Source organism: Delphinus delphis, chromosome 14 (genome assembly GCF_949987515.2).
Source record: "Delphinus delphis chromosome 14, mDelDel1.2, whole genome shotgun sequence".
Taxonomy (NCBI): Eukaryota; Metazoa; Chordata; class Mammalia; order Artiodactyla; family Delphinidae; genus Delphinus; species Delphinus delphis.
In genome coordinates this window covers 74,309,934-74,454,112 of record NC_082696.1, presented here as the reverse complement: position 1 = coordinate 74,454,112, position 144,179 = coordinate 74,309,934, and the positions used below count along the sequence as shown (strand labels likewise).

Genomic DNA, 144,179 nt, shown 5'->3' with positions numbered 1-144,179 from the left:
ATGCTCAGCAAATTGGATATAGGAACACCATACCTCAACATAATAAAGGCCATATATGACAAGCCCACAGCTAACGTCATACTCAATGGTGAAAGTTTGAAAACTTTCCCTCTATGGTTAGGAACAAGACAGAGGTTCCCACTCTCACTACAATTCAACATAGTACTGGAAGTCCTAGCCAGGGTAATAAGGCAAGAAAAGGAAATAAAAGAAAGAAAAAGAAATAAAGAATTTCCATCTAAATCAAAAAGGAAAAAGTAAAATTATCTTTTGCTAATGACATGATCTTGTACATAGAAAATCCTAAAGACTCCATGGAAAAACCGTTAGACCTAATGAATGAATTTGATAAAGTTTCAGGATACAAAATCAACATACAAAAATTAGTTGCGTTTCTATACACTAACAATGAACTATTTGAAAAAGAAATAAAACGATCCCATTTACAATAGCATGAAAAAGAATAAAATACTTAGGAATAAATTTAACCAAGGAAATGAAATATATATACACTATTACACATTGATGAAAGAAATTGAACACACAAATAAATGGAAAGATATTCCATGTTCATGGATCATGAGTTAATAGTGTTAAAATATTCATACTACCCAAAACCATCTATAGATTCAATGCAATCCCTATCCAAATTCCAATGGCATTTTTCACAGAAATATAAAAAAATCGTAAAATTTGTATGGAACAACAGAAGGTCTCAAATAGACAAAGCAATCTTAAGAAAGAACAAAGCCAGAGGCTTCACACTTCCTGATTGCAAACTATTTTACAAAGGTGTAGTAATCAAAACAGTATGATACTGACATAAAACCAGATACATAGACTAATGGAACAGAAGAGAGAACCCAGAAGTAAATCCACACATACTTGGTCACCCAATGTTTGACAAGAGAGCCAAGAATACTCAATGGGGAAAGGATAGTCTCTACAAAAATGGTATTTGGGGAAACGCCCTGGTGGTTCAGTGGTTAGGACTCTGAGCTTCCACTGCAGGGGGTGCAGGTTCAATCCCTGGTTGGGGAACTAAGATCCCACATGCCATGTGGCACAGCCAAAAGAATTTTTAAATGGTGTTTTGAAAACAGGATATACACATGTAAGGATTGAAATTGGTTCCCAATCTTAACATTACTCACAAAAATTAATTCAAAATGGATTAAGTACTTAATTGTAAGACCTAAAAACCACAAAACTCCTGGAAGAAAACATAGGGGAAAAGCTCCTTGACATCAGTCACGGCAATGATTTTTTTAATATGGCACCAAAAGCAGAAGCAACAAAAGAAAAAATCAACAAGTGAGACTATCAAACTACAGATTTCTGCACAGCAAAAGAAATAATAATATGAAAAGGCAATATGCAGAATAGAAGAAAATATTTGCAAACCACATATCTGATAAGGGGTTAATATCAAAAATATATAAGGAACTCATAACAATAGCAAAAAATAAAAACAATTTAAAAACGGACATTTTTAAAAATAGACATTTTTCCAAAGAAGGCATAAAAAGTGTTCAACAAGCTTATGAAAAAGTTCTCAACATCACTCATAATTAGGGAAATGCAACTCAAAACCATGATATATCACCTCACGCCTGTTAGAATGGCTGTTATCAAAAAGACAAGAAATAATAAATCTTGGGGAGGATGTGGAGAAAAGGGAACATTGGTGCATTGTTATTGGGAATGCAAATTGGTACAACCACTATGGAAAACAGTATGGAGTTTCCTCAAAAAAAATTAAAAATAGAACTACCATATGATTCAGCAATTCCAGTTATAGTTGTATACTGGAAGAAAATGAAATCACTATCTCAGAGAGATACCTGCACCCTCATGTTCATAGCAGCATTATTCCCAATAGCTGAGACATGGAAACAACATAAGTGTCCCTCAACAGATGAATGGATAAAGAAAATATAAGATACATATATAAAATGTGAGATATGTACAAAATGTATTCACATATATAAATAAATGAAATATTCATAAAAAAGAAAAAAATTCTGCCATTCCGCAACAACATGGATGGAACTTGAGAGCACTATGCTATGTGAAAGAAGTCAGACAAAGACAAATACTGTATGATCTCACTTATATGTGGAATCTAAAAACATCAGCCTCATAGAAACAGAGAGTAGATTGGTAGTTGCCAGGGGCCGAGGGGCAGTGGGAGGAATAGAGACATGTTGGTCAAAGGGTACGAACTTTCAGTTTTAAGATGAATAAGTTTGGGAAATATAATATACAGCATGGTGACTATAGGTAACAAACTGTCTTGTGTGTTTGAAAGTTACTGTAAGAGTAGAGCTTTAATGTTCTCACCATAACAACAACAACAATAAAATGGTAATTGTGTAGATAAATTATGTGTTAACTAACCTTATTGTAAACATTTTGCAATATACATGTGGATCAAATCATTACATTATATACTGTTTAAAAAAGTTTTATTGAAGTATAGTTGATCTACAGTGTTGTGTTAGTTTCAGGTGTGCAGCAAAGTGGCTCAGTTAAATATATATATATTCTTTTTCAGATTCTTTTTCATTATAGGTGATTACAAGACATTGAGAATAGTTCCCTGTGCTATACAGTAACCCCTTGTTGATTGTCTATTTTATATATAGTAATGTGTATTTGTTAATTCCAAACCCCTAATTTATCCCTCCCCCCCCCTTTGGTAACCATAATTTTGTCTTCTGTATCTGTGAGTTTATTTCTGTTTGATGATAAGTTCTTTTGTACCATTTTTTTAGATTCCACATATAAGCAATATCATATAATATTTGTCTTTCTCTGTCTGGCTTACTTCACTTAGTATGATAATCTCTAGGTCCATCCATGTTGCTGCAAATAGTATTATTTCATTCCTTTTTATGGATGGGTAATATAACATTGTACATATATACCACGTGTTCTTTATCCATTCATCTGTCGATGGACATTTAGGTTGCTTCCATATCTCAGCTATTGTAAATATTGCTGCTGTGAACATTGAGGTGCATGTATCTTTTCAAATTAGAGTTTTCTCTGGATATATGCCCAGGAGTGACATTATACACTTTAAATTGACACAATGTTATATGTCAATTATATCTCAATAAGCTGGGGGAAAAAGAATATGAAGGATGTGGGGCTTAATTTTTAAGTACTCTGATCTTGGAGGCGATTGTAAAGCTTGGCATCCCGTACCCATGGTGATCTACAGGTGGATTGGGTCATTAAGAACCTCCCCTCCTGTAATGTGCTACTACTTTATGTAATGAATGACCCCAAGCATAGATTCTTATAGGTATTTAGAAGAGAATTTCAAACTAAAAAGAAAACATAGTAATTTTGTCCCACCACAAATCAGCCCATCTGTGATTTGTGTATCGAGACTTCCCCAGAGAGATTTAGGCAATTAAAAATTGCAAGCCCTTAATTAGGATGAAAGAGTCAGAGATGGTAGATGAAGATGCTGATGAGTTCCAGAAGGGCTCTGTGCGTTGGAAGAGTTGGGTAGTCAATGCAATATTACATGTAAAGCAGAGTGGAACATTTCATTAGCAAACAATGTAATGATGCCCAGAGATTCCCCAGAGGGGCTCCTCGTGTGTCCTGATCTTGGGGGCCTGTTTCTTCTGGTGTGCTTTCGGGACCATTCAGTGGGTGGACGGCCCTGCTTTCCCCCAGTGGAACTAAAGAGGGCGTGTCGAATCCAACACCTTCCAGAGCTTGCACTGGACTTTGTCAGCCGTGACTTTGTCAGCCGTATGCTTTCTATAATCATCCATCATAAGCAAAGAAGAATTGTTTCTACCCCTCTCTCTGCCAGGCCTGCCTCTAGTCCCCAAGTTTCCCCTCTGCCACTGGGTGGTTTACATATCATTCTTTCTGTTTGGAACAACCTTCTCTGTTTTCCACACCTAAGTCTCTCCTGTTCTTTGATAGACAGCTTGAACTTCACCTCTTCCAGCAAGAAGAGGGTTAGCCTCACATTCTTAAAAAATTCTATTGTGAATTCCTTGATTATATGGTGGTGTAACTGCCTGGGTTCATGAAAACAGTACTAACCAGGGGTCTTTAATTAAAATGCAGTAATGGTGAGGCACAAGTGAGATGCCTGCTGGTCTGGAATTTAGGAGAACAAATGTCTGAAGGGAAAAGGAAAGTAGGATTCAAGTAGACTTTCTAACGATAAAGACTCCAAAGAAAAGACTGCATTTAGGAAACTTAAAATACTGTTAATCATAAATAGAAATCTAAAAATAAGTTTGGACGGGTATATGTGGGAGAGAGTGTAAAAGAATAACAATTAAGACTTCTGCAAAGTGACACAGGAAATGGAAATAATAATCTGAATATTTTAGGCCAACACCAACAAAACACCTAACAATTGTTTTTGATGTACTGGAAAAATAAACAGATTTCATCTTTTAGTTCCTGGGCAATATTAAAAAATTTTATTCTACCATTAGATATTCCCTCTGCCAACTTCCTAAAATGATTCTAGAAGTATTACTGACTTTTCTAACTTTATTTCCCCTGCTACTATTATTTTGTATGTTATTCTGTAAGCACCTTGCTTATTTTCTTGCCTATAGGGAATAATTTTACCTAAATATTAACATTAGTCATTTGAGCATAGTATTTCACAAACATTTTTACCCCTCTGCTTTTCTAAGACCATCCATTACTTTTATTCTGTTTCCTGCGTCGACATTTTTCATGCTGTTTGCAATGATTTTCAGTAGGAGAAAAAAGCTTAAATGCATACGATGATGCTTCCGTGAGACGGAATTTTCAAAGATATTTGTTGCCTGGATCTGTTGCTACAGTTTTAAAATAGAAATGTTATACCCAGGAAAATAAGGGTGTATTTTGCCACTGTAGGTAGGTTCAAATTTCCCCAAATATTTTTATTGCTTGCTTTCCTTTTTTTTTTTTAGTTTCACAAGAAACTATTTGTGCATTCAGAATTTCTTTCTATTTATTGAGATCGTTTTTTACTCATTGTTCCTTGATGTCAGCTCACCAAAATATCTGATTTCAGTATGTTTTCTGGTTGGATTCCTGAGAGCTGGCAACCTCAAACAGGTTTGTTTAGCTGTGTGATGCACAGAACTGCAGGAAGGAAGCAAAGGCTGTTAGCACAAGCCAGGAGGAAATCTTTAAAAGTGTGATGAGCCATGTCACACACACTAAGGACACAAAGAAATTGCATTCTGCACCCTCCTTAGAGATATTGATGGTAAGTAACAGAATGTTGGGAGCCAGAGTGCTTACGGAGGATCAATGCAGCCTCGGCTGCAGGTGAGAGGGAGCTGAGGATGCCAGAGCCACCGGACACCAGGGTCAGAACTGCTGGTCCTGCAGCCTGGAAACTCTGTGAAGCTAGCCTTGAGTGAGAGCATTTTTTTTTTCTTTTAAGCTGGACCGAGACAGCTCCTTGAGTGCAATGTCATTCTGGTCATCAGATCCAAATACGAGCTCAGCAGCTCTTTAAAAAAAAATAAAAATAAAAAAAAATAGCAGATCGCTGCAGGGCCAGCCCTTCCCCCTGATGACTGTACACATTGATTTGCTTTGCAGATTGATTGCTTTTGGCATTTGCAGCCCTCCTGAACAACGGGGGGGAGAAATCCAGGGACTGGGCCAAATTCACGATGATGAATGTGTGTGAAGACACATGTGGCGTCACATAGCTTGCTCTGGATAACAGCACTTAAGAGTAATAACAGCTGGATTCAAGTTTTTTAAATGAAGGCCATATTATTATTGGGGGGTATTGGATCGATGGGAGTCAGAGGGAGATAAAAAATTATTTGACATGAATGGGTTGTACCTTGGGATAGCGGCCACCAGGCGGGCATGACACACTGCTCTGGGTCTTTGTGGGATGACTTTTCTCACCTGGACTTGGGTGTTATGCCTTAGTTTGCAACGAGGGCACAGAAGGAGCACAGAACCTCTTGCGTATTTATTGTGGGGATTTTGTAAAGTATATTGTCCAATAAATCTCACGCTGCTTTCTTCACAAAGATATGCAAGAGAAATTCCTCACAGACCTTAGAGAGAGGAAAAGCTATGTTCTCCAGAGGAATGGTGCTGTTTCCCCGTTACGGGCACTGCCTCTGGTGACTGCCAGGGTTTTCCTTCTGCTTTGACCCCTAAGACATAGGAACTGGGTTGAGGGTTAGGATCGGACGTTCCACACACCTTGTTCACTACTTTTATTCCTGACTTCATTTTGCTATCTTAACCTCATTTTCCTTTTAGTTTCATCTCTCTTTCTCATAGGCGTTTTTGCAATATAGCAGAGTATAAATGAAGAGTAAATACGAGTTCTATTTTTAAGTGATAAATTGTCATTTAAAACTTTGCCCAAGTGACGTTGTCATCATGAAGGAAATATCCTTAATTTTTAAGAGATGCACACTAAAGTATACATGGGAGTAAAATGATATGGGGCTGTGATTTGCTTTAAAATACTTCAACAACAGTAAAAGGGGTAGATAAAGCAAGGATGGAAAATTTTTTTAAAGTGTTGAATCTAAGTAGTTTCTTTACCGTTCCCTCAATTTCTGTGTATGTTTAAAATTTTTAATTAGAAAATGTTTTCCATTTGGATCAAGTTTCTGACATAGTGGGAGGCCAGGCTCGTTGTGAACTTAACAGTTACATTTCCATCAGGAAACGCTTTGTTTATTCGTTGTTCATATAGTCTTCTGAACTGGCTTTGGTTGTTGGTTTGGTTGTGGTTTGGTTTGGTTTGGGTTTCCTCTCTGCCTACTCAGTTGACGCTTCAAGTCAAAATCTAAGACAGAATGAAGGCAGCAGGTCCGTAATCCAAGGCTACTTAAGTTGTGCTAAACTGAACATAGAAACCCTCCCATGTGCTTAGAAACACATCCTGCTTTCCTCCTTGATTGCCCAAATATGCCCTTCTGAGCTGCCTTTTTTTTTTTCCTCTCCACCCAATCCAGATCCAGATCTGGGAATTTAAATCTAAAGAAGCAGGAAGTGCTGATTCATGACAAAAGTGCTACACTAACTTGCAAAGCTGAAAGCACATAACATACCTTGTGCTCTTCCTGTGTCATGCATGTTACTGAATTTGGTTACTTTCTCTGTCTCTGTGTGTTTCCACTCCTGTATGAGAGTGAAGATTTGAGATAAAGACTGGAATTTAAGTGTGTATTAGGAAGGAATGCATCTTGGTTTAAATATGAGTCTGAAAAAATCTGTCATGGGCACTCAGCTAGCTGCTTACTTAGGGAAATGGTCATCTTAAGAGAAATTTATCATACGGCTTCATTGTAGTCACCCCTCCATATCCATGAGTTCTGCATTGCAGATTCAACCAACTGACCAAGGATCAAAAATATTCGGGAAAAAGAATTCCAAAAGTTCCGACAGGCAAAACTTGAATTTGCCATGTACAGGAAACAATTTACATAGATTTACATTGTATTAGGTATTATAAGTAATCTATAGATTATTTAAAGTATACTGGAGGATGTATATAGGTTCTATGCAAACACTATGCCGTTTTATATACGGGACTTGACCGTCAGTGGATTTTGGTATCCACAAGGGTCCTGGAACCAATCCCTCCTCGATACCAAGGGACGACTGTATTGTCTGGGAACTGATGAAAGCAGGAGTAAAATAACCTCTGCTTTCTCTCCATCTGGCGATGGTATAATGGTTGAATAAATGCACTTTGCTTATGGCCTTGAAAAGCACAGGGGACTTCATCTTTCCAAGTGCTTTCATGCAATGCCCAAGGCTTATTCTTGGCATTTCATGCATAACTGGTCCTAATGTTTTATTTTCTTAACACCTGCTGGATCAACAAGAACCCACAGGATCATTGCTCCAAATTGTCTGAAAGAATTCTGACTATGAACCGTTGATCACAGTGCAACCCCTTAGGCCACTAAAAGTAAAATGTCCTATCATTTTCAGCATCATCCACAAAATTTTACTTTCTTCTTGCACAGTCGTCATTCCAGATGTACTTTTTTTTTCTTCTTCTTTTTTTTTTTTTTTTTTTTTTGCTGTATGCGGGCCTCTCACTGCTGTGGCCTCTCCCATTGTGGAGCACAGGCTCCGGACGCGCAGGCTCAGTGCCCATGGCTCACGGGCCCAGCTGCTCCGCGGCATGGGGATCTTCCCCAACCGGGGCACGAACCCGTGTCCCCTGCATCGGCAGGCAGACTCTCAACCACTGCGCCACCAGGGAAGCCCCAAATGTACTTTTTAATGAGCCTGATAGTGCTATTCTTATTATGATTTACAGTGGTAGCATTTCACCTAAAAACCAGTGCTATGCACACTATTAGTTAATAAACTTTGGGGAAATATTAGGTTGAACCATAGAAATTGACATTTTTACACTTCAAGATGAACGAATCTTGAAAATTTGACATGGCTCAACTTAACAGTGGTCTCTCTTTCACGCAGATTATTCTGTTTGTTATTTTACTTTTCAGGACTTTCTTAGGTCAACCCCAGGCCGTTTCTATCAGTCATGGCCTGATGGGCACATGTCGATTTCCTGGGTGTCATCAGTATTCTTGAGCCGTGAGGCCAGAGCTTCAGGGGCCAAGAAATGTGCTTTGTCACCTGCCATGTGGGAGGCAAGGACTGGAGTTCCCTGCAGTTGTCAGTGGGCCCTTCAATGTCCATGTGCCCTAACTTTATTCCCTCTCTTTGTGTTTGAGAGAGATCTAACAGCCACACAGAATGCTAAGGCTCTTAATCCTTGAGGAGATTACCTACCTCAAATTTTAAATTCCTGTCATCATAGGCCATGTTTCTCAAACTGGTATAAATTGTATGTCATGCAAAACCAGAAGACGCTTGGAAACTGTAGTCAGTCCTACCCAGTGATGAATGACTTAAATCACCAGTTTTCTTTGTGTTGAAAGAAACATAAATATACTATGAAATAAAATACAAAAGTCATGTGAATTTTTAAGACCAAATATGACACTTGTTAGACATGTTTTTCTTTTAGAGCTATTGCCACTCCCAGAACCATGCGATGGGAGTTCACTGTTCTCGGCCAGTAGAGGTACTTTAGTGGAAGATTTGAGACCCTGAGTTTAGGAAATGCTTAAATCTGACAGCAAAGCCCATGCAACACTCTGTAAAATTACACTGTAAAATTAGCATAGAATATTAGTCTATAATCATTTGTGGAATGAGTGAGGGTATATATGACGATTATCATGATAAAAAAAGCCAGTATTTATTGAGTTCTTACAATGGGCCAAAGTATGCGTGCACCAGTATCCCAGAGGCTGGCAAACTATGTCCTGAAAGCCAAATTCAGCCCACTGCCTGTTGTTATAAATAAAGTTTTATTGGAACACAGTCACGCCAAATCATGTACCTGTTGTCTCTGGCTGCATTCACTCTTCAACAGCCTATTTGATTTGTTGCAACAGAGACTGTATGTCCTGCGAAACCTAACCTATTTATCATCTGGCTCTTCATAGAAAAAGTTTGCCAACACCTGTATTAATGCATTTATTCCTCAAAGCAAGCTTCGGAAGGACATTCTATTATTGACTTCATTTTCTCATGAGAAAACTAAGGCATGAGAGGTTATATAACTTACCCAAGGTCATAGAGCAGGTAAGTGGCAGGACAGGGTTTGGAATCCATCAGTCTGGTTCCAAAACCCATATGTCTTAACTCATTATTAGAGATCCTTCTATATAAGAAGAAACATCTTCAAGGTCATCTTACAAAAGCAGACCTTAAGTTGATAGCTCCCTAGTAGGTGACGCTGGTATATGTATCTATAACTAAAAAAGGTGCCAAGTCAGAAGATGATCAGCAAGAAGCCTAGCACATAGCAACAGTGGTGCCTGAGAAGATCACAGCTCATCCGTGTGCTGCGCATTCCCCTTCTGCCTGTGGGCAGACCAGAGAGTCTGAGACACCTGAACAAAGCCCCGTGGAAACCTTGGCTCCAGCCAACATCACTCTTCCTGAACTTGGCTCATAAATCCCAATTCCACGCTTGTACGTTCCCCAAGTTGTTCTTTTCTACTTTAATGCCCTCCCAATGCCCACAGTGAAAGAGGTGGGGAGTTCAGACGTTATGTGAGACGACGTTGATAATGGTGGGGAATGTCAGGTTTACCCTCTGGTGGTCATGACAGTGGCGTTCTTTTTTTTTTTTTTAAGAAGATGTCGGGGATAGGAGTTTATTAATTAATTAATTTATTTTTGCTGTGTTGGGTCTTCGTTTCTGTAGGGGGGCTTTCTGTAGTTGTGGCAGCGGGGGCCACTCTTCACCGCGGCGCGCGGGCCTCTCACTATCGCGGCTTCTCTTGTTGCGGAGCACAGCCTCCGGACGCGCAGGCTCAGTAGTCATGGCTCACGGGGCCAGTCGCTCCGCGGCATGTGGGATCCTCCCAGACCAGGGCTCGAACCCGTGTCCCCTGCATTAGCAGGCAGACTCTCAACCACCGCGCCACCAGGGAAGCCCAGTGGCGTTCTTTTAACTTAATATTATTAATCTTTCCAGAGGACAAAGGTTATGACGACTTTATAAAATTCTTAAGATCCTGCAGTGTGCATGTGACCACATCATAAATAGAACAAATGATCTCGTCGTCAGGCTTCCGTTAACTGAGATTGCTCAGTTCATTGGTATTCCTGTGCTTATAGAGTGGTGATCTCAGGAATTGTTGAGGGTGCTTCTTCATTCAAAACCTGCATTCATCATAGTTTCAATATTAAAGGTATTTGACTCTTCCTGATTCTGTTTAAAATGTACAATACATATGGTGTGCTATTTTCTTTTTAACTGGAAACAGGTCACTTAAAAAGCATTGGCAGTTTTCTCTAATGATGAAAATGGCGGCTTACCTTTGGAACTGGCTTCCTTTGGGGGGCGGACAGGGAAATTCCCAAATAGTCCCTTGTGTGATATAAATATAAAGGAAATAGCCACCCAGGTGTTGAGGGAGGAGATAGCCAGGTGTTCATGGGGTTGAGCCCCAGGCTCTGGCTCTGTAGGTAGATGGGGTCTCATAGCCTGTCAGTGTCCAACTGGTTCCTCTGCTTTCAGGGTCAGAGCTGTCAGAGTGGCCTGATGGGACTCAAAAGCCCCAGTGGAGGCCAGATGGCCAGGAGGGGTCATTAAGTCCTGAGGTACAGTTTGCCATAAGCCGGGAGAGTTTGCACTGGTGACCGTGTTTCAAGGTCAGGGCTTTAATCAGCTGAGTGGAACACTAACTCTGAATTCAGTGCATATCCTATACTAGAACCTCTTTGGACCAGTAGCCCAGTACTGTGTGTGCGTCCTGTGTAGAAATGGCTGACGGTGGGATTCAGCAGAGCTGATTTCATAAAGTCCTTGAAGTCCAGGCCATATCTGTTGTGGGCCACGCATGGCTGAGTCTACGGAGGAAGATGCATCCCTCACTGCTCCCCAAGGAGCTCTGTGCAGAGCAGGGACAGTGGGAGTGCAAACAGTGGACTGCCCTGTCCACCCGACCTCCTACCAGGGAGTGAAGGGGTGGGGGATGTCCAGAGTTGGGGTGTCTTCTTATAGATGGACAAGGGTCTTAACTTCTGACTTGGAGTAATGAGAAGATCCACTCACTATTATTCTCTAAATGATGTTATTTTCTCACCTCACTGTACTATGAATACTTCTGTGTACATGAATTTATTGGGCCCGTTGAGGACTCTTCATGAATGGAAATCTCTGCTGCTCCCTTCCTTCCAAAGAAAGAATGGATAATCTGCTCTTTGAAAATGTTTGAGTCATGAGTCTACAGTCATTTGGAGGAACTTTAAAATATAAAATTTATACTAAGTAGAGTATGAGGCATAATTCTTTTCCACTGCTATGGGATGTATAGATGTTTGGTAGACACAGGGATCTTACTGAAATAGTAAAGAGAAATCTTAAGCAGATAAAACTTTTCGTGTATAAGCCAGGAACAATCTAAAATATTTGCCCCTTCCACAATAAATTATATATGTAAAATCTATGTTTAGTTGAGTGCCTAGCAGTGTAATCTAATATTTTACTGATCATCTGATATTTCATCAGAATGAATATGTAACGACAACTTCAGCTGGGTAGTTCTATTAACAGTTTTTGGTCCTCTTCAAGGATTGCTACCTAAGGTTAGCATTTAGATAATAATGCCCCTTCTTCTTCATGTCCAAAACAAATTTTTTTCAGTGCTAGCTATTTCTCTAGGAGTTAAGAAATATGTTTACCTTATGGTAACAATACACAGTCAGGAGTCTCTCCCCCTGCCTTTGCCCCTTACTTGCATAAATCTTTATAAAAGGACATCTTACTTAGAATAAAACAGAGATTCCATAACTGTCACTGGGAAGTTGGAAAAAATTTCCAGTGCTTCAGAGCAGCTTCCTTGTACAGAGAGGCCCTACCTTATTATTATTATTTTTAACATCTTTATTTGAGTATAATTGCTTTGGCCCTACATTATTGATCCCTGCATGTCCTGGGGACATGGCACATAGAAGATCCTCACATCTGGTAAACTGCCCCTTTTTGATTTTTTTAAATTGAAGTATAGTTAATTTATAATGTTGTGTTAATTTTGGGTGGCCAGCAAAGTGATTCAGTTACACATACATATATATCTATTTTTTTTCAGATTCTTTTGCTTATGCACTGTTGCAAAATATTGAGTATAGTTCCCTGTGTTATACAGTAGGTCCTTGCTGGTTATCTATTTTATATACAGTAGGGTGTATATATCAGTCCCAAACTCCTAATTTATCCCTCCCCTGCTTTCCCCTTTGGTAATCATAAGTTGTTTTCAATGTCTGTGGGTATATTTCTGTTTTGTATATAACTTCATTTGTATCATTTTTAAAAGATTCCACATATAAACAATATCATATGATATTTGTCTTTCTCTGGCTTACTCCACTTAGTATGATAATCTCTAGATCCATCCATGTTGCTGCAAATGGCATTATTTCATTCTTTTCTGTAGCTGAGTCATATCCCATTGTATATATGTACCACATCTTCTTTATCCACTCCTCTGTCAATGGACATTTAGGTTGCTTCCGTGTCCTGGCTATTGTAAATAGTGCTGCAGTGAACATTGGGGTGCATGTATCCTTTCGAATTATGGTTATCTTCAGATATATGCCCAGGAGTGGGATTGCAGGATCATATGGTAGCTCTATTTTTAGTTTTTTAAGGAACCTCCATACTGTTCTCCATAGTAGCTGCACCAATTTATATTCCCACCAACAGCGCAAGAGGGTTCCCTTTTCTCCACACCCTCTCTAGCATTGATTATCTGTAGACTTTTTGATGATGGCCATTCTGACCGGTGTGAGGTGATACCTCATAGTAAACTGCCCCATTCTGAACACGATCATAGCTGGATAGATTTTGTGTTAGAACTCATTCAGGTGCAAGTGACAGAAAAACCCAACTCATACTGCCTTAAGCGAAGAATGAATTTTTGGTTCACGTAATTAAAATACCCCAAACCAGGTCTTTCGCCCCCTACCCCTCCCCTTCCCCTCCCCATCTCCCTCTGCCATATCTCAGCTCAGCTTTCCTTTTGCATGTTATCACCATGTAGTAATTCCAGCAGTTCCTGGTAAAGATAATTTTTTTCTCAGCTGTTCTATAAAAGTCCCAGATTTATTTCATTGGACCAATTTGGAGCATGTGCCTTTCCTGAACCAATCACAGTGGCTGAAGAATTTGAATCTCTTATTGGCCAACCTAGACCATAGGCCCAGCCCTGGAGCTATTACTGTCACTTGGATAATATTGGAAAAGTTGTGGTTCTTCCCCCCAGTATGGGTTTTTTTACTAGAAAAACATATATGGATACCAGGCAAACAAAAACAACTGATTCCAGGTTGCGTTTTGTTTTTTTTTTTCCTTTACAACAGGTAAATATGTCTATGTCTTTCCCAAGTTAAGTAATCATTCCTCCATTTCCACAAGAAGGAAACTGTTCACACAAAGACTATAGAGAAAAGGGAAACACGAAAGAGGTGAGAGCTGTAGCCAGGCTGACTTCACGTGCATATGCAGCTCTCCTCTTAACATTGGAAAGCCCTTAAACATTCAAGGCTTTGATATTTTGGCTCAAATTATACATTTCAACACCTTACTGTTTGTGTTTGATGTCTGGGTTAGTAATATTAATGCAAAAAGAACCATCTGGGAAAACATTTTTTTCCTTTCTCACGTGGCTTCTTAATGGATAAGCAAAATGTTAATTATTTAAGCAAAAATGTTTATAAAATGAAGCTGCAATGTTGTTTTGAATAAGGAGTTTTATCACTGTACTATCCACTTCTAGTTACAGAAAAACAGAAGCAGATTGCTTTGTACTCATGAGGAAAGTGTGGAGATCATTGCTAGAAACGCATTTTAGAATTTGCCCCAAATATTAATCTGTAAACACAATTCTTTGTAATTAAGCTCTGTTATAGCATAAGAAAAAAACTCAGTAAACCCTTTTAAGTGATATCTCATAAGATTATAAAATCTCTGAAACCATTTTTGGATTAAGAAAGCCACAGACACACAATATTCACAGGGAAAAGAAGATTTTTAAAATAAAATTCTTGAAACTAACAGATTGGCATCATTAAATCAGGTGAGTTCTGGTAATTACTGAGAAATAAGACACCTGGATTCAATAAATATGGAAGCATTTAAGCATGTAGGAAAGCACAGAGAGACAGAGTAAAATGTGTAAATTTGAGTTCTTATCCTATTGAAAGTCACAACAATAAGAATCACGTGAAATACTCTTGGCTTCCTGGGCAGAAATGAGCACATCAACACTTCAGGCTATGGCAATACGTATTAATGCATTACAGATAAACCAATTAAAGGGCTTGATTACCAAATATAAGACAATGAAAAGCAGTGCTTCTCATATAAATGTATGTGGATATTAGCGTACAGGACACTGGCCCTAAAAGCCCTAAGGATCTAGATCCTCACTCTTCACACAAATTCTGTCCTAAACCCATCTGCCTACGGACACCTATCTCCTCCGCCGCCACTATCCTCTTTTTCCCACTTCACCAAAGAAGAACAAACCTCTTATCTTCTTTTTTCTTGAATCTAACCATACTGCATTCTCCCAGGGTAGAAAAACCTCTCATCTAACCAAAGGGACTACTTAACATATAAAATATAACGGGGACTTATAACGGTGGTGCAGTGGACAAGACTCCGTGCTCCCAATGCAAGGGACCTGGTTCGATCCCTCGTCAAGTAACTAAATCCCACATGCATGCCACAACTAAGGAGCCCACGAGCCACAATTAAGACCCGGTACAAGCAAATAAATAAATAAATGTGTTTTTTTTTTTTAAGTAGGAAGCTTGTTTATAGAGAAAAGAAATTAATTTAAAAAAACATAAAATATTGCCACAGGAAAAAAAAATCATCAGTAAGAAATGAGGATCCCGATGCCTTATTTCATGCAGGTGACAAATGTATGAAATGATTTTTTTCATCAAAGGTTTTTATCTATCACAGAATTAGAATATTTAACTGTGAAAAACATGCTGGGAATTTACAGTCAGCTAAGAAGTGCGTTCTGTCTGCATTTTTACAATTCTCCACAGTGAGAATGAGCTTTGGTGATTCATGTTATTAACCTGTGTCTTGGTCTGTGTCTCAGTTGCTCATTTTGCATGATTTCAAGGAAGGATAAAAATGTCCATGTTTACTTGCATCAGATTTCTAAAGGTTATAATAGAAATCTTTGTGTTTTTTTTTAATATAGGCACACATCTCCTCCTGTCACTCTTCATTCATTCCATTTATTTATGTACTTAACATTGCTGTGCTGTAGATGGTATACTTAACAGCAATCATTTTATTCACTTTTTGTAAACTCTACAATTATTAGGGACTAAATACCTTCTCTTTGCTGTTAATTCCCAGAAGAGTTAACTGCACTCTTTAAAGTAAAACATCTATTTAGGTATGGGCGTATGACAAAATATTCTCAAAATGCAATCTAGTATGTAATACCCTGAACTTTAGAAAATCATCTTTATTTAATAAGGATTAGTTCCTTCCACTCAGATGTTGATATTTTAATACTGTCAAGTGTGTAATCATAAACTTAATAATTTTCATCCAGGAAATGAAATTCTTAAGCAGTCCATATGTAATAATTCTCAACTGTCTGTCTTTAAAGCCATCTGTCATGCCTTTGTAAGGTCCTTCAAATCAACCTAGAATATTGAAATTGGCATAAAATAGGTCTTTGTTCATGAGCGACAGAAAAATTCTTATAGTCTCCAGTTTCATGAGGTTGTTTTTTACCAGGTTTGGTCCAAACCCAGCTCCACAAACAAGATGCCTCTAAAGAGAGTATAGCAGGTGTAACTAACCATCAATTGGTTAAGTCTTGATATAGCATGAAGGTATATTTACCAAAAACTGAGAAACTGAAAGGCTTTTAGTTTGTCTGGCAAAATACTGGATGATGTCTTGGATATTTTAATATTTTGTATCCCAGTATTATTACCAGTAGTTGAATGAAACTCACCTGGAATGGGTTTGGTAGGCCTCCACTCAGTACTTCCAACTTCTGACAGGCGTGTGCAGGGAAGAGAGCTCTCACTTGAGATCTGAAACATGGGTTAGATCTGAAAGACAGTCCATTCTCTCTTTTACTGACCCTCTTCAGACTGACATAACTAATACTCATCACCCATCAAAGACAGCATGCAGAGCTTTCCTGATAAAACAAACATGGTATCTTAGTCTTCTTGGGCTGCCGTAACAAAATACCATAAACTGGGTGGCTTGAACAAGAGAAATTTATGTCTCGCCATACTGAAGGCTGGGACGTCCAAGATCAAGGTGCTGGCTGATTTGCTTCCTGGTGAGAGCTCTCTTCCAGGATTGCAGATTGCACCTCCTCACTGCATCCTCACATGGCCTTTCTTCTGTGCTCATGTGGTGTCTCTTCTTATAAGGACACTAATGCTATTGGATAAAGGCCCACCCATATGACCTCATTTAACCTTAATTACTTCCTTACAGGCCCCATCTCCAAATACAGTCACACTTGGGGGTTAGGACTTCAACATATGAATTTGGGGGCGATGCAAATATTCAGTCCATAACACACGGGAAATGATAATTAAGTGCATGCCAAATAAATGCAAAAAATAGAAACTGAGCAGTCCTGCATAACAAACCACTCCAATACTTATTGACTTAAAATAACTGTTTAATACTCACAATTCTGTCGTTCAAGGATTCAAAGAGTACTCAGAAGGGAACGTTTATTTCTGCAGTTTGTGGTGTTGGTTGGAGAATCCCTGATAGCCTTCCTCACGTGTTTGGTTTCTTAGCTATTGCCTGAAATGGCTGGGGGTTGGCTGGGTCTCTCTCTCTCTTTCTTTCTCTCTCTCTCTTTCTCTCTCTCTCTCTCACCTCCCCCCTCCCTCCCTCCTTCCTAATAGGCTTTTCTACTCCAGAGCCTCTTTCTTTCCACATGCCTCTCTTTACAAGGATTCTTTAGATGTCCTCTGATTTCCCCCATGATTGAAAACAGAAACTATACAACCTCTGAAGTCCTGGGCTCAGAAATCCCAAACTATCATTTCTGCTGCATTCAGTTTGTCAAAATGAATCACAAGTCCAGTTCAGATCCAAGATACGGGGAGATAGACCTACCTTCTTGGTCAGAGAAGTTGCACAGGCGTACAGGGATGAGATTAATTGTTATTGGCTCTAGTTGCAGACAAATCTACCACAGTCTGCCCTCGGGGCACAAAAGTTTACATCACTTCCACATGTAAACCATAATCAACTCCTCCAAAGACTCCCAAAGTCTCATCCAATTTGACATCAGGTTCTATGCCCAGAATTTCTTGATCTGTGTTGATATATATTTTTATTTATTATTCTTTAGACAAATTTTCTTTTTGAAAATGGTTTTTGAATTGAATGATTTTATAGGTCAACAAATATAACAAAAATAATTATTCGTTTCATAAGTGAATTTTTCTAAAAACTGCAAATGTCCCGGTATAGATTTTTAATGTCATAGTCACCATTCCACAGTTGTCTAGTACACTGCTTTCTGCAGTGATAGAGATGTTTTGTAGCTGCACTGTCCAGTGCTGTAGCAATTAGCCACATTCGAATATTGAGCACTTGAAATATGGTTTATGTGACCGAGGAATTAAATTTTAAATTGTATTTAATTGAATCAAGCCAAATGTGACTAGTGGCTACTATACTGGATGGTTCAGGTCTAACAAGTCCTTTTGCTAGTTAAGAGGTATATAATTCTTTTCTTTCAAGAGACTTAAAGAAGAACATAATTGTGTTGTCCAGTGATAGACTGAATGAGTCATGGCAACCACCCATGGTCACATGGCAAGAAAAGTATGGCATATGCACATTAGAATAATTCCAGGAAGATTTAATACATGGACTATTGATAAATGTAAGCAGGATGTAGGGAAACTCCCAAAATAGTGCAATACCTTAGGGATAGTAACAGGAAAGTTGTTACCATCTTTGGGCCAGAAGGGGTAGGAGGAGGGAGAGTTGACCAGAACCCAGAAGGAAACAGGCAATGTAGAGAGGGTCACCTTGAAAGGAGAGAGACCCTTGCAGGGAAGGAGCTAGGAGAACAAATATTCGTCTCTTCTCTTCCTATCACCTCCTGCCAAAAGATCTTCATTGGCCAAATCCGACTGGAAGCAAGAAGGAAAGAAAGTACATTGGTGTAGTCTGTACAGGTCAGCCTCTGGACAGAAAGTGGGGTTAAAGAGGATGACATAGATGTAGAAGGATAAGTAGAAGATGCCCCATACATAAAAACATTAAAATAATTTTGTACTATAAATTATTATGTGTTTTTGGCATCCAACTCAAATGGAATTCAAGGAATTGAGTGACATTGCTATAATTAGACTCTTTCTATTTCATTTACTTATTTATGTAAGTAAGATTTTCTCAGTCTGAGCTCTGTATAATTTGAGGAATAAGTGATTCATCCAAAGGTATACAAACTGAGTGGAAGGGAAAGCTCCATTCATCTCACATTTTACAAAAATATAATTAGACTTGGCAAATGTTTTGTGTATTTAGATTCTTAAATCAATGATGAGTTTTATTATCATAATTATTAGCTTCAGGTGAGTGAGACTTTTCAAAGGAGGTGAATGGAAGCATCAGCAGTCCGTGATGAGAGGCAGCCAGTGGGGGCTCAGACTCTGGGCTGGGTGGCCTCGATTCTAGTGTGCCACCACTTGTTTGCTATGGAGCTTCAGGCAAGTTCATTAACTTCTGTGCCTCAGCTTCCTAACCATAAAATGGTGATGATACTAGTACTCACCTCATAGGGTTCTTGTGAGGAATAAATGACCTGATGAACATAAAGAGCTTTAGACAGTACTGTATAAATATGTGTTGTATCAGTCAGCCATTGCCACAATAACACTGAGTAACAAAAAACCATAAAATTTCAATGGCATAAAACAATAAGCATTCATTTCTCACTGTGCACTTGTGGATTGCTTAGAGTTGCCTCAGGCTTCAGGTTGAGCCCAGGTCTGCTCCAAGAGTCTCTGATCCTCCTTGGACCAACAGCTAAACAGAGCATGTTCTTCTCATGGCAAAAAGCAGGAACATGAGGAGATCTTAATCTCCTTCTCTGAAGTTAAGAACTTTTCTGAAGTAACTTTTTGCTTAAGTTTTAAATTTTCTTTTGTTGCATATGTCTTTCTGATATCTTGTATTTTTATTGGAATCTCAATAGAGAGTACATTGTTAACTGAAAAAAATTCCTTGATTTTGAACCAAATTCATGCTTCATTCAAAAGACCAGTATATTCCATTCTTTGCAAGAGTCTCCATCGTGTCTCCAGCAAACAAATGACATGAATCCTGGACAACATAAAAGAAAATGGAGAGAGATCATTTTCCTTGGATTCTAGATTCGTTTTGAAAATAATTTTTTCTCTCCTTCTTTTGATAAACCTGTCTGTGGACTATCTGAGTAATTTCATAGCATCTACTGAAGATAAATAATTTGGCAAACACATCACATGTGCTAGCTAAGAGAGTAATCTTGCCCCTGAGCAGATGAAGTAGGATTCCAGGGGAAATTATGGATCTGTCCATCGTTTGGCCTGCATGTTTTATTATCAGAAGCCAACGAAGTTTTAATTTCACCTTCTTCTGTTTTCTGGTGAGTAAACAACAACTGTAAACAGAGCGGCAATGAACACTGGGGGGCATGTATCCTTTCGAACCATAGTTTTCTCCACATATATGCCCAGGAGTGGGATTGCAGGATCATATGGTAGCTTTATTTTTAGTTTTTTAAAGAACCTCCATACAGTTTTCCATAGTGGCTGTACCAATTTACATTCATACCAACAGTGTAGGAGGGTTCCCTTTTCTCCACACCCTCTCCAGCATGTATTGTGTGTAGACTTCTTTGATGATGGCCATTCTGACTGCTGTGAGGTGATTGATATCTCATTGTAGTTCTGATTTGCATTTCTCTAATAATAAGTGATGTTGAGGATCTTTTGATGTGCCTGTTGGCCATCTGTATGTCTTCTTTGAAGAAGTGTCTGTTTAGGTCTTCTGCTCATTTATTTTTTTTTAACATCTTTATTGGAGTATAATTGCTTTACAGTGTTGTGTTAGTTTCTGCTGTATAACAAAGTGAACCAGCTATATGTATGTGTATATCTCCATATCCCCTCCCTCAGGCATCGCCCTCCTATCCTCCTTATCCCACCCCTCTAGGTGGTCACAAAGCATTGATCTGATCTCCCTGCACTATGCAGCTGCTTCCCACTAGCTATCTATTTTATATCTGGTAGTGTATATATGTCAGTGCTACTCTCTTACTTCGTCCCAGTTTACCCTTCCCCCTCCCTATGTCCTAGAGTCTATTCTCTACGTCTATGTCTTTATTACTGTCCTGCCCTTAGGTTCATCAGAACAATTTTTTTATTTTTTTAGATTCCATATATATGTGTTAGCATATGGTATTTGTTTTATTCTTTCTGACTTACTTCACTCTGTATGACAGACTCTAAGTCGATCCACCTCACTGCAAATAATGCAGTTTCATTTATTTTTATGGCTGAGTAATATTCCATTGTATATATGTGCCACATCTTCTTTATCCATTCATCTGTCCATGGACACTTAGGTTGCTTCCATGTCCTGGCTATAGTAAATAGTGCTGCAATGAACATTATGGTACATGACTCTTTTTGAATTATGGTTTTCTCAGGGTATATGACCAGCAGTGGGATTGCTGGGTCATATGGTAGTATATTTTTAGTTTTTAAGGAACCTCCATAGTGTTCTCCATAGTGGCTGTATCAATTTACATTCCCACCAGCAGTGCAAGAGGATTCCCTTTTCTCCACACCCTCTCCAGCATTTATTGTTTCTAGATTTTTTTGATGATGGCCATTCTGACTGGCATGAGATGATACCTCATTGTAGTTTTGATTTGCATTTCTCTAATGATTAGTGATGTTGAGCATCCTTTCATGTGTTTGTTGGCAATCTGTATATCTTCTTTGGAGAAATGACTATTTAGGTCTTCTGCCCATTTTTGGATTGGGTTGTTTGTTTTTTTGATATTGAGCTGCTTGTATATTTTGGAGATTAATCCTTTGTCAGTTGCTTCATTTGCAAATATTTTCTCCCATTCTGAGGGTTGCCTTTACATCTTTTTTATGGTTTCCTTTGCTGTGCAAAAGCTTTTAAGTTTCATTAGTTTATTAAGTTTCATTAGGCCCCATTTGTTTATTTTTGTTTTTATTTCCATTTCTCTAGGAGGTGGATCAAAAAGGATCTTGCTGTGATTTATGTCATAGAGTGTTCTGCTTATGTTTTCTTCTAACAGTTTGATAGTGTCAGGGCTTACATTTAGGTCTTTAATCAATTTTGAGTTTATTTTTGTGTATGGTGTTAGGAAGTGTTCTAATTTCATCCTTTTACATGGAGCTGTCCAGTTTTCCCAGCACCACTTATTGTGGAAGCTGTCTTTTCTCCATTGTATTCTCTTGCCTCCTTTATCAAAGATGAGCTGACCATATGTGCATGGGTTTATCTCTGGGCTTTCTATCCTGTTCCATTGATCTATATTTCTGTTTTTGTGCCAGTACCATACTGTCTTGATTACTGTAGCTTTGAAGTATAGTCTGAAGTCCAGGAGACTGATTCCTCCAGCTCCCTTTTTCTTTCTCAAGCTTACTTTGGCTATTCGGTATTTTTGTGTTTCTATACAAAGAGTGAAATTTTTTGTTCTAGTTCTGTAAAAAAATGCCGTTGGTAGTTTGACAGGGATTACATTGAATCTGTAGATTGCTTTGGGTAGTATAGTCATTTTCACAGTGTGTATTCTTCCAATCCAAGAACATGCTATATCTCTCCATCTGTTTGTGTCATCTTTAACTTCTTTCATCAGTGTCTTACAGTTTTCTGCATACAGGTCTTTTGTCTCCTTATGTAGGTTTATTCCTAGGTATTTTATTCTTTTTGTTGCAGTGGTAAATGGGGGTGTTTCCTTAATTTCTTTTTCAGATTTTTCATCATTAGTGTATAAGAATGCAAGAGATTTCTGTGCATTAATTTTGTATCCTGCCACTCTACCAAATTCATTGATTAGCTCTAGTAGTTTTCTTTAGGATTCTCTATGTATAGTATCATGTCATCTGCAAGCAGTGACAGCTTCACTTCTTTTCCAGTTTGGATTCCTTTTATTTCTTTTTCTTCTCTGATTGCTGTGGCTAAAACTTCCAAAACTATGTTGAATAATAGTGTTGAGAGAGGGCAACCTTGTCTTGTTCCTGATTAGAGGAAGTGGGTTCAGTTTTTCACCATTGACAATGATGTTGGCTGTGGGATTGTCATATATGGCCTTTATTATGTTGAGGTAGGTTCCCTCTATGCCTACTTTCTGCAGAGTTTTTATCATAAATGGGTATTGAATTTTGTCAGAAGCTTTTTCTGCATCTGTTGAGATTATCATATTGTGTTTAATCCTTCAGTTTGTTAATATGGTGAATCATGTTGATTGATTTTTGTATATTGAAGAATCCTTGCATTCCTGGGATAAACTCCACTTGATCATGGTGTATGATCCTTTTAATGCTGTTGCATTCTGTTTGCTAGTATTTTGTTGACGATTTTTGCATCTATGTTAATCAGAGATATTGGTCTGCAGTTTTCTTTTTTGTGACATCTTTGTCTGATTTTGGTATCAGGATGATGGTGGCCTTGTAGAATGAGTTTGGGAGTGTTCCTCCCTCTGCCATATTTTGGAAGAGTTTGAGAAGGACAAGTGTTTGCTCTTCTCTAAACGTTTGATAGAATTCGCCTGTGAAGCCATCTGGTCCTGGGCTTTTGTTTGTTGGAAGATTTTTAATCACAGTTTCAATTTCAGTGCCTGTGATTGATCAGTTTATATTTTCTATCTCTTCCTGGTTCAGTCTCGGAAGGTAGTGCTTTTCTAAGAATGTGTCCATTTCTTCCAGGTTGTCCATTTTATTGGCATATAGTTGCTTGTAGTAATCTCTCATGATCCTTTGTATTTCTGCAGTGTCAGTTGTTACGTCTCCTTTTTCATTTCTAATTCTGTTGATTTGAGTCTTCTCCCTTTTTTTCTTGATGAGTCTGGCTAATGGTTTAGCAATTTTGTTTATCTTGTCAAAGAACCAGCTTTTAGTTTTATTGATCTTTGCTATTGTTTCCTTCATTTCTTTTTCATTTATTTCTGATCTGATCTTAATAATTTCTTTCCTTCTGCTAACCTTGGGTTTTTTTGTTCTTCTTTCTCTAATTGCTTTAGGTGTAAGGTTAGGTTGTTTATTTGAGATTTTTCTTGTTTCTTGAGGTAGGATTGTATTGCTATAAACTTCCCTCTTAGAACTGCTTTTGCTGCATCCCATAGGTTTTGGGTTGTCGTGTTTTCATTGTCATTTGTTTCTAGGTATTTTTTGATTTCTTCACTGATCTCTTGCCTACTTGGTGGCATTTTGTTTAACCTCCATGTGTTTGTATTTTTTACAAGTCCAGCCTGTAACTGATATCTAGTCTCATTGCTTTGGGTCAGAAACAATACTTGATACAATTTGAATTTTCTTAAATTTACCAAGGCTTGATTTGTGACCCAAGATATGGCCTATCCTGAAGAATGTTCCATGAGCACTTGAGAAGAAAGTGCATTCTCTTGTTTTTGTATGGAACAGCCTATAAATATCAATTAAGTCCATCTTGTTAATGTGTCATTTAAAGCTTGTGTTTCCTTATTTATTTTCATTTTGGATGATATGTCCATTGGTGAAAGTGGGGTGTTCAAGTCCCCTACTATTATTGTGTTACTGTTAATTTCCCCTTTTATGGCTGTTAGCATTTGCCTTATGTATTGAGTTGCTCCTATGTTGGGTGCATAAATATTTACAATTGTTATATCTTCTTCTTGGATCGATCCCTTGATCATTATGTAGTGTCCTTCTTTGTCTCTTCTAATAGTCTTTAGTTTAAAGTCTATTTTGTCTGATATGGGAATTGCTACTCCAGCTTTCTTTTGATTTCCTTTTTCATGGAATATCTTTCTCCATCCCCTCACTTTCAGTCTGTATGTGTCCCTAGGTCTGAAGTAGGTCTCTTGTAGACAGCATATATATGGGTCTTGTTTCTGTATTATTCAGCCAGTCTTTGTCTTTTGGTTGGAGTATTTAATCCATTTACACTTAAGATAATTATCGATATGTTTGTTCCTATTACCATTTTCTAAATTGTTTTGGGTTTGTTTTTGTAGGTCTTTTCCTTCTCTTGTGTTTCCTGCCTAGAGAAGTTCCTTTAGCATTTGTTTTAGAGCTGGTTTGGTGGTGCTGAATTCTCTTAACTTTTGCTTATCTGTAAAGGTTTTAATTTCTCCATCAAATCTGAATGAGATCCTTGCTGGGTAGAGTAATCTTGGTTGTAGGTTTTTCCCTTCATCACTTTAAATATGTCCTGCCACTCCCTTCTGGCTTGAAGAGTTTCTGCTGAAACATCAGCTGTTAACCTTATGGGGATTCCCTTGTATGTTATTTGTTGCTTTCCCTTGCTGCTTTTAATATTTTTTCTTTGTATTTATTTTTTGATAATTTGATATTTTTTGATAATATGTTTCTCGGCATGTTTCTCTTTGGGTTTATCCTGTATGGTACTGTCTGTGCTTCCTGGACTTGGTTGACTATTTCCTTTCCCATGTTAGGGAAGTTTTTGACTATAATCTCTGCAAATATTTTCTCAGACCCTTTCTTTTTATCTTCTGCTGGGACCACTCTAATTTGAACATTGGTCCATTTAATGTTGTCCCAGAGGTCTCTGAGACTGTCCTGAATTCTTTTTTCTTTATTCTGTTCCCTGGCAGTTAGATCCACTATTTTATATTCCAGCTCACTTATCCGTTCTTCTGCCTCAGTTATTCTCTTATTGATTCCTTCTAGAATATTTTTAATTTCAGTAATCGTGTTGTTCATCACTGTTTGTTTGCTCTTTAGTTCTTCTAGATCCTTGTTAAATGTTTCTTGTATTTTCTCCATTCTTTTTCCGAGATTTTGGGTCATCTTTACTATCATTACTCTGAATTCTTTTTCAGGTAGGTTGCCTATTTCATCTTCATTTATTTGCTCTTGTTGGTTTTTACCTTGCTCCTTCATCTGTAACATATTTTTTTGTTGTTTCATTTTTTTTTTTGATGTGTGGTGCTTTATTCCTGTCTCACTGGTTGTTTGGCCTGAGACATCCAGTACTGGAGTTTGCAGAAGGTTGGATAGAGGTGGGCCTTGGTGCTGAAATGAAGACCTCTGGGAGGCCTCACTCCAGTTGATATTCCCTTGGGTCTGAGGTTCTCTGTTAGTCCAGCGGTTTGGACTTGGAGCTCCCACCACAGGAGCTCGGCCTGACCTCTGGCCGGGGAACCAAGATCCCGCAAGCTTTGTGGCATGGTTAAAAAAAAAAAAAAAAAAAAAGGAAGAAAGAAAGAAGAAAAGGAGCAGTACAATATCAAAGAATAAAAAACTAAATAGAATTAGAAAGATAAAAATTATATTAGGAAAAATAAAACTCTAATTGAGACAACTGCAACAAGGTAAAATAAAACCACAACAGAAAAATAAAAATACAAAAGAATCAACAACAGTGAATCAACAAGGTAAAACAGAACCCCAATCTAAAAGTGGAGAAAAGAAAAAAAAGCCTTGGCTATGGGGACGGAGTTTAGGCGGGGGTGGAACTTAGAGGCAGAGTTTAGGTTGGGACGGGACCTAGGTGGGTGGGGGGCTGATGTTTGAGCGTGGGGCGAGGCATTGGCAGGGCGACATTCAAGTGTGGGGCGGGGCCTCTGCTTAGGACCTGAGTGGAAGGGGAGAGGCAGCATGTCAAAAGGAGGGCCTCTGGAGTGTGGAGTTCAGGACTTTGGAGCTAAGGCCCTGAGTGAGGGTGTGTGGGTGGGGTTTAGGCCCAGCTCGTTGGAAGGGGTCTCCCAGTGTAGAGGTGGGGCCCTGGGTGGGGCTGTAGGGGCAGGGCTTGGGTTCTGTGCTGCAGGAGGGAGGCTCTGAGGGCAGAGGATTAGGCCCGGGAACCCAACAGGCTCCTTGGTGCCTAAGTGGACAGGGAAAGCACTGGCCGCATTCCCTTTCATTCCTCTGTGCCCCTCCCCCATCTCCCCCACGGTCTCCCCCATCACTACTGGACCCCTAACCATGGGTGCGTCCTATTGGGTGTAGGAACTCGTCCCCTCCCCCAGCCACCCCTCAGGGGTGCCGGTCCCAGAGGTCCAGCCTTTACTTTTGCTCCCCCTTCCCTCCCTCCCACTCCCTCAGGACCCGCGTGGCTGGAGGGGGCCTAGGTGGGCAGAGGATCAGGCCCAGGATCTCAGCAGGTTCCTGCAGGCCTATGTGGGCAGGGGAAACCTGGCCATTCTCCCTTGTGATCATGTGCCCTCTCAATGGTTCCCCAGTTTCCCCCTTTTTCCCTCCCCCAGCTGCCCCTCAGGGGTGCCATTCCTGTCCCACCTCCACTTCTCCTCCCCCTTCACTCCCCCCATGCCCTACATCCTACCCGTTTGCTGGGGGTTCCTCCCATACCCTTAGTTGTATGTGGTCCCCCTCCAGGGCCTGGTAGGTAGTTGTCAGGAGACATGAATTCCACATCCTCCTAGTATGCCATCTTGACTCTGCCCTGCTAGGTCTTCTGCTTTTTTTTTTTTGGTGTGTGAGTGTGTGTGTGTGGTACACAGGCCGCTCACTGTTGTGGCCTCTCCTGTTGCGGAGCACAGGCTCCGGACAGGCTCAGTGGCTATGGCTCACGGGCCCAGCCGCTCCACGGCATGTGAGATCTTCCCAGACCAGGGCACGAACCTGTGTTCCCTGCATCGGCAGGCAGACTCTCAACAACTGTGCCACCAGGGAAGCCCCTGCTCATTTTTGATTGGGTTGGTTTTTTTTTTTTAATATATTGAGCTGCATGAGCTGTTTGTAAATTTTGGAGATTAATCCCTTGTTGGTCGTTTTGTTTGCAAATATTTTCTTCCATTCTGTGGGTTGTCTTTTTTTTTCACTTAAGGTTTCCTTTGCTGTGAAAAAGCTTTTGAGTTTAATTAGGTCCCATTTGTTTACTTTTGTTTTTTTCTAGGAGATGGATTGAAAACAGTATTATGCAATTTATGTCGAAGTGTGTTCTGCCTGTATTTTCCTCTAAGGATTTTATAGTATCTGGTTTTACATTTAGGTCTTTAATCCATTTTGAGTTTATTTTTTTATGTGGTGTTAGAGAATGTTTTAATTTCATTCTTTTACATGTAGCTGTCCAGTTTTCCCAGCCCTATTTATTGAAGAGACCGTCGTTTCTCCATTGTATATTCTTGCCTCCTTTGTCATAGATTAATTGACTGTAGGTGCATGGGTTTATATCTGGGCTTTCTATTATTTTCCATTTATCTGTATATCTGTTTTTGTGTCAGTACCATAATGTTTTGATTACTGTAGCTTTGTAGTATAGTCTGAAGTCAGTTAGGCTGATTCCTCCAGCTCCATTTTTCTTTCTCAAGATCGCTTTTGCTATTCAGGGTCTTTTGTGTCTCCATACAAATTTTAAAAGTTTTTGTTCTAGTTCTGTGAAAAATGTCATTGGTAATTTGAATCTGTAGCCTGCCTTGGGTAGTGTAGTCATTTTGACAATATTGATTCTTCCAATCTAAGAACATGGTATATCTTTCCATCTGTTTGTATTATCTTCTATTTCTTTCATCAGCACCTTATAGTTTTTCAGAGTAGAGGTTTTTTGCCTCTTAGGTAGGTTTATACCTAGGTATTTTATTCTTTTTAGTGTGATGGTAAATGGGATCATTTTTTTAAATTTCTCCTTCTGATCTTTCATTGTTAGTGTACAGAAATGAAAGGGATTTCTGTGTATTAATTTTGTTTCCTGCAACTTTACCAGATTCATTAATGAGCTCTAGTACTTTTCTGGTCTCTTGTGATTTGATGACTAACTTTACTGTTGTGTTTGGATTCCTTATTCTTGAGTGTGTGTGTATCTATTGTAGATTTTAACTTTGCAGTTACCATGAGGTTTTGATATAGCAGTCTGTATATAAACAAGATTGTTTTAAGTTGCTGGTCTTTTAATTTCAAATATATTTCCAATATCCTGCACTTGTACTCTCCTCTTCTCATGATTGCTGGTTTTGATATCATATTTTCGTGTGGATGATTTTCTACCTTTACCGTATGTTTCCCTTTACTGGTGAACTTTTCCATTCATAATTTTCTTGTTTCTAGTTGTGGCCTTTTTTTGCTGCCTAGAGAAGTTCCATTAGCATTTGTTGCAAAGCTGGTCTGGTGGTGCTGAATTCTCATTGTTTTTGCTTGTCTTCTCCTTCTCCTTCTCCTTCTCCTTCCAGACACTACCTCTTGCAAATGCTTTTGTTAAAGGAATTCTTGCCAGGAGGCTCGGTGTGAACAGTAGGTTAAACACAGGGCTGCTTTGGTAGAGGTGAAGCGGAGATCCCCGCTTACCCTTCCCCCTTCCCACACCCGAGGGATTCTGCACAGACCAGCTTTCAAGGGCCATGTGGGCAGTGTGTGTGTGTGGGCCTGCAGACCTGTCTAGAGGTGGGTTGGAGAGGAAAGAGATTCTATTGTTCGTAAAAATGTAACATGCTCAACAATACCCCCCTCCTTTTTTTCTTTTCTAGATTACTTGCTTTTGTATTCTGGGCTCCCTAGAACTTAGATTGACTTGTAACTGAGCAAATACTTGTTTAGTTCTTGCTGAGCTGCTATCATGATGTGAGGTTTTAGAGAAATATATGGAGCAGTCCTGCCCCCAGAAAGTATATAATCTAATTGGGAAGCCAAGACGGTCACCGTCCTGAGAGTGGTTCCAAATTTACAGGTTTTCATTTCTGATCTCTTGCCTGAATTTTAGCTCTAATACTTTACCTGTCTGTCTGCCTCCTGGACAGTCTCTGCTTGGCTGTCCCACTCTCACCCGAACTCAAAATTTCTAAACCTGGAGCTATGCTCTTTCTCAGAAAACCCAGAAAGTTCACAACATCAACATCAGAGTTGTCTGCTAAGATAACAAAAGCACTGAGGAGCATCAGGAGACAGCAGGATCATCAAAGTGACAAAAGCAACACAGATAATTGGGGAGAGTTGCCATTAAATATGTGAAGCCCATCATGCATGACAGGGAAGAGGTGTGTCCTGCAGGGAATGTATACGAACATCATCTCGACTAGTCTCAGACGTCTTGTGAGACTCTCTCTCTATTATTGTGATGGTAGTATTAAAAAACAGGTGTTTTATATATAAATGGCCTTTAATTGCTTGTCAACAACTACCACCACTGTTCAGCCACAGAAGTAGAAATCTGTTCCAAAAATGGAGGGAAAACTGGCCACGACAGATTTTCTCCAAGATGGTATTATGTACACAAAACCGTATTTACTATAACTTCTGGGTGGTGACTGGGATTTTCAAGGGTAATATTGACCTCGTCTGCTTACTTTATTTTTTAAATTTTTTATAGGAGTAGAGTTGATTTACAATGTTGTGTTAGTTTCAGGTGTACAGCAAAGCGAATCAGTTATACATATGCCTACATCCACTCTTCTTTAGATTCTTTTCTGCATAAGCCATTACAGAGTATTGGGTAGAGTTCCCTGTGCTATACAGTAGGTCCTTATTAGTTATCTATTTCATATATAGTATCGTCTGCTTACTTTGAAATGAAAATACTCCATGAATTGTGACTTCATTGTATTTGATTTTGCTATAGAGGACAAACCGAGGCTGCAGGTAGCAGACAATTGCTCGGGGTAAGGGAGAACTGCTAACAAGACAGCTGCCCAAAGGCACACTGGGTGGCGGCGAGAGCAGTGTGCTTTCCTCCCAATTCAGACACAGGCCAGGATGAATTCCTGCATTTGGAGGGAGGCTGAATTGAAAAGCCTCCCAAGTTCCTTACAACTAAACATTTTATGAGTGTATGAATATGAGCTCCTTTGGAGGTCAGAGAGGTGAGAAACTAAAATTAGGAGGCGTTTTCGCAGAGGGGCCTTCCTGATGGAGGAGGTTATTGGGGCTTGCTTTGAAGGACTGCAAGGTTGGGGAGGTGAGGCAAGGAAAAGCGTTATTCTGGGTGTCAGAGGTGTGGAAGAGGCTAGGCAGGGGCAGGGGAATGAAGAGGCCAGCTGATGAGGATGGAGGAAGAAAGAAAGATGCTAGAAAGAGCCCCCTTGAGAGAGAGGATGAGTTGAACTGTGTTTGAGGCAGTGGTGAGCTTAGCCAAAACCTGACAGCTGTTCATACATTATCTGAGAGACCTGACAGTTGCCTAAGGACACGTGAAGTTTGGAGCAGCTCTGAAATGAAAAGAGGTGGGAAAACTGCACGCTGTGTTAAAGCTTCCTCCGTAGAGCTGAAGAACTGGGGTTTTCCTAAACACAGGGCAGGGCTACCCATCAGAACTCCCAGTAGGTCCAAGGCCAAGTAATTTGCTCTTTTTAGGTGTCTCACCCCTCTGTCTATATTGAGATGAAAGGGCAGTGAGAAAAATCTGTGAACATCCCACTAAAGTCAGGACATGACATTTTAAGAACTTTATTTCCCCACAGAGGTGAAAAGGATTTTTTAAGAATATGATAAAGATGTTTTGTTCGTGAACAAACAAGTACAGAAATGGTACAAGATCATTTATTACATAACTGAAAGCAATCCTGACATGGAACTGTTTCGAAAGGACCTTTGAATGATTATCCATTTAGTAACTCTACTCTTGTATTTATAATGAAAATCATACAATAAAACCATTATTGGGTAGTTTCCAGTAGTGTGCAGCTTTGAGCGAGGGTGTATCCTCTGGACTATAAATGGCCAATCTCTGTTGTCACCCAGTCCCACCTGAGCCTCTAGAGATATGGCTGTGCATGTTATGTAGGTGATCAAAGAAATATCATGATGGTCTTGTCAGAAACTCAAAAGCTGTGATGGTTCTAAGTAGTTTGCCTGTCCATGTTTTCATGTTATTGGGTTACCACTGTGTAACTCTGTATTTTTATTTTATTCCTTTTATCTATACAAAGGAAAGAAAGGAATACATTCAGAAAATTGGGAGCGACACAAATAACGTTTCAATCAAAGAGACCTCAAATCTAGAAATATCATTAACCTGGAGCAGGTGAAGTCCCAAACGATCTACTACGACCATCCTGTTGTCCAGGTGTGAGGAAAACGCTGGTGTGAGCACAGAGGACTAATCACAGCACTCATCATTGGGATAATGAGGCTCCTTGGTAGAATAAAACATCAGGAAATTATGCTCACTCTGAGAAACAGACATAAGACTTTTGTAGCTTGGATTCTGGCAATACCCAGTATTGTTTATATCCCATTACCTTCTGCTATAGAATATTATCTCTCCTTGGGTCCTACCAGTTTATGATGAACCTTGATTTCAAATGAGTTTTCCAAGACATTGTAGTTTTTCCTCCTCTCTTTTCAAATGTTCATACAAGTAGGATTTGGATGAGATGAGGGGAAAGGGACACTCAGGGCAAGGGAAGCAGCCTGAGTAAAGACAGTATATTCAGGTAGGAGGGAAACCAGAGGGGGAGCAACCAGGCTGGGACAGATGATTCCTCCTGGAGGGGGAATAGTGGAAGGTTAAGGAGAAATATTTTGGTGGGCGATCTTATATAGCAGTGGACATGCTGGGTTATAGAGAGGTGAGATGGGGGCCAAAGAGGGGATGTGGCAGAGGAGAATATGACAACTCCTAGGCGGGTCATTATGAGGAACAATGTGGGCAACTGGGTGGCTTCTGAGTGTGGAGCTAGGGAACAGTCCACGAGACCACCCTCATGCAGACGACGAGTTCAAGTTTGGGGGGCCCCAAGGCCAACTTCAGTTTCAATATTTTGCTAGTAAGACTCACAAAACTTACTGAAAGTTGTTATACATGTTAAACCGTGGTTATGACGTATTACAGTAAAACAATACAGATGAAAGTGAACCCATGGAAGAGATGCATGGGGAAGAGTCCAGGAGAGTTCCAAACTCAAGAACTTCCAAATGGAGTGTGGAAAGCATTAACATTTCCAGTAACAATGTGAGACAATGAGCACAAATTATTGCCAATCAGCAAAGCTCACCTAAGCCTTGGTGTCCGGAGTTTTTATGGGAGCTCAGTTACATAGACCTGAATGGCCACCCGCATTGCTGACCTCAGTATCCAGCCCCTCTGGAGGTCTAGCTGGTGCCATGGGACCCAAAGCCTCCACCCTTAATCACATTGTTGGAGTACTGGTGTGGCCCATGGCCCTCAGACACTCTGATCAGACATGACATTCCAAGGGTTCAGAGGTCACCTCCCAGGGACCAAGGGAAAAAGCCAGACCTCCCTTTCGGGTGCAGTTAATTCTTTACTACACACTGAGGTAACACACTTTTGCTCCTTTTTTCTTCTCCCTCACATTTCTGTCCCTTCCTTCTTCCTTTCCCTAAATCTTTTAACGTTCAAAATGATCCATGTTCCTAAGGACCTCTTCTCAGCTGCTGTCAAGTCAGGCTACAGTCATAGTGACTGAGCTCCAAGAAATGAGAGCAGAGTCAGTGGCGTGTCTTCCTCCTCAGCCTGACAAACTCCATGGAGGGCACTGGGTAGACCTCGTGGTGCCAGGTCCCTGGAGAATGTTATCTGCAAGGATGACTTCTACTAACTTGGGAAATCACAACAAATAGAAATTACCTCCGAGGCCAAGGACTAAAAGTCTGATTTCCATGGTAACATAGAGATCGCACCTCTCTGCTAGGGATGGAGAATATATGGCCCCAGAAGACTTATTCTGGGGCCATATATCCTCAAACAATGAGATTTCTTTGAAAAAAAAATTACCCCAAAGAAAGCGACGATGTGATTTAGATCAGGCTGCCTCAAAGCCTTAGGACAGTTCCCTCTAGAGCTCTCCCAGGTGGCTTTTTGTTTTACTTACGATTTCTTTCTTGGTCAACTTGTTCCCTTCATTGAATGCTTAGCCCAGAGAAAGCCTTCTCAGATAATGGGGATCTTTTTCTTCCTGCAGATGTTGCCATCGTGAATCATAGTTCATCTTCAGGCTTGCTTAATCATCTGTAGAGATTTCTATGAGGGTTGCCTGCCTTAAACATTTTTTTAAAATTATTTGGAAAAAGCAGGTTTGTCTCAGCTTTGGGCTTAGGGCTGCATGATAAATGCTAAAGGGCTTTATTTGCAAATAAAATGTTTTCCACAAGCACTTGTCTAACCAAAGCACAGAGCACAAAAATAAGAGGACTTGAATTGACAAAAACGATCATTATTTGCCAAGGGAAACTCTTTCAAATGTCCTTATACCTATCCACATCTGGTTTTTGATCTTGGGGCCAAAAACCCTCTTGATTTAAGTGTTTTGCCTAGGGTGCACTTATCTCAGAATTGTGACATGAAATAAATAGGGAAAGTAAACAGCATTATTTTAAAATAATGCAATTTGTATCTAATGTGGTCATGTGTGGTACTCTAACTTATTATGTGGAGCTGTAATTTGAAATACTTCCTATCCTACATTTTAAAACTAACCGAGGGTTTTCTCCGACGTTTTCAAAAGTCACTATTATATTTTCATATTGTCATTAACATTGATTATGCTACCATTCTAGTGTTCTGCTTTATATATTTTAATTAAATGTTTTATATTGTGTACTTGAACCCTGAGGCAATTTTAACATGAAGGGGACAATTTTATAAATGGAAAAAAATAAAACCTTACAAAATGATTGGTGTGTTCCCTGCTGCACAGAACATTTAAGAGCCAGAATTCCTGCCTCAAAATGTTTCCAGGCTAAGTAAAATTATAAGGAGAATTAGGTGCTTTCAAAATGTCAGGAGTTAGCTCTTTTATTTGGTTTGATTTTTGGTTTGTTTGATATAGGCATGAAACCTTTTCTCCTTAAAGAGGAGTCCCTTTTTGCTGAAGAGAAGGTAGTATAAAGGTTTATTATATGATTATTTGTAATCATTTAAAAATTGGATACAATATAGGTGTCCCAAAATAGGGGGCTAGTTGCATGGTTAGGTAGCATCCACACCACGTAATCACACGTGTTTACTGTATGTTAAGAGAAAAAATCAGATCATAATCAGTATGCACAGAAGAGTCCTTATTTTATTAAAAAATATGCAGAATATGAATAATATGTGTAAATATGCATGGAAAACCCTGAAAGTCTATTTGCACCAGGTTAGTAGTGGTCTCTCTGCATGAACGTGACATGATTTGAACGATCATAAATCCCTAAATCTTAGAGTTGAAGGGACTTGGAGATCATTTAATTCAGTTTCTCATTAATTCACCAGATAGCTCATTCCATTTACAGACTGATCCAAGTATTCGGGAGTTCTCTCTTAAATGGAATTCCTACCTGCCTCCCTGTAGGTTCCACTAGCTGCTGCCCTCTCTGCCCTCGGGAGACGTGTGGAATGAATCCAGTTCCTTCTACATCACTGCTCTTGAGCTATTTAAAGACTGCTACTCCTTCTTCCTAAATCTTCTTTTCTTCAGGGTAACATCCCTAATTTATTCAGTCATTCTTTGTGATTTCCCAACTCCTCCTGTGGCCCCGATTCATTTTTCTGGAGGTCAGGGAATTGTTGGCATATCCCTCTTCAGATGGGTCATCCAGAACAGACCCCCATGTTCAAGTGCACTCAAGCCAGCCCAAATCCAGTGGACCTTGTTTGCTCCTTTGATCTCTAACCAGTAAAGGCCACGGTTTGTATCAATTTGAAGTCAACGAAAACTTTTCCAGAGATCTTCTATATGAGCGACTGTTAAGGGCCATGTTCCCCAATTTGAATTTATTCTATTAATTCTTTGACTCCAAAGCAGGATCTATACAGCTATAACAAGCTGCAATTCAGCTTCCAGCCTTTCTAGTAATCCTTACTAAGCCATATCTTATTTGTTTTATTCTATATCCAAGTCTGTCAAACTCATTTCAAATCTTGATTCTGTCCAGCAATGTGTTACCTCTTTTTCAGGCTTTTGTACTTCCTATATTGATAAGTAAACCATCTCTATCTTTAGTCATCTCTGAAAATCATTTTTAAGGGCAAAGACTAGAAGTCTCTGAAATCCCAAATCTGCTTTTCACACAGCACTCGACGGTACAGTATTTCATTGGACGTCCCCCTCTATTCACGACCTGCAACTCTGGGGTGAGCCAGCAAGCATCCCCGATGAGATAGCACGGGCAGCAGCTGGGGAGGAACGCAGCCCTGAATTTCCTACCACTGGGCACAGTAAAAATGTCTTGTGCTTTTCCCACCACCAGGCACAGGAAAAAGAATATGAAAGCCAAAAGTGGAGACAAAACTAAAAAGAGGATATTTTCCTGAAAGAAAGGAAATGTAGTAAAAGAACAGAGTCCCTGGTATCAATCAGTGCTTCCATGCCACTGACAAGCTAAGACCCTATAAACAGAGTAATGGGTTGGACCCCTGCCTAGTTTCCCCTGTAAATGCCACCCATATCTGGCCCATTTATTTGAAATGTGGTCTCCAGAAAAATCTTGGATGGGGGAACCAAGTTCCTGGGAGAATTAAGTCAGCTGTGAGTTTCACAGACTTTTGTCTTTACTGATTCTGCAGCGTCCCCATGGAGCTCTGGTTCCACACGTCCAAGGTGAGGGAGTTGAACGTGACCCGGTGACCTTCACGTCTTCTCCGTTCAATACTTTTGATATGAAGATAAGTTTGATGCATGGTCAAGGGGCAATTTCCAGTTTTTCCTCATTATGCTGTTCAAGGTTATCTGTGGAACACAGATTTGATATTTCCAGAGCTTCTCTCCTTTTAAAAAAATTTTATTTTATTGAAGTATAGTCGATTTACAATGTTGTGTTAATTCTGCTGTACAGCAAAGTGATTCAGTTATACACACATATCCAGAACCTGTCCCTTGCTCAGCAGTTCTCTCACATATCTCAAATAGGCTCCCTTCTTTTTCCACGCCCCTCAGGCACTGCTTTCCGCCCCTGCATCCTCCCTGTTTCCTGAGAAAATCGCAGAGCTCTAGCCTGATGGCTAAGGGCAGCTACGGCAGCCTCTCAGGCCTGGACCTCTCAGGCCTGGACTGCACGCCCCTCAGCTGTGAATTCTGCTCCTTCCTGCGAGGGACCCAGCCCACCACTAAATTTCTTACAGCCTCAGTTTACTTATATAAAATGGGGATGATAATTCTCACAGGACCATGGTGAGGCTATGTCAAAGAAAGAGTGTAAACTGTTAAATATATTGTCTGGCACATAGAACACACACACATGGATGTTAGCAAAAAAACCAAAACAACTTCACATTTCTCTGCATCTTCACCCTATCTGGTCTGAGAGTAGGATACATATTCTTTTTCTGAGGTGATCACAGTTCCATTTGTACTGATTACTGGCTTAAAACAATAAAGAGGAATTACAGGTTTATGTAAGCGGAGGTCCAGAGAGAGGACAGAATACTGACAGCAACTTGAGGTTAAGGTGAGGGCCCCTCGGGGTCATGAGATGGCTGCAGAAGTTCCAGCACCTCATCCTTCATTTTGCACGTTCAGCAGAGAAAGAGAGTTGCTTCCAGAACTTCACTCAGAAGAGCAAAGCAGCTTCTTTTTCAAAAGTCTAAAGAAAACTCGTCTCATATCTCACTGGTCTAAATGAGATGAAATGCCTTCCCTGGGCTTCCCTGGTGGCGCAGTGGTTGAGAGTTCACCTGCCGATGCAGGGGACACGGGTTCGTGCCCCGGTCCGGGAAGATCCCACATGCCGCGGAGTGGCTGGGCCCGTGAGCCATGGCCGCTGAGCCTGTGCGTCCGGAGCCTGTGCTCCGCAATGGGAGAGGCCACAACGGTGAGAGGCCCGGGTACCGCAAAAAAAAAAAAAAAAAAAAAAAATGCCTTCCCTAAATCAGTCGGGTGACAAGTTCATGCTATTTTAGGCTTGAACCCCATACTCTATTTCTAGAAACAGGGTGGAGTCAAATTTCCCCATTGCATATAGGGTTTGGGGTACCCAGGCAGCATTGTCCAATTATATAGTTTCAGGAGGCCTGATCCCTATGGATTTCTCTTCTGGAACTGTGTTCTATGCTATCCACATAAAATGCAATGGGAATAGTGCTCTGTGGAGTTACTCAGCTGGAAACATTGGACTTGGAAAGAGGTACATGAGTCCCCTACCTACAAACCTTCAAATTGTGAACTTTCAAAGATGTGAATATGCGTTCGTATGTCCAATCACGTAAGTTAGTTCATGTGTCTGGTGTATATTGTCATGTGCGTGCATCCTCTACAAGTGGTTGTGCTTTTGTATCGATCTGCAAGAGGATGACTTCATTGAACTCCTTGCTGTGCAACACAAGGGGCTTACTAATGAAGACCTGATGGAATTGGAGGCCCAGAGAAGGGACGAAGAGAGACAAGAGGAAGAAGAAGTAACTGAAGAACTGAAGAGATTCACGTTGCGGGAAATGGCAAGGGGATTTTCTGTATTTGAGGAGGCACTGTTAGTTTTTGAGGCACAGGTCCTGAACGTAGACGGTACACGAAGGTTGCAGCAGCCGTTCAGAATGCAATCCAGTGCTGCCGTGTCATCCATGGTGAGAAAAAAAGAGCTACTACCCAGACATCCCTGGATCATTATTTCAAGAGGGTAGATAGAATTGAATCCAGCAAGGAACCAGAACCTGTGCCGTCAGCGTGAGGTGTGAGTGAAATTGCAGCCTTCTGTCTCCTGTTGCTGACGATCCTTCAGCTCTACCATCTCCCACCTCATCTCCCTCCTCCAGTAACTCTTCTTGCCTGTTCCCTCGATGCCAGCCCCTGTGTGCCAGCTGTTGTACTGTACTACTGTACTATTCAAGGTACTGTACTGTAAGATTAAAAATGTTTCTTTATTTTTGTGTTTGTTTTTTATGTATTATTTGTGTGAAAAAGTATTATACACCTATCACAGTACAGTACTATATAGTCGATTGTGTTAGTTGGGTACCTAGGCTAACTTTGTTGGACTTAAGAATAAATTGGACTTACGAATGTACTCTTGGAATGGAACTCGTTCGTATGTAGGGGACTTACTGTACTTGAAGTTCAAGGAAGTTACCACAGAGGTACTAGATATTGGCTAGCTCATCACAAAGGTCATTCCACTAGTGCCTGAGTCCATCTCCTCCTCCTTTTCCTACGGAACATTCTCCTGTTAATTTATCCTTTTTCTTGAATTGGCATCAGCTCCCTTTTTTATTGGGTCACTTGCTTATGCTGATTCTTCTTCATCCAAAACCAAATAAAAATTAAAATTAAATTAAAATTAAAAAATCAAAGCTTCCCCAAACCTGCTATTCCACCAAGCTACCTTAACTTCCCTATCACAGTTCCTGAAAGCACGGTCTGTATTCATTGCCCCAGGTCAATCATCTTGCTTCTGCCTCAACCTCTCCGCTGAATCTGCTCTCTCAGAATCATTTCTCTGTAAACGAATCGAAATGTCAGGCCAGTTCCAACTTCTCTGATCACCACATCCTCCTTCGTGAAACTCTCTCCTCCTTCCTATCCATTTATTTGATCAATATTTATTGTTCACCTGCCACGTGTTAGACACTGGGGTAGATGCTGAGAATGCAAAGATTAAAAGAATCTGGTTCTCAAAGAGGTTATAAGGCAGTGGAAGGGCAACCAATGAAACAACAGGTGAGAGCCTGAGTGGAGGAAACATCTAAATCTACTAGGAATAGGAGAAGCTTCTAAAAAGGCAATTCTTGGACTGTTTTTAAAAAGCTAGGCGCCTGTTGATTGGAAAATGTCAAAGGCACAGGGAGAAGCATGGTACAATCAGGAAACTACAAGTGGCTTGGTATGGTGTGAAGGATGGCAGAGACTCTGGGGCGGGAGGGAGATAAAGTTGTTCAAGAAGGTAGAAGCCAGGTCGGTCAAGGGTTTGGACAATGTGACATAGATCGTGGGCAGCTGCTGAAGAATTCTAAGCCATTTAATGACATGATCCAATTCATATTTTACAAAGGTCATTCCAGTGGAGGACAAAATAGGCAGGCCCAGAAGCTGGAGGACAAGTAAGGAGGATGCTAAAGAATTTGGATAAAAATGATGATGTTTCTGAACTACAACTATGGTGGGGGGGCTGTTAAGGTGGTAGAACAAATTCAAAAGATATTGAGGAAATGAAAATATACAGCATATAATATGGGATAGGAAGGTAGGACCAGTAAAAAATGATGAAACCAAGTGGGAAGAGAAATGCAATAATATAGTGGAGAGGTTAGTAAAGAAAAGAACATAGAATATTCTTGGTTTCCTCGTTACTTCTATGACCAGTTCTTACTCATGCTTGGGTTCTTAGCCCTGCCCCTGAGCAGGGGTGCTTCCCAGTGAAAAAGCCGGAGCAGATCTGCATTCTTCCCTTCACAACACCATCTGATCTTATGGCTTCGACCATCACATCTGTGTCCTAAGCGCCGATTCTACTCATCTGAGTCCAAATTGTTTCTCAAATTCCAGTGTCAGTTTTCAGTGCTTCCTCGGTGTCTTTTGCTTGGATGTCCATCTCTGCATTCTAACTAAACTGAAATCATTGCCTTTTCTCCAAACATATTCCTCCTCCCCTGTTTCTTAATCTGTTAATGCTGCTGCCCTCCTTTTAGCTGGACAATTTACTGTCACCTTTGCATCCTTATTAGTTCATTCATTCACTCATCAAATATTACCGAGTGCCTATGATAGCTCTTGAACTCTTCTAAGTGCTGTAGATATAGTGATGACCTAAACAAAGTTCCTGCCCATATAGAGCTTCATTCCAGTAAGGGAATACATATCGTATTAGATGAGTGCAAGAGGGTAAGAGTGACAGAGTGCTTGCTTGCGACATTCAATAAGTTGGTGAGACCTTTCACTTTAATGTCTTTTGCATTTATCCTCATCCTCTATTCCAACACTGTACCAAAGTTCTGCCTTCAGTGTCCCTCAGACAAATGGTAATAGTGTCTCAGTTTAATCCAATTCATTTGCAATAATATGTAGGGAGCCCTTACTACATGCTGGATGCTTGGGTTGTTACAGATCCTGAAATGAACTCTAAAAACTTTGCAATTTAGAAAAAGTGATGAAATGACCACCTAAACCACTTAAATACAAAACATTGATAAAATTCCACATGGAAATTCTACCTAACTAGCCAGGGAAATTCACAGGATGGGTAGATCACTTCTGAAGTGGGCTCAGTTGAGTTAGGGGTATTCAAAATGCCACTCAAAGGATAGATTGGACTTTTATTGGGTCTGGGGTGGCAGCTGGGGAGGAAAATGCATTCCAAGGGGAAGACACTGGATGAGTAAAGGAAGGAATGTGGGAAGGCATGGGTGTCCAGGTAATAGTGGGGAGTGCCATTTTCTGGGAGCTTCAGTTACTGATAGAGGAAGCTGAGGCTAGGAAGACAGACTAGGACCATCCTGTAAAGAAGCATAAAGGCTGGTCTGATGAATTTATATTTAAATTATGAAAATCCATCATTTTTTCTCTTATTTTTATTATACACATGACCTTTTTATTTGTTAATTTGCTTATTTATAGAACACTTGTGGAATTACTACCCACTACTATCCCAGAATATTGGTAATTTAGTAAAAAATTGCTATACAAGACCCATGTGTTGAAACAGTATCTTATGATATGAAAGTTAAATGAACTCTGGTAGACGGTGGCATGAATGTATTTGTATCTGAAAAATTATGTTTCTGAGCTTTGAAATATTTTGGGTTTCCCATTATTTTGAAATTAGATAAAGACTAATTTGGACGCTAGCAGTGAGCTAGCTTCCAAACTTCTATTTTTGCTAACTTCGTAGAATGAAAAAAAAGAAAATTTCTCTCCTGTGGGCTTTATCAAAATTCTATGAATTGGCAAAGGCTATGAAACATGAGAAATTTGAAGAACAAATCTGAGTAGAATATCTCCAGACTTTAATAAATGTCTGAATGAAAATACCAAAAATATGGTTTCTTCCAAAAATATATTAATAATTATCCATTTCTAGAATGAGACATTAGTTTCTAAAGAGGTGCTAATTTGTCTTTCTAAATAAAAGATTGAGTTGTTTTAAGTTTTGCATCACCTTATAAAAGGAAATTCCCATTCGGAGGATTTTCAAAAACAAATAAACCAGTTGAAGTTTCCAAATATAGAACTATGTGTGTTCTATTGATGACATCTCCTAACAACCAGCTTTCTGGTTTAGCTTCTGAATTATTCTGTACATGGACAATCTCTTGAAAGTATGTATTTGGTAATGAGTATCATACTGATATGCTCCTATGTGAGTAGATCTGAAACCCAATATGATTTCAAAATTGGCCAACTTTACCAAGGAAACATGAAGGTGTCCATGGTTCCAGAGAATCAATAGTGCCCTCTAAAGGAAATCCACGTGAGGTGCAGCCCATATCCAGGTTGAATTCAGCAGTTAATCTGCCAAAATGTTACTCAATTGTAAATCCAAAAATGGATTCAAAATTATAAAAAGAATGCAGGCCAGCCCTCATCGTAAGTCCCCTAGGTAGCTGCCCACCCCACTTTGGGACTGTTGGAGCAGAAAGACCATTCTTCAGCCCTAGTTGCTTCTTCGTGCTGAGAACTGTTTGTCACCACCCTGGGGGAAAGTTCCTGGAAAGGGAAAAGGTGATGGTTTCTAAAGGGAATCCAGGTACGTGTCTTGGGCAAGTGTGTTACGTGTAAGGAAAAATGTGTAGGATAGAGTTTCGAGGAAGCCTTGCCAGCTCTATGCCCTGGGCCAGCTCAGAAACCCCGAATATCGGGAAGAGAGCCCGACCAGCTGAATTCCAAGGGGACAGACAGTGTGGTCTGGCTGAAACGCATGGAAATAAAAAGAAGTGATATGAAACATTTGTGGATATGCATCTGTCCATCTAATTTTGTGGTTTAATCTTACATTTTTTTCTTCTATCCATCTTGCATGATACACAGAGAAATAGCCACAGATGACTTGATAATGTTACAAGAAATATTGGGCAAAATTTTATATTGTTACTATTGATTAGTAGCAGGAGAAGCCTTGGAGATTAATATCTGCCTTAGAGGCATAAAAAGTCAATAAGTACAGAAGATGTTAATCCCAAATATAAATTGCTGAAGCAGGTTATTATTGTCATAATGAGATGGCTGAGAATGAAGTTTACAATATTTCCTTTCTTCTGTTGCCGAAACTACATGTATAGAGAATTGGTTATATTTTTAAGATTTTCCTTCAGCATTCAGGTCCCGTTTTGTCAGACAATAAATATCACGGTGAAGTTGGCACTCGGCACATACACCTGTAACAGGTGAGACAGCTTACCTGGCACCTCCAAATGTAAGACTTCACCTGAGCCTCACATTGACCTTGTAAGGTCAGCAGGTCAACTATTTATTTTTAATTAGTTAATTATTTATTTTTGGCTGCATTGGGTCTTCGTTGCTGCGCGCGGGCTTTCTCTAGTTGCGGCGAGCGGGGGCTACTCTTCGTTGCGGTGCGCGGGCTTCTCATTGCAGTGGCTTCTCTTGTTGCAGAGCATGGGCTCTAGGCACATGGGCTTCAGTAGTTGCGGCACACGGGCTCAGTAGCTGTGGCGCATGGGCTTAGTTGCTCCATGGCATGTGGGATCTTCCCCGACCAGGGCTCGAACCTGTGTCCCCTGCATTGGCAGGCAGATTCTTAACCACTGCGCCACCAGGGATGTCCCAGGTCAACTATTATCATAGCAGAGATGGAAAGAAATCTCATGAGCATTTAATTTCCCAAGATCCTTTTTTCTACTTATTGATTAGAATATTAAAACACCTGAAGATACATTAGGTTAAAGATGAAGGGAATTTTAAAATCTGCTAAGATGATCCATCAGCCACAGCAAAGCTTTCCCCTACCTTTCGGGACAGTCCAGTTGAAGGGACACATTTCCACAGATATGGCTGTGGTTAGTAGAGTGAGTACCATCTTAATTAGACGTGACCCATTCGTCTAAAGGAATCTGAGAATTATGGCAATTAGAGTCATTCTTAGCAGGTTCCTCAAACTACGAGCCAAGCTAAAAGGTGCATCGTCAGAGCAAGCAGGTGTGCGAGAGCTGACAGGACATGCTGGCTCACTTATAGCACTACGTCTCCTCACAAGCCTCCTAGGATGCATTTGAACTTCACAGGCTAGAAGTTAAAAGGGGTTTTAAGTGTTCATTTAGGTTTCCCTTCCAAATGGCTCTTGGAAAAGACAAATCCTGGAAACTACAGATTTCTTTAAATCTCCAGGGCAGGAGGTTACACAAAATCCCTCCTCCTATGACTTATCCTTTTCAGCTAAGAGGCTATTTTAAAGTAGGTGCCAAAGATGTACTTCTAAGGGTTTATCACCACCACAGCCCCGCACAGTGGCTGGCGGGGCCAGGATCACAGAGCTCCCTGGGTCTGACTGCCCGTCTCAGTGTGGAGTGGGATGTGGGCAGCCTTCTTCCAGCATTTTTGGAATTCTTTTCTGGAACCAAGGCCCCACTTTGGGAACAATGGCTCTTGATGGAGTTTCTGCTCACGGGGGGCCTCTGGCGGGGTGAGCAAGAAAGCTTCTAGCCTGGGACACACAGAAACAGCCTAGGTACAACCGAGGGTCAGAAGCCGTCTGCCTTCAATGCCTTGGCCACTGAACAGAAACAGTACTTTCTATTTTAGGCACTAAACTCTGTATGAGGTCAGAGCCCATGGCTCTGAGAAGGGTGCTGTTCAGTTCGTAATGACTCCGTAACTACTGGGTCTTCTCACTGTCACAGACCAGTTTCTCCTTGTCCTGAGAATTATTATATCATGCTGTTCTGTGTGGTTGTCATACTTGGACATGGCATGGACGGCAACTCCGGAAGTTAGGAGGGCAAGGACTATTATCCCCACCTCGCTGCTGGGAAACCAAGGGTGAAATGAAATGATTGGGCCTGAGGACACTCTGCTGGCTGAGGACACTTGGCCCCACCCTGTAAGCAGTGCTCTTTGCTTTATATCATCTACCCACCCGCCTTCCCTCCTGGGCCATGTGTCCATGAGGCAATGTGATAAAAGAACTAACACGGATAGGATGAGCTCAAAAGTGATTCCCCCTTGGTCTCTCTTCTTTAAGAGCTTTCTGGAGACAGTATCTTTAAGTGTTCACTGTCTTGGTAAGAATTTGAGGCTGGAAAGGATAGCATTTTCTTGTGGCTTTTGGGGATGATGAAAAGCAGTGAGCAAATGCACACCTTTAATTTTCTTGTATAGGATGTTCAGGAACACACTACAGGTCTTTCGGCTGTTCAAGAAAACTGGCCCAGGTACTAGGATTCTGCTCTGCTTTGGGCCAGGGGGACTAGGTGACAGGGCATGGGCGCTACATCGGTTAGACAGAGGATTGGGACCTGTATGTATGGAAACCTTCTGCCAGAACACTGTAGTTGTTCAATGATAGAGTCATTCAGGATGTTTCGTGTGGATAATGGGGCAATGATCGCACATTTCATTTCTATTTTACTGGATTTGAACATTGCTTTGGTGACTGGAAGAGCAGGAATAGTTTGGGGGACGGTTTTGAAGTGCAGTGAGAGGGTGAGGAGAGAAGAGCAGGCAGGAGTCAGTGGACCCTTTACCTAAATGAGTGGTTCAGAATATGCATGGCCCACAGAATTGCTTTCTCAGTCTGCTGCTAGAGAAAGCAAATAAATCCTGAGGACTATTTCTGAAGTCTTACCCGTTACAGGGTCAATCACTGGAGGCACTGGCCTCCATTAAACTGGCTCATCCCAGTAGTCTAAGATTCTACCAATCAGGAAACCACCATTTTCCTGACCTCCCCAAACTGGAAAGCGAAAAATGACATTCCCCAGACTTGTACGTACCTAGGGTTCTGGATGCAATGAGGTGAAGGTTATCTTCTTTCAGTTTGGGGCACTTTTTTTTTCTGCTGGCAGCCAAGACTGTGGAGACCCCTATATATACCCTCTAGATGCTGTAGGGGCAGCAGGAACTAGACTCCAGGCTCCAGTGTCCAGCAATTGTGGTGATGTTGCTTTCCAATAACGGCTTTTAATTCCCTGAATTGAAGCAGGGATAACGCGTTCTTGAAGTCGGGGGCCCCTGCCTGTGGCGAGGAAGGGGTGCCCTTGGGGATGAGTCAGGCAGTGTTCTGGAAGTCAGCTGTAGGAGCCCAGTCTACAGCCCACTCCTCCAGTTCTTCTGTTTTCATAAGCACTTCATTCCCAGTGTTAAATCCTTTCTGTTCAAGATCTCTCGAGTGGTTTCTGTCTTATGCTAAACTTGTTCTGATACGCAGGGTACCAGAAAAAATAGGAGAGGCCTTCAGTAAACATGGCCCATTGACATTTTTATTTCAGTAATAAGGAAAGAAAATCTAGGCAAACAAAGAAGTTACTAAGGGGAGGAGATTTGAATTAGAGTAATAGTTCTCTATAATACTAAATAGCAAGAGAATTGGAGTGGTATCAAATTTAGGAAATGACGCACACTCCACTTACAGATTCATAATATGTAATTGCCTGGTACAGACTCGGAGAAGCTTGCGACAAAGAAGCACGCTTGATTTTGTTTACCCTTGTATTTCCCAAAGTCATTCAGAATGACAGTCATTATTGGGGAAATGCTAGTTTACTTCAATCTGAGGTAAAAAATATAGTCTTAATAACTATTCTTAAAGCAGATTAGTACTTTGTAGTAACTTACTCAGGGAATACTTGAGATGCGCACACACCCAAAAATCCTGATTTAAAAAGCAAAGGCAGGCTATAGAAGAAAAGTCAGCAAGCCGTAAAACCAATAAAATAGTGAATGTTGAACTCATTGTTAATGTGGCTCCTAAACTTAAAATGCGTATTAAGCAAAAGTCTTGAAAGGAAAGATAAAGTAAAATGCTAATAATAACTATAAATTTAAAATCCTCTAATATTTGAACAAAAAACTAAGCAGTAGGAAAGGAAGAATGAAGAAAGTATGTTAATGTTTATATTCTACACTGGGGGGGGGCACATTTGGATTTGTTCTCGATGCTGATAGGAAAATTTAGGAAATACGTACATACATACATATTTAATGCTTTAAGTAACAGAAAAGTATTTGGGTTAATAGCTTTTTAAAAAAGAGAGAGAAAGAAAGAAAACCTAATAGAGAAATAATATCAAGAAATTCTAGCATTAGATGACAAACATAAAATAAAACCCAGTAGTGACACCTGTAAGTGTAAAAAGCAAAAACACTTACACTGGCTTTTAAAGAAATCTGACTATATGTTCTTTATAAGCAATCTATCAAAACCAAAATCATATAGAAAGCAGAAAATAAATCAAGGGATAAACAAAGATATCACGAGAAATGCAAACCGAAAAGAAGTAGGAGGTCTTGGTATCAACGCCCAAATAAAACTCAAGGTAAAAAAAATTAACTGGAGAAAAAAAGGAGATTTTAATGTTGCTAAAAATTACACAGTGATGACAAAGGGGAGAGATGCCATTGTCTCCCTCTCTGAAATAGGAGCTCCCCAGCTCTCAGAAGTGTTAAGGCCCAAGCCTTCAGAAGTGCTTTCCCCTTTGCTCTCCTATGTCCCTTCCAAGGGATGCCTCATTTGATCAGTGAAATCAGAAAAGGATCATGTGTACTCAGGGACTCCACTCTTGGCACACTTTCTTAGAGCCACCTACCTAAAAGCACAATGAGTTCCACATGGAAATCTCCCTGGAATATAGAATGATTCCATTGGCGAGTGGCTTTGGAGAAATCCAGCCCCTCCTCACTGAAGGCACTAGAATGAAGAGTGAAACAGTGTGCTTGCTCTGCAGACACGGCTTCAGGATCTGCTCCCTGGCATGGTCTGCCAACCTCACTATACAGAACCACCCCAACTATATAGAAATCCTGGGCTACTGCCTTTTCTGTCCTGGCTACTCCGTTAATGACTAAATGAATTCAGTGAGTAGAGGAAGGTCTATTTTGGCTAGAACTCCAAGCTAAATCCTCCAATTCAGTTTAGTATGCAATGAAGCTAATATTTTATCCCAATCTGATTTCTGAGTATCTTTACCAATTAGTTTATAAACTAAAAAGGAGAGAGCTGTGGGTACTTACAGCCTCCAAACTTCCAAAATGGGGGCCATTAACTTTAATGAAAATATATTAAAGCAATATATAAGAAGAAATTGACAAAACCACATTCTAGAAGGGATACTTAAAACACTCTGTTTCAATCCTTAACTGAACAAAAGGACAAAGATTACGACAGGAGATAGAGAATTTGAACAAATAATAAGAATATGAATACATCAAAATTTGTGCTCTATGAACAGAGAGGATATGCATTCTTTTCATATATTTATGGAAAAATTTACAAAATTTGATCATATACTAGCCCCAGATAGAAACTCAATAAAATTCAAAAAGTGACAGTTCTTCCTGCTATATTCTCTGACTGTAAAACTAAAACTGAAGATTAACAATACAGGCAACAGTAAAATAAAATTTTAAATGAATTAAAAATATTGAGTAATCCTAAACTTCCGGTCAAAGAGACAATTCAAATCACAGTTTCAGAAAGTTGAAATAAATTACATCAGATGCCGCCTGTGTACCTTACATCCTTCTTGGTTTCACCTCTGATTCCATCTGTATCTGAGACAAATATTTCCACACAGGTTTCAGCCTGTTATGCGCAGATAACCATGCCCCTCAAGGGTGGGTCATACTTAGTACTCATGGATTCTCAACCAGGACGTGTGGGGAAGTTAAGGCCTCAACCAATGGGGATGGGAGTCAGTGGAGAAATAGTTCTTCCTTTTGTCCTTTGGGGAGACAATTCTACGACACTTTCAGTACAGTCCTCAGAATGTCCCTATGGGATCAAGGACCACTTTCACATACTGCTCATCAACTCAATAACACATACACACCTTAAACGTCCCTCTTTTCCCTGTTTCACTCTCCCTGGTCTCTCACTCCTACTCCTGGTATCACTTCCCAAATAAACTACTTGTACACAAGCTCTTGTCTCAGGCTTGCTTTTCCCTTTCCCAAGAACACAAGGTAGGGGAAGCATGGTCCTAGAAAGCTCACCCTTGGGATGGTATCTGGAACCCAATTCACCAGGCAGATGGCAATAAGAACCCCACTGTGGTGAAATGAACTTCAGGTAACTGCAGGAGGACTGAGAATATTACCACGAAAGGATTGCTGCCTATGAGCACTGAGTATATTTACCTATAGAATTAAGACTAAAGCAAACGAAGAATAGGGTATCAGAACAGAGTGTAAATGTTTTATGTCCTGATATTACGGAAATTATTAAACTTGGGAAAGGAAGGGAGAAAGAAATAGGAGCTATTGTAAGAACATTAATTTCTTCATCTGTAATAGTTTAGAGTTAAAAGATATCATTTAAAGCTGATGGCCCAAGAATCAGAAATATAATAATATTTAACAATACAAAAAGAGGATACTATCAGCTAAAATTTGTTTTTAGAGAAAAGGGGATGGGGGGAAGAAATATGCTATTTTTTTTTTAACACTGCAGGGTAGGAAATGAATAGATATTGTCCAAAGTAGTAGAAGACTAAGTAAGAGTATTAGGTAGTAGGGAAAAAACTCACAAACCTTTAATATCAGAAAAAGAAAACACACACACACAGAGGCATATGCATGTACAAAGAAAACAAGCCACATAATGAAAGACATTTTAAAAACTGCTAAAATAGAGTACATAAAATAATACAGTGGAACAAAGGTCATCTGAATATCAATAAATGTAAATTTAATTTACATATTGAAAGAAAGATTTTCAGATTAGATCACAGAATAATCCCCAACTCTATGCTTTATACAAGAGGCATATCTTAAACAAAACAATCTAGAAAGGTTCAAAATAAATACTAAGCAAACACTTCCCAAAATAAAAATAGGGTCAGGATCTTAATATCAAAAAAGGTGGAATTCATACCAAAAAGCAGTAAACAAGACACACAAAAAAGGACTTTTTTAAACCTAACGGGCACAATCCACAGTGAGTGTATACTTAAGAATCTTTCATGTACCAAATAATGTTGCTGCAAATGTTATAAAGCAAAAATTGCAGAACCTACAAGGAGAATTAGAAACACAGTCTATTAATATCGTTCACCACATTATTAGACCATTCATATAATCCTATCTATTGTTACAAAAAAAGCATTTGGAAAACAACTGAACAATCATTCTTGATTACAAATACTCAAGTAAAATGGGAAAATATGATTATTTGCTTAACATGATAAATCTATTTCAGCCCAAAAGTCAGCATCATGCTTAAAGGGAAAACAATAGAAGCATTCCTACCAAAAATTATGTGCAAAACGAGTATGACCACTGTCCTGACTATTATATAAAACTGTGCTGGAGGAAGGAGCCAATGCAATCAACAAGGAAAATAAATTAGACACATGTGGAATGAAAACAGATAAAGCTACCGTTATCAACATGATCACAAACCTGGAAAACTCAAAGAGTCGCTTTGACATATACAAATAGTAATCAGATAAAATATATGATATGAAAGTAAAGTTGCTATTTACAGTAGCAGCAAAAAGATTAAAAACCTAGGAATGAACTTAACAAGAAATGTGTGAGACCTTTACAAAAACAATAACAACAAAACTTTAAAACATACTGAAAGATACAAAAAAAATTGAACAAATGGAAACACATACTATATTCTTAGATAAGTCAGCCAAATATTAAAAGCATCAATTTAACACAGTTTTAATAAAAATACCAAAAATTTTAAAAAAATAGACAAAAATGATTCTAAAGTTTTTAAGGCAAAAAGCAATATATATCAAGCAAAACTCTGAAAAACATGAGGTGAGAAATGCGGTGGAGGGTCTAGTACCACTAGATATTAAAATATATTTTATAGTTTCAAAAGTTAAAACAATGTAATATTGGCAAATGAATAGACAGACAACCAAAGGAACATAGAAATACCAGAAATACATTCAAATACATAAAATAATTTAGTATATGATAAAGGTAGAATTTCAAATCAAAGTTCAAAGACAAACTTTTAACAAATAGTGTCAAGACAATTGGATAGCCATCTTGAAAAAAAAATTACGTTGAAACCCTGTCTCACAGTATATACAAGTATTGATATAAATTCTATCGAAAATGAGACTAAAAAATTGTTAGATGAAAATAGAGGATTCTATTATACCTCTGTGATTCAAAACAAAAGACTGATAAATTTTACATAAAAATGAATCATGCATGGTGAAAAGAAAAAAACACATAAGCAAATCAAAAGACAAGGGATAACCTGGGGGAAAAGTTTCCAAGTCATATCACGGGTAAAGAGCTAATCTCCCTAATATGTAAATAAATCCTAGAAATAAAGAGTAATAACCTAATAGAAAAATGGAAAGATTATGAACAGTCAGTTCAGAAATGTAAATGGCTCTTAAACACAATCCCACACTTACGAAGGGAAATGCAAATGAAAACCATATTGAGAGATCTTCAGAAAGGCAAAACAGGCACTTACATTGCTGAGTGTGTAAACTGGTTAAAACCATGGAGGGTAATACTGTAGTATCCATCAAAATAACAAATTATATATCTTCTGGCCCATCAATTCCACTTCTGGGACTTTGTCTAAATGAAGATATACTTAGATATACATAAAACTGATGTACAAAGTCATTCAATGAAGCATTGTTTGTAAGAGCAAAGACTGGAACAATACAAATGCCCATCAATAGAGGACCAGTAAATTAACTCTGGTTATTCCTCACAATGGAGTACCGTGAAGCTATTTTTTAAAAGCAAGGATGCTTTCTATGTAATAATGTAAAAAGATCATCGTACTAGTTTCTCAGGGCTGCTGTAACAAATCACCACAAACCGGGTCACTTTAAAACAACAGAAATTTATCGTCTTACTGTTCTGGACATAAGAAGTCTGAAATCAAGGTATTGGCAGGGCCACATTCCCTCTGAAGACCCTAGGAAGGATCTGCTCCGTGTCGTTCTCCTAGCTTCTACTGGTTGCAGGCAATCCTTGGCGTTCCTTGACTTGTAGGCATCACTTTAGTATCTGCCTCCATCCTCTTATGGTGTTGTCCTCTAGATTAGTGTTTGATTGAACAACTGGGTGCTACAGCTAGCCAAGTTGACACATAAAATTAACCATCACAATCACCAAGAAATATATTAAGCGAAAAATAATTCAAGATACACAGTAGTATGTAAAATATGCTACGTTTTATTTACAAAAGGGTAAGAATAAGAATTCATATTGCTTGTATTTGCATAAGTTCCGGAAGGATTCTCGTGGTTATCTGTGTGCATGTGTAACTGGTTAGATTAGGGACAAGGAAAGGAACAAGAATTTACTATAAACCTTTTCATATTATTTTAATTTTTGAACCATGGAATGCATTACCTAGGCAAATGCATTACCTAGGCAAATGTTTAACTTAAAAAAAGAAGATGCAACAGTGAGATCTGTGAAAAGAAAAGGCAGATCATTATAACAAGATACAAAGTCCAAAAATAGACACGTACACACACCCCGTTTAATTTTTTTTCCTATCCGTATTTTTTATTTCCTCAGTGAACTTGTTTCTTCTGTGGCGCTAGAAAAACAATTAAATGTCCTTAATCCCTCTCGGAAAGTTTAGCAGAGACGATGATGGATCAAAGCCTTTTGAGAATCAGAGAATTAATCTTCACAAAAATGTTTAAAAACTGATAGCCTCTCCTATTTTTTTTAAAAGATACATTTCTTACCTTGAAGGATTTGAAGGGTGAAAGAAAACAGGTCCAGCAACTTCATTATCTGTACAGTTCATGTATTTATGAAACTCAGAATTAAAAGTGAGAACTGATCTTTAGGGAAACTGACACAATCATCTCTGCTATTACCGACGTTTGCATTTGCATCTTTTACATATTTCGTAACCTTGTGCAGACCCATGGCTACGAATTCCAGACATGTGTGATTGAGTCCCAGATTGGTATTTCTGGTGTGTCTCTTCCTTCAGTTTGCCAGACATGTCCATATGGACAACAAACTCAACATACTTAAACTGCAGTCACCCACCCCACCTCCTACCTCACACACCTGCTCTTTTCAGTCCCCATTTCAGTCTGTGTCACTCACCTCCTCAGTAACTTGGGGCCTCCTGTATCTAATGGATTACCAAGTGCTGTCAATTCTCTCTTAAAAAATAACTCTACAATTCATCCATAGTGTAGTCCTATTGACTCTGTCTCTTGTTATTTCTATTTTTCCAGTTTTATTGAGATATAATTGATATACAACACTGTATACGTTTAAGGTGTACAGCATGATGGATTGACTTACATGTGTTGTGACATGATGAGCACAATAGGTTTAGTTAACATCCATCATCTGATAGAGTTCAATAAGAAGAAAAAGCAAAAAAAGGAAATGTTTTTTTCCTTGTGATGAGAACTGTTAGGATTTAATCTTCCGAGAACTGTCATATGTAACGTACAGCAGTGATAGCTACAGTCATCATGTTGTACGTTATATCCCTCATACTTAAGTTTCTTATAACTGGAAGTTTGTGTTTTTGACCACCTTCCTCCAATCGCCCCCGCTTCACCCTGCCTTCTTTGATAACCGCATACATCACCTTTTTCTATGAGTTTGTTTGTTTGTTATTCTATTCTACATATAAATGAGATCGTATAGTATTTATATAGTCATTTATAGAATGACTTATTTCACTTAATTTCACCTAGCACAATGCCCTTGAGATCCATCCATGTTGTTGCAAATGGCAGGATTTCCTTGCTTTTTATGGCTGTTTTATTATATCTGTGTATCTACAGATACAGCTATAGATATATCTATATAAATATATAAATATAGATATGTCTATAGTTATGTCTCACAACTTCTTTATCCATTCATCCATCAATGGACACTTAGGTTGTTTCCATGTCTTGGCTGTTGTAAATAATGCTGCTATTACATGGGGGTACAGATATCTTTTTGAGTCTGTTCTCATTTCCTTGGGATCTAGTCCCAGAAGTGGAATTACCAGGTCATATGGTAGTTCTATTTTCAATTTTTTGAGGACCTTCCATACTGTTTTCTACAGTGGCTGTACCAGTTTGCAATCCCACCAACAGTTCACAAGGGTTCCCTTTTCTCCACACCTTCGCCCGCATTTGTCGTCTCTTGTCTTTTTGATGGTGGCCATTCTAACAGGTGTGAGGTGATCTCTTATTGTAGTACTGTTGATTTGTATTTCCCTAATGACTAGTGAGGTTGAACATCTTCATGTACCTGTTGGCCTTACATATATCTTCTCTGGAAAAATGTCTATTCAAGTCTTTTGCCCATTTTTAAATTGCATTATTTGAATTTTGCTATTGAGTTGTATGAGTTCTTTATATATTTTAGATATCAACCTCTTATCAGATATATGGTTTGCAAATATTTTTTCCCTTTCCATAGGTTGTCTTTTCAGTCTGTTGATCTGTTAAGAAATCTGCTCGTTGTCTTACGGGGTTTCCCTTGTATGTAACTTCTCACTTTTGCTGATTTTAAAATTCTTTGTCTTTGACTTTTGACAATTTAGCTATAATGTGTCTCGGTAGAGCGTATTAGGGTTCAACCTATTTGCATCCTTTGGGCCTCTTGGATGCAGAGGTCTATTTCTCACCACAAGCCTGGGAAGTTTTCAGCCATTATTGCTTTAGATATACTTTCTGTCCCTTTCTCATTCTCTTCTCCTGCTGGAATTAGCTTCCCTACCCAGGCTCATCAGCTAAGTATCTCTAAGGCCACTAATGATCTTTGTGGTCTTGACTCAAGTCAGCCTGCACCCCAGTTTCACTGGCTGAACAGTTGCTACTGACTTTGCTCTGGGGGCCACCGGTTCTGCCCACTCACCTGCCTGTCAGCTCAAGAGTTGCTGGGTTGTGCAGCTTCCAGATGTTCTTGTCAGCCCTTCCCGTAAGATAGGAGTAGGTAAAGACCACACTCTACGGTGGGCGGGGCTGTGACCCAGACTTCTGCCTGGGTGGGACTGGGAGAGCCCACTTCAGGCAACTCCCTAGTTTTTTCTGAACAGGATTTCTGGTAGGGAGGCTGGGGGAGGAGCTAACACTCAGCTCTTCTGCTGGGCGTGGGCAGACCAGGCTCCAGGGCTGGCGGATCTCCTCATTGGAAGACCCGAATCAGGCAGACTTGCGCCCCACCAAGCTCCGTCGTCAGACTGTGCCACCAAATGGGCTGCAGAAGAGCAAAGCTGCTGGTTGGGTCGACTCTTTGGGCTCTGCAGGCAGGAGCTCAGTCTGCCAAGATCCGAGTGCCGCTTGTTGGAAGCCCCTCCTCCGTTTCTCCATCACAGTGAGATTCCCAGTGGTTGAGCCCACAGATGCTCCTGTGAGCCCCATGGGGTGAAACCAGAGTAGGGGTTCCCATGAAGTGACCCCCGTGCTGGCGGTGCTGGGTGTCACCGCTGTGTTCTCTTTTGCCACTGGGGGAGCTGTAGGCGCGGTGCTGTGCTGGCCCAGGGAAAGGGCCATGCGGTCAGCATGTAGCTGTTTCTCTCACCCTTGAATTCAGTCTGTCTTGGTCTGTGTGGTGCAGGAGGTGCTCCAACCTCACTCCCGTGTTCTGAGATTCTCTGAGTGATGTTTTATTCTTGCATAGTTCTTAGTTGTTCTTCTTGTGAAACGGAGTCAAATCAGGTATGACCTATGTCACCATCTTGGTGATGTCATTCTCTCATTATTTCTGATCTGCAATTCCTAAACAGTTTAATCCATTTTCCACATTAGTATAGAAGTTATTGCTCCACAATGAAACTCTTATGTCATCAAAACTCCTCTTTTGACTTCTATTAAGTTCCATTTTGTATAACAGAATCTCCATAAACTCTTGTTAAATGAATGAAGAAGTGGACAACTGGATGATAGGCAGTGAGTAGATTTAGGCACAGTTATTTTCAGACTTATTAGCCATAAAACAATTGTTAGAAGAAATGCCAGCTAGTTAAACCATTTGCTAGAACTTAACCTCTGAAACAACTGTCCATATCACATCAAACTATTACAGATGAAGTTATTTTTCTTTGTAAGTTTCTTGATTTTATTTCATTAAATCAACCAGAGACAATGATGGCAACTTTATGAAATTTTGGAATTGAAAAGACCAGTAAATAATAATCATAATAATCACAATAGGATTTCTGCAGTACTATAGACACAATGGAGATGTATTTCCTAGTGGTGATTTAAAATTCAGAATTCTTTCAGCTCCAAATCCATATATGTTGTGCAACACAAAGGAACACTCTCCCTCAAAAGAAGTGACTAATTCTCATCCACTAAATTGTTTAAAAACACATTCTTTATAAGTGTACCTGCACACATTTCTGTAAAGCTAAAAGCCTCCAGAGATATAGAGCGCTCATCTTGCTATCAATTTAAACGTAATCCTGACCTGTATTTTTATGAATTAATAAAAATTTTACTTGGGCAATCTGGGTTTTGCAGTTAATCAAGAGAATTGTACCTTTAAGAGAGTATCCTAGCAACCTCTCAGCAGCTAAGGAAAGACCCAGCTGACAATATACACAGATTTAATTACTCTGCTGGTCTCCATCAAACTTCGCAGTTAATCAAAAAGATACTTAAAAACAGAAACAGAAATTAAGCCACAGCTGAAAATGAGAACTATTGGTAAAAGGGCATAAGGGAAGAATTATCTTGACTATAAAGAGAACTTTTTACCCTGGAACATGTTTATCAAGAAGCAGAGGAGCCATGAAATTGGTAAAGTTATGATTGCAGTAGGGGTGTCAGAACCAATGTATTATTACTCTAAGAGATTGCTAGTTCCAGGGTCAAAATTACATTGGAATCATCATAGCTTTATAGATATTCTCAAACTTGAAACCCCACTACATTTCAAGGCACTGTCTAAATGTACACTTTCTAGTGGTGATGCATTTTAAGGGAGCTAAGCCCTGGAGAAACATGTTTCTCTGGAGCACACATTTGGAAACAGAGCTAATTTCATCACCGCTACGTCCTACGTCCTTCAACCACCAGTCCAAACTCCCCATAATCACCACCGTTATTCTACATGGCCTGATATTCGGCCCCATCTTTCTCTCTTTATATCTATATACGTTTATAACAGATTACACAGAAACAGGTCTGTCCGAGATGAGGTAGGGGATTTTTGGGTAACAGATGCATAAATCAAGGAAGCCAGAGAAAGACAGATGGAGACTTTGTACAGCAAACAAAATCCAAACTTGTGAAAACATGGCCTACTTTGTCTAGAAATAAAAACTTCCCCTGGATGTATATAGGCATTCTTGTTTATATACATGTCTTCAGCAATGCTAAGGAGTGGACATGAGAAATCTGAATACTTAGTTCTAATTTTTCTTTTATTTAACATATTCCCTGTATATAGGCTAATTTAGATAATTTTAATATTTCTTAAACCTCAGGCACAGAAAGCTACTTGCCTGGATCATCAGGTACACACACACACATACACACACACAAACACACACACACACACACACATCTCAAACTCTGAGAAAGCTGAACTTTTAGATGTAATGTCAAATTTAAACCACATTGATTAGTCTTCCTTCAGGGAGTGCTGGAGGATGTTTGGAAAGTTTTTCTGGAAGCTTGGGGGTTATAGGCTGTGATGGAGGAATGACATATGAACTAACTAATCTTTTTGGTGCTGGTTGTTCCAAAGACGTTTCTCTTTCCTGACTAGTTCAAATCTTCTGATGTATTAGCCACAGAGAGCTAACAGTTAGACCATATCTGGTTATAGCCGTAAAGAAGTGTCTTATTTCTAGTCTAGGTGGCACGCAGTGTGAGGGGCAAAGGTGAGTCCAGATCCAGCACCTGCACACTGCAACCCCAAGCCCTCAGTGCTAAGATTCGAATTTGCAAAAACTTGCAGGCAGCCACTTCTGTCTGTGTAGGAACGTTTCCCCTCACCACCACCTCCTATTGTTAGCTTAGAGCAATAGTTCTCAAACTTCAGCTGCAGTGCGATCCCCTGGAGGGCCTCTTCAAATACAGACTGACCCACCCCTGGACTTTCTAATTCCAGAGGTCTGGAGTGGAGCCCAGGAACTAGCATTTCTAACAAGTTCCTCAGGGGACACTGCTGCAGCTCTGGGTGGGTTTGGGGACACACTTTGAGAACTACTGCCTCAAGTTTAAAGCAAATGAGTCTATTTAAATGATGCTGAATCTGTTCTTCAAGAGAAAAACCATGGTTATTGTTCAGAGAGATGCCATTATTTCCTGCTTAGAACCAAGGACTGCGTATTTATGATAAAGCTTGACTTCAGAGTTACGCGTGCCGTTGTTTCTGGACCCCGGTGATAATGTTTGAGGTGATAACATGACAGATGTTCCTGGCCCCTGTTCTTTGGTTCTACTGATTCTAGCTTTTACTGAAAATATTTTAAATAAAGAACAGATACGTGCTGATTAAGTCAAGGAGGTCCTCTGTAAGTGCTTAGGAGAGTAAATAGTACAGATATCATTGAAATTAGAAGCAAATATTGAAGTGGAATTTAAGATCTGGAGGTAAGTTCTTATAGAAGGACAAAAGGACTTCAATAAACCTTTGTTCCCAGGTGTACCCAGAAATTTTCAGTATCCACGATTGCCTAGGTAGGGTAACTCTTGGGTTCTTTTTATCAGGATAAAAAAAAAAAAAGATGTGAAATCTATGATGTCCTGTTATATATATAGATTGTATGAAAAGTATGCCTAGCCAGGATCAATACCCACTGGGACAGGAGTTCTGAAATTTGGTATTTAGGTCAGTTACACAGAGAGAGGCAAGGCAGCTGCTTTCGGCCATGCTATTCAGGGCAATCCTCGCTCTGTGGCAGGGAGGCTTCACCCTGAATTTCAATGCCCTGTCTTCAGAACACAATGTGGGCTCCGGATTTCCATCTATTCCTCCTCCATGGAAACGGCTAGTGAAGCAAAACTATGTGTGTAAAACTGCTTCTCCCACAGGCGGCTTGTTCCCAGAAGCAGCAAAGTGCCTTCTGTGGAAAAACTGTAACCTCCGCGTGGCTCTGTAAAGACAAGAGCCATTTCAAAGATGGCAGATGATAGGGTGAAATAGCATGTTTAGTTTTTAAAATTCCATATTAACAAGCATCTGCTATTAAACAAAAGTTTGGGGCGTTGATACGGAAGTAAAGTACTGACGAGGTGATGCTCTCCCTATGCTGACATGCCACTGTTTTACTTATTCTCTTCTCTCAAGAATACATCCTTTTATTAATCCTCACAATAACCCTTGTAAGATATGATCTGCCCTACTCCCCATCCGAGGAACCTTAAGTCAAATTATTTGACCAAGGTTGTAATTAGCAAGTGACAAACCCCAAAGCCTGTGTTCTTTCTACCCTACCCTGGCTACCTATTTCTAATTTTTGTTTTGTGCTGGACTGAGACAGAATGTCTTCATTTATATACAGATATAGATTTCGCAAATGTAGCATTTAGTATGGGAAAATATGTATCTGGATCTCTAAGCCTTTTCTATGAACGTAGAAAAGCGTAGTTTAAATGTCTTGCAGACTCACCTACCGCTGAAATTGCTCACCTTTAACAACAAAGTGAACTTCATAACACAAGCATGGTGAAATCCTATCTTATCACAGAAATGGCCTGTTCCTAGGAATAAGGCGTATGGAGTAAGCAGCTAAAGCTTATTCCATTAAGAGCCTTTCAATGTTTTTTTCTGTTAAGAGCCATTCATTTTTTTAATTAATTGGGAAATACAGTAAATATGGTTTTCTTTTTTATGCCCAAAGTGTCTTCATCAGGGAAAAATGCCTCCCCCACTCCACAGAAATACCAATCATTCCAGGAAGAGGGCTGAGTAGGGAGTCCACGCCTCCCATGCACATGCCACCAGCCCTACAGGCGAGCACGTAATGTAAACTAGCCAAGCAGACCTTTGCCAGAACTACAGGAAAGATTTTCTCTTTTTGAGGTGGGTGCCAGCTGAAGGGATGCTAGGGCTTGGGGCTGCCAATTGCAATACTGTCAGCAAATGCAGAAGTTATCTGGAAATGATACCCAGCAAATGATATGCTAAGAGGTGGACAGAGAAAGCACTACTGTTTTAACCTCCAGAGCAAACCACATTTTCTTGAGCTTTCCAGATTCAAGGCAAAATTAATTTCCTTGCTCTGCTTCAGCTAGTCTTATTTGGGTTTCTGTCACTTACCACTTAAAGAGCACTACTGCAAAACTCTTCCTAAAATACTTTATTTCTTTGGACGTCTTAAATTGAGACTATTGAATGCAGCCTGTTACCTGTGTAATCTATCATATATTACAACACGTTAGTCTCAACTGTCAAATGGGAGCAGTAGTAAGTGCCTTCTTTAGAGAAAGCTTTGGGAGGACCACGCGAAAAAAACACCAACCGCCAATTCTATATATAGAATTCAACAATACCACTTCATCCCCCCTTTTCTCCGTTACCTTTCCAGAACATCAACAATTTGAGCATCAAATGGTTCTAAGTTTTTTCACGTAGGAACTCATTTACTGTATGCAACTACCATGAGGTAGGTACTGTCATTAGCCCCACCTCGTAGAGGGGAGGGGCGGTATGCAGAGGCTTTGAACATATCCAAGGACACACGCAGACATTGACGGGGGAGGGAGCTGGGCTACAAATGGTCACATTCTGCAATCCAAGTCCGGTGTTTTCTGGATTTCATTGTCTTTTTGCTATGAGGCTAACTCTCTACCTCTCCTTACGTCACTAAAACTGTCTTCGGAAAAGCTTTCCAAAACTTAGCTCTTCTACTTACTCTTTTGTAGATTAGGAAGCCAGCTCATCAGTCATACACAGTTAGTGCCGAATAAACGGACATTCTAAGTGCAGACCTAAGAGGCACAATATATTCAGTAGAGATATTGTATGTTAATTTGGAGGTTTAGAAGCTCTTTTTGCTTGTATCTTACTCAAAGTATAATGTCAGTGTATTTTGTATACATTACCTACGCTCTATTTTTTCCAAGTAGTCCCTAAAGGAAACTCATAACAACTGTGATAGCAACAGCTGATGTTTACCGAGTGCTTATAATGCATCATGCACTCTGCCAAACATTAACCTAAGTATTTAAGGTACTCCTCATAGCCACCCTAGGAAGCATTATAAAAGACTAGTGATTGCTAAGTAGCCCAAGGACGCCCAGGGAGTGGATGGAAGGGCAGGGATGCAGCCCGGCTGGCTCGTGTCCACACTGAGGGAGAGGCAGGGCCTTACTCTCCCGGCAAGGTAGTGCCGCGCACCCCGCGGGGAGCACGCAAACAAGCAGTCGGTGAATGAATACATGATGTGCTCTTTGCTCAAAACCCAGAACAGAAAAACGCTTTCAAGTGATACGAAAGGGGACTTGAAGGTGAAAGGGGCATTTACTGTGTAGAAAGGAAAAAGCTTTAAAAGCAGATCCTTTCTTGACAATTTATGGTAACTTCTTTAATCCTAAAAAATCCACACTGTCACCGTAATACAAGTTTCCCATCCCCTTTTCACCAGGCCGACTTGCAGGCTCTACCCAGGTTAACACCCAGCCAGGGACAGCAGAAGTTTCGGCGTGTCTGAAAGTGAGGTGGGGATGAGCATCAGAAAGCCAGTGCGTCAGCCCTGAAGTGTTTATTTTGATTCAATCTAGTCCCCCTTACCGCCGCCTTTTAATATTATAAGCAACATATGCCATTATGACAGCTATTAAGCGTGAAAGAATTCATTAAGACTATAATTATCTGATAAGGCTAAGCATACTGTCTAACCCGACTGAGGGCAGATTCATCTACTTCAACTAAAAATACTGAATAGGAAAATTTAAAAAGTGAATAATGAAATAAAAACCCTGCAGGTCCTATTTCCACTATATATTTCCCAAGTGACCTTAAGGAAGGTACCATTCAAACAAAGAGTCAGTGTGTTTTACATTTTTATTAATAAGAGTTCTGAGTGCAAATAAATTTAACTTGACATTTAGAAAAAGAAAGTTATTCACTAAGGTTTGTTCATAAAGAAAAACTTGTTCTGTATAATCTCCAATTTTAATGCTTAACACTATAATGCTAAGTCTATAACTTAATTTTAGGTTTAATTTAATAATTCTGCCTTATTGCATCTGGTTAGAAAGACTAGAAAATATCAGGTAGAAAAAAGCAAGAGACTAACTAAAATGACCTGAATATAAAACTTTACTAAAGGACTTTTTACAAAAGCCTTTAGAACCAAAAAAACCCCTAAAAATTAGAATACTTTTGGCTGAAAAATTAGCAGCTATGAACAAAATTAATATTACATAATAATATTTTATCAAGAACTGCACTACAATATTGTGGTTTACATATATTAGAATGATTTACAATATACTAAATGCTTATTTATATCAGTCATAGAAAACTCTTTATTAAAACATTTTTAATATACTTTAGCACTTTTGAGAGATTCAGTTCCCAGACAGGAACACAATTTAGAAGATGCTAGGTGGTAACATCTTTTAATTAGAGACCTAACCAGGTCAGTCTTGTCAAAGAATTATGAAATTATATTCAATAATAAGCATTTATAAGAACTCAAGATAAAACAGTAACTCTAGTCCCCTCATCAGTATGTGTGCTTGGCATGAGAAATCATACTATGAGCAAATATGTAGTAAATTCTTGAAAACAACAGTTCACTTTAGAATTAGTGCCAATCAACATTATTTATTCTTCCCCTGATGCACTATTTCCACCACTCTTCATCTGAACTGTGTTTTCTCCTTGCTTGGTGGTGTATTACTGCTTCTTAAAGACCAATCATGCCCAGCATAACCCAAGGTCATCAGCTCCTTTGCAGCTGAAGTGAGCTACAAACAGCAAAAGGCCAAACACTTTTCAACAGAAAATCAACCACCCTATTCCGCGAGGCAGGAGCCCCATCTCTTAAACAATTTTTACCAAGGTTGCTTTAAAATTAGCCCTGTAAGTCCAATAGTATCACACTATCGTTGTCTCTTTGGTTTGACAGTAAGTTCAAATCTTAAAAGTACGTATTAAAATTTCCTAGTTATGTTACTCTGGAAACATAATTGAGTTGAAAATCTTGCTATTTTGGGATGAAATTTCTTCTATTCCGTGTATTTGGTATGAACTCTCACATCTAGTCACTGAGATATAAAAAGCGTAGGAGATCAAGAAGACGAATTACTGATTACACTGCACCCAAGCCTCTGGGAGCCATGACAGGGAACTGTCCACCCAAACAAACATCTTCTGAATTCAACCTAGTGTATTAGCACAGTTGTAGGTAAGTGATTTAACGAGACTCTGTAATTGGGAAATGAGTAGCATTTAACTGTGGTTGCTTCCAGAGGAATGGGAAGTCCCCATGTTGTCACTGTTCCACTTAAGAGTACCCTCAGCCTTGCCACACTTCCCAACAGAGTCTCTCACTCTTCATTTCCATTCGACAATCAGCAGGAAGACTGTATTTAGCTCAGAGAGGATAGGGCCAAAAATAAAATAAATAAATAAATAGGGATAAAATAGAAAATGAATACGTACGCCAATGGAGTAAAACTCCCCACTGAGCTGATTCAGAGGTAAAACCTATTTGTAAAAAGAAAGTAAGATGCATCTCTATTTTCGGTTTCAGTCAAAAGAGCATGCTTCATTCTTGGCAAACTAGCTATGCGGTGTGATATGATCTACTTTCTATTTCCGCTGTAGTTATACTTTAAAAACTATTGCTTAATAAGGACTTCTTAATATTTATTAAAAACTCTTTATAATAAATACTGTATTAAAACATTTTAATATTTACAATTGGAAAAAATATATACTCTAGTCAGTCATCTCAGTGCTACTTCTTCAATTTCATCTTCTACAGAATCACCTTTTACTGCTGGTTTAGTGTTTGCATGTTTTAATTGGTGTCTATTTGGATTAAAACTTCTTCCTTCGCTGAAGAAAAAGTCATTGTCATCATCATATTCCCTACCCCTGCTGCTTTTATCCCCAGGGAGAAAATTTAGAGGGTCAAAGTCTCCATTGGTGGCAGCCAGAGAATGTGGGTCACTGCTTTTAGAGGAAATGCTGCTGCCACCACTGGCACCAAATAGCTGTTCCATCAGATTAGCTTTTTTCTCTTTTCTTGTAATTAAATCGCCACTGTCTTTACTAAATTTCTCTATATTGTTTCTTTGGAAATCCAAAAGGCTACTCTTGTGGCTAACTGGACTTGACTTGCCTAATGTTTTCGCAAATGAAGGCACATAGCTACCAAATGCAAGCCCATCTGGAGAGGCTGGTTTTCTGATACTGCCCGGATTCTGACCATCGCCTTTTGTACTGAAAAGACTGATGTCTTGCAAATGATGCCCATTAAATAATCTCTCCGAGGATTCAAAGAATGTGTGTGTTTTGGGGTTTCTCTCTGGGGAGCGCAGTTTTGATTCCAAATCACGAAGCAATGGCAGAGAAGGATATTTTAGATTCCGAGAACCTTGGAGTTCTCTGCTGATTTCATTCAGTTTAGCAAGTAGCATTTCTCTCTTTAGCCTTTCTTCTTCCTCTTCTTCCAGTTTATCAGTATTTTGGATTTGGTACGTTTCCATTCGGTATCTTCCAGTTTCCAACACTGGCTTTTCTTCTCTCTCCAACAAAGATGTCTTTTCCTTTTGCTTTTTAGCAAGTTCTTCTCTTTCCCGCTCTGTATAAAATCAAATTTTAAAAATGGGATTTTACAGTAGTCAGTATTTTCAAATAAGAAAACTCAACTCTCATCTTTTACAAAACAATAGCTTTATCTAATTTGTGTATGATCAGTACATCGAGGGTGGACACCATAAATTTCATTTTTATACTTGATATTTAGGGTTTCAAAAAATAATATATACTTAACATATATTTAAGATTCACAATTATAGAAAAAATTTTGTTCTTCAAGTTAGGGGTGAGAAAGAAGGTTCTCTGCCTATTTTTTATACCTAATAGTGTGCTGTACACTGAATGGAGGATGGTGGGAATGGGTGGAGCAAAAACTTTTAAATTTAAAAATAAATTGAACCTTTGGATGTCATACCCTGAGAGGGACACAACATCACTTATGTAGTGTTCTGACAGAAGATGTAATAACCTGAATTTAATTAACAGAAAACTTCAGATAAAACCCAAACAAGAAACATTTTATTAAAAAAAGGGGTCGGTGTTCATGAAAAATGTTAATCTCACAAAATATTTTTAAAAGGCTGAGAAGCTGTTTTAGATGAAAGGAGACTGAAAAGATATGAGAACTAAATGCAATTCATGATCACATCCTAAAGGGAAGAAAATGCAGAGACAGCGAGGAAGATGGCAGACAAGTAAGACACGGAAATCACCTTCCTCCCCACAAATACATCAGAAATACATCTACACGTGGAACAACTCCTACAGAACACCTACTGAACGCTGGCAGAAGACCTCAGACCTCCCAAAAGACTCGACTGGTGATTGGTGTCTGAAGCAGGAGGGAGGGCAGTCGCAAAGGACCGAGCCCTGGACCCGTGGAATCTGATGCCATCTCCAGCCGTGTGGATGAAAGGCTCTTGGTGCTGCAGCCAGGAATCACTGCTGTGCCTCTGAGGTGGGAGAGCCAACTTCAGGACACTGGTCCACAAGAGACCTCCCAGCTCCACATAATATCAAACAGCGAAAATCTCCCAGAGATCTCCATCTCAACACCAACACACAGCTTCACTCAACGACCAGCAAGCTACAGTGCTGGACACCCTATGCTAAACAACTAGCAGAAGAGGAACACAACCCCACCCATTAGCAGAGAGGCTGCCTAAAATCATAATAAGTCCCCAGACACCCCAAAACACACCACCAGACGTGGACCTGCCCACAGAGAGACAAGATCCAGCCTCATCCACCAGAACACAGGCACTAGTCCCCTCCACCAGGAAGCCTACACAACACACTAAACCAACCTTAGCCACTGGGGACAGACACCAAAAACAACGGGAACTACGAACCTGCAGCCTGCAGAAAGGAGACCCCAAACACAGTAAGATAAGTAAAATGAGAAGACAGAAAATCACACTGCAGATGAAGGAGCAACATAAAAACCCACCAGACCTAACAAATGAAGAGGAAATAGGCAGTTTACCTGAAAAAGAATTCAGAATAATTATAGTAAAGATGATCCAAAATCTAGAATAGAGAAAATGCAACAAACATTTAACAAGGACCTAGAAGAACTAAAGATGAAACAAACAACGATGAGCAACACAATAAATTAAATGAAAAATACTCAAGATGGGATCAATAGCAGAATAACTGAGGCAGAAGAACGGATAAGTGACCTGGAAGATAAAATAGTGGAAATAACTACTGCAGAGCAGAATAAAGAAAAAAGAATGAAAAGAACTGAGGACAGTCTCAGAGACCTCTGGGACAACATCAAACGCACCAACATTCGAATTATAGGGGATCCAGAAGAAGAAGAGAAAAAGAAAGGGACTGAGAAAATATTTGAAGAGATTACAGTTGAAAACTTCCCTAATATGGGAAAGGAAATAGTTAATCAAGTCCATGAAGCACAGAGAGTCCCATACAAGATAAATCCAAGGAGAAATATGCCAAGACACATATTAATCAAACTGTCAAAAATTAAATACAAAGAAAGCATCTTAAAAGCAGCAAGGGAAAAACAACAAATAACACACAAGGGAATCCCCATAAGGTTAACAGCTGATCTTTCAGCAGAAACTCTGCAAACCAGAAGGGACTGGCAGGACATATTTAAAGTGATGAAGGAGAAAAACCTGCAACCAAGATTACTCTACCCAGCAAGGATCTCATTCAGATTTGATGGAGAAATTAAAACCTTTACAGACAAGCAAAAGCTGAGAGAGTTCAGCACCACCAAACCAGCTTTAAAACAACTGCTAAAGGAACTTCTCTAGACAAGAAACACAAGAGAAGGAAAAGACCTACAATAATGAACCCAAAACAATTAGGAAAATGGGAATAGGAACATACATATTAATAATTACCTTAAATGTAAATGGCCTAAATGCTCCCACCAAAAGACACAGATTGGCTGAATGGATACAAAAACAAGACCCATATATATGCTGTCTACAAGAGACCCACTTCAGACCTAGAGACACATACAGACTGAAAGTGAGGAGATGGAAAAAGATATGCCATGCAAATGGAAACCAAAAGAAAGCTGGAGTAGCAGTTCTAATATCAGACAAAATAGACTTTAAAATAAAGACTATTAGAAGAGACAAAGAAGGACACTACATAACGATCAAGGGATCGATCCAAGAAGAAGATATAACAATTCTAAATATTTATGCACCCAACATAGGAGCACCTCAATACATAAGGCAAATACTAACAGCCATAAAAGGGGAAATCGACAGTAACACATTCATAGTAGGGGACTTTAACACCCCACTTTCACCAAAGAACAGATCATCCAAAATGAAAATAAATAAGGAAACACAAGCTTTAAATGATACATTAAACAAGATGGGCTTAATTGATATTTATAGGACATTCCATCCAAAAACAACAGAATACACATTTTTCTCAAGTGCCCATGGAACATTCTCCAGGATAGATCATATCTTGGGTCACAAATCAAGCCTTGGTAAATTTAAGAAAATTGAAATTGTATCAAGTATCTTTGCTGACTACAACGCTATGAGACTAGATATCAATTACAGGAAAAGATCTGTAAAAAATACAAACACACGGAGGCTAAACAATATACTACTTAATAACCAAGTGATCACTGAAGAAATCAAAGAGGAAATAAAAAAATACCTAGAAACAAATGACAATGGAGACACGACGACCCAAAACCTATGGGATGCAGGAAAAGCAGTTCTAAAAGGGAAGTTTATAGCAATACAAGCCCAACTTAAGCAACAGGAAACATCTCGAATAAACAACCTAACCTTGCACCTAAAGCAATTAGAGAAAGAAGAACAAAAAACCCCCAAAGTTAGCAGAAGGAAAGAAATCATAAAAATCAGATTAGAAATAAATGAAAAAGAAATGAAGGAAACAATAGCAAAGATCAATAAAACTAAAAGCTGGTTCTTTGAGAAGATAAAATAGATAAACCATTAGCCAGACTCATCAAGAAAAAAAGGGAGAAGACTCAAATCAGTAGAATTAGAAATGAAAAAGGAGAAGTAACAACTGACACTGCAGAAATACAAAAGATCATGAGAGATTACTACAAGTAACTCTATGCGAATAAAATGGACAACCTGGAAGAAATGGACAAATTCTTAGAAATGCACAACCTGCCAAGACTGAATCAGGAAGAAATAGAAAATATGAACAGACCAATCACAAGCAATGAAATTGAAACTGTGATTAAAAATCTTCCAACAAACAAAAGCCCAGGACCAGATGGCTTCACAGGCGAATTCTATCAAACATTTAGAGAAGAGCTAACACCTATCCTTCTCAAACTCTTCCAAAATATAGCAGAGGGAGGAACACTCCCAAAGTCATTCTACAAGGCCACCATCACCTTGATACCAAAACCAGACAAGGATGTCACAAAGAGAGAAAACTACAGGCCAATATCACTGATGAACATAGATGCAAAAATCCTCAACAAAATACTAGCAAACAGAATCCAACAGCACATTAAAAGGATCATACACCATGATCAAGTGGGGTTTATTCCAGAAATGCAAGGATTCTTCAATATACGCAAATCAATCAATGTGATACACTACATTAACAAATTGAAGGAGAAAAACCATATGATCATCTCAATAGATGCAGAGAAAGCTTTCGACAAAATTCAACACCCATTTATGATAAAAACCCTGCAGAAAGTAGCCATAGAGGGAACTTTCCTCAACATAATAAAGGCCATATATGACAAACCCATAGCCAACATCATCCTCAATGGTGAAAAACTGAAAGCATTTCCACTAAGATCAGGAACAAGACAAGGTTGCCCACTCTCACCACTCTTATTCAACATAGTTTTGGAAGTTTTAGCCACAGCAATCAGAGAAGAAAAGGAAATAAAAGGAATCCAAATCGGAAAAGAAGAAGTAAAGCTGTCACTGCTCGCAGATGACATGATCCTATACATAGAGAATCCTAAAGATGCTACAAGAAAACTACTAGAGCTAATCAACGATTTTGGTAAAGTAGCAGGATACAAAATTAATGCACAGAAATCTCTGGCATTCCTATACACTAATGATGAAAAATCTGAAAGTGAAATCAAGAAAACACTCCCATTTACCACTGCAACAAAAAGAATAAAATATCTAGGGATAAACCTACCTAAGGAGACAAAAGACCTGTATGCAGAAAATTATAAGACACACTGATGAAAGGAATTAAAGATGATACAAATAGATGGAGAGATATACCATGTTCTTGGATTGGAAGAATCAACATTGTGAAAATGACTCTACTACCCAAAGCAATCTACAGATTCAATGCAATCCCTATCAAACTACCACTGGCATTTTTCACAGAACTAGAACAAAAAATTTCACAATTTGTATGGAAACACAAAAGACCCCGAATAGCCAAAGCAATCTTGAGAACGAAAAACAGAGCTGGAGGAATCAGGCTCCCTGACTTCAGACTATACTACAGAGCTACAGTAATCAAGACAGTATGGTACTGGCACAGAAACAGAAATATAGATCAATGGAACAGGATAGAAAGTCCAGAGATAAACCCACGCACATATGGTCACCTTATCTTTGATAAAGGAGGCAGGAATGTACAGTGGAGAAAGGACAGCCTCTTCAATAAGTGGTGCTGGGAAAACTGGACAGGTACATGTAAAAGTATGAGATTAGATCACTCCCTAACACCATACACAAACATAAGCTCAAAATGGATTAAAGACCTAAATGTAAGGCCAGAAACTATCAAACTCTTAGAGGAAAACATAGGCAGAACACTCTATGACATAAATCACAGCAAGGTCCTTTTGACCCACCTCCTAGAGAAATGGAAATAAAAACAAAAATAAACAAATGGGACCTAATGAAACTTCAAAGCTTTTGCACAGCAAAGGAAACCATAAACAAGACCAAAAGACAACCCTCAGAATGGGAGAAAATATTTGCAAATGAAGTAACTGACAAAGGATTAATTTCCAAAATTTACAAGCAGCTCAATAACAAAAAAACAAACAACCCAATCCAAAAATGGGCAGAAGACCTAAATAGACATTTCTCCAAAGAAGATATACAGACTGCCAACAAACACATGAAAGAATGCTCAACATCATTAATCAGTAGAGAAATGCAAATCAAAACTACAATGAGATATCATCTCACACCAGTCAGAATGGCCATCATCAAAAAATCTAGAAACAATAAGTGCTGGAGAGGGTGTGGAGAAAAGGGAACACTCTTGCACTGCTGGTGGGAATGTGAATTGGTTCAGCCACTATGGAGAACAGTATGGAGGTTCCTTAAGAAACTACAAATAGAACTACCATATGACCCAGCAATCCCACTACTGGGCATATACCCTAAGAAAACCATAATTCAAAAAGAGTCATGTACCAAAATGTTCATTGCAGCTCTATTTACAATAGCCCGGAGATGGAGACAACCTAAGTGCCCATCATCGGATGAGTGGATAAAGAAGATGTGGCACATACATACAATGGAATATTACTCAGCCATAAAAAGAAATGAAATTGAGCTATTTGTAGTGAGGTGGATAGACCTAGAGTCTGTCATACAGAGTGAAGTAAGTCAGAAAGAGAGAGACAAATACCGTATGCTAACACATATATATGGAATTTAAGAAAAAAAAAATGTCATGAAAAACCTAGGGGTGAAACAGGAATAAAGACACAGACTTACTAGAGAATGGACTTGAGGCTATGGGGAGGGGGAAGGGTAAACGGTGACAAAGCGAGAGAGAGGCATGGACATATATACACTACCAAACGTAAGGTAGATAGCTAGTGGGAAGCAGCCGCATAGCACAGGGAGATCAGCTCGGTGCTTTGTGACCGCCTGGAGGGGTGGGATAGGCAGGGTGGGAGGGAGGGAGACGCAAGCGGGAAGAGATATGGGAACATATGTATATATATAACTGATTCATTTTGTTGTGAAGCTGAAACTAACATACCATTGTAAAGCAATTATACTCCAATAAAGATGTTTAAAAAAAAAAAAAAAGAAACGAAATTGAGCTATTTGTAATGAGGTGGATAGACCTAGAGTCTGTCATACAGAGTGAAGTAAGTTAGAAAGAGAAAGACAAATACCGTATGCTAACACATATATATGGAATTTAAGAGGAAAAAAATGTCATGAAGAACCTAGGGGTAAGACAGGAATAAAGACACAGACCTACTGGAGAACGGACTTGAGGATATGGGGAGGGGGAAGGGTGAGCTGTGACAAAGCGAGAGAGAGGCATGGACATATATATACTACCAAACGTAAGGTAGATAGCTAGTGGGAAGCAGCCGCACAGCACAGGGAGATCAGCTCAGTGCTTTGTGACCGCCTGGAGGGGTGGGATAGGGAGGGAGATGCAAGAGGGAAGAGATATGGGAACATATGTATATGTATAACTGATTCACTTTGTTATAAAGCAGAAACTAAGACACCATTGTAAAGCAATTATACCCCAATAAAGATGTTAAAAAAAAAAAGGGAAGAAAATGCTATAAAGGACAATACTGTGTCAACCGACAAAACAGTACTGTGGACTGCAGATTGAAGAAATGTGTTGTATCAAAGTTAAATTTCCTGAAGTTAAACTATACTGGAATGATAGAAGAGAATGTCCTTATTTTGGAGAAATACATATGAAAGTATTTTAGGATATGGCCATGAAGTATACAACTTACTCTTACGTGGTTCTCTGGCTATTATTGCCACTTTACTATAATTTTGAAAGGATTTCTAAAAGAAAAAACTAAAAATATTAAACATGTAAGAACACTATGCATTTGGTAACTTTATAAATGGCACCTATTCTCACTGATAATCAGATCATTCCACACAGACTCCAGGAAAAAAAAAATCAGTCAAAAATGACTAAGAAGTGACAGTCTTCTGCTACTTTATTCCTTTTCCTGGTTCCTAGACAGAACTGACCATAATACCTATTTTCTACTCTATAGTTTAATATGTTGCAAGCGTGTCTTCCTTTGTGGTTTAGCCAACATTGATATAAATGTGGCTTCTATTTCAACTGTTAGATTGTTTTAAATACACACACAAAAATATACATACTCTAAGCAATAATTAGGTCATGATTTTTTGTTAACTTTAAGGGAAAAACAGTATTTCTCTGTAAGCAGCTAATACATAATTAATAAAATACATGCAAAGGATTAGAGTCTGGGATCCTTCTCGCTTATACCTTTAAGACATTTTATCCAAATGGAAATGAATTTATTCCTGAACTTCATTTCCAGTATCTGAAACTATGTGAATTGGTTCACTAAACTTCCACATTAATGGTTGAATATGTTAAAGATTTATTTTATATATTAAAACTGAAGAAAAATTATAGGAATATATTCAAGGCCTCACAATTCATTGATTTTAATGTTTGGGCTGGTCTACAGACTAGACAGGCTCAAGGTCAAGCCAATAAACAGGGTTGTCTTTCAGTTATCTCTTCATCAGGCTTTAGTTATACATAAAGAATTTTTTCCCCTTTCAAATGAATTCTACTTTATCTGAATTTTCTGAAGGTAAATTGTTTCTATCCCCTAATCCCAAATAGCAACTGACTTACAGTCTTCATTCTTTTTCTTTCCTTAGTAACTTCATTCAAAGGTTTGTGACTGCTTGATAGACTCCCCCCACCACTGTATCAACCTTTTCTTGTTCTGTATAACCAATTCACTGTTCAGCTGGAAGATATTAGGGGATATTAACCCTTTCTTTTCCAAGGCATGCTGACTTACCATCCTCCAGCTTCTCAGCCTCCTGTTTCACAGCATGGAGTCCTTGATCTTTAACAAATTTGTCTTCTCTTTCCACAATTGGGTTTAGAATCCCTGCTTCTTCATGATCACCTCTCTCTTGAGATTCCAGATGCTATTATACATTTTTTTTAAAATGCAAGTTCACATGCAGGAAAAGGGGGAAAAAGCAATTTAAATATCATAGATTTATCTCCCGTTAAGCACAATCCCAACTGTTAGAAATTAAAGCAAATTTTCCATTTCTAAAGCAGCAAGCTACAAGTTACCACCTTTGAAAGATTTTCAAAAGCACACAAGATTATTTCTTACTTTAGTTAAGATTTTTAAAGAGGCATTTGGAAAACATATCAGAACCAATATAATGGAAGCAAAGCCAATGCCCTACATAAAATTCTTAAGAGACAAATATCAGAAGTATCCTTACTGGGCTTCCTTGGTGTCACAGTGGTTAAGAATCCACCAGCTAATGCAGGGGACACAGGTTCGAGCCCTGGTCTGGGAGGATCTCACATGCCACAGAGCAACTAGGCCTGTGCGCCACAGCTACTGAGCCTGCACTCTAGAGCCCATGAGCCACAACTACCGAAGCCCACGCACCTGGAGCCCATGCTCCGCAACAAGAGAAGACACCGCAATGAGAAGCCTGCGACCGCAACAAAGAGTAGCCCCCACTCGCTGCAAGTAGAGAAAGCCTGCACGCAGCAACGAAGACCCAACACAGCCAAAAATAAATAAAATAAATGTTTATTAAAAAAAAAAAGAGGTATCCTTACTTTGCATATTTTACAACAAAATCTGATGAATTCAGTTAACCAATAAAGGCTATTCATCAACTATTAAAGGCCAAGTGTTATGGTGCTGAGCTGTAACACCGACAGTGACAATGGCATAGAATCTTTCAAGTTTATACTATGCCCAAGGTCTCCAATTAATAAATCTTATAATATTTAAATCAAATAAAAATGTAAACTTAAAATTTATTGTTTCTTATGGTCCCTTTCACGTGTGTGTGTGATTTTTCTTAATAAAAGTAAAATTTATTACTAGTGGATTTGTAGAGAATTGTCTCCTAGTATCCATTTTCCCCTTCTTCCTTTTTGTTACAGAATCCCTTAAGTTTTAGCAGAGCACAGGGTTGCCTAACTGGAGACCACATTTGCTAGCCTCCCCTGCAGCTAGACAGGACCAATGGAATGTGAGTGGACGTATGTATGCAACTTCTGATCACATTTATAAAAACAAAAGCTGCTTGCCCTCCACTTCCTCATTCTTCCTTCTCCCAGGTATGATAAGACAATTGCAACCACACAGATGTGGTTACACGCTTCATGAGAAAAACAATGAGATAGAGAATGGCTACCATGGAACAAAGGTGTCTACCTATCCTGGGGACTACCCACTGACCTTCAGTTTATTACAAGAGAAAGAATCTTATCTCTTACTTGAGCCACTGTATTCTGGGTCTCTTTTCCAATAGCAACAGCCTATACTTTTACTAACAGAGCTCCCATTTGCTGGGACCCCTCAAAGTGACAGGATTAGTCTTAAGGGCTTTATAAACTTCGTGATTAGTTATTACCACAACCCTGAAGGGTAAGCCACCCTTGTTTTATAGATTAGGAAACTGAGGCTCCAACAAGTCACACAAGTCACTAAAATGTTAGAACTGTAATTTAATTAAAACGCAGTGCTAACTCCAGGGCTATATCCCCTTTCACTATATCAGGTTGCTGCTTCTGCTGAATCTTATAAAGGGCAAATTTTTTAACCCTTCTAAAATTAAGAATTACTTTGCTATTCCACAATTTGCCTTTTCAAAAAAAAAAAAATTAACATGATCTAGTCTCAAGGATTTGTAAATATAGGAAGAAACACACTTAGCAGATACAGCTAACTTATCTAAATTGTAAAACAAAAACAAAATAAAGGAAAAAAACAAAACAAAACTAGAGTACACACAGGAATCAATTCAGTCTACACACAGGTGATCTCAGGATCCCTGGGATACTTACAAGTAGTATCAAAAATACAGCATTATATGAAATATGCAGGATCCCTCGTATATTGTTTTCTTTAGAGTTTCAACTGTAAACACTAAAGATAAAACCCTATTAGAGAAAAGGACCTTCCAGTACTCAGTATGAGTCCTTTTAAATGAAGATGCAACACAGACCTCCTGAATTCCACTCTAATTTGAATGATATAAAGTCAGATTCCACTGCAATTACTTTGCTCAACATTCAGCTAAACTATAAAATTCTCTTACATAGGAAGCCAAAAAAATTAAATGTAGTCAAATTCTAACAAATCATTTGAAAGCTACTATAACTTGCTATTAAACATAAAAGCCAGAAGGATTTTTAGAGACTATCTGGTAAGAGACATAAAAGGTAAGAAACTTAGATAATTTTTTCTTCTTCCTCCAACCTAGAGAGTACAATTGACATTTCTGAAGCATCTGAAAGATGCAGTGTTAACTAAGTCAATCCAAAGGAGTTTAATAAAATGCACAGATGTTATCTCTCTCCCTGTAAAAGGCTAGTTGCGTATTTATACAGCTATGGCACTAGCTTCATTGCTGAAATTTTAAAATGTTTGATATTGTGCATTTAGGAATAACTTCAAACCTAGAGTTTCGTACCTAATCATATTGCTAAACTCACCAAAGAAAGACGTTCAGGTTCTTTCCATTTGTTTTCATAACACATAACTGTTTGTGGTGTTATAGGATATTCCTCCAGCTCGAAGTCTTCACTGGTTTGTACTTCTTTTGTACACTGGTTTGTAAAATCACTCTGGCATGCAGCTACCATGAAAATTATAAAAGAATTTTTCTAATCGTATTGAACAGTGCTAAGATATATGGAATTCAATTGGTATATGTTCACCCTCTAAATGAGAAAATGCATGTTTCTCAGCTCCATGACTACTCACTATTACTGTTTTTATTTCTAGGATTTACTGGCAATTTTGTCATTTGAGGACAACTCTGAGGGATAAATCTATTAAACTTTTACAAAGTTTATGTTTTTAACTTTTTGCAAACCAGAGAAGAAGGAAATTATACTTTTGTTTTTTGAAAAAGAATATGCATAAAAATAGCAAAGTATTTATGAGTGAAATGAAATGACAGCTGGGATTTGCTTTAAAGTACTCCAGAAAAAAAGTAGAAAAAATAGGTGAAATAAAATTAGTAAAATGTATAACTGTTAAAGGTGGTGATACCTAAATAAAGGTTTATCATACTATCATCTCCTGTTTAGGGTATGCTTATAGTTTTTCATAAAAGTTTAGAAAAATAAGTTATAATTAGAAAAAACATTTCAATTATGTAAAACATAACTGTAATGACCTCAAGGGAAAAAACTGAGAAAGTGAAAGGATTTCTGAAAAGTACCTATAAGGAAATCTATTTCAATAAAGTTCTTTCCCTTCATCTTCCTTCTACTTCAAAATTAATTTATTTTATTATTAATAACTACAATATTTTTCAACAATAATAACTACTATACCATTTTTTTTTGACGTAATTTCTTTTTCTTTCTTTGGAGAAGACTTTGGCAGACGATTAGAATATATGTTTTTTAAGTCCAGTTCTCTCTCCTTTTCCTGAAAACAAACCCAACACAATTAAGAATGTAGAGTCTCAGTTTAAAATAAAAAAAAAATCCTCATCTTTTCAACTGGTATTTTCCTCACCAAATTGGAATATACCTAAGTTCAGCTTCCCTTTGTAACTACCAATTATAGAAAGGAATGTCTTTAGGACATTTAGGTTACGGTAGAGCAATGATTCTCCATTGAAAGTCCAATATGCACTAGCAGTCATGAAAATCAGAATAAGGCCAAATTCATTTTCTACCCACTCCTACATGATATAGTAATGTCTTCAACTGACTTCCAGGCTTAGCCACACAAAGAATTTAATTAGCATCTCTCAAATGTGGGTTCCAAATTAATGGCGAGTTAAAAATTAGACCATTTTTTAAAACACAAGTGTTCTTCACCATTTTGCGGCTATGGCTTTCTCTGAGAATTTGATTAACAAAATGAAAATTCTATGCAAGATAATGCATAAACACTTAATGTTGCACAAAATTTCAACCCATCAATGACCTCTGGATAGAATTAAGAAACACCTACTTTAACAGAATTAATTAATTCTAATGCTTCTTCTAGACACTGTGAAAAGGAAGGGCATTATTTGGAACAACTTTAAAAATAATCAATCATGGGGTTATCTGAGGAAGAACACTGAACTATTCAACCATGCAACACAGAAAAACTCTAGTTCCCATAACTTTCTTGCAGGATTTTATAACTTTTTTCAGTTATATCATTCCTATTAGTGTATCTAATGTCTCATTTTAACAAATATTTTCTTTATAAGTGCCAAAGAAAATATTAGAATTTTGTAAATGATATTGTACCAAAGTTCCAAATATAAATGATAACAATGTTTTAAAATAGAGTCTTCATCTAATATATAACATAGGGAGAAATGATGCCATTTAAAATAAAGTGCTTACCTTTAATTTGTGATGTAGTTGTTGTAGCTCATTTTGAAGAATTTTATTTTCATCATGAGCCTCATATGCCCTTTTCCTTTCAGCAAGCAACTGTCGCTGGAAACTGTTAGTACTTAGCTCAAGGTTTCTTGATAGTTCCTATGATATGTGTATAAATACATTAAAAAATAGTATTTAAAAAATAATTCAACAGTAAAATACTGCACTTAGTGTCAGAATGACATTTTCAGTGGTACTAAACAAGACATACAAATCAGGTTGGCCTTAGTGTTCATAAACATACAATAAAACGGAATATAGATTTACCAACAATTTAGTAAGATACTTCACCTATTATTCCTCTCTGTTTTCCACAATGATTTGTAGATAAATTCTTAAGCAGTTGCATCCAGAGCACATGGATAGTCATTTAAGTTGGGAGCAAGAGACAGCCAAAGGATGTGATGAGAAGCACTGGCTTTTGGGAATCATTGTTTGGGCAAACAGAACCTGAGGCAGCCGTGTAAAATTACACAGCACTATTCAAGGTGCAGCGACCATCATCCCAGTTTTTACTTATTTCAGCTCTAAAGACACACAGGATCAAAGTGAAAGGATGGAAGATGATATTTTAAGCAAATAGAAACCAGAAGAAGGTGGGCATAGTCATACTTAGATAAAATAGACTTCAAGGCAAAAAGGGTAACGAAAGAAAAAGAAGGTCATTATCTAATGATAAAGTGGTCAACACATAAAGAAGACAACAATCATAACACATACACTCCTGGGACTTCCCTGGTGGTCCAGTGGGTAAGACTCTGCGTTCCCAATGCAGGGGGCCCTGGTTTGGTCCCCGCATGCATGCCACAACTGAAGTCTGCATGTCGCAACTAAGAAGTCCACATGTCACAACCAAGAGTTTGCATGCCACAACTAAGAAGTCCTTATGCCACAAGTAAAAGATTGCACATGCTGCAACTAAGACCCAGCGCAGCAAAAATAATAAATAAATAAATAAATATTTTTTAAAAAACACATACACTCCCAACACCCAAGCACTGAAACATATTAAGCAAATACTGATAGATCGTAAGGGAGAAATAGACAATAATACAATAATAGTAGGGAACTTCAATACCACACTATTAGCAATGGAAAGACTGTCCAGATGGAAAATCAGCAAGCAAATGTTGGAACCACACTTTAAAACAAATGGACTAACAGACATATACAGAACACTACATCCAACAGCAGCAGAATACACATTCTTCGCAAGTGCACATGGAACAGTCTCCAAGATTGATCATACTGACCACAAAACAAATCTTAGCAAATTTAAGAAGAATAAAATCATACCAACTATCTTTTCTGACCACAATGGTATGAAAATAGAAATCAACAACAAGAAGAAAGTGAAAAGATTTATAAATATGTGGAAATTAAACAACACACTTCTAAACAACCATTAGGTCAAAACAGAAATCAAAAGGGAAATTTAAAAATTATCTCAAAACAAATGAAAATGGAAATACAACATACCAAATCTTGTGGGATGCAGTAAAAGCTGGAAGTTTAGAGCATTAATGCATATATTAAGAAATTAGAAAGATCTCAAATAAACAACCTAACTTTACACTTCAAGAACTCGAACAAGTTAAGCCCAAAGTTAGCAGAAGGAAGGAAATAATAAAGATCAGAGTGGAAATAAATGAAATAGAGACCAGGAAAGCAATAGAAAGGATCAACGAAACTAAGAGCTGGTTCTTTGAAAAGATAAAATTGACAAACCTTTACTTGGACTAAGGAAAAAAGAGAGAATTAGAAGTGAAAGAGGAGACATTACAGCTGAACTACAGAAATGCACTGAATCATAAGCAACTAGTATGAAAGATTATATGCCAAAAAGCTATGTAACCTAGAAGAAATGGATACATTTTTAGAAACACACAACCTACCAAGACTGAATCAGAAAGAAACAGAAAATCTGAACAGACTAATGAGTAATGAGATTGAATCAGTAATCAAAAAACTCCCAACACGGAAGAGAAACACGGTGGAGGTAAGGGGACGTGGTGCTCACCTCCCCCCATGGACACATCAAAAATACACCTACAGGTGGAACAATTCTCACTGAAAACTAACTGGAAACTGGAAAAAGGACTGAATAAGGCTGTAAGGAAGAGGTAATCACACAGGAATGGAAGAAAAGCGATCAGGTAGGGACCTGTGCTCCTGGGAGGGAACTCAGAGGAAATAAGAAATTGCAAAGGTGGATACCCACCCTGGGTATCCAGGAGTGAGTGGGTCAAGCCACAGACTGGGTGTCCCGGTCCTGGGGTCCTATGTGGAGGAGACAAGCCTCCTGGACTGCTTGGACAGATAGAAAGGCTGGAGAAGCCTGGACTCTATTCATGAGGTGTGAGCACTGGCCTGCCTCCGAAGCAGGGTGAAGAGAGGTCTGCTCTAGCAGCTGCCGGATTTCCCACAACCGTGCCACTCTGGGCCCCACTGTACCACACCTCAACACCTCCCTACCCCATAAACGCAGAGAAACCATTCAGGCTCCCCTCCCCTGTAGAGCACAGTGGAGGCTGGGAACAGCAACCAGCTGTGAGGGGAAAAGGGGTCTTGCCTCTGAGGAGAGGTCTGGGTGGTTGCTGGGTTTCCCACAGCCACCTCACCGTGCACCAGTGAATGCTTTGGCTCTACTCAGTCTGTGCCACAGTGCGGCACTGGATGTGGGACAGCCACGACCAGGAAAAAGACTCTACCATGGGTTGCATCTGAAGGAGCCACAGACACCTACACAAGCAGTGCGTTGAACCTTTGTATGTGAAAGGCCCCACTTGCTTCAGCACTCCCTACTCTGGGGCAAAGGTCTTGGTGCTGGGAGAGAGAAAAACACACACGTAAAGGGAACAGAGGCAGCTTGAGCCTGACACAAAGGGCTTCTGCTTCAGCAACTTGGGATCAGACCCCGCCCCTGACAGAGAGGTGACAGCCACTGAACAGAGAGAAAGTCCCATCTCACACCAGGAGCCAGCTCTAGCCCCTCCATCCCCAGTCACACCCCACTACCAAGGTAAGAGGAGCCAGCACAACATCAGGAAAGATGTGACTGGCATCCACATCAAATCCAGCCCTCCCACCAAAGGCACTGGGCATGTGCAGTCTGCATAGGGACACTCCCAAATAAGAACACCCCTTCAAGTCCACAAAAGGTCACTGCTTCACCTTAGTTCATAGAAGCAGAGAAAAGTAAAATTAGGGCTTCCCTGGTGGCGCAGTGGTTGAGAGTCCGCCTGCCGATGCAGGGGACACGGGTTTGTGCCCCAGTCCGGGAAGATCCCACATGCCGAGGAGCGGATGGGCCCGTGAGCCATGGCCGCTGAGCCTGTGCGTCCGGAGCCTGTGCTCCGCAACGGGAGAGGCCACAACAGTGAGAGGCCCACATACCGCAAAAAAAAAAAAAAAAAAAAAAAAAAAAAAAAAGTAAAATTAAAAGGCAGAGGAACTATTCTCAATTCAAAGAGCAAGAAAAACACCCTGAAAAAATAATGAAATGGAAATAAACAACAGATAAGTAATTCAAAGCAATGGGTAATAAAAAGCTTAACTGAATTAGGTAAAACAATTGATCTAAACACTGAACATTTTAACAAGGAATTAGAAACATAAAAAAAACCCCACCAATCAGAAGTGAAGAACTCAACAGCTGAAAAAAAACACACTGAAAGGAATGAATAGCAGGTTAATATGGATAATTGCATAATTGACCTGGAAAATATAATCATGGAAATCACCAAATCAGAACAGCAGAGAGAAAAACACATTTTATAAAGTGAAAGCAATCTAAGAGATCTCTCCAATAACATTAGGTGTTCCAACATTTGCATTATAGGGGTTCCAGAAGGAGAGAGAGAGAGAAGGGGATCAAAAATGGATTTGAAGAAATTATGGCTGAATACTTCCCAAACCTGAAGGAGGAAACAGATATCCAGATACAGGAAGCAGAGAGGGTTCCAAACAAGATGAACCCAAACAGACCCACACCAAGACATACAATTAAAATGGCACAAGTTAATGAGAATTCTAAAGGCATCAAGAGAAAAACAAAGTGTCATATATAAAGGAATCCCCATAAGGCTATCAGCTGATTTCTCTGCAGAAACTTTGCAGGCCAAAAGGGATAGGCATGATATATTCAAAATCCTGAAAGGGAAAAACCTGCAACCTATGATACTCTGCCCAGCAAGATTATCATTTAGAATAGGAGAGATAAAGAACTTCTGAGACAAGCAAAAACTAAAAGAATTCAGCATACTAAACCTACCCTAAAAGAAATGTTGAAGGGTCTTCTCTAAATGGAAAAGAGGTAAGAATCTGTAGGAAAGGGAAAATCCCAGTAGGAAAGTCAAATACACAGTAAGGATTGAAGATCACTTAAATAAGCCAGTATGTAGATTAAGACAAAAAAACTATAAAAGCAACTATAACTAAAATTAAATAGTTAAGGGATAATCAAGAAGATGTAAAATATGATATCAAATACACAAAATGTGGGTTACGAAGGTAAAACATGTAGATCTTTTAGAATGTGTTTGAATTTAAATGATTACCAGTTTAAAACAAGTAGATATAATTATGAGTCAACATATATGAACCCCATGGTAAGCACAACTGGAAAACAAGTAATAAAGTGGCAATAAGTATGTACCTATTAATAATTACTTTAAATGTCAATGGACTAAATGCTCTGATCAAAAGACATAAGGTGGCGGACTGGATTTAAAAAAAAAAAAAGACTCTTGAATATGCTGCCTACAAGAGACTCACTTCAGGGGTGAAGACACACAGAGTGTGAGAGGATGGAAAAAGATGTTTCATGCAAACAAAAATGACAAAGTGTGGGTAGCAATACTCATATCAGACAAAATCATATCAGACTTTAAAATAAAGACTACAATGAAAGACAAAGAAGGCCTTATACAATGATAAAGGGATCAATACAAGAGGGTATTACACTTGTTAACATAAACATACCCAGTACAAGAGCACCTAAACATATAATGCAAATACAGACATAAAGAGAGAAGTTGACAACAATACAACAATAGTATGAGATGTTAACACTCCACTGACATCAATGGACAGATCATCAAGACAGGAAATCAATAAGGCACAGAGGCCTTAAATGACACAACAGACCAGTTAGACTTAATTGATATCTATATGAGACTACATGCAAAAAAAGAATGCACATTCATATCAAGCACACATGGAACGTTCTCCAGTAGAGATCACATACAAAGTCACAAAACAAGCCTCAACAAATTTAAGAGGACAGACATTATTTCAAGCATCTTTTCCAACCATAGCAATATAAAACTAGAAAATCAACTACAGAAAGAAAAGTGGATAAAGAACAAACGTGGAGATTAAACAACATATTACTAAAAAAACAATGGTCACTGACAAAATCAAAGAGGAAATAAGAAAATACCTCAAGACAAATGAAAATGAAAGCACAACTTTCCAAAATCTATGAGATGCAGCAAAAGCAATTCTAAGATGGAAGTTCATAGCAATACAGGACTTCCTCAAGAGCAAGAAAAATCTCAAACAACCTAACCTACCACCTTAAAGAATTAGAAAAAGAGCAAAGCCCAAAGTCAGCAGAAGGAAATAATAAAAATCAGAGGAAATAAAGATTTAAAAAACGTAGAAAAAGATCAATGAAACCAGGAGCTGCTTTTTTATAAAGATAAACAAAATTGATAAATGTTTAGCCAGGCTCACCAAGAAGAAAAGGGAGAGGACCCAAATGAACAAAATAAGAAATGAAAGATGATAAATAACAACCAATACCACAGAGATACAAAAAATCCTAAGAGAACACTGAACAGTTATATGCAAACAAACTGGACAATCTAGAGGAAATGGACAAACTTCTAGAAACATAAAGCCTGCCAAGACTGAGTCAAGCAGTTTTTTTGTAATAAAAAAAAAAAAAACAGCAAACAAAAGTCCAGGACCAGATGGCTTTACAGGGAAATTCTACCAAGCATTTAAAGAACTTATACCTATCCTTCTCAAACCATTCCAAAAAACTGAAGAGGAGATAACACTGCCATATTTATTCCACAAGGACACCATTACCCTGATGCCAAAACCAAAAGAAGACACTACAGTAAAAGAAAGTTACAGACCAGTATCTTTGATGAATATAGATGCAAAAATCCTCAGGCAAAGTACACGCAAACTGAATCCAGCAATATGTAAAAAGGACTACACAACATGATCAAGCTGGATTTATTCCAGGGTCACAAGGATGGTTCAATATTTGAAATCAATGTGAACACCACATTAACAAAAGGAAAGATAAAAATCATATAATCATCTCAAAAGACACACACAAAAAGCATTAGATAAAATTCAACATGCATTCATGATAAAAACTCTCAACATAATAATGGCCATTTATGACAAACCCAGAGCCAGCATACTCAATAGTGAAAAGCTGAAAGCCTTTCCACTAAATTTAGGAACAAGACAAGGATGCCCACTCATACCACTTCTATTTAACACAGTATTGGAAGTTCTAGCCACAGCAATCAGACAAGAAAAATAAATAAAAGGCATCCAGATTGGAAGAGAAGAAGTAAAACTGCCACTATTTGCAGATGACATGATACATTACATAGAAAACCCTGAAGTCTCCAACCCAGAACTATTAGAATTAATGAATTCAGCAAAGTTGTGGGATACAAGATACGTATACAAAAATACATTGCGTTTCTATACACTAATATTAAACTATCAAAAAGAGAAAGTAAAAAAAAATCCTGCTTAAAATTGCATCAAAAATAATAAAGTACCTAGTAATGAACTTAACCAAAAAGGTGAAAGACCTACACTCTGAAAACTATAAAACACGAATTGAAGATAAAAAAAGAAATGGAAAGATATCCCATACTCTTGGACTGGAATAATTAATATTGTTAAATGACCATACTACCCGAAGCAATCTACAGATTTAATACAATCCATGACATTTTTCACAGAACTAGAACAAGTAATCCTAAAATTCATATGGAACCACAAAAGACCCCAAATTGTCAAAGTAATCTTGAGAAAAAAGAACAAAGCTGGAGGTATTACCCCACGAGATTTCAGATTATATTACAAAGCTACAGTAATCAAAACAGCATGGTACTGGCACAGAAACAGACACATAAATCAATGGAACAGAATAGAGAGCCCAGAATTAAACCCATGCGCCTTTGGTCAATTAATCTATGAGAAAGGAGGCAAGAATATACAATGGAGAAAAGACGGTCTCTTCAATAAGCTGTGCTGGGAAAACTACATGTAAAATAATGAGATTAAAACATTTCCTTACAACATATACAAAAATAAACTCAAATGGATTAAAGATCTAAATGTAAGACCTGAAACCACAAAACTCCTAGAAGAGAACATAGGTGGAAGCCTCTTTGACATAAATCCTAGCAATATTTTTTTGGATCTGTCTCTTATGGTAAAAGAAATAAAAGCAAGAGTAAACAAATGAGATGTAATTAAACTTCAAAGTTTAAAACTTAGAACCCATTCCATAGGTTGTCTTTTCATTTCAACAGAAATGAAACCACCAAAACCAAACAATCTGATCAAAAAATTGGCAGAATACCTGAACAGACATTTTCCTAAAGAAGACATACAGATGGCCAACAGGCACATAAAGAGATGCTCAACATCACTAATTACTGGAGAAATGCAAATCAAAACCAAAATAAGATATTGCCTCACACTTCTCAGAATAGCTATCATCAAAAAGAATACAAATAATAAATGTTGAAAAGGATGTGGAGAAAAGAGAACCCTTGGTGGGAATGTAACTTGGTGCAGCCACTATGGAAACCAGTATGGAGTTTCCTCAAAAAACTAAAAACAGAACTACCACATGATCCAGCAATTCCACTCCTGGGTGTATGTCCATAAACAAAAACACTAATTTAAAAAGATACATGCACCCAATGTTCATAGCAACACTTTTTACAATAGTCAAGACATGGAAACAACCCAAGTGCCCATCAACAGATGAATGGATAAAGAAGAAGTGGTATGTGTATATGTATGTATGTATGTGTGTGTGTATACATGCACACACATAATGGAATATTCCTGTCATAAAAAAGAATGAAATTCTTCCAACTGCAGCCATGTGAATGGACCTAGAGGATATTATGCTCAGTGAAAGAAGTCAGAGAGAGAAAGACAAATACAGTATGATACCACTTATATGTGGAATCTAAAAAACAATACAAATGAATGTATATGCAAAACAGAAACAAACTCACAGATCTAGAAAGCAAATTAGTGGTTACCAAAGGGGAAATGGAAGGGGAGAGGGCAAATTAGGGGTACAGGATTAAGAGATATAACCTACCATGGGTAAAATAGACAACCAACAAGGACATATTATATAGCATAGAGAATTATAGCCATTATCTTATAACAACTTTTAATGGAATGTAAACTGTAGAAATACTGAATTACTATGCTGTACACCTGAAACTAATATTGTAAATCAACCATACTTTAGTTTTAAAATTTTTAATTAAAACAAACCAGGGCTTCCCTGGTGGCGCAGTGGTTGAGAGTCCGCCTGCCGATGCAGGGGACACGGGTTCATGCCCCGGTCCGGGAGGATCCCACATGCCGTGGAACGGCTGGGCCCATGGGCCATGGCCACTGGGCCTGCACATCCGGAGCCTGTGCTCCGCAGCGGGGGAGGCCATGGCAGTGAGAGGTCCACATACGGCAAAAAACAAAAAACAAAAAAACCCAAAAAACCTCCCAACACGGAAAACTCCATGACCACACGATTTCACCAGAGAATTCTACCAAACATTTAAAGAATTAACACCAATCCTCCTCAAACTGTTCCAAAATATCGAGGAGAATGGAACACTTCTGAACTCGGAAATTCTAAGAAGCCAGAAATATCTTGATACCAAAATTAGATAAGGATACCATATAAAAAAAGAGAAAACTATAGACCAATATCCCTCATGAATATAGATGCAAAAATTCTCAACGAAATATTAGCAAACTGAATTCAAGAACACATTAAAAGGATTATACACCATGGCTTAGTGAGATTTATCCCTGGGATGCAAAGATGCAAATACAAAGATGCAAATACATCACATCAATAAAATGAAAACTAAAATTCATGTGATCATCTCAAAAGATGCAGATAAAGTATTTGGCTACAATATCCTTTTATGACTAAAACCCTTAACAGATTGGGCATAGAGAGAATGAATGCATCTCAACATAATAAAGGACATATACAACAAAACCACAGCTAACAATATACTCAGTGTAGAAAAACTGAAAGCATTTCCTTTAAATCAGGATCAAGAGACAAGGTTGTACACTCTCACCCCTACTATTCAATATACTACCAGAAGTCCTAGCCAGAGCAATTAGGCAAGACAAAGAAATAAAAGGCTTCCAAATCAAAAAAGAAAAAATAAAACTGTCACTATCTCCTGATAATATAATCATTTATATAGAAGACCCTGAAGAGTTAATCAAAAAACTGCTGGATCTAATTAATGACTTCAGTAAAATGGTAGGATATAAAATCAATATACAGAAGTCAATTGTGTTCCTTTACACTTAAAATGAAGCAACTGAAAAAGAAATAAAACTATTCCATTCATAATAGCATCAAAAACAATAAAATACTTAGGAAAAAATTTAACAAAGGATGTGAAAGATCTGTACAATGAAAACTACAAGATTTTGCTGAAACCAAAAAACACACAAACAAATGCAAAGATATAACATATTCATAGATTAGAAGAATATTGTTAAAATGGCTATACTACCCAAAGCCATCTAAAAATTCAATGCAACCCCCATCAAAACACCAAAGACATTCTTCACAGAAGCAGAAGAAACAATCCTAAAATTTATGTACAACCAAAAGAGAATCCAAAAAGGCAAAGCAATGCTGAGAAAAAAGGACAAAGCCAGAGATATCACACTTCCTGATTTCAAACTATACTACAAAGCCAAAGTAATAAGAACGGTATGGTACTGGCACAAAAACAGATACCAGGATCAATGGAACGGAACAGAGAGCCCAGAATTAAGTCCCAGCACATACGGTCAACTAATATTTGACAAGACAGCCAAGAACACACAATGGGGAAAGGATACTGTTTTGAACAAATGGTACTGGGAAAACTGGAAAAAAGACATGCAGAACAATGAAGCTGGACCTTTATCTTACACTGCTCACAAAAATTAAACTGAAACGGACTAAAGACTTAAATATAAGACCTGATACCATAAAACTCCTAGAAGAAAATGCAAAGAAGCTCATTGTTACTAATCTTGGCAATTATTTTTTGCAAATGACCTCAAAAGCGCAAACAACTAAAGCAAGAAATCAACAAATGGAACTACATTAAATTCAAAAGCTTCTGAAGAGCAAAAGGAACAATTTACAAATTGAATAGACAACATACAGGATGAGAGAAAATTCTGGCAAACCATATATAGGATAAGAGGTCAATATCCAAAATATATAAAAAACTCAGTCAACTCACTAACAAAAATACAAACAATCCAATTTTTAAAATGGGCAGAAGAACTAAATAGACATTTTTCTAAAGAAGGCATCAAAATGGCCAACAGGCACATGGAAAGATGATCAATAAGGGAAATACAAATCAAAACCACAGTGAGATATCACCTCACACCTGTTAGAATGGCTCTCAAGAAGGCAAGAGACAATAGGTGCTGGCAAGGATGTGATGAAAAGAGAACCCTTATACACTGTGGGTGGGAATGTAAACTGGTCCAACCACTATGGAAAATGATAGGGAGGATCCTCAAGAATTTAAAAATAGACCTACCATACAAACCAGCAATTCCACTTCTGGGTATATACCCAAAGGAAATAAAAACAGGATTTTCATGAAATACATGCACTCCAATGTTTATCACTGCATTATTCACAATAACCAAGATGTGGAAACAACCCAAATGTCCATCAGTGGATGAATGGATAAAAAGATGTGAATATATATACACATAACAAAATTTTTTTAGCCATGAAAAAGGAGGATATCCTGCCATTTGTGACAACATGGATGGACCTTGAACACAATATAGTAAGCAAGATAACTGAGACAGAGAAAGACAAGTACTGCACAATATCACTTATGTGTGGAATCTAAAAAAGTCAAACCTGTAAAAACAGAGTGTAAAATGGTGGTTACCAGGGGATGAGGGCTGGGGGGATAACTGATGGTGTTTAAGGGTACAAACTCGTAATGAGGAGTAAATAAGCCATAGAGATCTAATACATCATATAATGAATGTAGACAATAATACTGCACTATAATTATGTAACACTGATAAACATCACTACAGTGAGTCATATTACAATATTTAAGTGTATCAAAGTAACACACTATACACCTTAAATTTATTTAAATTTATTATACAATGTTACATGTCAAATTTATTCAATTAAAAAATTTTCTTTTAAATAACTTGTCAAGATACCATTTCTAACATCTGGATGAAAAAATGCCTTTTATTGATATAATTATAAAATTTTACTACAAATGTAATAAGTGTTTACTTTAAAATATTAAAAAATCACAAAGAATAGAAAATTTTAAAAAGTGACAGTCTATCACTCTGTGATAATCACTGCCACCATTTTGGTGTGTATAATTTGAGACTTTTATACATTTTTCTCAGTAAATAATATCATAAATGCCTTTCTATATCAATAAAAACACTAATATCACAAAAATTTTTAAGGAGGTAACATTCTATATTATAGATTATCAAAATTTATTTAATCATATTCTGCTCAACATTTGATTACTTCCAATTTTTCCTATGGTAAACATCCTATTACACATAAATTTAAGCTTATTTTTTATTATTTCCTCAGGGTAAATGCTAAGAAATTAAGTTTCTGGGTTGACAGACATTTATACGATTTTAACGCTTTTCAAAAGCATTACCAAATGACTGCTGGAAAGATTGCAACAATTTACATTCTCTTCAAAAGTCTACTAGCCTTTATTTTACTATATTCTTGAAATAACTGGATATTGAAAATTTTAAATCTATTGGACTAGCAAAAAAGGATATTAATATTTTAATTTGTATTTCTTGGATTAATACTTAAGTTAATTTTTATGTTTATTGGCCATCCATATTCTTTATAAACTTTTTATATAGTGTAATAGGAATTTAAAAGATAATGACACAATAGGGGAAAAAACAATATTGAAAAACAAAACAAAAAGACTAAGAATTTTCCAGAAAGAAAAATATAAAAAGAAGATATAAAAAGAGCTGGAAAAACCATCACAATTAAGACTGGATCAGGAAAGAATCATCAATGGATGTTAAACTTTGATGGGAAATAAGATATATAAATTCCAAGTGGCTCACCACAGACTGCTTATTGGTTTCACTGAAGAGGAAAAATCGTAATTGTATATATGGTGTACAAATCAAGAAACATCGGTAAAGTGATCAAAATTAACATCAACAATAAAGGATACGTGAAGATCATGTACCTCGCTGTGATACCTTAAGAAGGAAATTACATCACCTATTCAGTATTCTAGCCAAGAATACAAAAACCTCAGTCTAACAATAAAACATCAGAGGGCTTCCCTGGTGGCGCAGTGGTTGAGAGTCCGCCTGCCGATGCAGGGGACACAGGTTCGTGCCCCGGTCCGGGAAGATCCCACATGCCGCGGAGCGGCTGGGCCCGTGAGCCATGGCTGCTGAGCCTGCGCATCCGGAGCCTGTGCTCCGCAAAGGGAGAGGTCGCAACAGTGAGAGGCCCGCATACCGCAAAAAAAAAAAAAAAAAAATCAGAGAACTGCAAATTAAGAACATTCTATTAAATGAAAAGAGATGGGGTACCATATTCTTCAAAAATGTGAATGTTGTAAAAAAGACAACAAAAGTATGAGGAAATGTTCCAGATTAATGAAGGCTAAAGACATCTAGACAACCAACACACTACCTGACTCCAGACTGGACCTTGTACTGAAGGAGTAAAGTGGCATAAAAGACAATATTAAGTCAACTGAAAAAACTATATTGTGGAGAGATTCGAGAAAATTATTTTACAAATGTAAATTTATATCATAATTATACTATGTTTATACAAGGGCATATCCCTATTATTAGGAAATAAAACCAGTGTATTTAGGGGTAAAAAGCATGTTGTGTGGAACTTGCCCTCAAATCGTTTTTTAAAAATTTACACATGTACATGTATGTCTGTGTTCACATGACAGAGAGAGAGCATGTGTACATAAGACAAATGGGGTAACATGTTAACAAAAGGTGAATCTGCGTAAAGAGTATGAGAGTGTTGTTAGAACTACATATATATTTACAACTCTCTGTAACCTTAAAATTAATCCCATATAAAAAGTTTATTTAAATAAGTGTACCCTTCGATATTTGGAGGCAAAACAGGAAATCACTATACATAAAGAAAAAATGTTGAAAGCTACTGGAGTTAAAAAAAAATCAAGTTCTAAGTGATAATAGCTGTCAACCTAGACTCCAAGACCCAGTAAAATTATCATTCAAGAGTGATACAAAGACTAGAAAATTTTACCACTCAGAAGCCCTCACTGAAAGAATCACCAAAAGATAAGAAAGACAATGAACCGTGAATGAAAGGTGCAGTAATGAGCAACGGTGATGTGCAAGTAACAATGGTGAGCAAAGAAACTAATGGTAAACCTCATAAGCATGGTTAAAAAATTGAGGAGTTTCAAAATAAGGTAAATTAAGACAGACAATAATAATGTGGAAGATGACATGAGAAGAGACTGGAGAAAGAAAGTGTTCTACTGTCCTGAGAGAATTTGAAAAAAAAAAAAAAGATATTAATTGCTTCAGACTTCCTTAATTCAAGTACACATATCTTAAAAATTCAAGGCTAAACTCTAAAAGAATAGTAGAATCTGTCATTCTGAAATCAATGGAAAGTCAGGGTAAAGGGTTAAGAAGCAGGAAGTAAAAAAAAGAAGCAGAGAGAAAAATGATAATTTTGTTTTTAAAGATAACCCATGTAGATCTAACAATCTCAGTAATCCCAACAAACATAAATAAATAGTTTTGTGGAACGAGATATTCTTATGTTGGATCCTTTTTAAAAATGAATTTAGTCAAATATTGTACAAGCACAGAGATAAAACATTCACACACAAAAAGATGAAAGTAAGGGGCCTCCCTGGTGGCGCAGTGGTTGAGAGTCCGCCTGCCGATGCAGGAGACACGGGTTCGTGCCCCGGTCCGGGAAGATCCCACATGCCGCGGAGTGGCTGGGCCCATGAGCCATGGCCGCTGAGCCTGCGTGTCCAGAGCCTGTGCTCCGCAACGGGAGAGGCCACAACAGTGAGAGGCCCGCATACCGCAAAAAAAAAAAAAAAAAAAAAGATGAAAGTAAAAGAAAAAATATATTAGGCAAAAAAAAAAAAAAGTAGTGTAGATTAAATAGGCTTTAAGACAAAAAGCATTATTAGGGAGAGAGAGGAATTTTTATTCAACATTGAAAAAAAAAAATCACCAGAAAGGCAAAACAACCCTGAATATGTTTTAGTTTCAATTCTGAACCTATAAATAACACAGCTTCCAAACATGCTACGTTTTTTGGCAAGCTTTATCAAGAAAAAGAAGAGGTACATATTAACTACATTAGGAATAAGAGTGGGGTATGTAACTATAGAAGTGACAGAAATTTAAACATAATAAATACTATGAAAAACCTAATGCCAACAAATACAAAATCTGAGATAAAATGAATAATTTCCCAGAAAAATATAAATTATTAAGACTAAAAATATAAGATCTGAGTCAATCTACAAATGAAGTGAATAAGTAGAAAAAATTTAAAAAAACAAAAACAAACTAGATCCAGGTTTCAGAAGTGATAATCTACAAATTTTAAGACAGAGATATTTCCTATCTTTTATAATCTGCGAAAGAGAATAGAAAGAAGAAAAAGCTCTCCAAGTCATTCCCTGTGAGAACTTATATAACCTTGATGCCAAAACTGGATCAGGACAGCTTGAAAAAATACATCATTTTTACATATTATTTTTACATTTTCCATTCTTACATATGCATATTGCTGCAAAAATCCCAAATATTAGCAAAAGGAATTCAGCAATGTACAAAAATTACATCACAAGAAGCACTTCTCCCATAAAAGCAAAGCGTAAGAGTAATGTAACAGTAAAAATATATAAATGTAATTTTCCATGTTAATTAAATGAGAAAAAAATACTTGATCACTTTAATAGTCGCAAAAAAAGGCATTTGAACATTTGACAAAATTCTCCACTATCTGTGATTTAAAACAAAAATCTTAGGAAGCTAGTAATAGAAAAGCTAGTAATTCTTCATCTATAATACATATTATACACATACACAGAAAAGATCAAGAAGGATATATGGGCTTCCCTCGTGGCGCAGTGGTTAAGAATCCACCTGCCAATGCAGGAGACACGGGTTTGAGCCCTGGTCCGGGAAGATCCCACATGCCGCGGAGCAACTAAGCCCGTGCGCCACAACTACTAAGCCTGTGCTCTAGATCCCACGAACCACAATTACTGAGCCCGTGTGCCACAACTACTGAAGCCCGCGCGCCTAGAGCCCGTGCTCCGCAACAAGAGAAGACACCGCAATGAGAAGCCCATGCACCACAACGAAGAGTAGCCTCCGCTCACCGCAACTAGAGAAAGCCCAAGCGCAGCAACGAAGACCCAACGCAGCCAAAAATAAATTAAAAAAAAAAAAGGATATACACTAAAATGCTAAAACTGATGATATCTGGGTGTAAGAATGTTTTTATTTTTCTCAAGTTTTTAAAAATGTATATGTGCTACTTATACAAAATAAAAGGACAATTTCTAAAAATACATTTAACTGTAAAAAGTCGAATAGGAAGAAGATATATCAACTTCAGAATAGTTACTTCTGAGGAGGGAGAGTAGAAGAGAGATGTTTTGGAGAAAGTGCACAGGGGAACTTTAACATCTTATTTTTTTAAATATGACCTAAAGCAAAATTAACAAAATATCAAGTAGGTAGATGAATGTTTTAAATATTATTCTCTTTTTTATACGTTCAAAATATTTCATAAGAAAAAAAGTGCTTTAAGAAATTAAAGATATGGAATAGAAAAAGAAGAAAAATTTTTGGCTGGAAGGACTACGGGTGTTTTTCCCCTACTTCACTGTAAGTCTAAAAATGTCTTTAACAAACATTTTTATAATATAAAAAAAAGTTAAATAACTTATTTTTTTCCAAAATGAAAGAGCACAGAATTCTAACTGTTTAAAAGAGAGAAATAAAGGTTTACATAATTTAATTTTTGCAAGCAAACCCAAAGGATAACTGAACTTACCTTCACTTATTTTTTATTAATTAATAGAGCAATATATACTTAAATAACAACACTCCATTTGTTAAAACAGGTCTATAAATGTCAGTTGTTTTATTCATTGCTCAGTGTTACTGTAACTCAATTCTGAAGGCTTAGACCCTTGTATAAGCAAGGAACCTATAGCTGTGGTCCCCAACCTTTTTGGTACCAGGGACCGGTTTCATGGAAGACAATTTTTCCACGTACTGGATAGGGATGATTCAGGCAGTAATGTGAGCTTCACTCACTCGCCTGCCATTCACCTCCTGCTGTGCAGCCCGGTTTCTAAGGGGGCGGGGAACTCCTGCCCTATAGGAACAGTTTTTACATTCCTAGTAGGTGGTCATGCAGCCTCTGTACAAATACCTGTGGTGGCAGAAAAGCTCAATAACATAAAGGGTACTGATTTCATTATCATTGGACAATTCCAACTATTAGGAAGCTCTTGTTTATAAATGAGTGGAAACCTGCTTCCCAGAAATATCCATTAGGTTCATGTTGCCTTCAGGAACATCCAAAAGCATATCTGTTTCTCCTCTTTCACACAACAGCTCTTTAAATACTGAAGTTACATTTTCCCTTAATTTGAATCTTATCCATAATTTCATGCTTCTTCCACTGTTCCTTATATGCCAGTTCTTTGACCCCTTGGCTCTTCTGCTTGCTCTCTACAGGTCAGTTTGTTACCTAAAATTGGGTACCTGTTATCAGATGTGATCTGGCCAGTAAAATAAGTTATTATTACCTTGAGAGCCTAGGCACCACCATACTCAATTAACTTTTTTCTTTCAGTTATCTTTTTAAACAGTTATATGATTATAGGTTCCTCAACTGAAACCTTAGACTTTTTAAAAAACTGAATAACTTTCAAGCCAGGTCTCCCCATATGGTATCCATAAAATGAATGGAAAAAAATTGAGGACTCAACAGTTAACTTGATTAAATTTTATCCTGCTTGTTTTCTGCCAGATTTTGAACCTAAGGAGATCAATTCAATCTCATCTTCTCATCCATCAAATTAGCTGTCCCTTCTATTTGTGAACCTGTCCACGAATGCCACTTTATTTCATTGATCTATCCATCCATTCATTCCTTTAAGAGACACTAATTCTAGCCAGATAGTGTATCAAATGTTGCAAATACAAAATCAAATAAGACTTGTTCTTGTCCTTAAGGAGCCCACTCAAATACACTGATAAACATGCTGAAAGGGGCAGGGCCTAACATGGCACCCCAAACACCCACCTAGAAATGTTCTCTCCAAGCTGACAGCTGTGTGTTTATTTGCACTCTTTGGGTTCAGTTACTGATCCAACTGTAATGCTTTCTAACATTATTTTCAACCAGTCCACATTTCTCCACTAAATCACAAATATGAAAGATTTACTGTATCTACTGTATATCAAGATATATTCTATTTATTATATATCAAGATATACCTATTAGAATCCAGTAGATACAGTATATACCTACAGAATATAGATGTATGTAGTATATATTATATACTATATAAATGGTATAGTATAATCTGTAGTATATATTGTATAGTATAGAGCATATAGTTTAGAATATGGATGTATACATATACTATATGTAAATAGTAGAATATAATAAAGTATACCTCACTGTACCAATCTACCAACCTCATGGGGAAAAAAGTGAGGATACTTCTAAGTGAGAAATATTTTCCAAAACATACTCAAAAATTTGGTAGAGACTGGCATTAAGTATACTGATTGATAATTTCTAACATCTACTTCCACCTGCCTTTGAAAACACTGGTACTTGTTTTTTGTTACTTTTCTTGCCTTTCTTACTCTTCCTAACTCCACAAAGAATACTGACAAAGATTCTGAAATCACATTCACAGGGTTCTTCAGTCCTCTGAGGTATAATTCATCTAAATCTGGAGACTGAGATTTTTAAATGAGTTACCCATCACTTATTATTTCTTCATCTGCCTCAAGCAGGAAAAGAAAGAAGCAAAACATAGAATCCAAAAGTTATGTTTCCTTTGAGCATTTCAAGTGTTGAGTTTTGGTAGAATTACTCTAATGAAACTTCTACTGTTTTCTTTTAAAATGTTTGCAAGCCTTTGCTTACTCTGAGTTTTTGTCTTCCAACATTGTTAGATTTTACTCCACAGTTAGCGCCAAAAATAAAACACATTTCCGAAGTGTTACCTACTCAACAAACTGCATATAGAAAGTTAATATGAGAGATTCTGAAAAAATGATTTGTTTCTTTAACAGCATGTGGATACTGATAAAACAGCCAAGGTTAATTTTAATCTTAATTCATGCTACCGTTAAAAATTATGAAAAAAACACAAATGCACTATAAGAGGAACATATTATTCAGCATTTAGATACATGATAAAATCCTAAGGCTTTTACTAAAATGATAATAAAATAATAGAGCAACAGAATGGGAGACAAAAGACTGCAGCTCTAGTTCCAGACATGTGGTCCTAATGACCTGTGCGACTCTATGTAACCTAGAACATGGTAAATAACATCTGTCTGTCATAACCTCCTCAACTGTAAAATGCTTGAGTTGGACTAGAGAGTGCCCCATGAAGGGGTTTCATGGGCTGCCTCAGATTGCTGGGCAAGTGACTTTCTAAAGCCCTCTCTGCAGCCTAACTCACCAATCACCACACAGAATAGTTCAAGTTCACCCTTTGTCTGGTTTTCTATGAAGAACTGCTAAAATTTGAAAAACCGATGGACCAAATCAGTAGTTGTAAACTTAAAAAAAAAAAAAAAAGAACGCTTAAAGTCCACTGAGCTCAATTTGAAAACCAATGCACTAAACCATTTCTATGGTCCTTTCAAATTGTAGGATACTAACTGTAATGTACTTATTTTTAAATAGTGTACTTTTCCCTCAGTGTATTTTTTCTTTTTCAATTCATATATTAGGTGCCTGATAAATACCAGGCACTAAGCCAGACTCTTTATGAATTTTATCTGTAAAATGGTTCATCACCACCTGCAAGGTTTTACAGACTGAAAACAGAGGTTCAGATAATCTAAGTGGTAAAGCACATCATAAAGCTAGCCCGGTATAGAACAAGACTTGGAACCTGGTTTATATAATGTATGTCCATAAAATTCCAAGTTTCATTAGGATTTAACAGCTTAAGAGGTAGGTATTAATTAACAGAATAATTAAAAGATAAATAATTGTTATGTGGCCTTGAATGCTAAGGCCATATTTTCTAACAACTAAGTTACAAAATTCAACAGTTTTCATATTAAAGATGCTTACATAAAAATGCATATGTTTTGAAATCTTACGTGATATTAATCACAAGGAAGGCCAATTTGATCCTTCAAAAAATAGAATAATTTACTTTATTACTCCAAGAAAAACAATTATCCAGCAACATTCTTTAGGACCTTATATTAACAAGTAGCAAAAATGATTTTTAAATGACTTACTGATCCAGAGACTTTAACTTGCAGAAATTTTGCATTAGTATACTTATATATGCATGCAAAGACTTATGTTCCCTGCCATGTATATTAGACTACCCCCAAAACAAGAAACTAATATATATATTAATAAGGGAAAGGGTCAACATAATATATATACACAATTGAATAATACAAAACCTTTAAAAAGAATGAGAAGTTTAGAATGACATAACCAAGATGATGACGTAAGTTGTTCCTGACTTGGCTCTGCTTTACAAGAAAAACAACTAACAACTATGCAAGAATAAGACATTACTTAGAGAATCTCAGAACACGGGAGTGAGGTTGAAGCACCTCTTGCACCACACAGACCAAGACAGACTGAATTCAAGGGTGAGAGAAACAGCTACACGCTGACCGCATGGCCCTTTCCCTGGGCCAGCACAGCACCGTGCCTACAGCTCCCCCAGTGGCAAAAGAGAACACAGCGGTGACACCCAGCACCGCCAGCACGGGGGTCACTTCATGGGAACCCCTACTCTGGTTTCACCCCATGGGGCTCACAGGAGCATCTGTGGGCTCAACCACTGGGAATCTCACTGTGATGGAGAAACGGAGGAGGGGCTTCCAACAAGCGGCACTCGGATCTTGGCAGACTGAGCTCCTGCCTGCAGAGCCCAAAGAGTCAACCCAACCAGCAGCTTTGCTCTTCTGCAGCCCATTTGGTGGCACAGTCTGACGACGGAGCTTGGTGGGGCGCAAGTCTGCCTGATTCGGGTCTTCCAATGAGGAGATCCGCCAGCCCTGGAGCCTGGTCTGCCCACGCCCAGCAGAAGAGCTGAGTCTTAGCTCCTCCCCCAGCCTCCCTACCAGAAATCCTGTTCAGAAAAAACTAGGGAGTTGCCTGAAGTGGGCTCTCCCAGTCCCACCCAGGCAGAAGTCTGGGTCACAGCCCCACCCACCAGAGTGTGTGGCCCCCAGCCCCACCTGGAGGAAGGGCTGACAGGAAAACCCAGAAGCTGCACAACCCAGCAGGTGAGTGAGCAGAACTGGTGGCCCCCAGAGCAAAGTCAGTAGCACTGTTCGGCCAGTGAAACTGGGGCACAGGTTGGCTTGTGTCAAGATGACAAAGAGCATTAGTGGCTTTGGAGATACTTACCTGATGAGCCCGGGTTGGGAAACTAACTCACAGCCCCACTTATTGCTGAAGACAGACTTCAGCCCGCCTGACCAGGGAACCTCACCAGAGCACACAGGGGGGCTGCAGAGCCCAGCCAACATCCCTGCTGACAGTGGCACTTGAACAGAGAGCACGGCCCGTGGCTCCCCCTGTCTGCAGAGCAAAGCTGATGGCCTCACCTGATTAGGATATTCAGCGCACACTCTTGCCTGATCTGGGTCCCCAAACAATGAGGCACCCAGGCATCCTGTTACCCCACCAGGGCAGGGCCGCTAATTCACAGTCCCATCCACTGCTGAGTGTATCTCCCAGTCTGTACTGTCTAGTAAGCCTCTCCAGAGAATCCAGGCAATAGCGAGGCCATCCTACAGCCTCACGTGGTCAGGGAACCAAGCCAGCAGGCCTACCCAGCTGCTCTCCACCAGTGGCACACCCCGCCACTCCTGACCCCTCAGAACTCAAGTAGTTGTCTCAGCCAAAAGTAGACCCTAAAAGCAGGCCCTGCCTGCTCAAGGATGTGACCAGCAGAAACATCCAGAAACCCAAACTGAGCTGACGGGTGAAGAACGGTCTCTGCCAAAGCAAAGCTGCAAAGTCTGGAAGAAGGCACCACTTACTCAAATGCACAGACAACCAATGCAGGAATCAAGGATCACACACACACACACACACACACACAGACACACACACACACACACACACACACACACACACACATCAGGTAAATATGACACCACTGAAGGGAACTATTAAAGCTCTAATACCTGACCCTAAGCAAATGGAGAGCTATGAACTGTCAGACTAAGAATTCAGAATAATCTTCTTAAAGAAGTTTAGTGAACTACAAGAACACACAGACAACTAAAAATATTAGGAAATCAATGCATGAACAAGACAAGAACTTTATCAAAGAAATAGAAACCATAAAAAACAAATGAACAAACTGAAATTCTAGAGCTGAACAATACAATAACTGAACTGAAGAATTCAATAGAGAACTTCAAAAGGAGAGTCGACCATACAGAAGCAGAAATTAGCAACCTGGAATTAGGACACTTGAAATTATCCAGTCATAGGAGTCAAAAGAAAAGGGAATGAAAATAGTGAAGAAAGCCTATGGGACTTATGGGACAAAATGAAAAGAAACAATATTCAAATTACGGAAATTCCAGAAGGAGAAGAGAATGAGAAAGGGACAGAAAGTACATTTAAAGCAATAACGGCTGAAAACTGCCCAAGCTTGTGGCGTGAAACAGACCTCTACATCTAAGAGGCCCCAAAGACCCCAGATAGGCTGAACACTAATAAGGCTAGACAGAGACACATTGTAATTATATTGTCAAAAGTCAAAAACAAAGAATTTTATAAACTCAACAACAACAAAAAAAGAGAGACGTTACAATACAAGGGAAATCCCACTAAGACTTCTGGCAGATCTCTTAACAGAAACTATTCAGGCTGGAAGAGAATGGAATGACATATTCAAAATATTAAAAGAAAAAAATCCCAACCAAAGATACTATACCTTGGTTATAGGTTATAAAGTTATCCTTCAGAAGTGAAGGAGGGAAAAACACTTTCCCAAACAAATGAAAGCTGAGGGAATATATGTATACCTGAATCACTTTGCTGTACAGCAGAAATTAACACAACACTGTTAAACAATTATACTTCAGTAAAATAAATTTTGAAAACAACTGAGGAAATTCATCACCAATAGACTTGCCTTACAAGAAATGACTACGGAAGTTCTTTGAGAAGAAGTAAAAAGATGGTAATTAATGTCATAAAAACAGAAGGTAGTAAAACTCACTGGTAATGGTAAATATATAGTCAAATTTGGATTCTGTAATATGGTAATGGTGGTGCATAATTCACTTACAATTCTAGTTTAAAGTTAAGGAAACAAACTCAGTAAAAATAATCATTACTACAATAATCTGTTATTAGTTACACACTATAAAAAACATGTAAACTGTAACATCAATAACCTAAAATGGGAGGTAAGAGAGAAGTGAAAGTGTAAAGTTTAGGAATTTTACTCAAATCAAGTTGTTACTAGTTTAAAATACAATGTTATAACTTTAAGAAATTTTATGTAAGCCTAGTGGTAACCACAATAGAAAACTCTACATTTATTGCCTCAGAGAACATGATAAAGTCAAAGCATAATGATACCTCAAGATATCAAAACACACACACAAAAAAAGACAGCAGGATAAGAAACAAGGAAGAGTGGATCTACAAAACAACCAGGAAACAGTTAACAAAATGGCAATAGTAAGTCCTAACTTACTAACAATTACTTTAAACATAAACAAATTAAATTCTCCAATCAAAAGACACACAATGGCTGAAAAATTAAAAACAAGATTCAACAATATGCCACCTACAAGAAGCCATTAGCCTTAAAAGACACACATAGACTGAGAGTAAATAAAGGGATGGAAAAAAATATCTCAAGCAAACGGTAATAAAAACAAAGCAGGGGAGAGGGGGAAGATGGCGGAAGAGTAAGACGTGGAGATCACCTTCCTCCCCACAGATACATCAGAAATACATCTACATGTGGAACAACTCCTACAGAACACCTACTGAACGCTGGCAGAAGACCTCAGACCTCCCAAAAGGCAAGAAACTCCCCACGTACCTGGGGAGAGCAAAAGAAAAAAGAATAAACAGAGATAAATGAATAGGGACGGGACCTGCACCAGTGGGAGGAAGCTGTGAAGGAGGAAAGGTTTCCACACACTAGAAGCCCCTTCGCGGGCAGAGACTGCGGAAGCTTCGAAACCGCAGAGGAGAGCGCAGCAACAGGGGTGCAGAGGGCAAAGCAGAGAGATTCCTGCACAGAGGATCGGTGCCGACCGGCACTCACCAGCCCGAGAGGCTTGTCTGCTCACCCGCTGGGGCGGGCGGGGCTGGGAGCTGAGGCTCGGGCTTCGGTCAGATCGCAGGGATCGCAGGGAGATGACTGGTGGTGTGAACACAGCCTGAAGGGGTTAGCGCACCATGGCTAGCCGGGAGGGAGTCCAGGGAAAAGTCTGGACCTGCCAAAGAGGCAAGAGACTTTTTCTTCCCTCTTTGTTTCCTGGTGCGAAAGGAGAGGGGATTCAGAGCGCTGCTTAAAGGAGCTCCAGAGACGGGCACAAGCCGCGGCTAACAGCGCACACCCAAGAGACGGGCATGAGGCGCAAAGGCTGCTGCTGCCGCCACCAAGAAGCCTGTGAGCGAGCACAGGTCACTATCCACACCTCCCCTCCTGGGGGCCTGTGCAGCCTGCCACTGACAGGGTCCCGGGATCCACGGACAACTTCCCCGGGAGCTGTGCAAACAAAGAAGGGAAAGGGAAATTTCTCCCAGCAGCCTCAGGAACAGCGGATTAAATCTCCACAATCAACTTGATGTACGCTGCATTGGTGGAATACCTGAAAAGACAACGAATCATCCCAAATTGAGGAGGTGGACTTTGAGAGCAAGATTTATTATTTTTTTGCTCTTTTTGTGAGTGTGTATGTGCATGCTTCTGTGTGAGATTTTGTCTGTACAGCTTTGCTTTCAACAATTGTCCTAAGGTTCTGTCCGTCCATTTTGGTTTTTTTCACTTTTTAAAAAATTTTTTTCTTAATAATTATTCTTTATTTTAATAACTTTATTTTATTTTATCTTACTTTATTTTATTTTATCCTCTTCCTTTCTTTCTAATTTTTCTCCCTTTTATTCTCAGCCATGTGGATGAAGGGCTCTTGGTGCTACAGCCAGGAGTCAGTGCTGTGCCTCTGAGGTGGGAGAGCCAACTTCAGGACACTGGGCCACAAGAGACCTCCCAGCTCCACATATCAAATGGCGAAAATCTCCCAGAGATCTCCATCTCAACACCGACACCCAGCTTCACTCAATGACCAGCAAGCTACAGTGCTGGACACCCTATGCCAAATATCTGGCAAGACAGGAACACAACCCCTCCCATTAGCAGACAGGCTGCCTAAAATCATAATAAGTCCACAGACACCCCAAAACACACCACCAGACGTGGACCTGCCCACCAGAAAGACAAGATCCAGCCTCATCCACCAGAACACAGGCACTAGTCCCCTCCACCAGGAAACCTACACAACCCACTGAACGAACCTTAGCCACTGGGGACAGACACCAAAAACAACAGGAACTACGAACCTGCAGCCTGCAAAAAGGAGACCCCAAACACAGTAAGATAAACAAAATGAGAAGACAGAGAAACACACAGCAGATGAAGGAGCAAGATAAAAACCCACCAGACCTAACAAATGAAGAGGAAATAGGCAGTCTACCTGAAAAAGAATTCAGAATAATGATAGTAAAGATTATCCAAAATCTTGGTAACAGAATAGAGAAAATGCAAGAAACATTTAACAAGGACCTAGAAGAATTAAAGAGGAAACAAGCAACGATGAACAACACAATAAATGAAATTAAAAATTCTGTAGAAGGGATCAACAGCAGAATAACTGAGGCAAAATAACGGATAAGTGACCTGGAAGATAAAATACTGGAAATAACTACAGCAGAACAGAATAAAGAAAAAAGAATGAAAACAACTGAGAACAGTCTCAGAGACCTCTGGGACAACATCAGACACACCAACATTCGAATTACAGTGGTCCCAGAAGAAGAAGAGAAAAAGAAAGGGACTGAGAAAATATTTGAAGAGATGATAGTTGAAAACTTCCCTAAAATGGGAAAGGAAATAGTTAATCAAGTCCAGGAAGCACAGAAAGTCCCATACAGGATAAATCCAAGGAGAAACACACCAAGACACATATTAATCAAACTGTCAAAAATTAAATACAAAGAAAACATATTAAAAGCAGCAAGGGGGCTTCCCTGGTGGTGCAGTGGCTGAGAGTCTGCCTGCCGATGCAGGGGACACAGGTTCATGCCTCTGTCCGGGAAGATCCCACATGAGGCGGAGCAGCTGGGGCCGTGAGACATGGCCACTGAGCCTGCGCGTCCGGAGCCTGTGCTCCGCAACAGGAGAGGCCACAACAGTGAGAGGCCTGCGTACAGCAAAAAAAACAAAACAAAAGCAGCAAGGGAAAAACAACAAATAACACACAAGGGAATCCCCATAAGGATAAGAGCTGATCTTTCAGCAGAAACTCTGCAAGCCAGAAGGGACTGGTAGGATATATTTAAAGTGATGAAGGAGAAAAACCTGCAACCAAGATTACTCTACCCAGCAAGGATCTCATTCAGATTTGATGGAGAAATTAAAAGCTTTACAGACAAGCAAAAGCTGAGAGAGTTCAGCACCACCAAACCAGCTTTACAACAAATGCTAAAGGAGCTTCTCTAGGCAAGAAACACAAGAGAAGGAAAAGACCTACAATAACAAACCCAAAACAATTAAGAAAATGGGAATAGGAACATACATATCGATAATTACCTTAAATGTAAATGGATTAAATGCTCCCACCAAAAGACATAGACTCACTAAATGGATACAAAAAGAAGACCCAAATATATGCTGTCTACAAGAGACCCACTTCAGACCTAGGGACACATACAGACTGAAAGTGAACGGATGGAAAAAGATATTCCATGAAAAAGGAAATCAAAAGAAAGCTGGAGTAGCAATTCTCATATCAGACAAAATAGACTTTAAAATAACCACTAATACAAGAGACAAAGAAGGGCACTACATAACGATCAAGGGATCAATCCAAGAAGAAGATATAACAATTGTAAATATTTATGCACCCAACATAGAAGCACCTCAATACATAAGGCAAATACTAACAGCCATAAAAGGGGAAATCGACAGTAACACATTCATAGTAGGGGACTTTAACACCCCACTTTCACCAATGGACAGATCATCCAAAATGAAAATAAATAAGGAAACACAAGCTTTAAATGATACATTAAACAAGATGGACTTAATTGATATTTATAGGACATTCCATCCCAATACAACAGAATACACATTTTTCTCAACTGCTCATGGAACATTCTCCAGGATAGATCATATCTTGGGTCACAAATCAAGCCTTGGTAAATTTAAGAAAATTGAAATGGTATCAAGTATCTTTTCCGACCACAATGCTATGAGACCAGATACCAATTACAGGAAAAAATCTGTAAAAAATACAAACATATGGAGGCTAAACAATACACTACTTAATAACCAAGTGATCACTGAGAAATCAAAGAGGAAATCAAAAAATACCTAAAAACAAATGACAAGAGAGACACAACGACCCAAAACCTATGGGATGCAGCAAAAGCAGTTCTAAGAGGGAAGTTTATAGCAATACAAGCCCAACTTAAGAAACAGGAAACATCTCGAATAAACAACCTAAACTTGCACCTAAAGCACCTAGAGAAAGAAGAACAAAAAAAACCCAATGTTAGCAGAAGGAAAGAAATCATAAAGATCAGATCAGAAATAAATGAAACAGAAATGAAGGCAATGATAGCAAAGATCAATAAAACTAAAAGCTGTTTCTTTGAGAAGATAAACAAAATTCATTAACCATTAGCAAGACTCATCAATAAAAAAAGGGAGATGACTCAAATCAATAGAATTAAAAATGAAAAAGAAGTAACAATTTACACTGCAGAAATACAAAAGATCATGAGAGATTACTACAAGCAACTCTATGCCAATAAAATGGACAACCTGGAAGAAATGGACAAATTCTTAGAAATGCACAACCTGGGCTTCCCTGGTGGCGCAGTGGTTGAGAGTCCGCCTGCCGATGCAAGGGACACGGGTTCGTGCCCCGGTCCGGGAAGATCCCACATGCCACGGAGTGGCTAGGCCCATGAGCCATGGTTGCTGAGCCTGCACATCTGGAGCCTGTGGTCCGCAACGGGAGATGCTGCAACAGTGAGAGGCCTGCATACCGCACAAAAATTAAAATCTTCCAACAAACAAAAGCCCAAGACCAGATGGCTTCACAGGAAACTTCTATCAAACACTTAGAGAAGAGCTAACACCTAACCTTCTCAAACTCTTCCAAAATATAGCAGAGAGAGGAACACTCCCAAAGTCATTCTACAAGGCCACCATCACCCTGATACCAAAACCAGACAAAGATGTCACAAAGAAAGAAAACTATAGGCCAATATCACTGATGAATACAGATGCAAAAATCCTCAAAAAAATACTAGCAAACAGAATCCAACAGCACATTAAAAGGATCATACACCATGATTAAGTGGGGTTTACTGCAGGAATGCAAGGATTCTTCAATATACGGAAATCAATCAGTGTGATACACCATATTAACAAATTGAGGGAGAAAAACCATATGATCATCTCAATAGATGCAGAAAAAGCTTTCGACAAAATTCAACACCCATTTATGATAAAAACCCTGCAGAAAGTAGGCATAGAGGGAACTTTCCTCAACATAATAAAGGCCATATATGACAAACCCACAGGCAACATCGTCCTCAATGGTGAAAAACTGAAACCATTTCCACTAAGATCAGGAACAAGACAAGGTTGCCCACTCTCACCACTCTTATTCAACATAGTTTTGGAAGTTTTAGCCACAGCAATCAGAGAGGGAAAGGAAATAAAAGGAATCCAAATCGGAAAAGAAGAAGTAAAGCTGTCACTGTTTGCAGATGACATGATCCTATACATAGAGGATCCTAAAGATGCTACCAGAAAACTACTAGAGCTAATCAATCAATTTGGTAAAGTAGCAGGATATAAAATTAATGCACAGAAATCTCTGGCAGTTCTATACACTAATGATGAAAAATCTGAAAGTGAAATCAAGAAAACACTCCCATTTACCATTGCAACAAAAAGAATAAAATATCTAGGAATAAACCTACCTAAGGAGACAAAAGACCCATATGCAGAAAACTATAAGACACTGATGAAAGAAATTAAAGATGATACAAATAGATGGAGAGATATACCATGTTCTTGGATTGGAAGAATCAACATTGTGAAAATGACTCTACTACCCAAAGCAATCTACAGATTCAATGCAATCCCTATCAAACTACCACTGGCATTTTTCACAGAACTAGAACAAAAAATTTCACAATTTGTATGGAAACACAAAAGACCCCGAATAGCCAAAGCAGTCTTGAGAAAGAAAAACGGAGCTGGAGGAATCAGGCTCCCTGACTTCAGACTATACTACAAAGCTACAGTAATCAAGACAGTATGGTACTGGCACAGAAACAGAAATATAGATCAATGGAAGAGGATAGAAAGCCCAGAGATAAACCCATGCACATATGGTCACCTTATCTTTGATAAAGGAGGCAGGAATGTACAGTGGAGAAAGGACAGCCTCTTCGATAAGTGGTGCTGGGAAAACTGGACAGGTACCTGTAAAAGTATGAGATTAGAACACTCCCTAACACCATACACAAAAATAAGCTCAAAATGGATTAAAGACCTAAATGTAAGGCCAGAAACTATCAAACTCTTAGAGGAAAACATAGGCAGAACACTCTATGACATAAATCACAGTAAGATCCTTTTTGACCCACCTCCTGGAGAAATGGAAAGAAAAATAAACAAATGGGACCTAATGAAACTTCAAAGCTTTTGCACAGCAAAGGAAACCATAAACAAGACCAAAAGACAACCCTCAGAATGGGAGAAAATATCTGCAAATGAAGCAACTGACAAAGGATTAATCTCCAACACTTACAAGCAGCTCATGCAGCTCAATAACAAAAAAACAAACAACCCAATCCAAAAATGGGCAGAAGACCTAAATAGACATTTCTCCAAAGAAGATATACAGACTGCCAACAAACACATGAAAGAATGCTCAACATCATTAATCAGTAGAGAAATGCAAATCAAAACTACAATGAGATATCATCTCACACCAGTCAGAATGGCCATCATCAAAAAATCTAGAAAAAATAAATGCTGGAGAGGGTGCGGAGAAAAGGGAACACTCTTGCACTGCTGGTGGGAATGTGAATTGGTTCAGCCACTATGGAGAACAGTATGGAGGTTCCTTAAAAAACTACAAATAGAACTACCACATGACCCAGCAATCCCACTACTGGGCATATACCCTGAGAAAACCATAATTAAAAAAGAGTCATGTACCAAAATGTTCATTGGAGCTCTATTTACAATAGCCCGGAGATGGAAACAACCTAACTGCCCATCATTGGATGAGTGGATAAAGAAGATGTGGCACATATATACAATGGACTATTACTCAGCCATAAAAAGAAATGAAATTGAGCTATTTGTAATGAGGTGGATAGACCTAGAGTCTGTCATACAGAGTGAAGTAAGTCAGAAAGAGAAAGACAAATACCGTATGCTAACACATATACATACAGTCTAAGGAAAAAAAACAAATGTCATGAAGAACCTAGGGGTAAGACGGGAATATAGACACAGACCTACTAGAGAATGGACTTGAGGATATGGGGATGGGGATAAGCTGTGACAAAGTGAGAGAGTGGCATGGACATATATACACTACCAATCGTAAAATAGATAGCTAGTGGGAAGCAGCCGCATAGCACAGGGAGATCAGCTCGGTGCTTTGTGACCACCTAGAGGGGTGGGATAGGGAGGGTGGGAGGGAGGGAGACGCAAGAGAGAAGAGATATGGGAACATATGTATATGTATAACTGATTCACTTTGTTATAAAGCAGAAACTAACACACCATTGTAAAGCAATTATACTCCAATAAAGATGTATTAAAAAAAAAAGCAGGGAGAGCTATACTTACATCAGACAAAATAGACTTTAAACCAAAAATGGTAAAAATAAATAAATAAAAACTACATCAGTTTGCACATTCTAATCACTTTCCAGTATCAAAAGGGAGATTTTTACTTATATAATAGTCCTAGTGTATGCAGCTGGTAAAACCAGAGGCTACAATCCAGTATTACTGCTAAGAGACATTTTTCATCCACCAATGTTGATATGTATGAAAATGGTGTACAGTACAATAATGTAAATCCTAAAAGCACCACTATTTTAGCATAATAGAAGAAAGTCCGAAGAGCTCCTATACAGACTACTGTAGATGACTTCACTTCTTTGATACTTGTAGCTTATTGTAATTTTTAAAAAATAAATTCAAGGTCATTCATTGTAAAACAAAAAAAAAAGACAAAGGTCGTAATATAATGAGAAAGGGTCAATACACCAAAAAGATATATCAGTTGTAAATATTTATGTACCCAACATCAGAGCACCTAAGCAAAAGGAGAAATAAACATCAATATAATAATAGTTAGGGACTTTAATAATGCACTCCCAACAACAGATAGCTCATCCAGACAGAAAATCAGTAAGAAGACCACAGATTTGAACAGTACTATAGACCAAATGGACCTAACAGACACACACAGAACATTCTACCTGACAACAGCAGAATGCACATTCTCCTCAAGCAGACATGGAAGACCACATGCTAGGGCAGACCACATGCTAGGCCACAAAACAAGTCTTAGCACATTCAAGAAGACTGAAATTATACCAAGTATCTTTTCTGACAATGGTATGAAATCAGAAATCAATAACAAGAAGAAAACTGGGAAATTCACAAAACATGAAAATTAAATAACATTCTCCTGAACAACAGATCAAAGAAAAACTAAAGAGGAAATTTAAGTGTATCAAGACAAACAAAAATGGAAACACACCATACCAAAACTTACAGGATGCCCCAAAAGCAGTTCTAAAATAGAAGTTCAGAGCAATAAATGCTGACATTAAGAAGCAAGAAAGATCTCAATAAACAATATAACTCTATGGCTAAAATAACTAGAAAAAGAAAAAACTGAGCCCAAAGTTAGCAGAAGAAAGGAAATAATAAAGATTAGAGCAGAAATAAATGTAGTAGAGAACAGGAAAACAATAGAAAAGATTAACCAAACTAAGAGTTCGTTCTTTGAAAAGATAAAATTGATAAACCTTTAGCTAGACTAACCAAGGAAAACAGAGGATCCAAATCAACAAAACTGTATGAAAAAAAGGAGACATTACAACTGATATCACAGACATACAAAGACTCCTAAGAGGCTACTGTGAACAACTATATACCAACAAACTGGACAACCTAGAAAATGTACCAATTCTTAGAAACATACAAACTACCAAGCCTGCTAGAGAAACCTCCATACCGTTTTCCACAGTGGCTACCCCAACTTACATTGCCACCAACAGTGTATGAGTATTCCTTTTTCTCCACATCCTTGCCAACATTTGTAATTTGTGTTATTTTTGATGACAGCCATTCTGACAGGTGTGAGGTGATATCTCATTGTGGTTTCAATTTGCATTTCTCTAATGATTAGTGATGTGAGCATCTTTTCATGTGCCTGTTGGCCATCTGTATTTCTTCTTTGGAAAAATGTCTATTCAGTTCTTCTGCTCATTTTTTAATCAGGTTGCTTTTTTTTCATGTTGAGTTCTGTGAGCTGTTTCCGTAGATTGGATATTAACTAACCCCTTATTGGTCATATCATTGGCAAAAACTTTCTCCCATTCAGTATGCTGTCTTTTCATTTTGTAGATGGTTTCCTTTGCTGTGCAAAAGAATTAACTTTATTTAGGTCCCATTTGCTTATTTTTGCTTTTATTTCCTTTGCTTTAGGAGACAGATCCAATATTGCTACAAGTTATGTCAAAGAATGTTCTGCCTGTGTTTTCCTCTAGGAGTTTTACAGTATCCAGTCTTACATTTAGGTCTTTAATCCATTTTGAGTTTTTTTAATCAATATATAGTGCTAGAGAATGTTCTGATTTCATACTTTTACATGTAGCTGTTCAGTTTTCCAAGCACCACTTACTGAAGAGACTGTCTTTTCTCCATTGTATATTTTGCCTCCTTTGTCACAGATTGACCATAGTCTGTAGGTTTATTTCTGGGCTCTCTATTCTGTCCCATTGATCTATGTGTCTGTTTTTGTGCCAGTACCATACTGTTTTGATTACTGTAGCTTCGTAGTATAGTCTGAAGTCTAAACTACTATATGACTACCATATGACCCAGCAATTCCACTCCTGGGTATATATCCGAAAAAAACAAAAACACTAATTCAAAAAGATACATGCACCCCAATGTTCATAGCAGTATTTACAACTGCCAAGATATGGAAGCAACCTAAGTGTCCATCAACAGATGAATATATATATACCACATCTTCTTCACACACACACACACACACAATGGAATACTACTCAGACATAAAAAAGAATGAAATTTTGCCATTTGAAGCAACATGGATAGACTTTGAGGGCATTATGATAAGTGAAGTAAGTCAGACAAAGACAAATACTATATGGTATCACTTATATGTGGGATCTAAAAAATACAACAAACTAGTGAATATAACAAAAAAAAAAAACACCACAGATTCACAGATATAGAGAACTAGCGGTTACCAGTGGGAAGAGAGAAGGGAGAGGGGCATTATGAGGGTAGGGGACTAAGAGATACAACCTATTAGGAATAAAATAAGCTACAAGGATATACTGTACTACATGGGGAATATAGCCAATATTTTATAATAACTATAAATGGAAATTAACCTTTAAAAATTTTGAATCACTATATTGTACACCTGTAACTTATACTGTACAGCAACTATACTTCAACTATAAAAAACAAAGACAAGGGGCTTCCCTGATGGCGCAGTGGTTGAGAGTCCGCCTGCCGATGCAGGGGACACGGGTTCGTGCTCCGGTCTGGGAAGATCCCACATGCCGCGGAGCGGCTGGGCCCGTGAGCCATGGCCGCTAAGCCTGCAAGTCCGGAGCCTGTGCTCCGCAACGGGAGAGGCCACAGCAGTGAGAGGCCCGCGTACCGCAAAAAAACAAAAACAAAACTACCAAGACTGATTGAAGAAGAAACAAGTCTGAATAGACCGATTACTAGTAAGGAGATTGAATCAGTAACCAAACTTCCAATGAAGAAAAGCACACGACCCAGATGGCTTCACCAGTGAAGTTTGCCAAACATCAAACTCTTTCAAAAAATCAAAGCAGAGGGAACACTCCCAAGCTCATTTTACAAAGCCAGCATCACCCTAATACTAAAGACAGAAAAGAAGAGTACCAGAAAATAAAACTACAGATCAATATCCCTGGTGAACACAGATGCAACGATTCTCAATGACATACTAGCAGACCAAAATCAGCCCCATATTAAAAGGAACATTCACCATGATTAGGTGAGATTTATAGCTGGGATGCAAAGATGGTTCAATACATGCAAATCAATAAATGATATACCACATTAATAGAAGGAAAGAAAAAAATCATATGCTCATCTCAATAGATGCAAAAAAAAGGAGTTGAGAAAATTCAACATTTGTTCTTGATAAAACCTCTTAACAAATTAGAAGAATTATTCCTCAACATAATAAAGCCCATGTATGACAAGCCCACTACTAACATGATACTCAATGGTGAAAGCTTGAAACTTATTCTCTAAGATCAGGAATAAGACAAGGACGCTCACTCTCGCCACTCCTATTCAATATAGTACTGGAAGTCCTGGCCGGAGCAATCAGGCAAGAAAAAAATAAAAGGCATCTGAGGGCTTCCCTGGTGGCACAGTGGTTGAGAATCTGCCTGCTAATGCAGGGGACACGGGTTCGAGCCCTGGTCTGGGAGGATCCCACATGCCATGGAGCAACTAGGCCCATGAGCCACAACTACTGAGCCTGCGCGTCTGGAGCCTGTGCTCCACAACAAGAGAGGCCGCGATAGTGAGAGGCCCGCACACCGTGATGAAGAGTGGCCCCCACTTGCCACAACTAGAGATAGCCCTTGCACAGAAACAAAGACCCAACACAGCAAAAATACATTAATTAATTAATAAACTCCTACCCCCAACATCTTCTTAAAAAAAAAAAATTTCTAATTTCCAAATTAGAAAGGAAGAAGTAAAACTGTCTCTATTTGCTGATGACATGATTTTATATATAGAAAATCCTAAAGACTTTAGCCAAAAAACCGTTAGATCTATTCACTGAATTCAGCAAAGTTACAGGATACAAAATTAACATACAAAAAATCAGTAGCATTTCTATACACTAACAAATTAGCTGAAAAAAAAGAAAATAATCCCATTTACAATAGCATCCAAACAATAAAATACTTAGGAATAAACTTAACCAAAGAAGTGAAACATCTCTTCTCCGAAAGCTAAAAGATACTGACAAAGAAATCAAAGAAGATATAAGTAAATGGAAAGGTATCCAGTGTTCATGGAATGGATGAATTAATATGTTAAAATTGTCCACACTTACCCAAAGCCATATACTGATTCAATGCAATGCCTATCAATATTCCAGTGGCATTTTTTTTTTTACAGAAGCAGAAAAAGAATCCTAAAATTTATAATGAATGGCAAAAGACCCCAAATAGCCAAAGCAATCCTCAAGAAGAAGAACAAAAAGCAGGAGGCATCACACACATCCAGACTTCCTGCTAATACTATAAAGCTATAGTAATTAAAACAGTACAGTAGTGACATAAAAACAAAGAGATCAATGGAACAGTACTGACAGCCCAGAAGTAAACCCAAGCACACACAGTCAAAACTAATATTTGACAAGGGAGTCAAGAATACTCAGTGGAGAAAAGACAGTCTCTCCAACAAATGGTGCTGAGATAATTGGATATTCATATATAAAAGAAAGAAACTAGACCCCTATATTACACCACTCACAAAAATTAACTTGAAATGGATTAAAGACTTAAATGTAAGACCCGAAACCATGAAACCCCTAGAAGAAAACATTGAAAATAAGCTTCTTAATATGGGTGTTGGCAATAATTCTTTGGATATGACACCTAAAGCACAGCAACAAAGTAAAAAATAAACAAGTGACACTACATCAAGCTAAAAAGCTTCTGCACAGCAAAGGAAACAACCAAGTGAAAAGACAACCTACGGAATGGGAAAAAAATATATGTAATAAGAGAATAATATCCAAAATATATAAAGAACTCATTCAACTCAACAGCAAAAACCACAAATAATCCAATTAAAAAATAGGCAAAAGACATTAATACACTTTTTTCCAAAGAAGATATATGAAAGGCAAACAGGTACATGAAAATGCTCAACATCACTAGTCATTAGAGAAATGCCAATCAAAACCGCAACGAGTTATCACCTCACACCTGTTAGAATGACCATCATCAAAAATTGAGACAACAAATGTTAGTGAGGATGTGGAGAAAAGGGAACCCCTGTACACTGTTAGTAGGACTATAAACTGGTACAGCCACTATGGGAAACAGTATGGAGGATCCTCAAAGAATTAAAAATAGAGCTACTATATGATACAGCAATTCTATTTCTAGGAATATATCCTAAGGAAGTGAAAACACTATCTCAAAAAGATATCTGCACCCCATGTTTGTAGCGGCATATATTTACAATACCCAAGACATGAAAACAACCTTAGTATCCACTGATGTCCATTATTCATCAATGGATAAAGAAGTTGTGGGGTGTGTGTATAAATGATCTTAAAACAACAACAACAACAACAACAAACAAACTCACAGAAAAAGAGATCGGATTTGTGGTTACCAGAAGTGGAGGTGGGGCAGGGGGCAGTGGCGGAATTGGATGAAGGCAGTCAAAAGGTACAAACTTCCAGTTACAAAGTAAGTACTAGGCATATGATGCATGTATAGGATGATGACTATAGGTAACACTGCTGTAGAATATACATGAAAGTTGTTTAAGAGAGCAAATCCAAAGGGTACTCATTACCAAAAGCAAAACAAAAAAAAAAACCTTTTTTGCTTTTTATTGTATCTATGAGATGATGGAGGCTAACTAAACTTGTTGCAGTAATCATTTCACAATATATGTAAGTCAAACTATTTTGCTGTACACATTAAACGTATACAGTAATATATGTCAATTATATCTCAATAAAACCTGAAAAATAAAAATGAGGCCGATTTAATATATGTGTATATGAGTGTACACACATATATATATTACATATACATCCACAATGATATGTAAAGAACACCAAAATATGTGAAAAAAACACATATTAAGCAATGTGTATGGTACACTTTCATTTGTAGTTAGAGAGTAAAAAAGGGACATACACATATACATGTATGAATTTGTGCATGTAAAGACGATTTCTTAACAGCGATTACTTCTTGAGAAGAGGCCTACAAAGGCTAGCATAGAGGGATACTGATGTTTCACTGTATACCTCTCTGTATTATTTGAATTTTTAGGCCCTTTTTTTTAGTACTTCTATTACTTTTTCGATAGAAGGTTTTTACTGTAAATATTAACACAAAATTGCTGTAATAATTGTTCTACCTAAATGGTTAGTTTCTAAGCACCCTACCAAATTTATTCTCTGCAATGGTTTTAAACTTTACCCTTCAATCACAGATCTCATAATTTCATTGTAAATCTTCTTCCACCAAAAATGATAAAAATTTTGTAAATAATATAATAAAATCTAGCCAATTAAGGATCTCAATGAATGCTATTTTATTTCACAATCAGTTCCTTTCTTCAACATTAGAAATCTTTCATTTCTCCAACTTCAATAATAAGCCTAATAAGGACTTAATTTTTTTTAATAAATACGGTTTACCATGCTAAAAATACTTTTGACACATGAAAGGTTTAAAAACATGATTTAGACCCTGATTCAGATTTCAGAACTGAGAGGGGCCTCAGAATCATTTAATTCTGCAAACAAAGCAACCAAAATCTGGGCATTAAGAGGGCTGCACAACGTCAGAATAGGGCAAAAACTGAGCTGAGCTCCTGGTCTGACCTCCATTACTCTGTCCTAATTAGCATTTTTTTTTTTTTTTTTTTTAAGAAACAAAGCAGGTAGGCGAGGCAAAGGCAGGCCTTCTGGATTTGGGTTTCTGGAGGGTGAAACGGCAAAAAAAACATTTAGAGCAGAGACCTAGCCACTGGAGTAAGGTATGGCAGGGAAAGATACAGGAAAAGGAATCTACCTAGCCAACACTACACAGCTCAATTCTCATTCTAAATCAACTAGGAAGGGTAAGGGAAGACAAAGCTGAATCAATTCTTACTTTTGAAAATGATTTACAGTGGAGGACAATATTATTTTTTTATCGACAAGAAACAAATACCTACTTGAGGGCAGCTCTAGGGCCAAGCGAATTTGAATGCCAATCTGTTACAAGAAAAACTATCAAAAGAAAAAGAAGTCTATTCAAACTTCATTTTAGAGCTCTATGATATTCAGGCTACTCAAATCATTCCCCAAAATCTTCAGAAATTTCTAAAAAGTGAGAGAAAGCCTTGTTAACAGTTTCATTATATTTTTCTGACAAGGTAATTCACTCTGTGCCAATTTAATGTTAAAATAGAGTTGGATTTTTTTTTTTTTTTTTTTTGCGGTACGCGGGCCTCTCACTGTTGTGGCCTCTCCCGTTGCGGAGCACAGGCTCCGGACTTGCAGGCTCAGTGGCCATGGCTCACGGGCCTAGCCGCTCCACGGCGTGTGGGATCTTCCTGGACCGGGGCACAAACCCGTATCCCCTGCATCGGCAGGCGTACTCTCAACCACTGCGCCACCAGGGAAGCCCTAGAGTTGGATTTTTTAATGCATTAAAATGTGTGCCCTACAGCTTACTGGAGTATTTTAATAATTATGCGCATGCTATTACATTTATGATCTTTTCATAAAACTTAGTAGATAACTTCCCATTTAGTGATTAAGGATTCTTATGATAGTCAGCAATTCATGATATTTGCTTTATGACAGACTGTTGATCATATCTCTGACTAATCTGCTACTGCATCCTGAGATCGGGAATGCAACCCCAGCTGTAAGGCTTTCTTATGAGGGACAGGACAGAATCGGTGCCTATACCTTCAGCCCCTACTGGAGGACAGTTCCAGGCCCGGTAAACAATGGTGCAGTCTGGCAGTCATCAATAGAAACTGCAAACTGGGGGAATCGCTAATGAAGTTGCTAACAAAGAACCACTGATACTCAATCAGTGATTCTCGAAGAGTGGTACAGGGACCCCTAAAGGTCTCTGAGACACTTTCGGGAGTTTGCAAGGTCAGAACTACTTTATAATACAATATTATTTGCTATTTTCACTCACTGTCATGAGTGTACGATGGAGCTTTCCAAAGGCTATATAACGTGATATTATATAATGAAACATGTCAATATTTGGAAAGTGTGCCTAATGCAATGAACGAACATTTTCCAAATAACGAACATTTTCCAAATGACTAATCCATGATATTACAAAATCATTCATGGGTAAAACATTCATTCAAAGGAGAAGACCGATGGATTTTAAGGCGACAGAGTACAAAAAATTCTTTGACACGGTTTTAGATTCCACATTGCAACAAACCTTTGAGAACACCACTTACTAAGTTTTGATGTAGTATCAAAGAATATCCAGTTATCTGAAAAGCTTTTAAATATTCCTCCATTTTCTAACTCCTATAGACATCTGTGTGAGGCTGAATTTTCTTTTATTTATCAAGCGTAACAACATATTGCAACAGATTGAATGCAGAAGCAGCTATGAGGACCCAGCTGTCCTCTATTAAGTATGACACTGAAGAAATTTGCAAATATATATCAATAAAATGATGCCACTCTTGTCCCAATTTATTTTGGGTTTAGAAAATAGATATTTTGCATTAAAAGATTTCATGATACCATTTAGTGAGTTATTGTTTATTTTAAATAAATTAAGAAATATTTTTGAATGTTCTCAATTTTAATTTCTAATATGGTAAATATCAATAGGTATAGCCATATAAACAAAAGCTCCTGTGGTAATGGATGGGGGGGGATCTGCAATAATTTTTAAGAGTATAAAAGGGCCTTCAGAACAAAAAATTTGAGAATCACTGCATTATATAACTAAAAATATTTTACTGCTGCAAATGTTAGCACTTTAACAGTTTTTTGCAGCTTTTTTACAATTTGTTGCAGTTTTATTTAAATATTAATATATATAGCTATTAATATTAAAATAAACATATTTAACTGGGGCTGCTACTTTGATAGGACCCTACTCAATAAACTTATTGAAGTAAAAGCCTAAATGAAGGTATAAAGCCAACCCTAAATAAAGTAATAAACATGTAGTCTGATTTAGCTGTCTGTACCTTTGTACAGAGCTCAACAAATTTAACCCTATCAAGCAGCTCTTCATTCCTGGTATAAGGCCCAGGATCCGGCAGACCACGGGGCACAAGGCTGGTGAAAAACAACTGCTATGGGTGATTGATTGTCCCTACTCGTATTTTAAGAGGTTGTTTGTCTAACCATGTGTCCACTTCTAAACCACAGTACTCTTAAATTACTCAGACTATGCATTCTGTCACTTCCATCAACTAACAAAATAAACTTGTATCCAACTTACCGAGGGTGAAGAGGGAAGTTTTTCACAGCTCAACTATTTAGAGGTAACCTTGAAGAATGCTTCCCCGCCGCCCCTCGCCCCCCCCCCCCCCCCCAGGAAGAAAATGTAACACAAGGGGAATAAGAATTGTGGCCTGAAATCCTTTCTGGGATAAGGCAATCTATAAACAAATAAACAAAGTTGCCTGTCACAAACTCCAGCTTAAGGACATATTCCTAAAATAAACAAACAACACCGTACAGATAGTCATCCTTAGTAAAGAATAGCACAAAACTTAAAGACAGCACTACTAGGATTTTACTGCAATTTCAAGGGACACTCGGGACTTTCTCAGGTTTTAGTTAATTTGCAAAATGAAACACCACAATTGAGCTCCTAGATTCCTCCCTTACCCTTAAAGTCAATGGTACTGAGTCTGAAGAAAAAAGATTAACTTAGTGTTAAATAAAATTTGAAAAACTGAATGAGGCATGAGAACAAAAGCTAACAAAAGCTAAACTTCACACTAAATTAAGACACTCAATAGTAAATATTTCGAATTCTGGATTGATTACTGAGATTATGAAAGATAATTTTCTTTCAAAATGAAAACTTTAGGAAGTATGAAAAGGTAAGCTAAAAAGCAGAGAATTACCCTCAGGTGGGTTGCAGAGGCTCCTCCATTCATAAGAGAGCTAGTTTGATATGACAGCTGACTTGAGATTGATTTGAGAGTAGGTTCATAATAACGTATTAAATGTTGATTCCAATATAATTTACAACAGAAATGAAGCAGTTTAGATCTCCCAAACAAACTTTGAGGCTTGGAGCTAATAAATTTAACATTCCTGAAACTTGCGAGTAAACTTGTAAAGCTAAGCCATTCCTTTATGTGCATTAAATAGTCATAATCCCTTGTGAAAATGATTTTTGCAATAAAAATGAGCTTTGAAATTTGAAAATAAAAGTTCAAAAATAATTTTCTCATCCAGAAAAAACTGAGACTATTTACAGTTGCTTCAAACAAAATGAAATATTTAGGTATAAATCTAACAAAACCTGTTTCGATCTGAATCCGGAAAATTAAAAAATGATGATGAAAGTAATCAAAAATGGAGAAATATACTGTGTTCAAGAATTGGAAGATTCAGGGCTTCCCTGGTGGACCAGTGGGTAAGACTCCATGCTCCCAATTCAGGGGGCCCAGGTTCGATCCCTGGTCAGGGAACTAGACCCCGCATACATGCTGCAACTAAGAGTTCACATGCCGCAACTAAGAGTTTGCATGTCGCAGCTAAGAGTTTGCGTGCCACAACTAAGGGTCCGCATGCCGCACCTAAGAGTCCATATGCTGCAGCTAAAAGATCCCATGTGCCGCAACTAAGACCCAGTGCAGCCAAAATAAAAAAATAAAAAATAAATATACTAAAAAAATTGGAAGATTCAACATAATAAGGATGTCAATTCTCCACAAATTGATCCATGTTTAATGCAATTCTTATCAAAATCTCAGGAAGGTGTTGGTAGACAGAGACAAGTTTATTCTAAAGTTCATTTGGAAAGGCAGAGGACCTAGAGTAGCTAAAATAGGTAAAATTTTAAAAACAAAGCATAACATGAGATGAATCCCTCTACCATAATCATATATATACGGTTTACTATGTAGCCTGTAATGAGGAGAGTGTGGTATCGTCAGAGGGACAGACACATATATCAATAGAATAAAGAATCCAGAAATAGACCCACAAAAATAAGCCCAACTGATTTTTGACAAAGGTGCCAGACTCAGTGGAGGAAGAACAGTCTTTTCAACAAATGGTACTAGAGCAACTGGGCACTAAAAGGTGGGGAAAAAAAAAAATGAACCTCGACCTAAACCTCACAACTTATACAAAAATTAACTCAAAATGAATCATGGACTTTAAAACATAAAACCATAAAGCTTTTGGATAAAAACACAGTAGAAAATCTTTGGAGCTACAGACAAAGGGTACCAGGGATAGCAAAGAATTCTTAACTTGACACTAAAAAGCACAATCCATGAAAGAAAAATCTGATAAACTGGACCACATCAAAATTTAAAACCTTTCTTCTGAAAGACCCTGTGAAGAGGATGAAAAGACAAGCTACAAACTGGGAGAAAATATTTGCAAACCACGTATCTGACAAAGAACCTGCATTTAGTATATATATAAAGAACTATCAAAATTCAACAGTAAAAGCACAAACAATCCAATGAGAAATATAGGCAAAAAACAAACAAAATGAATAGGATTTTCTGATGGCAAATAAGCATATAAAAAGATGTTCAACATCATTAGCCATTAGGAATAATGCAAGTTAAAACCAAGAAATAGTGCTAAAAACCTGTAAGAATGGCTAAAATTTTAAAAAGTGATAACACCAAATGCTGGCAAGGATGTGGAGAAAGTGGATCACTTATACATTGCTGGTAAAAATGTAAAATGGTACTGCTGCTCTACAAAAGAGAAAGGCGGTTTCTTACAAAACGTGTGCTTATCGTACAATCCATCAAGTATACTTTCATGCATATATTCCAGAGAAATGAAAATTTATGTTCACACAAAAATCTGTACATGAATGGTCATAACAGCTTTATTAGGTAATAGCTAAAAACTGCAAACAATCCAAATGCCCTTCAACGGGATATACCATAACACTCTGTTGTATATCCATGCCATGGAATACTACCTGGGAATAAAAAAAGGAACAAGCTATTGATATACGCAACAACTTGGATGGAGCTCAAGGGAAAAAATGAAATCTGCCAACCGCAAAAGGTTAAATACTGTATGATTCCAGTATTTATATTACATTCTTAAAATGATGAAATTATAGAAACGGTGAACAGATCAGTGGATGCCACAGATCAGAGAGCTGGGGAAGCCAGGAAGGTAACTGTGCCTATAAGTTGGTAACACAAGTTCCCTGTGATGGAACTGTTCTGCATCTTGACCACGGTGATGGTCACATGAATCTACACATGTGATAAAATTGCATAGAACTAAATACATACACACACACACACACACACACACAAACAAGTCCAGGTAAAACTGGTGAAATCTGAATAAGGTTGATGAGTTGTATCAATGTATTACCACCAATTTCCTAACTGCAATATTATATTTTAAGTATGCTATATGTTACCACTGGAGAAACTGGATGAAGGATCTATGCGATCTCTCTACATAATGTTGTTAAAACTTCATGTCAACCTAAATTAACCAAAAATAAAGTTTTTTTAAATTTCTTAACTCCACTAAGAAAAAAAAGTAAGAATTGAGGACACTATACAGTTAACAAGTATTTCAAAGACTTATCATCACAGATGACTGATTTTCAGCTCTCAAGTGGGTAGCCACATAATTCAACTCCATCTACAACTCAGAAACCACAGACTTATTCCATTTTTCCTCTCTTCCTTCTTTCTCTTCCCTCCTCTACCACTCCATCAACCCCCTTCCTAACTGGCTATAAGAGAGAACTGCAGTATGTGTATATGTGTGTGTGTGTGTGTGTGTGTGTGTGTGTGTGTGTGTGTGTGTATGCATACTGCAACTCCGTGTTCTCTCTAGTTTTATATTAACACGCACAGAGGTGTGGGTTGTTTTCAACCATACTTATTAATTAGCATTCTGTGCTCTTGGTTCCTAATTTTAAAATCCATTATGTGGCACATTTTATACTTCCCTTTAAAAATAATTAAAATGTCAGCTATTTGTTTATGACAATAGTTGCTTCCATCCCTACCCCCACCCCACTACATAGGAAAGTGGTCCTTAAAAAAAAGTTTTCGTATGTTGCTCCGAAGTTCGAGTTGATCACTGGTGGAACCTATACAATAAGATATCTTCTGTGCACTGAAACAGAAGTTAATGATTGCTAATTTTGGAGAATAAGCTAGGCACTTTTTCTGGTCACTGATATACACTCCATTTAATAAGCCACTGTCTCTGGGCATGGCATTGGTAGATTGAGCCTGGCATACTATACAGACTACGAAGTACTATTATCATACCATGTACTAAAAACATCTAATTAATACACTGCAGAAAGCTAGTTTATTTATAGTTCTGACTTTCCCTTGCTCAGAGAGCTCTCACAGCAGGCATTATTCTCATACTTTTTCCCCACCTTTGCTTTCTAAACTACTTTGTCAATTCTAAGTAATTCTAAGCCCTGACTCAGGGCTTCTGTTTGATACACACAGACACACACAGACACACAGACACACACACACATACACACACAGAGCACCACATTTCAGTGGATGTTTAACTCCATGGATCTTAGTCACTTGCGGAAAATATAATATTTGATTTGAGATATATATATGTGTGTGTGTGTGTGTGGGTGTGGGTGTGGGTGTGGGTGGGTGTGTGTATATATCTCACAGGTATCATCTAATATAAGTTTTCCATATAACAGTCATGGGGTAGGACTCTTTTCCTAATTATAAGAAAAAAATATTTTTATAAGATCTGCTGTATTCTCAGACCATTAACTCAACATCATTCCACCCACCTCTCACATCAGTTTTTATTTGGGGGAGTAGAGGCACACCCTGTCCCAAAATATATCTTTCACAAATGTTCAAAGAAATAAAAACAGAAAGTATTATTCATGTGGCATTTCTTACACAATGGCCCCAAAATGTCAGTTTTCTACACTATAGCTCTTATAGTATCATTTTCAATTTCAGAGAAACAATCACATAATCAAATAGTATATTTCCCCCAAATGGCCAATACCCATGGAATTAAATATCCATTAACATGTGGCCCATTAATGTACACAATCCTTTACATCTTGCTCTTAAAGATAAAATCTTAAGTTTTTCCTAATCTCTTACTCAGAAAGGTAATACCAAAAAAATAGTTTTCATTTCCAAGCAATGCAGAACTGCAATAAGCAGTCTTAAAAGAGCACATTAAATGCCCAATGAAGAATAACACAAAACAGCACAATTAGAAACTGTAGAAATTTTACCTTAATTCTTCTCTCGGTGTCATCTAATTTTAACTCTGCTGAAACGAGTTTCTTTGCTAAGTCATCTCGTTCAGGTAGGTGTCTAGCTTCAGAAATCTTTTTCAGTTTCTGTAAGGAAAGTTTTGTCCTAAATAGTTCACCTTCTGTATCTTTCACCCTTTTCTCAGTTGCCCGTTCTTTCTCTCGAGATTTTCTTAAGCGTTCTTTGAGTGCTGTAATCTCATTGTTATGACGAGCAATAAGTTGTGAGATTTCATTTTCTGTATCTTCAAACTTATTCAGGGCTTTCTCCTGCCGATACTGAAGCCTTTTCAAAGCCTTATTTTCTTTTAGCAGCTCAGCTAACTTGACCTGGAGTTCAGTTACTTCATTCTGCAATTCATTGATTTTTAGCAGTCTTGCAGAAAGAACCCGTTTTGTAACAAGATCAGTATCTTTCCGAAGTGGCTCCCTATTGAGGCCCTGGGAGTGAAATCCCGCTGGGACTCCCCTTCTGTTTGGTGGACCCTTAGGGCTTGGTTTCCTAGGGACTAAAAAAGAAACAGTAATAATGTAAAGTGAAAGCTGTACCAGATGTAGTATTATTTACTCATCCTAACACAAGTGGATCCACAACATTCTTTAGTTATCTTGTTTCCTTAAAAAATGATTTTACAATATTTAATTAGATATCAGGTTTTACCTAGAGCTCTTAATATAATGGTTCTATAAGAAAGGTTTGAAATCTTTTAAGAACGTTCAAGAATTATATTCTGATCCAGCAAAATAATATCCCCATAGTTTACAGGGAATTATTTTACCATTTTTAACTTTACAGATAAGATAGCCAGCCAGCATTTGAACACAGGCACCGTCAGCACTAGCATGGTGCCTAATAAATACTGGACAAAATATTGTGATACTCAAGTCATTTGTCCCAAGATATTTGGGATCATTATTTAAAATGTGGAAATGTATGGGTTTTTTAAATTAGTTAGAAATCTTTATTTGGGGAAAGAGGATGACAACATGACAGCAAGAAGATTTGCGACTCAGATTTACCACTTAATAAATCCTTGAGCAATTCAACTTAAACCTTTTCCAGGTCTATCTTCCCTACCCACAGAATAAGGATAACAACTCATTTGTTGTCGTGAGGATTAACTGAAGTTTGCATGTAAAACAGAAAGTTCTCCACAAATATTCTCTGTCAGCGACAAAAACTTAATCCCAGGTATCAGTGATTGGAAACAGAAAACACTTCAGCAGTACAGGTGTGATTCTAAATGCTTTCTCAGAGGCTTTCTTTTGTGTGATGTTCGAATCAAAAACATCTGGCATAATTTAAGAACAAGATAAACAAAAAACTCCACCCTAAAAAGTACAAGCATGTGAAATCTTTAAAGTTAACTAATACACATTAATCACAATATTTCACAAAAATTTGGAATGTTTTTTTTTCTTTTTACTAAAAGTTCATTAAACTTAAGCCTCAATATACAAAGCACCTGCCCTTTAAAAGAGGCATCTGGAAGTCTGCCACAGTTGAGAATAACGAACTTTAATCTCCAAGGTGACTGCATTTTTTCAAGAAGGAAATGCATTCCAGAGGGGAAAAAAAATGAAGAAAAACTAGAAAATCCAATGTTTCCCTACCCGTTTTACCAGCCATGGATACCCTGATTTCATTATGTAAACAAGGGTAAGAGTAATATTTACAATTTAACACTATAAAGTTTCATTAAAGAGATGGAAGTTTTATAGAAGCTATTTTGAATGTGTAACTGATTCGGGATTGCAGCTCTATAAATGCTTGAATATATGAAAGGAAGTGGTAATAAAAAGAAATGAGGGAAAACCTACTTGTAACTCTGAAACTATGCTATCCAATATAGTAGTCACTAGCCACATGTGCCTACTGAGAAACTTGAAATGTGGGTGGTCCAAACTGAGATACCCCGTAACTATGAAATACATACCAGATTTCAAACACTTAGTTTAAAAAAAAAAAGGAATGCAGAATATTCCACACACTATGTTTTATATTAACTATATTTAGAAATGATAATATTCTGGATATGTTGGGTTAAATAAAATATATTATTAAAATTAATTCCACCTGCTTTTCTTTTTAAATGTGGCAGTAAAAAATTGTATATGTGGCTTGCATTTGTGACTTGCATTATATTTCCATTGGAGAGATTGCTCCAGTTTTAAATTGGAGCACCCATCATTTCAATTCTCTTTCTTTCCCAACATACTGAATTAATAGAGTTTTAGTATCTATATGCTATTATAGAATATGTATTCAGCTCTTGGAGTGACAGAAACTTTATACATAAAAATGACTGTACACAAGGAAGAATGTTAATCATTCCAAATCTCTGATTTTTATGTATAAAATTATATTGCTCAGCAAACAAGACTTCATACAAATGGAAACTTAATTTGAAAAGTTAGAGCCTAGATATTATACAAATCAGGATAAAAATTTTCCACTAATATTTTATTGAACAGTTTAGCCAGACAGAAAGGGCTTCCACAACCAACTTTTGACATCCTAAAAATCTGAACATTGATTTTTAGCATATTCTATTAGTACATCTACAGACAAAGTACACTTAACCAGAACTCAAAAATACTTCTTAGCGTTCATCTACCTCTTTCATTTTTAAAACTATCAAGATGAAATACAGGGCTAATAGGAGTCAGAACAAAGATGACTTATTGTTGTGTATATCATTCTTCATCTCCCCCTTGTTAAGTCACCACCAAAAAGAGGGTGGGCAAATAACTGCTTTTTTCCTTCCATCAGGTGTTAAAATTACGGTATGACTCATTTAAAAAACATGTAACAAAGATAAACTATGCATCTACCAAAAACTCAGTGTTTATATTACTGATAAAACAAGAAATAGAATAAGTATGTAATATGTAATACACAAAGATGTATAAATTATTAAATTTTATTATAACTTCTGATAGAGCACAAGTTTTACTTCTGATAGAGCACAAATAACTTCTGATAGAGCACAAATAAAGCATGCTGAAATTTAAAAGGAGGAAGAATATGTTATCAAACATGAAATTCCACAAATTCAAGTGTTAAAGATGCTTTTTTAATCACATTTGTTCTTTCCTTAATTTAGTCTACACTGATGATTGTGACTTAAACCAAAAGGAATTAACTTAGTGTTTAAGGAAAGTTATCAGTTTGGTTATGTTGTTTGATCTAAGGTAGACAAATTACCACAGATTTTAATTCAAAAGATAATGCAAAGCAGAAAACAGTACAAGTCAGATTGAAGACAATAACCAAAATTTTTCTGGGTGATATTAGAACTGTTTCTCATAGCTTTTTCTCAATTATCTTCTTAAATAAGATAAGGCGTAAGAAGTTCTGACTCCTTAATTGGGTAGCCTCCTAAACTGCTTCTGGGTAACAAGTGAAAAAGTATTCTTGCCAGTAATTCCCAAGGTATGTAAATGATTTCTTGGGAATAAACAGTCATTTTCTAAGGTTCAATCCTAAGGTCTGTTTGTTCTTAATTATATAGCAAAAGTTTAATATCAGATCATGCTCTCAGTCACAAAATCAAAGCAAGAAAACCGCACTGAGACAGATTTGGAGGAAGAGACTAAGAAACCTGCAGCATTGTACTTGCAGGACAAACAAACAGAAGAAGAAAATGCACCCAAATTGTTCAAAGTATCAACATCCCTGGGAAGCTAGATCAGGGATCCATGAGAGGGCTGCTTTCAAAAGGAACATACACTCTTCTAAAAAAGCAAATGTTACTTTTCAAAGTAAAAATCTGTAAAGGCAAATTTAATCAAACTCCTGAATAAAACTTTTCAATAGCTAACTATTCTCCTGTACAGAAACAGTCAATATCTTAACACAAGATTCCAGGTGTTTCATTGCCTTGCCCCTGTTTTCCTTTTCATCTCCCAAACTTACCACTCCCTGCCTTGCAATCTTACCATTCTAAGCTACTGCTGTTATATTGTGCTGTATTTATTAACATATATTATAAAACCTCATTTACCTTAGCTTACTTTTCTATGATATACTCCTTACATATTTTGTTACTAAGTACACATCAGGGTTTTCTTGACCAGGGATTTATTAAGATGAAGAAGAGATTTCTAGAACATTATCTCGTCAAATATATATTAATAACTAGTTCCAGACTAGTAACATTTTAGTAAGAAAAATTATTTCTAATGATTTACGTTGTTTCCATTATAACACAGCTTAATAGAAAACAGACTGGTGGACCCAAGCCCCAAATTCCAATTCTAGGCTGAATTTGAACTTTTGTAATAAGTAGGGAAAGTAATTTTACTCAATCTATAAAAATGCCCCTTAACCACTTTATATCAATGCTTCTCACTACTTTTTGAAATTGAAGATAAAGGAAGGTCCACGTGTTTTGTGGGGCTTTTTGTGGTTTTTTTGCCTTTACAGTACCTCACAAACTCCAAGATAATCATTTATTTAGGAACAAGAGAAAACAAAATGAGAAGCCTCAGTTATGGTTCTTTCTTTGGTATACCGTATGACTTTGAATATAACAAAGGATAATACACAGTACCATAAGCAACATTTATAAAAATATATCCTATTCTAAATGTAAATCATCCCATTTCCATGCACATATCCATATACATATTAATAGAAGAGTTTCATTCATACATGTTTTCCTTAAGCATTCAAAATGAATTTTCTAGATCTACTGGACTTTTTTAAAGGATGCTTACCTTGATGACGCATTTGGCTGTCTGAAATTTGTTTTTTAGGATTTTTTCCCTTAATACTTGCCGGTGAGGACGGATGGACCAGCGATGACCGGCCAGAAGACTGTGGTGTAGCTCCAAAATCAGATGAACAGTAAGAGTAATAATGTCTGCCTGCCTTACTTTCTTTACCAGTACCTGGACTTCTTTCTCTTTCCCCCATGGCTTTGAAAAATGGCCTCTATTCACATAATTTCACAGATTCTTTTCTTCAGAAAAATCCATGGCAATCCTGAAGAGCATTTTTTAGAGTCTTCAGATCCCGGGGATAATATTCATGTATGTGCAATTTGTTTTCTCTCTGTATCTGTGGTCCACAATTCACAGGAGGGACCAGAAAATACACTTTTTCCCCTACAATTAAGGAAGGGGGAAGGAAACTCATCATATTTCATGAAATAGATTTCTACAGTTAATTACAATGAAATATACTAAAAGCAAAATAATATACTGCTTATAATTTTTAAAAGAGGCTGTAATTTAATTCATCTATATTTTCACACAGTTGTTTACAGTATTTGGAGAAAAGACAAACTGTCATAGCCTAGACAGAGAACATGTAAAGTACCTGACATATACTTGCTTCTGAATAAATGTTAACTGCACTTGACTCCCTTGAATCTTAAGATTTAAAATAAACACAAGTGCTGATTTTTAACAGGTGAATTATGATCAAATCACCAATTTCTTTCTTTTTTTGGGGGGTGGGGTGTTGGGGGATGGTGGTAAAGGACAAGACTGCTAACAAAACCAAAGAAAAATATCTAAAATTGCATAAAAATGTAAAACTGAAAGTATGTAAAAAAATTAATCAAATTAAAGCACTTGATGAAAAAACGTTTGCAGCACGACAGAAAAATGGTTACCACCCTTAACAATAAATACCTCATATCATGCCATAAGAAAAATATGAAGTCCAAAGATAAATGGGCAAATACATATTAAGACCCACAGCAAGCAATACAAACTATAGGCACATAATAACATTCAACCTCAGATACCATTTTTAAACCTATCAGATTGTCACAGATTTCTCAACACTCAATGCTTCCAGAATGGCTGTCAAGAAAATACTGGGAAAAAAGTTGGCAAAATATATTAAAACTTTAATTATGCTTTTAACCTTTGATCTGATAATTCCATTGCCGATACCAAGAAAATTACCCTAAAAATAGGGGGAAAGTTTATGCACAAATATTTAATGCAGTACAATTAAAAAAAAAAACCAAAAAAGGAAGCAACCTAATCTAACCACTGCAAAATAACTAACAAAATTAAGGAAAGTATTGAAAAAATCAATATAGCCTAGTATCATGCAACTGTTAGAAATGTTTACAGAAAGTTTGTGTTAATAACGAAGATGCTTATACTATTACAGTAAAAAGAAAAATTCAAACTGGTGTATAAATATGATCTCAACTACACACAGTCATTGAAAAATACTGAAAACACTGAGTATTCTTTTTAACTGAACTCAGGAACTGAAAAAAAATTGCAAACCAAGGTATACATAATATACCAAAATAACGTCTGGAATTGGATTACTTTTATAATTATAATTGTTCTTAATATTTACAAGAAATGAAAAGCCCATTGATGAAATTAGTGTTAAAAGTATATACTAGTAATAAATGAAAATGACACATGCACAAGGTAGCACTACTACTATTCATGTAGCACTTTTGTAGGGGCAAAGGACTAAAACAACCAAAATGACCATCAATAGGGAACTGGCTGCATACACTGTAAACCTCCACACAGTGAAGTACAGTACTATGAAGCTATTAAAGGAATGCGGATTACCTCTGTATATTCTCTGCAGTCTGAAGTGATCTCTAGATTAAGAAAAGGAAGAGGGAGAAAAGCATGTATAGTACGCTACCATTGAATGAAGAAGGAGGGTTATAAATTTATATACACAACTTTTTATATTTTTAAAAAGTAGAAGAACAAATTAAATAATGAACAAACAATGGGTTCTCTAGGGCAGGGCTGTCCAACAGAACATTCAGCAAGAATGGAAATGTTCTAAAATCTGTTCAGTATGATAGCTAGCCACATGTAGCTACTGAACACCTAAAATGTGGCAAGTGTGAATGAAGAACTAATTTTTAATTATGCTGAATTTTAATTAATTTAAATGTTAAAAGCCACATGCACTAGTGGTTAGCTTATTGGACAGTATAGCTGTAGAGGAAAGCAGGAAGCAGAGTTCAGGGATAGGGATAGGAGTTAGACTTCTTTATAACTTTTGTAGACTCAACTTTGGAAATAATAATTTTTAGAAATTAGATTTTTAAAAAGCATTTCCTATGAATCCAAAGAAAATGAAACAAATAAATGTAACTATATATACAGTTGGTGGCAGAACCACACAGATTAACCAATTCTAATGACTTTAAAACACAATCCCTAGTGAGATATATCCTACTGACAAAAAGGTACAAAATTTTTCTAAAAACTAGTTTCAATAATCACATTGTTGGCATTGTTATTCTCAGGCTACTACATGTGCACTGTGAGATAAAGCAAACAAGTAATTACATTGGTTCGGTTAGGTATTAGAATTTTCTAAAACAAACAAGTATAAGCCAATACGAGTTTTAAAATTCTGGAGCCCAAAAGGTGAATTTTGAGTATCAGTATGAATTTATAACGGATTTTACATTAAAAAAAAAAAAAACACTGTTTCCCAGCTCTGTCCACTGAAAAACCCTAGAAGCAAGAAACGAATTAATAGCAACAAACATTCCCAGCACTCAAATGTAGTGTCTAAATACCGTTTCCCTTAGAAGAAACTAGAACTCCTTGTACAACGTCTTATTCCACATCTAAGAGAGGAAACATACAAGATGAATCTAAAAATCTAGAAATTTGTTCATACTAGAGAGCGAGAAAGCTGTGAGGCACTCCTGATGGAGCATCAGAAGGGCTCGGGAGCGCACTCCAAGAAGCTCCGACTAGCCAACAGTGGGACAATTGCATCGTCAATAAGAATTATATCAGCAAAGGATTAAGACACATCAAATACGTTTAAATTCATGAGGTCATATGTTATTTTAAAAAAACTAATTAGTTACCTCTGAAAGACACTAGGCAACCAACTCATTCATATGAAATTGATACATAAAGAGAAAAAAATCAAACATGTATCCTACCTATACTGTTAAGAGCTGTATCTTAAAATAACAAAACAGTAGATAAGGGGAAGTATTGGGTTGGCCAAAAAGTTTGTTTCTTTACAGAATTATTCTAGCTAATAAATTAAAAAGGGAATATCAGAATGACAGAATTAGAATACTGCCACTTTGTAGCCACTAATGAAATAATGAAAGTAGACAGTGCTCACTAATGGCTGCTAACACCATAGAAAAGAAAGAATCAGACACTGTGTGCCTTCCAGATAGGACAAGGATACCTCTGAAGTAATCGGCTCCTCCTACAAGAAAAATAAAATCTGATTCTGGTCAAACTTCTAAACTGAAATGACAATTTATAGAAAATACAGGGGACAGAGGTACAAGGAAGCAATTAGCAAAATCCACACTGTGGCAAAGCCTATAGGACAAACTGGCTTCTTTAACGCATAAATTGCAAGCAGGAAAAGAAGAGATGGCGAGAAGGTTTCTATATTTTTTAAAAGTCTTAAGGAAAACAAACAATTGCAATCTATGAGCCTTGCTTCAATCTTGATTCAAACAAATTATATAAAAGAAAATTATAAGATAATTTAAACACTGACTGGATATTTAATGACATTAAGGAATTGCTATTGCTTTAGGTGAGATCATGATATTGTGATTACTTTATTTAAAGAGTCCTTATATTTCAGAGGTAGATGTTGAGATATTTATAGGTAAAATTAAATAATGTCTGGGGTTTGCTTCAAAATAATCCAAGGGGAAGGAGGTAAAAGTAGAGATTAAATAAGACTGGCCATGAGTTAATAAAACTATGTAAAAACTGTGGAGACTTGCAGCTTCACTATTCTACCTCTGCTTTCATATTGTTTCAAATTTTCCTTAACAAAAAAGATTTTTTCAAAATCAAGCAAACAAACTTAGAATTTTGTTTTACTTCCTGGTAGATTATTAGTGCCTGGCAATCTCAGTCTCTGTTACAATTAGCTATCTGATCTGAAATCAGCAACAAGTACTAATATTAAAAAATATATAAATCAGTCTGAATCTTTCACTTTGCAATCATGACAGAAAATATTTACACATTTAAAAAACTGTCTAGGAAAAAAGGATGATGGATTAAAGCAATTAAGTGGCTCTATCACTTATTAGCTGTGCAAACCTGGAGAAGCCACCTAACTTCTCAATCTAAATCTAAATCTCAATTTTCTCATCTGTAAAGTGGAAATAATAATGGTAACTTCCTTAAAGAATTGTTGTGACAATTAAATGGGATAATTCAATAACTATCACACAATAAGCACATGGTAAATATCAATAATTGCATATTACAATTCAAACATACAAGATGCTCAGTAAATTCTGATTAATACTCTTTGTCAAAGACTTTCAGTTTTAACAGTATAATTAAAAGTTGATTATATGATATGGATGAAGATTATTTCTGTTTATATGCACATAGCAGCAGTAGCTCCCTATGACCTATCCCATGTAAGTCAGGGGTCCCACCTAACTTTTTCTTGCGAAGGGTAAGAATCCACAAAAACATTACCTGCCATTCATCTCATATACACCAACACTAGCTCTCGCCCCAACCCCTGCCCCAAACATATACATATTTAAAAAAAAAAAAAGGAAATATCCATTGCCCCATTATCCAAATCCTGTTTCCTGGGACAACTATTTTAATGGCTTATACTTTTTGCTTATACTATTTTTTTTACTGAAGTATAGTTGATTTATATTATTGTGTTAGTTTCAGACGTACAGCACAGTGATTCACTTATGTGTATCTATCTATATATATTCCTTTTCATATTCTTTTCCCTTATAGGTTATTACAAAAATTGAGTATAGTTTCCTGTGCTATACAGTAGGTCCTTGTTGCTAATCTATTTTATATATAGTACTGTGCTTATACTATTTCTTGAATTAGCAATTTTAGACTATGAAAGATGAGGATTTAACTCACACCTCATTTTAAATGGCTGCAACATGCAACTACATGTTGGTTACGCAGAGGTTTTTCTCTAGAATTCCTAATTGTCCTTTTTTCTTGAGAGGAAAAAGCATCCTTCTTATCACATCACTGATATCTATCAGTTTCTTAGTCATTCTATCTATAGCCTGAAATCCATTATTCTTCCTCCTAAAAGACATTTTTCTTGGAGACCAGTAATTTCCTATTCTAATGTAAACCAATAACTTTCTACCCGCTGCACCACTGTCATTCTGGAATAACTTTTACCGTACTTCTGAGTTAATCTACCATTTCTAGTGGCCCATGTCATCGTCTTTATTAGTTTTCATTGTATTTTACTGCTCCATATCCTCAAGCAGCTTCTTCCGAAAGGGTTATCCGAGGTAAAAGTTCTGAGTCTTTGCATGCCTGAGAATGTCTTTATTTTGCCTCATACTTGATAGTTTTCATAGGTTCCAAATTCTAAGTGACTCTCTCAGAACTTTGGAGACACTGCTCCACTGTCTTCTAAACCCTCAGAGCTGCTTATGAGATGTGACAGTCATTCTTTTACTCAACATACACTTTTCTTGAGCTCTCACTATGCAACAGTAATGAAAAAACAACAACGAAAGATCCCTGCCCTTATGGAGTTCACACTCTAGTTATGTTCATCTGATTCTCATTCTTCATAGGTAATCTTTTTTTTTTTTTTTAACTCCCTAGGAACTTTTAGGATCTTCCCTCTTGCTATGTTGAAATGTCACAATGATGTACGTAGGTGTGGTTCTGTTTTCATTGTGTTGCCCTTTTCTTTCCCTCTTCCTTTTAATGTGGAAACTTGTGTCTTTAAGCACGAGAAATGTTCTTAGGTTTCTTTTTTGATAACTGACTCTTCCTTTACTCTTTTTGAAACTTCTACTGGTTAAATAACAGACTTGCTCTCTTTGTCTTTTTGGACTATTTTCAAAGACATTTACTCACTCTATCTTCTAAATCATCCAGGAATTTTTTTTTTTAATTTGTGCAAACATCTTAATTTGCAAGAACTCTTTCTTGTTCTGATTTTTTAAAATAATTATTCTGTTCTTACTTTAATGAGGCAATACATTCTCTTTCCCAAGAACACTAAATAGAGATTTTGTTTGTTTTAAGGTCTCTTCTGATCCATAAATTATCTTCGTTTCACACAGTTACAGTTTTTCAGTTTGTTCATCTTAGGTTTTTTTATACACTGCTGATTTTATTTCTTTGAAGATAATTTTTAGTCACCCACTGATATTTAGGAAAGAAGAAAAAGAATGAACAGAAACCATGTACATGTGAGCGGGGCCTCCTGACAGGCACATGTTGCTTTAGGATGAACAGCAAATAATCAGTCATTATGCTGGGGACTCCCTAAAAGTTAGCAATGAGAAGGGATTATCTCCAAACACAAATGTCCACCATGGCAACTCTACTTCTTCTTTAGTGTCATCTTTGTTTTTATTTCCAGGAGAAATTACTTCTATGTTTTTTGATGGGAAAGAGAGTGAGGGGTGAAGGGCAGAGAGTATTACACTGACGGTCGCTGTGCATGAGCTTGGGTGGAAAAGGAGGCACAACTATTCCATTTATAGTTTTTTAATTATTCTTCCTCCCCATTTTCAATTTTCTTTTCTGACTTTTTAAATCCCAAGATACTCTGAGACTCTGTTGGATATATCAGAATATTTCTTTGCTGCAGTTCCCTCTTGAATATCTTGGGACATAGTTCTGTTCTAATCTATTCCACCCGTCATTTCTTTCATGTTTCAGAAATGTGTTGTTATCTCTCGTCTACTGAGAGTATTCTATCATTCTTACAATGTTATACGTTTATTCTCTTTTTTCTTTAATATGATTTTAATGTCTCCAAGTAGAAGAGACAAATACATATGGTCAGATCTATATCTTTAACAGCAAATATAAGTCATCTTTAGGCTAATTATTCATAACAATTATTCTCGACCTTTCAAGACAACTTGATATAAGCAATCACTTTTCCAAAGTTCATGAAACTACTATTCAATTCATACACTTATTCAGTCAACAAAAGTTACTGATGATACAGACGCCATTTTAGACAATGAGGAAACTAAAATGAGCAAAAATACACTATGAGTTCTTTTAGAGCAGCGTCTGGCTCTTCCATCAAAGAGAGAAGATTAGAAAAAACAGTCACAATAAATTATGTATGTATCCTTTATATATTCCCTGAAAATATTACATGTTAATTACATGAGAACACTTTAAAAGTGATAAATTCAAGAACAGCCCCCAGGACATATATGTGGAGAAAACCATAATTCAAAAAGATACAGGCGCCCCAATGTTCATTGCAGCACTATTTATAACAGCCAGGACATGGAAGCAACCTAAATGTCCATCAGCAGAGGAATGGATGAAGAAGATGTGGTACATATATACAATGGAATATTACTCAGCCATAAAAAGAAGGAAATAATGCCATTTGCAGCAACATGGATGGACCTAGAGATTATCATATTAAGTGAAATAAGTCAGACAGAGAAAGACAAGTATCATATGACATCACTTATATGTGGACTCTAAAAAAAAAATGATACAAATGAACTTATTTACAAAACAGAAACAGACTCATAGGCTTCGAAAATAGAAAATAAACTTATGGTTACCAAAGGGGAAACGTTGTGTGGGCGAGGGATAAATTAGGAGTTTGGGATTAACACATACACACTACCATATATAAAACAGATAATCCACAAGGACCTAGTATACAGCACAGGGAACTCTACTCAATATTCTGTAATAACCTATGTGGGAAAAGAACCCGAAAAAGAATGGATATATGTATGACTGAATCACTTTGCTGTACACCTGAAACTAACACTACATTGTAAATCAACTATACTCCAATATAAAATAAAAAATTAAATTTAAAAAAAAGGAGAAGAATAGTCCCAGGAATGCTAGAGAACATTTTGTTACCTTTGCCAAACTTCTGATTACTTAGGATCTATGCTGAAATAAGGTAGGTATTTCTAATCCCATATTATGTTACAAACCTTCATGACAACAAACAAGCATTCCTTAGAAAATAAAGCAACCCAAAGATCTAAGCCTTCCTAGAAAATGGAAATTTAGACACTTGTGAAAATTTTCCTTTATAAAATTAGTCCTTAGTCCTTGTAAGAACACCGTTGCCTGGCTGTCAGTGGCTGCCAGAAAAACTGTTCAAACAAGCAAACAGGAAAACAAAAGTTAACAAGTTAAAGAAAAAAGAAAATGCATGAAATATTAGACCAAAATATGAAAGGAAGAAATGGATAAAGATGAGGTAAGACAACTATTAGAATAATAACTAATAATGTTTTTACGAAGTAAAAACAAATGAACTACTATAGTTCAATAAGATTACATAACAATTTAGCACTGGAAGGAACCCTGGGAAATCACTCCTTTCTTTGAATAGATTAAGGAAACTAAGACCCAGAAAAACAAAGTGACTTACCCAAGATCCCAACTTATCTAAGGTCACAGACCTAAGTTAGTAAAACTGGAAATGGACTACAAGTTTTCTGACTCTTGGTTGAGGGACCTATTCAATATTTCAATACCAACCATCGATGAGAACTACCTCATCTTTAAAGCCACCTCCATGTGCATCTATTCCATAGTGTGGCGCTCCCCCTACTAAAACTGAAGCAGCATTTCTGCTCCTTTTTAGAGCTAAACTTTTCACCTGTCTTCCTTCCCACTCCTCTCCATCTCAAGGACTGTGCTCCTGCAATTCTGCCCTCTCTACAGGATCATTCCAATCAACAAAGAGGTTCTAGTAAAGCTGCTGCTTGACTCCATGGCCTATTGCATCTACAACCCAATTTCTCCACTCCCAATTTTCCAGTAAAAGTTTTCGAAGAGTAATTTATAATCTAGAATGTCATCTCTACTTCCTTTCCAACAATGTTTTTCTGAATCCACACTAGTCAGGTTTTCATCCCGACCATTCCGCTGAAATAGCTTTTGTCAAAAGAGACAGTGACATTCAGCCTGGTGAAATCCAAGAACCAATTTTCTGTCCTCTTCACCCCTGACCCCCCAGCAGCATTGGACGAGACTGACCAGTCCCTCCTGCCTACAACACTCTCTTTTCTTACTTAACTTCCATAGCCACCTGCCTTCCTGGTTTTCTCATTACCTCATTGGCTGTCTCTTCCCAGTCTTCTTTGTTGAATCCGCCTCCTCTTCCTGACCTCTAAAGGTTGGAGTACACAAGGCACCACATACTTGGCCCTCTTTTCTTTTATCTACGCTCTCTCCTTAGGTGATCTCACCTAGACTTCATTTACCCTGCCTTTCGGATTCATATATTCACCTTCCTATGTGACAACTCCAGCTAGGTATCTAAACATCATTTCAACCTTACATGCCAGCACAAAATCATGATCTATCCCCTTTCTACTCCTACCCACTCTTTCCTATTTTTCTGATCACATTAAATGGCATTTCCATCTACTAAATTATCCATTTCACAAATCTAAGGATCATCCCGGATTCCTTCTTACTCTCACATCCCACAACCAAACCATCTGTAAAACCAGGCTGTTTTATCTCCAAAATATACTCCACATTTGATGATTTCTTACCATCCCCACTGCAACTGCCCTGGTCCAAGCCACCATCTTTTCTCACTTGAACTTCTACAACAGCCTCCTAACTGATATCCTGCTTTCATTTTTGTTGCCCCAGTTAGAGAAACCTATTGAAACTTGACAAAGAGATCAGACAGCATGACTCTCCTGCTTAATTCCCAATTTGTTACTAATTGATAGTTGTGGTTTGTCTGAGGCCACAAAGTGAATGAGAGGTTTAAACTCAGGTGAAAATCAATGAGAGGGGTTTAAGCTCAGGTGGAAGTCAGTGAGAGGGAGTTAAGCTCAGGTGGAAGTCAGTGAGGGGGATTAAGCTCAGGTGAACTGGATCCGTGCTCTTCACTACTGTTAAACGCTACCCCGTGGTCCTGCCGACTTAAAACGCCAAGTATCTGAGCACCCACTCCGATTCACCGATGCCAAGAAGGCACTTTTTTTTTTATTTTTGCCAACTCTCCCCTCCTCTCATCCCATCTCTGAAGGATGTGTAAAAATTTCACAGCCTGCACCAAAGAGCCGTTCCACTCTAATCAGTCTTAACTTCCTATCATTTATTAATTCCAGGGCTACAAAGAGCCCCACAGCCTCCTTCCCCTTCTTGCCCCATCCCTCCTTTCCCATCTTCAGTGTCTGCAGGCCCCTAGGGCTTTCTAATAACTCCGAACCCCTTCTCTAGATCCTCCTGCAAGGCGCTCCCTTCCTTCTTACCCTGATCTCCCAAAGCAACCCCTCCCGAACTCGTTCTCATCCTAACTTCCCAATCCCCCATCTTTCGGTCAACCTCCCCTCCGCCCAACCCCCTCCCAGCCGCCGGGCTCCAGATTTGTTTTCCGAGGACTTTCCTTCTCCCCGCGTCCCCCAATCCTCCTCCATCCCTTATCCTTTAACAACTCCACTCGCACGCCCCCAACCTGCTTGGCGGGTCCCGCACAGCCCGGCCTCAACTCGCACCCTCAAGTCCCCCCTATCCCCACGCCCACCCCAAAGCCCACCTCCAAACCGCTCCCGCCCCTCCTCAACGCGGACGCGGCGCCCGCCTCCTTACCTTCTGTCCGCGGGGCCTCGGCGTCCGGCCGCCAAAGAAGGGGTGCCAGACCCGGCTGCGGGGCGGGCGCTCAGGGGGCTGGGGTGCGGAAAGTTTGAACACGGGGCTAAGGTAGGGGCAGGGACGTCAGCTCCTGGGTTGCAACGGCGCGGCGACCTCGGCTCCAGGGTAACGGAGGGGGAGGCCCAGACTGCACTGCGGGACGCCCGCAGCCAATGATAAGCCCGCCCCCGACCTCCCATTGGCTTCTGTTGTTAGAGGGTTCTTTCTATTGGCTTCAGTGGAACCGGAAGGCGGGACGATGAGTACGAGACTAGGCGGCCATTGGTTGACCGCTCTGGCTGTAGAGGCTACGGAGAGTGGCGAAGTCGTGCGCACCGAAGCTCGTAGAAGCGCGCCCGGCCCTTTAAGCTGAGCGAAGCCAGGGGCGGCCGCAGAGGGTCTAGGCCCCTGGGTGGTGGGAGGTGAAAGGCGCGGGCGGAGAGGAGAGGGGTTACTTGACGTGAATTGTAGAAATGAGCAACTGCGTAGTTGAAAACATTGAAAATTGTCTCGAATCGTTTTTGGAAATCGCTTGGTTTTAAATTAGAAACAAATAGCTAGTCGCTTCTCTGTCTTAGCACTGAAATTGCTGATTTTCAGGAGGATGTGGAATAAGTGTACTGATGCGCCTGCCTCGAAGACCTGGCTTTAGTGAAGCACGAAAGTGCCCCGAATTAGGCTTAAAAGTGATTGTTGGGTTTTGGAAGGGGTTTGAGGTGGAATGACATTTGTGGGGCATGTCAGTAACCTATCGAGAGCTGCTTTAAGGCATATTTTCCCTTCAAAAATAATTGACAGTGTATATTAAATTGCATTAATTGCGGGAGGCAGGGAAGGTAAAAAGAAAATCCTCTCTGCGATGAAGTTTCAAGCCTTTCTGAGCCTTCTGATTATCATGATGGTTTAACACCATACTCCGGTGTTCTCGCCTTTGTTAATTTCTCTAGCACCTTCATTCTGCAGAGAATCTAATTCTTGAAGGCAAAGGCGTTCTAATCAATCTTCTGACCATGAATTACGGTAATTCCGTTTCTTGCTTGACCATGTGTTCGACTTGCACTGTTTCAAACCTTTCATTTTACCCTGTCAATATATTTTACTTCAAGTTAAAGACTAACCCACCTAAACAATACCATAATTAAATACAATCGTCTCTATGCGCAATAATCGGGAGAAGATAGTAATCATCTGTTAGTAAAAAAATCAAGATGAGTAATACCAGAAACTGCACTGAAATAGCTTTTCATTAATTTGTTTAAATCTGCTAATACTCTTCATTAAACTAGTTCACTGGTTATTACTCCGTTAAAGTTAATACTATGTAGCTCAGTAAACGCATTGATGGATTACTTTTAAAGGAAGTTGCTATAAAGAGTCAAAAAACATCCTGTAACTAGATTAAAAAACAAAAACAAAAAGAGTCTCTCCCCAAATAGTCAAACTGGGGTTTGCTAGCACTCAAGGAGAGCTGAGAATGAAACGGTATTTATTTAGCACTAACAGTGTGCTAGTCAGTGTAATATTCTGGCTTCATTCAGGTTCTAGACTGGTATTGTTATTCATCGTTCTACCTGAGGAAACAGATTCTGAAAGGTTAAAGGATCTACCACTAGATACTAAAGTAGTAAGTGGTGGGGTCAGGATTCAAGCCAAGGTCAGCTAAGTTCCAGGTTTCAAATTTAAGGCCTTTAATGTGTTTCACCTACAGGTTAATAGAGTTGCTGGCGAGCAAGAAAGAATTTAAAAGTTCAGGAGTCTCCACAAAATTGTCTAATTGTATGTAACACATTTTCAAGATCTTTACAATGTACAGTTTTATTCACTCTATCGTATTTGGAATAACGGTGACTATCAATTTGTTGGACCTAGGAAAAAGACCAAAAGAATTTATAAACCTACATAAGTTAAGAATCAGTTTATTGAACTATTTTTTAAAAGGTTATCCCAAAATAGGAGATAATTTCAAATGTTTTTATGTGATTTTACATGGTTTTGATATGATTTTGATAGGGCTGGAATTTCCTAAGATTATACCATTTGCCATTTCATTTCACTATATACTACATAGAATTCTGCTTTTCAAAAAAAAAAAAAAGGGAAACAAAGCCAACAAAATCACATCTTTACATTTCTGCCACTTGAAATTATAAGCAACAGGAACCAGACTTATTATTTTTAAAGATCATGTTTATGAAAAAATTTATGTTAATAATTATTAAGCACTTTGGAGTTTTATTTTTATTATTTTGGGGCTTATATTGTTATTGCAATATCTCCAGATTTAACTGAATGTTAACTTTTTGCAGGACTCTGATTGCCTTGTTTAATACGATGTGGCAACAGTGATACAGATGATATCAATTAAAATCTTCCTAGAAATGCTTACCAGTAGACTTATTCCCATTTTGCATATGGGGAAACTTAAGTGTTTGAACAATTTGTTAGAAGCTTCATAAAATTAATAGACTAGTAAGTAGACTTTCCAACTGTAGACAATCCAGAAATTACAATGACTATAATTTAAAATACTAGAAATAATCACAACTTAGAAAGTACACCAGCATATAATTATTCTTAGCTAAAGTTCAGTTGTCCATTTAATACAATTCTTAAAAAAAAGAATATATATATAAGAATATATATATTCTTATATATTTTACCTTTTGTGATAAGCAGTACAAAATTCGAAAATTCTAAATCTAACTTTTTGGTGTCCATATTGCTAGAAAATTTTAAATTTATTTATAAATTCCAGGTAAATAGTGGGTTGCCAACACATAATATTAACTTTTAAACATGATCTAATACACCAGATGTTTAAAAAAATGGAATGGCTTAGGAAAACTTGAGTAGGGTATAAAGAACAGTAAAACTGGGGACACAGAAAGTAGTCTGCTCTTATAAAAACAAATTTAGTCTAATTGATTTTTGTTATTATTTGCCTTTGCAGTACAGAAAGCTGATACTCTTTGACTATTACTTTCTTTAAAGGATAAATCTTATTTGATCACTTGATGAAATTTACAAGTTAATTATTTTGTTAGTGGAGAAAGAAATAAGGCTATTGAGATGTTTACTAGTATTTTTCTTTCATAATTGGTGAGTAAATCATTAATAGTTTCTCAATTTCTTAGAGTTTATTTGAATTTGGGGGGCTTTTGCTTTTGTTTTGCATAGAAAGAACTAAATCAAAAGCTGGTTTAAGCTAGTTTTTAATACATGTTTTCATATTTTGTTACTCCACAATTACATCTTTAAGTAAATTGACCTACAGGTCAAATGCTGTCTCCAACGCAGTAGGACTAACACTGAAGGAAAATGTAATTCTATTTGTATTCACATGGTTAGATTTGAAAGGGAGAATGTTAGTATAGTTTTCTTAGTAGATGATTGCCTGTTCTCAACTGAAAATAATCCACAGGAGATTCTATTAAAATCAGTGACTGTCTTTTTAATTGACAATAAATATCCTAGGTAAAGAAAAAAGTGTTTTTACTACTTGGGAGTTCTAGCATAATAGACAGGTATTTCTCCAGTGAAAACAGAAAAATGGCATAGCAGAGCTGCAATGGGAAATTTCTGAGGTAGAAACCTTCGTTCATTAAATACATATTGAGTACTTGGGGAACACAGAGATGAAAAATGAAGTCCTTGTCTTCCAGCTGCCTGCTGTCTAATGAACAAGAAAGATAAGTTTTTCTGATTGCAGGTCATCTATGTAATAAGGGCAATTATAAAGATATACCTAAGGTGCTAAGGGGACTTGGGGAAGGAACTCTTAACTCAGCCTGGTGGCCCAGATATGATTCCCAGAGGAAATAACTCTTGAATTAGAGCTTATGCCACATAAAGCTAACCAGAAATGGGAAGATAAATAAGGTAGAAATAAATCAGTATATCCCCAGGCAGGGCAGTATATGCCCAGAGGCAGGGCAAATCGTTTAGTAAACATCATGGGGGAGGGCATGGGGAAAGGTAGAGCATACACTGAGAGAGGGAGTAGCCCCTTCTCTCGCCAGTGTATGGTTGGATAGGAGGCAAAGGCTAGAGATGTTTAAATGCTTTTTTAAGCTTGTATTTAATCCCAAACACCATAGGTAGTGACTGATGAATTTTTGGACTGATATGATTTGATCTGCACTTTAGATAGATTATCCCAGCAGGGTGAGACTAGAAGCAGAAAGGTCAGGTAAGACCTTTAAAACTTCAGGAAGGGGCTAGTAACATAGGCAAGAAATGAGGAGGGCCTGAATCAACTAATATTGATCGAGGGAGCAATATTGACCAATATCAAGTGAGCATCTTCTATTCCTGGCCCTAGACATACAGTTTTACATACTCACTTTAATCCTTGCCGCAACCCAATTTAATCCTTACTACGACTCTGATATAGTATTATTTTTGTTATTTGTTTGTTACAAGTGAAGCCTGGGGCTGAAAGAGGCTAAGTGTTTTGCCCAGGGTTACAGTTAGGAAATAGCAGAGTAGGGATTTAAATCCCTGTCTGACTCTAGGACCCGGGCTTTCAACCACCTGTTTTTGTGGTTTATTAATGAATTATCAAATCAATTTATGGTTTGTAACCACATTTTTTAATGGATATAGAGGAGAACAGAAAATACCAGAGTATATTGTGTACAGGAAGGATAAATATCATTTTATGAAACTTCTGTTTCAGTGATTTTTATATATCTATTATGTGGTATTACTATGTCTCAAAGTAAAAAAAAAGAAAGTTTGCAAATGACTGTACTATGTTATACTGCAATTGTAGTAGGGAGAGAAAGAAAATGGGTGTGTATTACCTATGTTATAAGTTTGGGTGACTGATTGTATGTGAGAGGGTGATGGGGAAGAAGAATCCCAGGTTGACCCCAAATTCCTGGAGAAGACGCCTGGTACCCTTCACCAAAGACGGTGAGTACAGAAGGGCAAGTGTGAGATAAAGGACAGTAATAAATGGTTTGGGGACCATGTTTGAGATATCTTTGGGACATCCAGGTGAAAATGCAGACAGCATTTCTTAGGAAGGTAAACATACATTTATAACATGACCCAGTAATTTCGCCAAGGTATTTACACTAGAGATATAAAAAAAAAATTCAAAAAATACTTAATCAATATCATTTATAGCAGCGTTATTCATATTAGGCAAAACAGGAAACAACCCAAATATCCATTAACATGAGAATAATACTTTTAAATACAGTATTATCCTTACAATGTAATGCTGGTCATCAACAGAATTAACTACTGGTCAGCATGGATGAATTTCAAAGGTATAATGTTGAGCAGAAGAAGTCAGACACAAAAGCATATATTCTGTATATTTCCACTAACAATCAGTTAAAAAACAGGCGAAGTTCATCTTAACTGGTGAAAATCAGAACAGTAGACTATGGGGGTGGGGTAGGGACGGACTGGAAAGGAGTGAAAGAGTGATGTGAATATACTATATCTTGACTGAGGAGGTAGTTAAGAGTGTTTCCTTTATCAAAACTCATCAAAATTTATAATTAAGATAGGTGTTTTTCACTGTATGTGAACTTTACCTCAATTTTTAAAAATGGCTTAGTAAAAAACAAAGAAGAATAGATTGTTTTATATGATAGAAAAATCTAGAAGTAAACCCAGCTCCAAATATGGTTGGATCCAAGTGCTCAATGTTATTGATATTAAATTTTTGTTTTCTCTTTGTCTCTTGCATGTACTTCTTTATGTGTAGGTTTTATGTCAGGCAGGCTTTCCCTGCCAAGTTTGACCACCAAAGCGCCAAACTTACATTCTATTCATCTAGCAACCCCGTAGGA

The 144,179-nt window shown here is 38.0% G+C and overlaps 1 protein-coding gene across 2 annotated transcripts; it reads right to left on the bottom strand.

The window, feature by feature from the left end:
* Window positions 1–61,725: 61,725 nt before the first annotated feature.
* LCA5 (lebercilin LCA5) lies at window positions 61,726–138,482 on the bottom strand. 2 transcript variants are annotated; one of them, XM_060030314.1, is made up of 8 exons: window positions 138,328–138,482; window positions 127,495–127,884; window positions 122,752–123,281; window positions 77,274–77,411; window positions 76,257–76,353; window positions 75,408–75,550; window positions 72,724–72,856; window positions 61,726–64,485 (listed from the first exon to the last, which is right to left on the bottom strand). In XM_060030314.1, the coding sequence occupies exons 2-8, from the start codon at window positions 127,691–127,693 to the stop codon at window positions 63,626–63,628; spliced, it is 2,100 nt and encodes a 699-aa protein (XP_059886297.1). In that variant the 5' UTR covers window positions 127,694–127,884; window positions 138,328–138,482; the 3' UTR covers window positions 61,726–63,625. The 2 variants fall into 2 exon arrangements, with proteins under 2 accessions (XP_059886297.1, XP_059886298.1); XM_060030315.1 differs by lacking the exon at window positions 138,328–138,482 and having other exon boundaries at window positions 127,495–127,936.
* Between the last annotated feature and the right edge of the window lie 5,697 nt (window positions 138,483–144,179).

What these genes read in the sequence shown, in the direction of transcription:
- LCA5 (XM_060030314.1), bottom strand. Translation starts at nt 127,693, where the DNA reads ATGGGGGAAAGAGAAAGAAGTCCAGGTACTGGTAAAGAAAGTAAGGCA. An exon ending in CAGCCAAATGCGTCATCAAG is followed by an intron (nt 123,282 to 127,494) that starts GTAAGCATCCTT and finishes TTTCTTTTTTAG; the next exon opens with TCCCTAGGAAACCAAGCCCT. An exon ending in ACACCGAGAGAAGAATTAAG is followed by an intron (nt 77,412 to 122,751) that starts GTAAAATTTCTA and finishes CACATATCATAG; the next exon opens with GAACTATCAAGAAACCTTGA.